Below are 144,179 nucleotides of genomic sequence, written 5' to 3' on the forward strand. Positions count from 1 at the left end.
TCTGGTAGGGCTTGGTTTCAAATTTAGGCATTTTCTAACAATCATTTCAAGACTGGTCAAGAAGTTTCTTGGTTTGTCACAAATCTATCGGGTGCCAAAGCATGTATGTATCTTTGCAATAAATGCGAGGTGGGTATTCAGTGCCGAAGCAAAGTAAAATTTTATTCTAATACTGGTTAGTATTAAATCACTATTTATCCCGAAATTTAAGGCAATGATTATAAACTATCGTCCAGACATGCAAGGAACATTGTAATCCATAGGCAGATTTAGGGGGGGCACGTGCCCCCCAGACTCTTAGAAAAATAGACAAAAATTTTTTATACTGCTATCATTACGCCCGTTTTTGTTGTGTATTACGAGCTCAATCATTTAATTTCATATTAATAACTTTCATGCTTTAATAAAGAGACTATTACGTAGACTAATTGTTTAATGTTGTTTTTAATCTCAAGTATGAGAAGATCGTTTGCCTGTCAGACCCTTGTGCCCCCCCCCCCCAGAAAAAAATCTTGGATCCACCCCTGTTATAATCTATACTAGAAGCTGTCAATTTTTAAACATATTGATGAGAGAAAAAATTATAAATCTTAATTTGATCCAAACATCTAATCTATGCCATTCTCGGGTCTAGATATGAAACCAGCGTGGAGATTTCAGGGCCAATATTTCAATGTGTTTTTGGAGAAAGAGGAAGTAAATTATTATGAATGCGGAGATTTTGAAGAAATGAAAAAATGGTGAATACTACGCATTTTATGAAATGCACGGCACTCATTCCAGAGGTTGCTGATGATCAGAGGGACCAACTGAGTAATGAAAGAGAGACAGAATCTTATTATTAAAATTCCTATATGTGAATTGAATATGCGAAGATATAAATTAATATCACAATGCTATCACTGCGGCAACATGGACCAGGAAAAAATCATGAAAATATTAACCCGGTAACGCCTGAATTAAAAAGCTTACTTGATTTTTGTGGTAATCATGTGACTAAATTTCAATGAAATTCTGAGTCATTAGGTGTGAAATTTATTCTTTTGCCACTAATAGTTATGCCTATCGGTACTATATGGTACTGTAACGACAAGGAAGAATGGGAATGGAGGAGAGTCGATAGCTCCTTGTCTCGTTGCTGCATTTTGGCTAGTATGTGGTAGTCTATAGCGGAGGATACGGCGTCGATCCTCGATAAGGCATCCGCCACCACGTTGTCCTTGCCCGCCAGGTGCTGAATGTCTGTGGAGAACTGCGAAATAAAATTGAGGTGGCGGAACTGGCGGGGTGAGCACTTCTCTGGCTTCTGATCGAAGGCGTAAATCAGCGGCTTATGGTCTGTGAAGATAGTAAAAGTACGCCCCTCCAACATATGGCGGAAATATTTAATTCCCTCGTAGATGGCCAGCAGCTCGCGATCGTACGGGCTGTACTTTCGTTGAGCGGGAGTAAACTTGCGGGAAAAGAACGCAAGTGGCTGCCATCCGTCGCTCGTTCGCTGCTGCAACGCACCCCATGTGGCGGCTTAAGGAGAGACGCATTTCGTCAGTCAACTGTTCATCCTTACGACAGCCGCCACCAGAGTCCGCCTCCGTGGAGCATGGCAGGACAGTCTCACAACCGCTGCCGTCCAGCACGCACGACGCCATTGCTGCCGTACAGTATAGCGAGTCCGACATCTTGTCTACACCACGCCGCCTCACGGCTGTAACTTGTCGTTCGAAAATAAAGTGTTTGTCTATTGTTTACGCCTGCGTGTTACTGAAGTGTTGATATCCCCTTCAGTACCATCAAAATATTTTGCATCATAAATGTTAGGCTCACATCAAATAACCATACTTTTTATGGTATAAAAATGTTATAACAATCATAATTACATAATAAAACTTTTATATTAACGGTACATAAGGCGTCAATAAAGAAAATTGAAACGCTTGCTCTAAAAATTCCGTTTTTTTTTGGGCTAGTTGATAATTCTCAATTTTCAAAATGGCTCTAAACGCGTTAATTACAGCTTTAAAATAGCAAACTTTTCGGAAAAATTTAAATGAAAATATTTTATATTAATTTAAAACACTCAAAAACCCTAACAAATTACGATAAATGTAACAAAGTTACGTTTAACACTGCACTCCCAGCTGGTACTATTTGGTACCGCTAGGCGTTAGCGGGTTAAGACTCCATAAGACCGTCATCGCACACATTCTAGAAATAAACCAGCAAAAAATTTAATCGAAAAGAAACCTCGAGCTACATCATGAAAATTACTCATTTTGTCCTTATATTTTTAGAAAAAAATTCAGTTCCTCTCTCAACTTCAGACCCCTATCAAACTCAATAAGTACCTATGGTTTTTATACCCTTTGACTCAATATGAATGGTATTTATGGTTTTGGCTCGTAGCAAGGATAGCCCGTCATTATGAAAATGCTATTGATATCCAGGATAAGTTTTGAAGCTTCTATGGGAATAAAATATCTGATGATTCGATAAATGCATTCTATGTGGTGTTGATTAACTTGGCTGACTGATTTTTTTCTAACCATTTACATCGAAGCCGGGCCAACAAAACGTATTTTACTATGAATAGAAATATACCTACAATCCTTTCGTTGACACCAGGGTTTAATATAAGCGGAATGCTTTTACGATACTCAAAATATGACACTCCTAAAGCTCAAGTGTCATTTTCTTTCTCTATCCTTTCATTAAAAAGAATAGGTTGGTAAATTTACATTTAAACACGTTGTGACTTCTATATTCGAATTTTTTTAAATAAATCTTTGCGACATAATTCTCTACATACTCGTATTATTTGTGTAGGAAGCTATATATTATATAATTCTCTTTAATTAAAATGATATTGAAAATTCAAAAATATCACTACAACTTAATTAATCGTCCGAATGGCCTATGTAGTGTATGCTTTATTTTGTGGGTTCTCCTTTCCCTTTTGAAATATCACAAATGGCTGGTGAAGTCAGAGGGTTGCCAATATTTATTTCGAAGAATGGTCCAGGAAGGTCGTTAGTCTTCGCAGAGGTTAAGGGCATCTCGCCACGACCACTACGACCCTCTCATGTCGCATAAAAACCTCTGAGGGCAATGAATACAAATCACAAGGAAAAACGCCCGGAGAACAATGGATTTTCCCACCGGAGGATAAGGTGTGAGACGTAATATTTTTTATCCCAGATCCCCCTAGTAAGATCCTCAGCGCCGGTTTTTCCCTGCCACAGAATCACGTCACAGTCACCAAAATGAAAGGAAATTTAGATGTGCCATTTTATGAACAAAGGCTGTTGTTTCCTAGATCAGGGTAAAGATCAGCGTACATTATGCATTTTTGGCGCTGAAGTTTGTCCCATTTTGTTACATTCTTTTGTAGACGAAATACACGATGGGAATCTGCCCTCAGTCTAAAAATTCAAACGGAAACCTCCTTTTGCTAAACCTATTTTTATTTTAACAATACGTTTGAGATCAAGAGGAGAAAGAAATAGTATTCTCTCAGATAAGAAATCAATCCAAAAAACCTGTGTCCCTCAAAAAGTTGCCGGGGCCTCAGATAATCTCTCACTGAGCAATGCAACCCGAAGTTTTTGTTTCACGAGTACTTGTTTGTAATTTTTATGTGTCACCCTGGACTATGCCTTGGCGTTTCGATGTCACTCATTCAAGGTAGAGGGATTCGCACTTCATAAAAAATATGTCGGTGAAAATGAGATGAGAGCTTCCTCATAACGATAATATTAAAGTAGACCAATGGAATTACTTCTAATAACTACCCCGTTAGTGCTGTCTGTAATTCTGTAGTAATATTCTGCCCATATCGAGTAGGGCAGCAAAATAAATTAAAAGTTCCCACACTTAGCTCACCTGGGGTAATTGATTCATCTCAGACCATTCTCAAACATATTGGTTATGTCTTCATGATGCATCGTATTTTGAGTGAGGTCCTTAAAAGCATACAAGCTCATAAGTGTTCATGTCTTACAAAATTTTGACTTACTATTTTTTAAAATTATATGCTAATCGTAGTGACATCAAAATCATCATTTCCCTTCAAAGCACTGCAAGAAACAAGTGACTGTATACGCAGTCACGAGCACGGGTGAAAAGTTAGATTCACCAAGGACGGAGTTTGCCATGAAAAAATATTTGACTTATCCGAGATTCGAACCCGCAACACTCCTGACCGGCAATTGGAAGATCCGCGTTTGAATCCTGGGTAAGTCAATATTTTTTTGTGGCGAGCTTCATCCTTAGTGCATTCATCATATCCCGTGTTCTGTAGTGCGGCTTTAATAAGTGCCTTAAAACTCAGTGTCACGACAACAATTATTATACGAAAAGAAAGAGGCACGAGAGATGCACGAGCATTTCTTCGGCTACAATTGCAAGATTTTTTCATGCTCTTCAACTGTAAAACATTTTAAAGTGACCGTTTTTCATCATTTAATTGTGGAAATTTCTTCATATTTACTAGTCTAATCTCATTATATTGTTGGCTAATCTCCGTGCAAAAGACACTGATGTTGCCATCCTTATAAGGGCTTTATAATCATTTCTATCTTTGGAGACAATATTCATAGAATATATTTTTTTATTCCCTCTATTTGACCTCGACATTTCGTCGTAACCATCAGTTGTATAATTCAATAAATAATTCATGCTAAAGAATGCAGATATAATTGTCAGGATAATAAAATCTTAGTATGATGTAACCATTGCTGAATACGACGCGTGTCTGATGGACACCTTTTCCTTATTCTAAAAAAAACAATTCCTGACACCCACTGTCTAGAGTTTACCTCTTTTAAAAATTAAGTGTGGAGCGTAGGTATCATAGCTTGGGAAAGTGAGAGACGGAGGTTTACAGTATGATGGATGTCGGACATTTCTCGTGATATCTTGTGGAATCTCTTGCATATATGTATAACAATAAATCGCTGATGAAAATCATGACGAAGCACTTGATTAGAGACGAATGAATGAGTGTCGTTATTTTCTTCTAGGAAAATACGAACAAATTTTACTTAATGAGGAGATGAATTGGCAAATATATTTAAATTATTATAAATAAAAGCAGAAAACAGCTATATCGGCATCAATTCTTCAGAATTTTTGGCTTATTTTTTTTGTCTGGTACTTTCGTTAGAATTGGTCAAGGTTCTTTCCTTAGTTTCTGTGTACTATTATCCAGTAATCATTTGATTTTGAAACAAATCTATTATTGAAGAGCGATTGAAGAAGTAGATTTGCAAATTTTCAAAGGGAGTGCTTATTAATATGCACTTAATCTTAAATTTTCCTTAGTTAAATGTCTCTTCAAATTTAAAATTAGGCCTATTTTATGTCGAAAAAGGCCAGTATTCTCTTTCATTTTATTAATGTCACCAATTACCTCTAAAACAATGAACTCGTGCTATAATATTCCCACGCGCCTATATTTTTCGCCCACGTAACCTTGCATTTCTGCACCATTCCTCCTTTTCTTGTATATCACACACTTCCATTTCCCTAATCTGTCTTCCATTCAAAATTTAAATAATCGCGTTAATCTTGCGTAATTTATGAGTGTTTTCACTGAGTGACAAACGACTGCTTACTTTTACTTGCTGTTCGTATTCCTATATCCCTTCTATCACCTTAAATACTCATTTCTACTTACGGAATACCACAGGCATTAGTTGCGCTTGTTGGGGAAAAGGGGTACGCAAAGCTTAGCAATACGGTAAAAACAATCGCATATCGCAAATAAATGAGTTCGTATTTTGATCTCCTTAGATTTATTGCTTCAATATGTTGTAGTAGGCAAGATATGATTATAATAATAAAATAGACGAATACGGTTAAATATGTTGTTATTTATTTAGAAACGTTATGAGCTGTCAATTTTGGCTGTGGTCTAATTGTTTTTTATCTATATTGATCGATGTTAAAGTAATTGCAATTTCAGATTTCCTTCTAATATTTCAGGGATTTACTCACCCATTATCCTTAATTGCTGAGACAGGCCTCTTTCAGCCATCATAAGTGTTTGCTCTGTGAAATGACTTCTAAATTACACTTTGGAACGCCGATCCTGAAAAACCTGGAATCAACCTAATTAAAATTCATCAATCGTGCCTTTACTCGGGAAATGTTTTATAAGTTAATTCTGTTTACTCGCCCTAAAAAAGGAATTACGAAAATGTGAAGGAAATTTGTAGTAAAAAAATTAAAAGTTGTTCCTAATTCGTAAAAATGCGAGGTTAGTTTTGTCTAGAGCGAACAAAAATCTTCTTCCTTCCAGGATTAGTTAACTAAGCCTGTTCCAGCTCTATATTACATCTTTATCTTGGTCCTCCAGCACTTCTCTTACCAATTTTTTGATATTCCATTGCTTGTTTTGGTATTCTTTCATTTGGCATTCGAAGTATATGTTCCTTCCACCTACGTTTGTATTCTTGTAATTCAACGAATGTTTTTGCAGCCATGTAAAACCTTTAACACATAAGCTTCACGAATAAAGATAATAAGGAATAATATTTTCTCCAATCTACACGATGTACTGAAACTTTTATAAAACTTCATTCCGTGTTCCATTAAGCTTATGGGAAAAATTATTCTGAACACCTTTTAGATACTAGCATTCCATTCACTTTTAATGCACCATTACTTATTCTCTTAATTCGTTTGGGAAACGATGACTTCATACTTTTCGTGCTTGTAGCGAAAGTTAAAGAGCTGATAATCAAGCTATCTTGGAAACGATAGCGCAGTTAACTGCACATTTGCATTGCTCTCACTTGAATTTCAATTTAATCGTGCAAATGACGATACATTCCCGTGAGTTGATGCCAGAACTTACAACCGCACCCATAGTATGCGGCTCACCCGCGACGTGAACAGTTGCATGGTAGATACATTCCAACTAAAGATAGAAACTTTACCTCCTCGCAACGCCATCATTAAGGTGCTATCATTTCTTTGGAAACAAAGCCATTCCACGTCGAAAGATAGTTGAATGTATGCTAAGATATCATTTGTGGTCTTTGACATCTTAGAAATTGTTATACTTCTCTTTAAAACTTAAGATGAACCCGCACCCACCATGCCATTTTATAATGATAGAAAGTGGTTAAGTTAGAATTTCCCCATTGAGACTGACAAAGTTTTGATTTCATAGAAAATATGAGTTGAATTACATTTATAAAGTCCCTATAGAACGCAATTTGGACGAATTGTAAATAGATATTCTAATTTCTTTATTAACGATTTGAGTAGCTTCAACACAAAATTATATTTGGGCTTTCATTGCCGTAGGCATGCATTTAAAATATCCCTTCATTGCAGCACATACGGATCGATATTTGCTCAAAATCGTGCCAAACGACAGGACGCAATTCTAGATGGGAGATATCAATAAAATACTTAACAGATAAATGAAAAATGCATGGAAATGCAATGTTCCAGACTTTCAATAGGTAAATTATTGCCAAAGTATGCAAAATGTGTCTTACTTTTTCACAGACCTAATGCCCTTGGGTCTCTTCTCCCTGACCTCCCTTCGCGATCTCTGGTGGAGAAGAACTGGGCCACGGCCAACTGCTTTCGCCTTGTTTCCAAATTTTGCGCGCGAAAAATATCACCTAATCACAAGATCGGTGAACGACATGAAATTATCACCGATCATAATAACATATCCGTACCGGTTAGTCAAGCAGCCTCGAAATTATCACATGAAAAAAATCTTACCTTCATAAAATTATTAATCGAAAATGTAATTACGCGTAAACAACTTGAAACTTCTTGAAATGGTCAGTTGATGAAATCAGCTTGAGCATTGAAAGAGAAGAGATTCATGAATTTCTTACCACTTTAAATTAGTTATGTGCCATTGCCATTTGAAATAAAATTAGTTGCCCAATAAAAATGCGCCAAAACAGTGCGCTTTGGTTCATTTTTAATGGGCAAAAACTAAAAAAAATCATTGTGTGAACTTAGAACTCCATGCATTCGCTGAAAATGTGAACAAAATTATGCAGTTATTCTATCATAATTCATGGCTTATTCAATCACTCATTAATAGTTATCATTTCATTAGGCACCACAAAAAATTTCGTTACTTATTTAGGTTCAATTTTTGGTGCACTGAAAAGTATTTCGTCTATTCAATGACTCTTTTCCCCTATGGATAAATATTCAATACTATCTTATTTTACCTTCCGACAAAAGATAATGCTTTGGTAATCCGATCTATATTTCGATTAATTCCTGAATCTAATCGACAATTCCCTAGTAAACCTACCTTAAAATTATTTTGGAAATACATTTGAAAGAGCACGTTTATGTAATACTTTCTCTCAAAAATTGTACCCTTTTACGTAATAATCTTTAAATTTGTTAAGAATGAATGGGTTATAAAAAGCGTTAAACAATCTGAGGGCTATTAAAATTTTGTACGTTATTTTTGGCATAATTTTAAAACAATTCATGAATAGACATTATTTTTACCCACATGCATTTAATTTGGCACTCTTTATTTGATCAATGAATCTGCTTTAGTAAATTGTTATCAGCTGATACAATTATAACCTTTGAAGGGAAAATTTGCCTTCCTAAAACAAAGAATGTCAAGAGACAGGAGGACGAATAATTTTCTTTTCCGCGTAGAAATGAGTGGTTACACATAGATATGAATTGAAAGCCGTTTTCTAAAGTGCGGTTATGCTATTTTAAAAATAGGCGGAAAAACAGCAAAGGAGCATTCCTCATCATTTTTCCCCGGTGAAAAAGAAAACCAATTATTTTCATCAATTCCGTTTGCGGAAAGCCAACCCAGCGATGTATTGTAGCTGAAATAGTTTCTGAAGTAGAGCAAAATTTATCTTGTGAATAATTCATAAGGGTAGCGGTAAAGTTGTAAAAACTAAATTGGGTACTTACTGATTATTTCGGTCATTATTGCCACCTGAACAAACCTTCTCCAACGTCATTATACGGTAATCACGAAGAGGAGAAACAACATTTTAGTGAATTAGCAAAACAGGTTATCTGTTTTATTCGCTTTTATCATCTTTTCATGAGAATAGGTTGTGCCATTTAGTGTAGGTATCACGAATATGTTTTTTTTTTATCAAGTTCTTCACATTTCATTTTGGCGGCATTTTCAAAATTTTCAGAAAATTTGTTTTGGCACATCATGTTCTAATTTTTTAAACTTTCATTTAATTAAATTCTATTTTCCTTAAGAAATCGTTTACAAAGGGAATAATTTATGCGGTAAGCATGATAATGACGTTCCAAATAAAAAATACTCGTCATACATTGAATTACTGCCAAAAATGTAGCATTTGCAGACTTATCAGACAGTAATTTCCACTGAAATGATTATTTTTCCAATGCTGAGTGGGAAAATGCGTATCATTGAGTTTTTTCATCAATCTCAATTGTCCCTATGGATTTAATTTTTTCCCGCACGGGTGTTCAAATGAAGCTCCGCTGCTGCAATCGTTGTGGGTTCTTTTTTCTATCGAATTGGACAAGTTCACCTGATAATGTCAAGTACGCAGACTTATTGGAAGCACATCGGTTTGTATAATCGTTACATGGCCACTATGGAGACCTAAGAGACCGCTAATGTCCCGCCTGAAACTGAGCTGCTGGAAGATTCGGGTAAAAGCGAAAGTGGAAATTGCCTGGTGGAACAGGTGGATTTGGTCCGAGGATGAGGGGGAGAGTAGGAGCTGAGGTGTGGGGGGGCGACGAGGAGGGGAAGGAGGGAAATGGAGGGTGGGGGTAGCAAAGGTGAAAGTATACGAAAGTGGAGTGGGGGAATAGGGAGGGGTAAAAGTTCGTACGAAGCCAAAACGAGGGCCTGGCGTGACGCACGTCCTAGTTGTTGCCAACAGACCCGACTCCTTTTTTTATTTTTTTTTATTTTTTTTTCTCCTCATTTTATTCTCTCTTTCATCTCATCTACCTTCTTCGACACGCTCACTCACACGAACGCGTTCCCTGGCTATCTTGTGCGTGGCTCGGCTCCCGACTGGGGTTTACACAATCGGCTGTTTTCAAAACCCTCCCTTTCAAGGTTAAGACGGGGAAAGTTGTAATATCGAACTCAAACTCGCTACTCACTCACTTTTTCGGGAGTAGACCGCCTTTCGCGCCGGCGAAAAATGGGAATGCAGTGGAATATTTCTGAATTCGTGGAAATTTTTGAGTGATAGATTTCTGTGGTCTCTCGCGTTGATGATAATTCCTAAAAACTGGCTATTTAGGGCTAGGAGATGATGAGTTGCGGAATTCATCAGTAGGGTGAAACGCGGTTAGCCTTACTTTCTTTGATATTGGCTACTCGTTACAAATTAAAATTCCATTTCTATGAGATCGCACTGCAATAATTCCTAGTTTTTCATGTTCTAGGTAATCTAAGTCTATTCAAACCAGCAGCTTATTTACTGCGGTTTATAAGTATCAATATCTATCGAATTGCTTACCTTTTGGTCCAAAAAAATTGTTTAGATCGTACTCTAGTGAATAAGTCATGCAGCATAAGTTTGCAGCAGCCGCCGCAAAAAACTGAAAGCACAAAACCGCAAAAAATCATAGGCTCATATATGGGGAGGGCACGGGGGTAAGTGACCCTTCCGCCCCCTCCAGGCTCTTAAAAAATAGGCAACATTTTTAAGAAGGTTATCATTACGTTCGTTTCGTTTTGTGTGTTACGGATACTCAATCATTTAATTTCTTATAAGTAACTTTCATATTAAAATATAGATAATATTCGTACAGTAATTGTTGCACATATCTTGTTTTTAATCTCATGTATAAGAAGATCGTTTGCCTGCCACACCCTACCCCCCCAGAAAAAAATGCTGGATCCGCCCGTGGTGAAAATTATCTGTTTTGGGTAAGCTATTGTGGAAGAATTGTCGCTTGGATGCGTAGCCTGTAGCTGCTAAACGAAGGGTCCAGAATTCAAGTCCCGGGTAAAGTCTTCGAACATTTAAATACTATTATCCTCGGAAAGCGAGGTGTCCCAGGACAAGGAACTACCCTCTCCCTCACACTGAATGTGTTACATTCACACGCCGGTGGCTTAGAATGAGGTGAACTCCATGTAGACATCTTAAGCCTACCCACTGGAAATAAGATGGAGTTAAATTTTTGAAACTGATTTTTGGTCCAATAATTGTATGCAAAATGCATAATTTATTAATTATGGAAAGTTCATTAATTCTCTGTTTGCACATAACAGCAAATACCAACAGATAAAACAATTTCTGCTCGAATAGCAAAAATAAAAATGCACCAAGCACAATTCTGTTTGCAGCGAAAAGCAAATTTAAATGCACACCGAAACAAAAATTACCCCAAGTATACAATTATATCATACAGAAACGAACAAGAGGAAGAGAAAAACCAGAAAAAAAACTTCCACATAACACTTAATAGAACGCCATAAAAATAAATATAATTAGCGAGCTTCATTCTCACGGAGGTAATAATGAGAAAGCTTCCTTTGAAGTTAAAACGAAATTGTTTCCATTTTTAAATTTAGTTAGTTAAATTCGGATAATGCAATTAACTGCGTTAAAGAAAAATGAGACGAAGAAGAAAATATCCAAAATGTCTTAACTATAACCCCCTCATTCTCCCTCCTTGCTGCGTAGATAAAATTTGCTTCACTGAGGAAATTCGCTGCAATGTAGGGAAACGCTGCCTTTCGCCTTAAATTATTGCCAAGGTTGTGGAGAAGAGTGCATCAAAATTTATTTTCCCTCAAATAAGTGGAGGGCGAGACTAGGGAAGTAACCTTGAGCTACATAAGCACTCCGTTGCTTTGTTTTCTTTAGTTTGATCTTCCGGTCTTTTGTTACCGAGTGACGCAATTGCCCGACCAAGACACGGGACCAGAAAAGGGCCGAAAATTTTTGGGAAATGCCGTCTATGAAAGAATACAAATACAGTTTCAAGTCAGTGCAACAATTTTACTTGAGCAATATCAAGTTGTATTATTGTAGAGCGAAATGATTCTATCATTACTTGATTGTTTGAAGTTCTACCATCAAGTTTACTGAGTTGTTATGATTGATTACGCACTCACTTATTCAATCCAAAGTATCACTTTGATGGTTATAATATATAATGCTAAATATTTTAGCCTAAAAATACAAAAGAAACCTTGCTTTTTGCGAAAGAAACCTTGCTTGTATCTGCTTCATAAAATTTTCAAAAGGACATCCATTGAATCAAACCTTCAACAGGTCGATTGGGCGATTTCACTTCATATGCTGATGAATATCCATGCTGTTCTTGAAAGAATGATTACGATTTTTTTCCAATTTCCTCACAAGTGGTCGATCTGATTCTCGGAAATTTAATGATCTGCATAACGAAGTGTGTGGAAACGATTGATTCAGATAAAAAGCATGAGGCGGTAGTCAGTAACCCAATAAAATTTCAACTACGGAGGATGAAAAGAATCACTGGTTTGCGGAGATAACGGAGATAACTCCAGAAATGACTAATAGTCCTGAAGCCAATATCTCTAGAATCTAGGCCCATTTAGGGGCATCGGGCTAGTGTGATGACTAAAATTGGATTCCCACTTTGTGAGCTCGGGCTAAATTCTGGGAGTGGCGGAGATATTCAGACACTCCAGATGGTTGCTTGAGTGATTTGCGGAGGTTACCTCAATTACAGCACTTGGTCCGCCGGGTGGGACGCTGAACCGCGTTCTGCTTGCCACCTTTCCTCAAGAGATGGATGACGCCAACACCAGGTTTCTCCCAGCTCTTCCTCAACCACGCATCCCTTTGATGCAAATGATCTAAGCAATAGTTGACCCCCTCCAAGAACCTGCAGACCAAGCAAAAGCTTTCAGACAATTTTGGGACAGGAAGAGTTTCCTATACACGGTGTTTCTGGAGGAATCTGCAATACTTTAGATGGTGGTAGGGGTGAAAATTATGAGCATATTTTGCTTATAAATATGGGATCACAAATTCTTTGTAATCGAGCTATGGCAACGTAATTGTGTATGACTATGCTTGTCTAAAACAATTAGTCTTTGAGCTTAATTAAACTAGACATCGCCCCCTGAGGGTTGAACCAATTGACAAAGTCTATGAGCTCCTCTTCGGTTTCGAAATGTTGACCACCGAGCCAATGCTTCAAGTGCAAGAAGAGCAATTAGTCGCTAGGTGCAAGGTAAAGACTGTGTGGAGGGTGATCAAAGAGTTCCCAACGAAAAAATCTTGAATTTCCTTATTGGTTTTGACAGAAGTGTGAGACTGTGGCTTAGTCCAATTGGTTCAACACTCAGGCGGCGAGCTTCTATGCAGAGGGGTTGAAGAAGCTGGTGCAGTGGTGCTGGTGGTGCGAAAAATGATTTGAAGTGAACTGCGATTACGTAGAGAAGTGAAGTATGTTTGTAGCATACTAAAAGTGCCAATAAAATGTGTTTTACACTAGTATATTTTTTCCTGTGGCCAAACGACCCTTACCTCTTGAATAACCCTCGCATAATCGCAAATTTTCGTCCATCCTTAATTTTTGATGCCCCTAAAAATCCAGGGTATTAAATAAAATGTCGAAAAGACTAGATGCCCAAGAAAAACCGTAACCGCAACCATATGGTAGCCGCAAAGTTTTTCCAAAGATATGTTTGCGTTACCATAGCAAAGTAACTTAAGAGTTGCGACCCTATGTTTATGGAAAAAAATGCTTGAAAATGTCTCCCATACCACTTCCTGAAGTATTGCAGATTCCTCCTGAAACATCCTATATATAAATAGATTATTGCTGGTAGAAAAGTAACACCAATGGTTGATGTTCAATAATTTTTTCACCAAAAGGTTAGTCCGCCATATATGTATATTGAATCGCAATAAGTGTATTTGTCGCTATGGTTCCTGGAGTGGCGTTTTCCTATTGTGTTGGTTGTTGATGAATAGAACTACGATGAATAGAATTTTTCAGTATCGTCAACTTGGGTACCTACGGCCCAATTTTTCACGATTTCTTGGAACCAAACTAACTTTTCAAACTCTAAAAGTAGTAAAAAATGTATATGAAGCGGTAAAATTTAGTAAAAGATCCTGTAACCTCAATTTTAGGCTCATTTTAAACCTCGGTGCATTTTAACAAACAGGATTTTTTTAGTTTCAAGGTAAATTTGGCCCATATCATGGTAACTCTGGCCCAATCTAACAAACACAAACCAATATAGTTCTAAACCATGATTAGGGACAAAGATACTACACACAAAATATCTCTTAGTATAGTGTTTTCAAGCATTCTTTACTTTTAACCTGCATTTTTTTCATTAGGGATTATGGGCCTAGATTCAGGAGTGGAGCCAGTGATGCTTCCTGTCGACTGATGCAGGAACTAAGTTGATAACTCAATAAAAATAGTAAAATACAGAACTATGCATCCTTTTACGTCTCTTGGCCAAAGTTAACCGTGTTAACAGAACAGCTCTGCATTGATTCAATTTCTACGATGAGATGGTAGGTCGTTCCGTCATTAATGCGCTCACTTTACCCTGCGTCACTCTAGCACGCATTTTTCTTCATCTATTCTGCGCAATTAGAGGGCATTTGTGATGGCTTTACCTACCATTCTGGCCGCTTGGTAAGGCTTCAACCCTGACAACAGCTGTGCAAGGCTTTAGCGGTCGCCATTGGACCAAACCCTTATGACGGTCGGATGGACAACGGGGTCAACATATCACCACAAGCCCAGAAATCATGGCATGGAATGTAAGCACGGTGGTGAAGGCCAGACATATTTTTTTGCGCAGCAAAAGATAGAGACCGCGGGAAAGATATTTTACGTTTGTGGAAAGTGAGATGGTAAGACAAGAAAAGCGTCAAGAACGATCATGACCGAGGTCTGTGCGACAAATGAGAAATTGATAGACCAGAGAAGTTAATAAGCATATAATAGGAGATTGATGGATGAAAGGTATGGAGTATTTTCAAATCAGACACGTGGAATATTCGAATATAAATTCTCATTGTCAAACACAGGTATAAACTTTGGTGTAAACATTTTTCGAGCCCAGCTCTTCTACATTAGTTCCCATAAATAATATAAATGATAAAAAAAATATTATTTTTTATTTTCCCATTGCATAGAAAAAAATTTAAAAGATAAAAAATAAGATAAAATAAGAACTCGTACAGTTAAGGGTAAAACGCTGGTTTTCCAAAGGATAAAAATTTAAAATGGAATCAGATTTACTGAAATTAAATTATAATGAATAAATATTATTTGCTTAAATTAAAACTAAGCTTCTTAATTTTGCATGTAAAGAAAAAACCTAACTCAAATAAAGTATCCTACGGTCGTGATATTAAATTTCACAGTGTCAGACGGTATTTTGGATGTAAGTAAATCAAAATACAAAAACGCAGAAAGAAGTTATTGACACCATTTTATAAATAGAGGTGACCAAAAACCACAACTGAAACGTCGAATACATATTTTACGGATAATAAAAGTGTTAAAGAATAATCGATTTTACGATCAAGGAGTTTCCTTTGATAGTTAAACAGAACTTTGGTCCATCAAATAATGCTCCCAAAGAAGTATAAACTCATTAAATTAGAAGCTTCGGAAAGTGAATAATATTTAGTTCTCATCGGTAGAAAATAATTTTAATATATTAAATGGGGTTTTGCGAGGTGGTAAAATGAGAGAAATTTTTCAATTTTTTAAACCGCATATGCACTTTTAAAGGATAGGTAATTGATTAACAAGAATTAACTTTCATCTCCGGCCGTTAATAATTAATTATATTTTACAAGATACAAATGTTTTTCAGGTACATAATCTTACTATAACATTCACAGTAAATCATTGTTACCAGCAATTACAAAATACGTCTAAAATGCTGGAAAGCAGATGCAAAATCAGTAATTTCTTACATTCTTCTCATTATTAACCGTATTTTTTCATGAATACTAGCCGGCATAAACTATTATCATTATTTTATTTTGTCAAATAAAGTATTTTTTGGCGCATGCATACTTTACTTTATTCTCGGTAATTTCGCAAGACATGAAGTTTGTGCCACGTTACGAAACGATGCGTAGCTACTGAATCGGGAAGAAAAGGAAAAGGATTTCATTAGTGAACAAACTGTATGTCATGCGATGAGATAATCGTGAGGCGTGTGAGAGGAATTTATTTTGAACGGCCGCCGTGACAAAAGAAGTGCGTCCAAAGAGGCTTGAGTTCGTGTGAAGAAAAAAAATGCGTGACAGGACACCGTAAGGAAATCTCCTCGCCAGCCGGACCTATATTCAGCTCTCCTGGATTTCCCCTCTCCCAAATTTATTATGCGAGCTACGTAGCGGGCTCTGCGGCTCCGTATGGTAGCAAAAGCAGAAGCCCCTGGTCTACTAGACAGCCCATTCCCCACCTAGCATACTTCTCTACTTTAAAGCCTTGTTATTTTTTCTCATCCACTAACGGTTTTATTCCTAGGTGTATTGTTCCTTGAATATCGATCACAGTTTTTAAAAATAAAAGAAAAGTGGTTATTTGACTTAGGACGCACCTTAGAAATGTCTCGCTCATTCAAAATCGAAAAACTCTTACGCATATTTCAACATTAATTTACCGAGACTTCTGGACAGCTATATGGTCTCATGGCCGGCAACAGATGATAGAATATTTAAGGCCAAGTAATGAGAAAAATATTTAAATTAATGATGAAATATTATTGATTGAAAAATTCTTGGGGGTTTTAAAATGAAATTGACGCGTATTGAATTTGATCGAATCACTAATCAATCTTAAGTATCAAGGGAGGAAATTAACGAATAAGAGAATTTTTACCATGGAAATTCGACTATCTGTGAACATTTTATCATCCTTGGAAAAGGTTAAGGAATACTTTTCAATAGGATTGGCAAACTCTGCTAAATAGATTCCCGCATTATAATATTTCAATCTTTGATTTAAAAGGATAAGTACCTACACTGTAGATATAGGGTTTTTCTTCGCTGCCCTGACTTTTTGTCTCATGTTTTTTTTCATCTCCCTGTTATCGTTTCCTTTAATATATCTTCTTTTGTAAATGGATGGTTAATGGTACCAAAAATAAAATTGGAGAAAAGAACATTTACAAATGGCACTGTACTCCTAATAAATTTCACCCAAATTCATGAGCGAATATATTTTGCGCTAATTTTTCCGTTAATTTATCCAGATTTCACGATTATTTTTCCATGACCGCTCATATTTACCATATTTCAAAGTATTTTATTACGCTCATTTCTGTCAAAGGTTGCTTCATTATTGATTAATTTTCCAAAAGCCTACCTTAAAAAGGAATTAGTTGCATTTATACAAAGATGCCAGTGCCCCCAGGTGATTCATATGGTGTGATATAGTTCTACCGGGCCAAGGGATCGGCGAAATATCCCTTAGTCCGGGAATAGAACCCCATACTTGCTTTCCGGAACCGTTATATAATGTAATCGCTAATGCAACTATACCTGAAAAAATGAAAAATATTCTATGGAATTCTTTTTTAAATCAAATCGAGAGTGCAAGCACAACTCATTATCTTTATGTCAATCGTCAATACTCCTTTTCAAAAATAATTATCGGCGGCGCTTTGAGGCACTTCGGAATCTGCAATTATAGCCCAGAAATGCCTTTCTTTATCTAATATTTTTAATTATCAAACTCATTGAAAAAAATCTCCCGCATTTCCCAATTAGGGACCAAGGCTTGGTGCTGTCACTGGCTGTCGATAAAAATCAGCAATCATACCATAATATCGCTCTTCATTTTCGAAAAAAAAATCCCCATTCATTTTTCTAAATGGCATTTAATTTACATCGAAATCGAGCATTTTATGCGAAGCTTAAAATAGAATCAGACCCATTATACGCCCATGTGACTTGGCCTTCTGAATTTTCCGAAAAACTGTATGAGTCGGAAAAATATGGGATCTACTTTTTTTTCTACTCGGGTTGACTTAAACTTCAAATAAAATTATGGTGATTTCTGCTGTGGTTTCGTAATGTAACTTTTTTCTCCCTAGTTGTGCTTCCATGATCGTTCAAATAAAACAAACTTCTATTGATCGAAAAGTTATCTCAAATAAATTGAAACCTCAATTTGAAGCCCATGAGTTGTGGTTATATGGAGAATTTTTGGCAGTTTACATTTAAAATCTAGCTGCAAAAACATTTCGGTTTGTTAAAAAAAATTGTACCTACTTATATTAAATGTCAAATCAGAGAGAACTCCTAATCTCAACCTCAAATTTAAGAATTACGTGGTTTCCTTGACATTTTTTTGCCAGCAAAATGCTTAGTCGGCTTCATAAACGTTTCCGTGGACATGAAAACTGACAAATGCACCTATTATGGCGAGCTACAGTTGTAGATGGAGTATGTACATTATGTATTATTGGATTATAGCGAATAATGAACTTTTGCCGGACTATAAACTACAATCTTCAGGTATGAAGATGGCGTCGAATTAAATAAATAGTAATGAAAACTGTGAAAGTCCAAGTAAAATACGAAAGCATATGTATATTGATTGTACTCAAACCTTCTAAAGACCCTCAGACCCTCTAAAAAAATCCAGATCCCAACTTATTATTCATATATTTTACCCATTTAGGCAATGGGAAAGTTAGCGACTGTCTAGGTTGACATCTATTAACAGTTGATTCCACATCTTGATTCCATTGTCATGTCACTAAAAGGATGCTTATGCACTAGAATCTGTTGAAAATAATTTCTCCTGTGGATAGGAATTATCCTTTGTGAAAAATGCACTTTGAAACTACTCGTGGCTCCGCAATTGTGTTCCTGTGGCTAACCCGAGGTGGCATTTTGAAAAAGTGGACTTATATTAATTTTAATCATTATTTGCTACTATCAGAACATTCATAGTGTCTGGACGTAATTCATTAATGAAATATTACAAACTCATATTTTTAAACATATTGAATTGTGATCCCAAAATATCACAACCTTTTATCAGTGTAAGATAGTATTCAATCCTCTAGCCTCTTCATGAAATAGATTTTATCTCATATCATTTCTCCATTACGTAATTATTAACTTCACTAAGCCCAGCAAAATGTTACTTAGGAAAAGCTATTTCGATAATTGGAAATCTTTCCACGGGAAGCACTCAAATTATGTACACAAGAGTTTAGCGATTTAACACTAAATTAATTTTTCAATCTTTTTCTAAAAGGAACGCGTTAAAAATACGCCTATTTTTCGTCTAAGTTTCAAAATTATACTAACATATATTCATTTCCTCATCTCTTAAACAACGTATCAGAATCAAAAAAATATTTCTTCTACGCTCAAAACTGATTACGCCTGGTCATTGCTAGTGTCGAAACCGTACCGTCCTTAGCTGGTCCCGCAACAATATTATTGGGGAATAGTTTCAGTGACTATTTATTTTCGGCTCCGCCAACACAATGACGATGTCATCCTGCTTTCTCCAGGGCCATTTGACACATTAGTGAGCCATCAGCTCCATGGCAGGAAGCTGCCCGAAAATTTTCCATTTCGGTCGGAAGGCCTTCGTGGATTGTGAAAATTTTCTCGAGCTCAAATTGCGTTAGGCAAATGAGAAATCTTCCTCAAGTTTACTTGTTTCTACTTCTGTGAGGACATTCAAGGTAAATTCTCCCCGCTGGGAAAACTCTGAGCACATCTATCTATATGTTTTAAAGTCTCTATTTTTTTCCATACAACCGTACGCAGACAGTAAATTACGCAATTTGCGTAAATAAAATGTTACCTAGCTTATGCTCGACACCTTGATAATAACAATTAAATTTCAAAGAACTCGAACTCTGAATGTCCTTGATATAATTTTTCCTGTCCCCACCTATGGTGACAAATAAGTATAATTTTACCTCGCTTGTGGAAGGCACCTTGATAATGACGTTTGACCGTAGAAGCCAGTTTCTTTGTTCTTCTATTACAATGATTTGGTCAATATTATATCCATTTTTAATAAATTTATAATATTTAGGCTGGATTCAACTTTCTGATATTTTCTATCAACTTAAATCTCTAACACACCATATTTTGCCAAAAATCAGGTGATCCTCGATCACCTGATCATCTCTATCTATCATATCCCCCTGCATGCAATTTAAGGGCCGGTTTTAATATGCCTAATTTGTCTCCGTTAAATTTAACAATATGCAGTTGTAACCTCGCCTTGAGAATGATTGAAAGCCTCAATAAACTTATGTAGGCCAGGATTATGGTCAGTTTCGCAATATAGAAGAATGCATCCACCTCAATTTTCATAATATGCACAATTTTGTTCAGTATTTTTTTATTTTTTGTTTTTTATTTTCTTCTCAAACCACCGGATACAGCTCTTATTGGCCATTTTACACCGGGGTGTTCAACAACATGTAACATGTAAACGTACACAAACGACCATGCCCTGTACCGGGGAAACCTACCCAGGCGGGACTCGAACCCGCGACCTCTTGTTTGGCAGGCGAGAACGTTACCCCGCCGCCACCGAGGCCGGCATCTTGAAGGTATATAGGACTTTCAGAATTTTAAATGCAAATTTTTGCCAAAGCTGCATAAGCAAAGCACAATGCCTTTTATGCATCAACATAATGTACTCATATTCTTTCATAGCCCTGATGAAGATATATAAATATACCGAAATTTTGCACATTTTTGCATTTAAAATTCTTCAAGACCTACACTCCAAGACACTGAATCAACATTAGGCAAAGATGCCAAGAGAAAGAAAAAAAAATGTATGCTCAATTTTTATTAGGCATTACAAAACCGGCCCTCGGTGTGGGATAATGACGATTTAGTTAAGCGAATATGGGATTGTGAAATAAAATATTTCGATCATTAACAGGCGGAGCATCACTCATCGCTTAATTTTTACCGCGAGTGTGCGGCGTACGTGACCACTTCATTGTTTGAGGACCTCACGTAATGTACACCCTCATGTCTCTCCCTTCGTCCCTCTACATCCATCCAATCCTCTCGTTCTGTTTGCCCATTCACCAAGTCCACGAGTCGACCTCTCCGAGCAGTTCAATCTCCTCACGACTCACGCAGCCTCCATCAGGGTCGAATGTAGTCACGACGAAGTCGGGACTCTTTCATATCAGCGCAATCGTGACGCGGACACAATAGTGTCTTGTTTGTCATTTTTCCTTAAAAGAAATTTGCCCTTCTTAGAATAAATAAAATGCTAATTATTCCACCTGTCCATGAACTAAGCAATGGATAACATAGTTTAGACTTCCGGGCAGGAATAATGACCCTTTTGCCAAGGAATTATGATAAAATAGGTTAGAAAATTCTCTCGAATTTCGATAAATAATTTGAAGAATGATCAAAGGCACACCTCCAACTCAAACGGAAAATCCTCAAACGACATGTCTTATTGGAAAACATATAGTATAACGCGTTTTACTTCGAACAATCGATGAAATATTGGATTAGAAACTAAAACTTTTTTTATTTTAAAACTAAACGTATCAAGTTTCTTTATGCTCTGACTGATAGAGTTTTGAGATTTGTATAGCAAGCAATTACATGGGTTAGCATTACTTAGGTTACATCACGGTTTTATAGTTTGCAACCCATTGCATCAAATTATCAAACGCATAAATTTATTTCTAAATATCTCAAATTTCAATGAAGCTAATATGAATCATTATTATCTATCTTTTATTGCTCAAGTAACCGAACGCTTTAAACTCAGTGCTCACGCAGAGCAAATATTTTATCTCCGCCGCGTCATCTTTATTTTTAGCAATAGCCTTCAATTTTTGTCTTCGACTTAGCCATGAAATTTTTAATCGTGTATGACTCGATGTCTGCTCTTCATCCCCCACGTTCGCGTAGTTCATAAATTAGTTTTTCATGATTGAGGAAAAAGGGCTGTGAATTATCATGACCGAAAATAATTTTCGTTTAAAGGAAGTATACCCACTTATTTTTCGACTGTTTCTGAGTCTAAATTACCACATGGAGTCCTCTCACGATTCTTGTCCTCACATAGCACGCGAATTTCTCAAATAATATATATAAAAATATAAATATGTCTATTAAGAACAAAAAATTCTCTAGGAAGTATGTGTTCTGAACATTATTTTTGTTAATACATTTTTCACTCCCATTTATCTGCTCAAGAATTGGAATAAACATTTATAATTTCATTCTTTACGCAGTTGATTAAACGTTAAACGTGACTTTTTAAATTTTCGTTTGCGGAATTGGGAATGCAATGCGTAAAAGCAATTTATAATTTATCAATTTAACTGCAATAGAATTTTCCAACTCAAGCGGATTCCACTAGTTATTTGTTACTGATTAAATGACCCGGCGAACTTTGTATCACCTTTATATATCCACACGTGTATTCAAAAAGCAATTCCGTTAGTTCGTCTCGCGGCAACTAGAAAACGGCCAAATCAATTCTGATAATTTTGATTTTAAAATATTTGTCGAAGTCCATACATTTGATTTTCCTCCCGTCTTTTAAGCATGTCACAGTTCATCTAATTTATGAATACTTACCGAGAAGTTTATGGCACTTTGGATACAAAATAAGTTGTCTTTAGAACCCATTGAATTTAAGTTTTTTTATTCTCTAATTTAGGTTTTAAGTTAAATTCTTCCTATATTTCCATTCTGTGATTCAACCATTAGGTTATTTTCACCTTCAAGAATTTAATGCGATTATTCTGTTATTGAACTCATTAAGTCCGGTAAGTATACAAGGTGTGATACAAAAAGATCGGACTGATTTTATTCTGCGCAAACCGTTCTACGGATCGAAACAAAACAAAGTGCGCCATCTTGCGACATATCTGACGGAAAAACCGAGAGGTGTTACATTTCTTTACGTTGAGTCGTTACTTATCAGTAGCGGTACGTGTCTTAACCTGTTCGTCGCCGCGTGCAACGACAGAAATGAAGGAGAAACGTGTGTGCGTGAAATTTTGTTTCCAACTTGAAAAAAATGCTACGGATACATCTGGAATGATTCAGTAAGCCTCTGCTAATGAATCCATGAGTCGAAGCGCGTGTTTTGAGTGATACAGTCGTTTTAGATCGGACAGAACCTCGGCGGATAAAAATTCGCGAACGGGGCCTGGAACCTGCCATCCGCATCGACAGGTCCCAATCATGTCAAATGTGTGAGCGATTTGGTGCGGGAAAATTGCCGTTTAGGTGTTAGAGACGTAGCCGAAGAAGTGAGCATTAGTTTTAGATCCTGCCAGACAATTTTGATTGACATTTTGGTTATGACGCGCGTCGCATCAAAATTCGCCCCTCATGATGGCGTTTCCACCACGATAACGCGCCGACTCACACGCTGATCGTGATTTTTCGCTGAAACTGGAACTTACGTTATCCCGCAGACACCCTGCACTCCAGACGTGGCTCTACCAGACGTTTCTTTTGTTTTTAGGGACCTGAAGAGGATCCCTAAGGCGGCTTATCATTCAAGGTTCGAGAGCTGAAAGAAACGTTGGAGAATGTGTGTCGTGAGCTAAGGCATGTTATTTGAGGGTCGATTAAGCTGTATCCGTCGAAATAAAGAAGCCATTAAATCAGCCCGGTATTTTATTATCACACCTTGTATTATTAAAATACTTAACAGGTTGTTTATTGGAAAATAATTTAAATTTCTCCAATCTCTACTGATTTTTCGACGCAATAATCTACTTCCGTATCGCAGTTGAATGGTAATCAGGATCATAGGAGCACTGCGTCTGCGGAATCACTCAATTTCATTTCGCTGTTATTGTGTTCGGTGTTCACCAATTCGTTGCACTCTAAGCCTATCCTAATTTTTATTCAATATAGACCACAATTCTGCCATGCCAATACGGCCGTTATTAAAATCTTTCTCTCGCTGGTCATCAGCATGGTTAGGTAACTTTTTATAAGGTAGGTCGTCTTCTCCTTACCATCGTAAATAATGAAATAAATGACAGTTTTAATGCACTAAGCGGTAGATAGTGTTGCTATATTAAACTAGATAAACAAATAACTGCCTTTACTGTAGCAATAAAAGGTTAGAGCGAAATCAGCCTAATCACATGAATAACGCTTCCGCGCACTAAATTTGTAAATAAATAATAACGGATAAACTTTTTAACGGCTATAATAAGGAAGGCATAGCAAGTGAAATTCACATTATTTCCTATTTCAGGTATTAAATATCTCACATAAATAATACAGGAATTCTCCGTCGTGATATTTGCTCCACCTATTTGTATTACATTCAAAATTCTGAAAAATGTGCACATTATAATAATTACAGTTCCTTTGCTTTACTTAATCATTTCTCAAAGGCCAAGAGAAATCTTAGGGGGAATGGGCGTATAGAAGTTTTAATCGAGTCACGCTCTGTTTTACACAAGAATGTTTCAGAGTTGCATTGGTAAAAAAGAAAATTCCTCTTCACCACAGCTTAAGATTAATTTTCAACGTTTTATTCTAGAAACTGTAGATTAAAAATCTTAACCTCTCGTGTTAAACCTGTGCGGTTCCACGCCATCCAAATGACGAATATAGGTATCTTTAAAACTTTTAAAAATGTATTTAACAATCGGAAAAATGTCATGGCAGCTCTAGTATTTTGTGGATTTCGTCCTGTATAAACAAGTTTCTGGTTATCACGTACAAAAAATCGTTTTTTTTTTAGAAATTGGAAGATTAGTCATCGCATTATCCTCCACAGTCTTTAAAATGGCATGAAAAAGCATAAATGGACGGATTAGAACAGAAAAGCTTCCACGATTCCAAGGTACAAGATAAACGCTCTCTTGTGGCGAAAATATTTTTCAATGGTCAGATTAAAATCAGCGAAGGAAGTTATGCAGTCAAAAACCTCGCATCTCTCCTTCTCACCATTTTGCTTTTTTCCATCGAGCTATGGAGAATCGATCTCTTTTAATGTGATGCTTCTAATTTAATGACTAAGCAGTTGTACCTCCTCATGCCTAAGCAGAAATGGGAATTCCCCGTTAGATATGCGCACTGGAGGGAATCTTTCAGAGGTTAGGCGGGTATTTTCCGTACTTTTTTCTCTCTATGATCTATTCATTCATCTAGGTAATTCCAAAATTATGAATTATGCTAACTAAACCATATAAGTCGACATGTCAATATGTAGGATTAAAAAGTAATGCATGTAATTTATACTGAATTGATGAGATTTCGAAGGAAAAACCAAATTTCTCTGAATGCCCACATTAGCATGCGTATATGCAGTAAAGTGTTCCAATTATATTTTATTGAATTTTTTAAGCGAAAAAAGGCGGAATTTTTGTGACAGTTGCCATCAGTGACCTATTTTCCCGCATGGTCAGCGTCAACAGAATATGGATAGTAATAAGTAGAATAATTTTAATCCAAAGTTAATAAAAACGAGGTAAAATAGTTTTTCTATGAGAAAAGTGAGTTATTTGAGCGTATAGCACTGCTAAAGAAAGCAATTTCTAAAAAAAACCTGGGAATTAATTTCGAGTAGGATGTGGTCTTTGCAAAAGGAGACTGAATTCTACGGTAATTTTGATAAAAGAAACGACTTCCTAAGCATTTGATATTAAGAATAATCTTCCATATGGCAACGATGTCATCAAATAATTGTGTTTATTGGTATGTTGGAACTTTGTGACTAGATAGGAAAAGACTGTCACACGTATTTAATGTATGAAGTGCAATGTAAATAATGACTTTCACTCACCTAATATCGTTTTTATTGGCTTTCTTGGCTATATCATAATTGTTAACGTCACGAGGCATTTAAACACAGGTGGCACTTTTAAATAAAATATTCATTAAGAGCGTTTCGTTTGCAACGCAATTCAATAGCTCCAATAGCTCATTGTAGTTTACAGGAGCAGAAGCATAAAACATATTATTCAAATCTCTCATTTAGATTAAGTTGCCATTCCTTCGTAATAATAGCATACTTAGAGGTTAATTAAATGAGTCATTGTCATATTTCCATTGCAATATTTATTTGAATACGACGCGTTACGTTGTTACGACGACATTATCACCAGCTGTGTAACTGCTGTGGAAATATTGCAAAATCTCATTTGACTTATATTAAGAACTTCCACCACATTGCGCCGCACATCATATTTAAAGGCATATTTAAGGGGTTACCGATTATCCTCTTATGAATGTTCTAGAAAAATAAGTTTATGTCCTATAATTTCTTATATAAGGTGGGATAAAACTCGATAAAATTTTAATACTTTCGGCAAAATAATTGAAATTTAATGCGGCTAATTCACATTTCACAATACATATATCTGCTCTTCAATTTCTTTCGATTCGAATAATGAAACGTATATTATATTTCAGAGAAATAGCTACTTGAAATGTAAGAATAGGATGTTTTCCAGCGTTCAGAATGTGGCATAATGCAGTCAGCTATCGCTTTTCTTTTTTTTTATCAGTTTCGCCATTGTCCAATAAGCGTCCAAGGACGTAACTAGTTACAACATGAAAATGGTGCTTAAGAGAGAGCCATACCTTCCTATACTGAGGAGGGAATCGTTCTTCGGTAAAATCCGCATTTCACCATTAGACGTCATTTGTAATGACTGGTAAATTCCATTTCTTTTTCAAAATTTCCGTGGGAATCCCATACGCACAAACCTCTTGAAAACAATTGAACTATGCTCTCAGGCTTTTTCTGCGGTAAAATTGGAAGAAAACTTGACGCCATTCGATCATTTGTCACCGATGGGATATCATAGAAAAGTTACCGTAGCTGGAGCAGAGATATTAGCTTTCCGAGAAAAATAATTAATGAATTTGAGAAACTATATGGATTTCCACCTAGGTATTATAAATTCAGCCGAAGAGAACTCCCAGGATATGAAAAAGCACCCACACATTCTATTTACATTTTTCAATCGTAAATGTGTATTTGTTAGCCTTCTCCGAATTTGCTTAGTAATAAATCATTATTACGCAATCAATGTGATTAGCATGGGATGTCACATATTTGTACTACAGAAAACGTCTCTTACTCGCACTTCGAACTTTTAAGGTAAATCCTCCCTTCCATAACGATATTGTTACAGTGGTGACAATAGATTCAAAACTTGGATTATGATCATAAGGAAAGCTTTACCATGCAAGATATAATGCCCGTGAACGTGAAAGTGAACAAAAACAAGCCGTATTTTTCTAAGCGAATGGATATATTCTGCCAAATCTATACTGCCTCTAATATTTTCCTTTAGACAACCTTAGGCAACGTCAAACTAGACTGAGACGATACCTTTTGAACAAACAGTCCCGAAAGTCAAAGATGAATGACCGTATGTTTTGAAAGCGGATGTTTTGTTTGTGCTTGAACCACAATTTTTCTCGAGGTATGTCAAGTGCTATTTCTTGCTCTTATTGGTTCTCCATTTAAGGAAAAAAATATTGTCAATAGATGATTATTTACGGTTTATTCTTAAATCATTTAAGAATAGTAAGGTAGGGATGTTGCTGCAATATTTTAGGATAACCCTCGTGAAAGTTACCCCTTGATAAGGCACTGTAACTTACTAGAATAAACTACCTTTTTTCAAAAAAAAAAATAACAAATTGATTTAGTGTAAATTGTTGAAAGAATTATTTCAATCAAAATAGTTTGCAGGTAAATCTTCCTTGTGATGAAAACTGTTCAATTATGTAACTTTGTCTATTTTTTTGGGCAAATGTGCTACGTTAAAGGTAAGATTATACCATTTTTGGCTTAATACCAATACCTAAAAGACGACAATATTTTTTAAATTCATAATCTCATATTCAGTGGACAAAGCGAATTAAGCCTTTCTTTAAATGACCAAATTTGGCGACTTTTTTCTATATCTTTGCTGATGAATTTGAAAATAGCATCCAAGTCAATAGATGCAGTATCAATTTTCCAAACCAAATCAATTCATATCTAGCCTCTCAACTCGGTCATCATCATTTGCAGCATTTCTTCCTTGAGAAACAGCATGTGCCTTATATGGCGAGTAGGGCCTCTTGGATGTATATCTTGGAATTAAAACCATCACTCTCTTTGTAATCGGTTCTGCTCTGTTTTCATGAACCATACGTTCCTCCTCCACCTATGATTAAAGCCAAGACGTCTGTATCCCCGCCATCACATTTTTTTGCTGCTAATGGGTTGATTAATTTTGCAAACATCGGCATTAATGACTTTAAGAACCATTTACTCAGTGGTTCCAATGAAATGAAAAATTTATTGAAGAAAACTTCACATCTTCCATTGGTCATTCCAGTAACTTCTTGGCCATGGTGCCTGATTTTATAATGATGCACGTATTCTCCGGCATAGAGGAAGCTAATAGAACAATCCTGTCCCCATAGCATCGATTAATATTTTTAGCAAACAATTTTCAATATACAATTATAACGAATCCAACTTTTATATAAAGGATGAAAAAAAATTTGTATGTAAGAATACTCAAACAGAAGATCCCCACGAATGAAAATGATTAGTTTTAAAATAATTTTTATCAGTGACATCCTGAATTAAGGTCAAGAATGCAACAGGTATTTAAAAATTCAAATACCACAGATTACTCAGTGAACAAGTTCTGAGGCATTGATTTCGCTGGAATCAAAACTGTTGTGATTTATCGGCTTTATATTCTCGTCGATTTCTCCATTTATATTTTCTAACTTCCTGCCCAAATAATCGTCGATTTACATTCTGAATACGCTCTCCTCCGATTGACCTGGCTATCCCGCTCCAATCCCCACACGCAAATCAAAAGCGACCTTCCTTTCCATTAACAACGCGTGGCAATTTACCTTTCTCCCCATTAGACGCTCGGACCCACACGCCGCGACTCGTGATTCCCACGCCGGACGGAGGGGAGCGCCCGCGTCCCGTCCTTCGGAGATCGGCTTTTGTTTACCGCGCGCGCGGGAATGGGAGGTCCAGCGTCTTGTCTTGGCCTTCCGCCTCCTCGTCGGCCGCCCCCGGGGGCAGAGGGGCCAGGCGATTGCCCTGGGGGTTGACGCATCCGGTGCCGGAGGTGGAGGGGATATCGCGGTCCGGGGATTCACCCTGAAGGCGACAGTCACGCAGGAAAAGTCGTGATCCGCCTCCGCGCATTTGAGAACAACAGTCTCGAAACAATGTATCGCCATAAACAGCCACCTGATTAGGGGGTGGGAAAGACATGATGAAGCGTTGAATTATTGAAGCTTTGTGAGTTGAATGTAGAATGTTTTCACAAATTCAGTAAAGGCCGTTTTACATGGGGCACGTACTTGCAGAATCTAACGTGTATACCAAGGCGCAGTCAAAATTGCGTCGTGTAAAGCGGTGAATTGCTAGAACACATGCGAGAATGCGTTGACGTTAGATGGAAAAATAGGCCCTGTTCTAATTTTTTTCATGCATTGGCTCATTTCCACGCAATTTTAGAAATCAATGCAGCTCTAACCTGCGCAATTCCATGTCCCGTGTAAAACGGCCATAAAGGAAAGAACCGCGCAACAACCAGCATATAAGGAGTCACCCTTTAGTGCACGTAATGTGCGAAAATTCCTGTGTAGAAAAATAATAACAAGTTTATCAGATCATGATCACTTGAATTAACAGAATGCAAATCCAGAGCCCTCGAATTCACAGAATTGTCTCCGAGAAACGTATGGATGCAAATTTTCCCTTACATTTGGCATGGAAATGGAAACTTTATTATACATTTTGTTTCACACAAGTGATCAAATTATTACCACTCCCCTAGCCCGTTTTGCCGATCCCAGAGGCTGGTAAAGCCACCATGGAAATTCAGAAATTTGAAAGATACATCCATCAAACTAGCATAACATTGATTATAAAAATTCTGAATCAACAAATAACCGTTTGTAAGATTTGAAAGCAAATCAGTACCCAGGAATTAAGACTGGAATTTACTCTTCATATTCAGATGAAAAACTTTATCACGGATTTACGCTGACTTAGTTGCTTGGTTTTTAGCTGTAAAAGGAGCTTCTAGAATCCGAATTTGCTTTAAGTGACGGAACACTTCGAAAATATTCTTATGCTTCTTTAAGCGTCACATTCGCTATTTACACAAATGTCGTCTTTACCACACCAAGGACTCAATCTTTGTTAGAAGATTCGATAGTGATCTTGGCTTTACAATAACCATACAATACTAATAATGTCTCATCCAGACGGATGATTCCAAATGGTATACAAGTGTCATAATGGTACCCTTATGTTGAATATATTGACGAAACAATTTCTATGTTTATCATTTTAAACAGATTTTAATGCAGATGTAGCTTTTTTTACTTATTATGAACATTCTTAGCACATGTTATTTTCATCGTGGAATGCAAACAGTTTTTCCAAAAAAAAAAGGAGTCGTTTGTGAAAATCACAACTATCGGACGTGGTACTGTAAATTAAAATACTTTTTTGTATCCTAAACAACTTTTAATATACTAATGCAGGTTTCAGTTTGTTAATCCTACCCGGAAATGTATGTGCCTATCACTGCTATCACTGCCTCAAATTCTTCATGGAAAATTCTCTCTCTACTAAAAAGTGATTGGCAAACGAGAATTATAATGAAATGTAAGCGTTTCGGAGAGCGTGAGCGTGTTTATGCTGAGCGTGGTATCCACCCCGATGAGTCTCAAATGACGTACACGTGCAAAGTTACCTGTCATCGTAATAGATGACGGCAAACCAAGAACTAAGCTAGAGACATCGTTTCCCGGAAGCATCATTTATCTCACTCCAAAGCTCAAATTAGAATAATTCACTTGCTGGAAAATTATAGAGGAAGGCGAAGTACAACGGTTAAAGAGAATGTGACAATGTGAGCGCGCGATGGCTTGGAGCATTCTGTGGGAATCAAGGCCTTAAAATGATCTTTGAACGCGTTATTGAAGGAATGATTATTTCATTTAATTCATTTTCATGGTAAAAATATTCTTTTAAACCTGATTTAATACTAAATGAGCTTTGAATCATGTCTTGAACTAATTAGAAGCTCCTTCTCAATAGGAAATTTAACCATACCTGGGAATTTAGGAATGCGTTTTATTATCATTCGAAGAAGAAATGCAGATGATAAGGAAAACTCATTGCTCAAACTTTCCGGGAATGGACATTAAGATTAGAACATTAGGATTTAGAGATAGGCATTCATTCATACAAAATTGTAGAAAGTATCTCTATGATAGGGTAGTTTCCTTCATCAATCAAAACGAAAGGCATTGATTGCGATTCGTTACCCACCATTAGTGTATTCATAATATACAAATTATTTCGTTTTAGAAGTACCGGTTTAGACGAATGGCAATGGTCCATTTTTATCCTCATTTAAAAAGGGCCAGATTGGCGCCCATGCGATGCCACTCCGCGTGACGTCACAGGGACCTAGTTTCTATACGAGAAGATAGGAGTTATACATCGTCTGAGGTTACCAATGCATGCATGAGGCGCAGAGCTCAGGGAAACATGTCTTAATAATCACTTATTAAAATTGGCTAAGGTCGGAAAGTTTTCTTCATATGATATGGTATTAATAATCCTTATTTAAGCCAAGCGCTACCAGCCAGCAGGGTACTCAGCTACCCACTAGCAGCCTGCGTCGTATCAGCGCTCAACTCGCCTCAAGGTCACCTCACAGGGCGGCAGGGGGAACCAGAAATACGCCACACGGAGAGATTTCCCGGCATTCATACTTACCCGTCTCGTTTTCGCGCGCTTGAAAATATTCACTTTTCATTTAATCGCGAAAAATAGATATCGTCATTTAAAAATCTTAAAGCGTGAAATACGTACTCCAGGAGTAATAATCTTTCGATTTAGGCAATAAAAAATAATAGGAAACCGCCCTATTGCTTGTCACTTAAATTTAATGGTTAAATAATTTGAATAAGCAAATTGAGTTTAAGAGAAATCCAGTAATCATCAGGAGAAAAAATTAGGTAATGGTGAAAATGTGAAGCAATCCACTGGAATCTAATTTTCCTGACACCTACTCATGGGATGTTTTCTGCGGTAGAGTACAATTATATCTGTAATCAGGACATTCTATGTGGACTCAACTTGTTGGCCAGTTCACTAACTTAAATATAACTATTTATAAGATTCTTGATATCAGAAGCCATTTGTTCATCTGAATATGCAATCGAATAGCTTATAATCTGCTATTAATGACTTATATGGACCGATATTCTCGCGCATAACATGAAAAATATTTCTTTATGGCTTGTCCTAAACTTAACGCTTATCTCCGATTTTAGACTTCCAATCTGGCCACGACATGCACTTTCACATTTGAATCAAACTCTGCATTAGAGTATACACTATGTAAGTTATTGCAAGAAATTTTGGAAGTGAATGATTTTAAACCATCATTAGCGTTGAATTTGACTAAATTGCTTCGCAAAACTGTAAAAAAAATAACTTTGCGATGGCGTGGTCCAGTACAAAGGATCTATGACGCCGTTCGCCACTCAGAAAAAAAATTGTGATGAGTTATTCATGCCTACTCTCCCTCTCGAAACACTATCAAACTACGTTTAGCATAAATAAGGCGGCAACTATATAAGGAATTGCCGAAATCGTTGACCAACGCCTTCGACTGCGATGGGAAGGTGAGGCTGTGACACCTCTTGTCTCTAAACTGTTGGAAACACTCAAATGGAGAATGACGATATCCCACTAAGGTATATTCCTCTTGGCATGGCATACCAGAGCAACCTACTTATTTTCTTACACAATTTTATTAGCAAATGAAATTTGAATCGTGTGCCTTTCAAATGTACATTGCCGGTCCCAGTTCGTACTTGTGAGAATTAGCAAACTTATACTTTACGAAGAGAGGTAAGTGATAATTTTGACATGAATTGTTTGATTTCATCGGAAAATAATTGTAAGAAGTAATCTAACTTACCTGTGCTAATGTGACGTGAAAATAAGAAAAACTACAGCCCCATATTTCGTTCTTTACAGAAAGTACGTTTTTTGACTCCTGTAATCTTGTAAGTAGGGTTATGATCGTCGATAAGTAGAGCATGTCCCTTTATCTGACCCGCAAAGAATTTTCCCCATATGTTTCTTTGGAAAGGCTCTGCTTTATCGCAATACTGTAAAATGTGTATATAAACGACTTTTACACCTGAGAGCATGATTTTACCTTAACGAGCTCTCTGATTTCAATAACAGGTTGGCTAGTCATCGCCTCGGGAATCTACTGGGGATGTGACTTTCTTTCAACAATAATATTTTCGAAACTCCCGTCTTAACTTGCCCTTAAGTTATGAACATATTTTTCATATTAATTCATGTCCTCCCTACAAATAAGGGTCATGGAAAGTAAAGAAATCTAGGAATTTCATACTTCAAACGTTCCCTTTTTTGTGGAATTTCTGTACTGGAAAAAGTTATTTGTTTATTATTAGTACCGCACAAGACAAAAAGAAATATTTTTCATGTTATGCACGAGAATATCGGTCCATATAAGTTATTAATAGCAGATTACAAGCTATTCGATTGCATATTCAGGAGAACGAATGGCTTCTGCTGTCTAGAATCTTATAAATAGCGATATGAGTAGTGAGTGAACTGGCCAACAAGTTGAGTCCACATGGAATGCCCTGTTTACAGAAATAATTGTATTCTACAGCAGAAAACAATCCATGAGTATGTGTCAGGAAAATTATATTCAAGCGGATTGCTTCACATTTTCACCATTACCTAATTTTTTCTCCTGATGATTACTGGATTTCTCATAAACTCAATTTGCTTATTCAAATTATTTAATCATTAAATTTAAGTGACAAGCAATTATAGAGATACTTTCTACAATTTTGTATGAATGAATGCCTATCTCTAAATCCTAATGTTTATGAATTATTTTATCCTTTTGATTCTATAATTTAGAAAAATATAACTATTTTTTGTGTATCCTTCATTAAATTTTATAATTCCAAATATTCCCATATGTGCATTGGTATCTTCGCAAGGAGGAAATATTTGTAACAGGTCATTAGAAAATGCTGAACTGAGCTGATATTCAAGAGAAAAATTTGATTAAATGCCCATGAGGGCCCAGTCAATAAATTAGGAATTTCATTTTTTTGATGGGCAAAAAACGAGAGTGGTCAAGAATTGGACATTATATGCTTTAGATGTTGGAAACCGCAAACGAATAAAATCATTACGTAAGTGAGCCCCGAAACCTCTGAACAGTGAATAAGTAAAAGCCTTTTCATAGATACTTTGCAATGAAATATGCTCACAAGATTTCATTTACTATATTCGAGCGTAACTGTAATATAATGAATTGAATTATTTATTATTTTTAATAAGTTTTAAAAAGCCTTATGGCAGATGCATATAAGCAATAAGATTCAAAGCTTGAAAATTTATTAACAGCATAAATAAAATGATGACATGACAATACAAGTATCTTTTCTTCGAAATGGTAGACTTCTATTTCAATTTTATTCTCACATAAGAAAAGTAATTTGGTTCAAGGCTTACTTATAAATACAATATCTGTTCTAAAATGTGGCATAACCTTTATGTGATGCAACTGTGAGCGTTCATATTTTTGATAAGTGTTCAGTAAAAAAATGTATTTGAATATTCTCCTTAATGTGATCCCAACAATAAAACTGTAGCCACGCCTAGATTTAAAATATGTCAAACAGACTAAATACCTGGCACACAAAAACCTTTACTCAAAATAAACAATTCCGGATCTAGGTTTTGTGCAACAATCCTCCACCACCTACGGAATTTCTATCTAGAATATTGAAAAACATCTTTTATAACATCTAATACATTTGCTAAGCAAATCTGCCATTTATATGTGTCTCAATCGTCACGTAGCCACAAACACTGTTCAAACACGCATTAAGACAACGTCCTTCTGCTTCAAAATCTCCGATGACGAATTATTTCTGCGAGCCTTTAATAATATTTGTTCGCCCAAAATCGCCGATTCATCCTCCCAATTAAGGAATAAAAAGACTTTGTGGCTCGTGCGTGAATGGTCAACACGTCACGACAGAGGATGAGAATCTGAAATTCATCCTTTACTATCCTGCATACTCAATATTCCGCGTAGTAAGTGCATGTGAATTGATAGTCGAGGACATGTCGAATCTAGCGGTGGAAAACGGAAGCGGCGAAATCTGGGCCTTGAAGCAACGTGTTCTATTACCTAGCACTATATCATGTGCGATTTATAAATTGATTCAAATAAATATCATGGCGGTATAGAGGGACAAATGAGAATAAAACGATGATTAAATTTCAAAAGACGATAATAAAGCATAAATATAAATAGTTACGTGAGTTTATTACATGACCATGACCAAGAGATTATTCCACACCTTAACTCTTAAACAAAAATATGAGAAAACTGAATGATATCAGCGGACATTTTTTCAATGCGGCATTGGTTATATTATGCAAATTTTCATTAATTGCAAATCAAGATTGCCAATTAAACTTTTGCCATGAATTTTGCATAATTTTATTGCTGCAAAAATGCATAATTCAAATTTAGATAAGTTTATCAATAAAGTGATCTCACTAAAGAGCATATATGCAAAACCATGTTAATAGGAAAGAGTGATGAGACATGTTTGTTTAGCCTGTTTTTAAAAATAGTAAATATTGATTGATCGAAAAAGGAAACTATTCACAATAAAAAACTTAAAATATATTAATAAACTTAACTTATATAAATGGTCATCAAGTCAGATAGATGAAAATAAGTTAATTTATTCGGCCGCATAGCATACCTGTGACTAGCAAGAGAGTCTAAAGGTGCAAACTCCCACTCAAGATTTGAAATGCTTGGGTAATACATATTTAAACGTACTCCCTCCAAAGAACATTCGTCCCGAAACGTAACCCCTTCGCAGGTGAACATCTATCCCCTGCAATATTTTGCTGGCTACGACATTGATAAATTTTAGAAATTATATCAAGAAAGAGAGATCGATTTCTCATATTTATAACAATAAAATCATTCTAAGTCAATGGAAAATGATTAATTGATGATCTGGATTTCGGAAAATTTGCAAATTTATACTACTTTGCACAATTTTATCGCTACAGTAATGGTTTATTTTCAAAAATTATTCCCTGATGTCATCTGGTATGCTCATATGGTATGTTATCACTTGGTTAACTTCATGCAATAAATACAACTAGCTCATTGTTTCAAATAGCATCCGCACTAAACAGAGGAGAAAATGTACTTGATTTATTAGCTACAAATATACCTCATCAGGTAATAAACGTGAGCACCGTCGATGGAATAAGTGACCATAGAGTAGTAACTGCAAAGTTTTCTCTGAATACCGCTGCGTTAAGTTAAATAAGAGCGTAAAGTTTTCATTTTTAAAAGAGCTGATTTTGATGGGTTTAAGAGTCATCTGAAAAATTCTTTCCCCGCGTTTCAAGAATCAATATTAAAGTTAAATGTAGAGGGTACTTGGAAAGCTTTTCTTTCGCTCGTAACTTTGGGAATAAATAGCTACAACCCTAGTAAAACAATAAAAGAAGGCAGCGAACCGAGATGGTATGACGCGGAAGTGAGAAAATCATTGAGGCGCCAGAGAGCGTGTCATGCTAAAATGAAAAAAGACAGCACGGAGTTATCCGCTAATGAACGCGGGTTAATTATTAAAAAATATAGGTTTTCTTAAAGCCGCCACGAAGGAAGCGTTCAGGAATGCATTCACGAATTTTAAAATGAAAACACTAGTAGGGCAGTTACGGGATAACCCAAAAGCATTTTGGTCTTATGTTAGGGAAGTTCAAGGTAAACGATCTAACGAATGTTCCCTGAGAAACGATAATGGAGATTTGTTGACAAACATTTCCATTAAAGCCAATTTATCAAATTCCCACTTTAATAGTGTATTCACCGAGCCTTCTGAGAACTCATCCGGGACAGTTGACAATCTCTGCGTACGAAAGATGCCGCTTATTGACGTTAGTGCGCACGGAATATAAAATATGTTGAAATCGCTCGGTCCAAATAAATCACCTGGTCCAGATGAAATCCCGTCTCGCATATATAGAGAACTAGCCTCGAAAATTACCCCCTTCTTGCAGTTAATATTCAGTAAATCCATCAAGCAACACGAAGTACCTAATGACTGAAAAATCACTAATGTAACGCCAATATTCAAAAGTTGAGACAAGGAACAGCCATCTAATTACAGATCGATATCTTTTACGTCCATCTCATGAAAAGACCTTCGATACATCGTAGTCAACTCAGTAATGATACACTTAGATGAGCAAAACTGTTAATGAGAACTCAACATGGATTCAGGAAAAGTAGATCTTGCGAAACCCAGTTAGCGCTTTTCGCCCACGGTATTTTGGTCTCCGGAGAAGACAGCATTCCAGCAGACGCGATTTTTCTTGATTTGAAAAAAGCATTTGATAAAGTACCCCACGGAAAGTTTATAATAAAACTGAAATCTTATGGTCTAGATGAAGATTTCATTTCCTGGATAAGAGAACTTTTTAGTGACCGCGTCCAAAGAGTAGTATTAGACGGTGCAGTCTCCAAGGAGGTTAGAGTCACTTCTGGCGTCCCTCAGGGTAGTGTCATTAGCCCACTCCTATTCCTTCTTCATATAAACGACATTGGCGAAGTAGCACACAGTAAGTTACGATTATTTGCAGACGATGCTGTAGTTTACAGAGAAATCCGTTCCAGCAAAGATATAGATGAACTAACAAATGACCTTGCTGCTATCCAAGCGTGGTGCGATGAATGGCAGTTAGAATTAAATTTTTAAAAAATGCGTAGTAATGAATCTCTGGAAGAAGATTAACTCCGTACAACGTAGCTATATCATTCGGGGCACCTAATTAAAGGCAGTTAATTCCGTGAAATATTTAGGAGTTAGACTCAATAATAATCTACCGTGGAATAAACATATTCGAGAAATAACCGGTCAAGCTAATCGTAAAATGGGTTTTGTTAAAATAATATTAGGAAAGTGCGACGACAAAGTGAGAGAAATTAGCTACTTTTCCCTCTTTAGGCCCCATTTAGAATACGCTGCCAGTGTTTGGGATCCTCATGAAAAAGGCTTCATAACAGAGTTCGAACACGTGAAAAGAAGAGTTGCCAGGTACGTGAAAGGTCGTAACGATAGTCTTGTTAGTGTAACTGACCTCTTAGATAAACTCGAATAGGAATCTTTGTCAGGCCGTGGATAGAAAAATAGACTAAACCTTTTACATAAATATAAGAGCAATGCCTTTTCCAACGGAGTTAGCCATATCTTACGGACGCCAACATTCTTCGGAAGATCAGATCATATAAATAAAATAAGAAAGATAGACTGTAGAGCCGGCATATTTAGAATGCCTTTTTTTCCACAATCAATAAGAGATTATAACGGCAGCGATAGAGCTCATAAATAGATTGCATGACTTGTAGTGTAGCCAACTAACCTATGTAAAACTAAATGCATGTTTCTTAATTTTATTATTATTTCTAACAGCATATGGTGGTATAATTTGTTAGTATACGTTGCGTTTTTTGGACTGTGTTGTGTGTACGTGGGAGTCCAATTGCATGCTGGTGATTGATCACCCCCTGCCAAACACCCTAGAGGTGGCTCACAGGGTATTAAATGGATGTAGATGCAATAAACGCGTGTCACTATTCATATTCACTCTCCATTATTGCCTTTTTGAAAGTTAATCAATGTTTTATTCCGATTAATCCCTCTTACCGCTATGATATTTAAAATCAAGGGGGAAAAAACCTTAATCCTTCAATCCACTCCATAAAGGGAGAAGCTAAAAAATATTTCAACATTACGTAAATAGCGAGCCATCATTGATAACAAACACTGTGGTCACCGCACCATGGTAATATTTACACTAACTTGCCTTAGCAGAGAGCTTCTCTTCTGACTGACGGTTGCACATAAATCAGACCCCCCCCCCCATCGGATTTCCCGGTAGACCCTTAATTGGAAGGCTGTTGCAAAGAAGCACTTGCGTCTGCCGGGGAGACTAGGCCCGCGGGCACGAAAGCAGGCGAATGACAAAGGCTCTGTAGTACTACGCCGAGAAGGAACCCAGGGAAGACCGCAGAGGAGTGAAAGAAGAGGGGAGGGAAGTGATGGACTCATAGGCGAGAGAGGAAGAGAGCGCAAGGGGTTGGTAGGGGAGGAGAGCGGGCGAGGGAGAAGGATGTGTTGAAGAGTCGCGCATTGTGTAGTCAGTCTTCCCCTGTTGGCCGCCGCGGGAGCACACTCACCGACACCTCCAGTCTCTTCCGGTTGTTGCCCCGTGATTATCCCGGCTCGACTTTCGGGAGATCATCGGCAAGGAAGTGGTGCTAAAGGAGGAGGTCGAAGGCCTCGAGAATCAGGCACGAGGAAGCTCCCAAGGACCCGAACGAGGGCCAGGTCCTCCGGTGAGTCAGCGGAAGAGGCGGAGACTTCAACGCCCGGATAATCCGGAGGAATTCGTTAAGGAGCAGGTGGGTCTCTAGTGACGAAAACTGTGGTACTCAGACCATGGAATAGTGGTGATAAAGGGTTCTTGGGATGACTGGGGAAGGTGTGCATGCGTTAACCAAAATACATAAGAGAACGAGGGAATATACGGGAACGAGGAAATATATGGGAACGAGAAAATATACGAGAACTGACTATAGGCATACCGTTCTGAATGCAGGTCCACGCAGGCTGAAAAAGTTACGAACGAAATCCAAAAATACAAGCGTAATGGAGTGGAATTTTTCCATATTTTCATCTGAAAAAAATTCCAAAAAAAATATTGAAATTATTTATCTTTATAGTGATTCAAACCCGGATCCGCTTCTTTCACTCCACGTGCTCTAGCGCTTAAGCTGTCGAGGTGGTGGATGATCAAAGGGATTAGCGATGATTCTCGGGATCGAGTTTCGAATACCGTTGGAGGCAAATAATCTTTCCTCTGTAGAATTACCGCACTTGGTATCGATGTAAACCGAGGTTTTGAAGGTGTAGCCCGCAATTATCTTATAAATAGCGCCAAGACCTTGATATACCTTCCTCAAATTATCGTCAAGGAACCTGACTATATTAGAATATGAATTAAAATAGGTAAAACTAATGGGAGACAATTCGAAAACTGTGACTCTGCTGGTGATATATGCTTCGAAATACGTGATGAAACACTGGGGAAAGTGATTGTATAAAAACAACAGCCACATAGGGAAGGAATCTGGTCAAAGTTTCCCAATGAATGAACGTATTTAAGCTGGATCGCGGACTCCAGAGGCTAAAATATTCTCCAATTTGGAAATGATTTTTAAAAAGCATTTTAAAAGCATTACTTTTCTATCCTCTTCTCTCATAAATTCACCTGGTCAGTACCATAGAGTACCGAGCACTTTATGACAATATTCAACAAGAAACCGACGATTTATCTTTCGGGAACGTATTTTTACAATGAATGAGAAGATTCAATGTCTAATTATTTTTCTTAGACCTCCCACCATTATTTTTTAATTAAATTGGTAATCGATTGGTGATGTTTGAAAATCAAATTTAACGAGTGCTATCACTTACCTGAAGAGTTATCTTTAAATAGCCTGGGATGGTTTATTTTAAAAAGATACATAAAGGGTCATTGTCGCATTATAGCTGGTTTAAATTTATTCATTCATCTAGAGTGGCCTATTTTTGGCCTAACTATTTGAAATATCCGATCAATATCTTGAGACCCAAAAAGATTAAGTACATGATGGCACAAAAGATATGTCGAAAAAACTGTTTTCATAGCTGCGCGATGGAACGAGACATTCAGGTATTAAAATAAAATGAGCTCCCTCATCTTAATAGCATCCATCGCCTCGGGAACCTTTTGTAGATTGGACATTCTAATAACAATAATATTTTCGAAATTCCCATCTTAACCTGCCTTGAGGTTATTAACATGTTTTTCACGTCAGTTCATTAAGGAAAACAGCAGCAAATGTACCTAATGTCACACTTGGCTATCTGCGTCTTGCTCTACATTTAGGGATCACAGAAAAAAAAGCAATTGAGGAATAGCATACTTAAAATGTTCCTTTTTCGCGGAATTATTGTAAAGGAGATTTAGCATCAGTATATTTAAGTGCCATATCTATCAATAATCATTAATATTTAGTGAATTTATGGGCGTAATACATATTCATGAAATATTTCATGTCTCGTACTATGGTGGCTGAATCCTTCCATTTGTGGCTGCGGTTTCCCAAAAGTTTATCAAATCGCATATTGTAAGGCGTATCTCAACAACAGTTGATTATCCTCCCTTCAATTTCACAACATTTTCTTCAGAATTTGTGAATGGTATGCTAACTTCAAAGATTATTTCAGATGTCCCAAATTACCTTCTCTTCGTTCTCACCTTCAAGTTTGAATATTTAAATTTCCGTAACAATTCTTCATTATTTCTTAAAGTTACCTCTCACATTTAAAATTCAAAGTAATATGGTATAAAAACTGCCTATGTATCCAACTAGATTTTTAGATTTAAAAAATAAGATGAAATTACTTCAAACATTTTTCAAAATTGATGTAATAATTGCACAGAAAGCCTAACTTATCAGGTAAAATTTCATCAAATTCAATACGTTGAGATTTGTTAAGTAAAAAAGCTACTATTTCATAAAAAAGTACATCATTTTTGTGACCTTGAGTATAGTAACACAGTAAATGAGGGCATGAGGTTGATCAGCGTTTTTAAATGCACACAAGTCATTGTAAGGGTATGAGGCACGAAATTCTTAGTGTGCGGTAATCATCGTGAAAAACAATTCGAATGCGGTATAATAATGCGGCGAAAAACAATTCGAATGAATAATATTACAAACGAATAGTAAAAAAATGAAGTTCAACGTTTAATTTTATTGTATTCTACTATGACTGTAATTTTCTCTTTTATTTTCTTCAGTTAATAGCCGGTTTTCTTATAATTATGGTTTTCTCATCACAAATAGCGCGGGTAAAAACTTGCCTACTGTGATTGATTATTTTAACGCATCTAATACACCAAAAAAAACGATCTCTACCAAATATCTCCTAAAAGCATGCTTCTTTATCAGTATGCTGGCTATCAATGGTTTCCACGGCTATCAATCAAATCAACATTTACATATTCAGGATATGAGGGGCCAATTGCTTTCCGTGACTTCTGACTATTTAGAGACAGTGAAGATATTGCTTGGAAAAAGTTTTAAGGGGAAAATTTTATGATAAAGGAGATATGCTTCACTTTGACTGCAAAAAAAGCCCCTTTAGTCTTTTGCCCCGCCCTGAGACCATCAGGCTATGATAATAAATGATAATTCTTAATTTAAATAAGAAAAAATTAATCTAAAATATTTCATGCGCATTCTTATTTTTATGTATGTTCTGATTTAAAAAAAGTTATAGCGCTGGAAATATTTTTTATGAAAGCTTTATTAAATAAAAAAAAATATTTTCTCAATATAAATTGAGGTCTAAGAGATAAACAAATTCCTATCCTTCTAACTGAATGCCTCTTTAACCCGTAGATATATGTTAAAACATCTCACAATCAGTAGTACCACTCTTTTTTCAAATTTATAACATTTTACAAAACGGTCAATGAGATTACTCAGAAAATATATAAGTCGCATTAAAGAGAAGGGTTAAAGCTTACATTATCCTAATTGGAATCTTTTATGAGGGACTCATTACAAAACGTATGATAAAATCGTTAAAAGCCTTAAAATAATTCGTCCCTACCGCTTAAACAACTGAGCGTCTTTTCTTTTCATTAGGAAAACTGTGCGCGGAAATGCTTTAACACAATGTAATCTTCATTATTTAAATCACACTATTTCATGCAAAGTAATTCCGCACGAGGATTACTGAAGCTCGACCTCCTGAGAAGTGTTTCGTTTCACACTATGGAAGTCACATTTGCTGCGATATGCTGATAAGCTAGAGGATGTTTTCATTGATGTGAAAGTTTCATGACTGATTAACGCTCAGAATCAATATATCCCGTGTAGTCGTGACCAACTTTAGTTAACATGTAACGGAGGTGCTGTCCATTTATTAAACTTTCTCTTAAAGTGACCTATCTTGAGTAATTTCAGTGTTTTTGACAAAAGACTCAATAAAACCCATCATATTACAACGTTTAATGCCATCTTTGGAGCTTTGAATGTCTATTACGATATTTGAATGTCTGTCTAATGATAAATATATTGCCATAATATATACTTTACATATAATTATTATTTCGGCTTAGAGAAAAGAGTTTTTATTTTAAAGGCAGAATCTAAAACTCGCCGTAAAAGATTTCCATGGATAGATAAGCTTTGGTATAAATCAGAGATTACGTTTCTGAAAACATTTATGCCATTATTTAATTAGTAACTCTACTTAGTTGGTAGACTCTTCTGAGTAACAATATTTTCAATTCAACCCAATGATGAAGCTTCCATATAAACCTACCCGCTTTTTCTAGTACTTAAAATTTAACGATAGCTTAAAATTTGGACGCCATAAACTGACCGCCAACCAGCATGAGAAATGAGCGTTGGAAAGCGTAACCTTGAACATGCAAGTTGTCCGACGACTTTTCCACGGAATTTCGGCTGCATAGATATTCATTCTTTCGTAAACATCATCAACACTATTTCTGAAGGCCCAATTCCATTTCGTCATCAAAGACGGACAAAAATCCTGCCACACATTATATTTTTCAAGTGCTGACGAAAGAAAATATTTTTCAGCTGGCCCGCTCACGGATCTAAAAATCACGTCATCGAAAATATTTTTGTTTGGCACTTTACAGGACTTAAGTACAAACTACACGTTTACTCAGCTTACACTTTAACACAAAATAACCTCTCTATTGCCTTTCGACCCAGTTTTTGTTAGAGTTTTAAGAAACTATATTTTGTCGATAAACTACGTGTTTACGAAAGTAGTGTTTTAACTTTTAGTTTGCTGCTTTGTATTTTAAAAATAAATAGCTACAGCGTAAGACAAGTAAGACTTAATCGTGGTACCTTACGAAAGGAATTTATATCACCTAACTTAGTTTCGGAGCCTGGAAGAAAAATTGCTTGAGTCTTTCAGGAATAAGAGGAATTAGAATGATTATACAAGGAAGGAATCATAGAGCATTTTTCTGAGTGAGAAGAACGTTTTTAAGACAATGAGATCCTGATTTCTCTTCCCAAATATAAGGAGAAATGGCTTTCACTCTCACCTCCCAAGAGCTCCATTCATAACTTCACTTCCGAGAACCTAAATGTTTCAGGAGACAGGAGCGGTTACGAATTAGCAGGAGAGATGGTGTCCATGACCCAAATTCCAGCGGTGGCCAGTGAAACTCTTATCTAACGTGTCTACCACTCGCTGGACACGATGCTTCAATATCACAGCCCGGATGGAGAGCGCATGGATTTGTGCCATGATGTTGTTCTCTGTTGAGCGCTGAAGTGTTTTGTAATACGTATTTTGATGCATAATTACGTTTTTCCGGTGAATTACATGAGAAAAATTCTCTTGGGCTTGCCATCAGGTGAGAGATTTGAACTCAGCTGACGTTTGAGAATGAACGAGGAGTTAGCGTCCGAAATGTTGGCTCAGATCAAATCTTTTACACGGTGGCGAGCCCTAGAGAATTTTATAAATATCTATTCTGGAGGTAATAAGAATGTAATTTAATTTAAATGAAATCTCAAAGGATCGATCAGTAAATGCAAAAATCATGCTAAATCCGAGTGATTCATTGTTTTCTCAAACAAATACTCTTCAAACGTATTTGCATGGCTATCTGAAAAGTGCACAGAGAGTAAAGTTTCCGAGATAACCACCGAAATTTCTTAATTAGCATATATTTAACCTTCAGTTCCTAATAGATTCATATTCTAAGTGCATAGTGAATTTTATGAAGAAACTATATTGGTTTTTCCATCAAGGAGTAGTGATCATTTTATACGGGCGAATTATTGCCTCTTCAAGAGTTAATCATCAGTTGTTCGGTAGTATTCAAGGTGAGACTTGCATAATGTACGATTTAGTGGCGTAGCCACGAGGGGGTTTTCCGGGTTATTAAACCATCCCCCCCTGACCTTTTAAATATTTTACTTAAACCAATTTATGTACATTATTTTAACAAATACTTGTACAAAATTACTGTTTTTAGTCCTAAAAAATCGCGTTTTCAACATCAAAAATACCAAAATTTTCGGGGAATGCCCCTTTACCCTGGGGTGATTTATGCACCACGGAAGGGCCCCGAAATATCCGGTAAATCCCCCCTCAATTTAAAATCCTGGCTACGCCACTGGTAAGATTCAATACTTCCTGGTCCCTAATGACCAAATTGTGAAACATGGCATTTCAACAATTTCAAAATAGAAATGGAATGCATCATCGAGGTTCCGAATTCTTTGCTTCAATTTTCGTAACATTACAGAGTCAAAGACGATACAGGTACCGATCGACTCTTTTCAATCATTAAAAATGTACCTTTTTCTATTCATAAAAATCTGTAACTAACATTAATAATTAGAAAAAAGTGAACGGGAGATTAAAAATGTAACTTTTTCTATTCATAAAAATCTGTAACTAACATTAATAATTAGAAAAAAGTGAACGGGAGATATTATATTTTACGAACTCATAAAATTTAAAAGAAAATATTTCACCAGTTTAAACTCGGAATCGGTAGCAATTATGTACCAAAGTTTTGCAAAATATAGGTTACATTCCGCAGAAACATGACATGGAAACATGTTTAATAATTGACGCACGCCTGCTTTTATAATATATGCTCGTTAAATGAATATATTGCTAACATTCCTTCAAATTATTTCATAATAAGAAGGAATTATTCACATTTAAGGTAAAATTGAGGAAACAAATGTTACGGCGGTGAATTCCATTAAAAATGTTAGACTTTTTAGTAAGCAGTAAAATTTTAATCTGTTTTTACTAACCTGTTGTTTTCCTGGAAATATTTTGTCAGTAAATGGACTTTTTCCGAAATAATCCCATGCCACCCATCAGTTTAAATGTACAATGGCTGTTTTTCAATGTACAGTTAACTATTTTTATTACTCTAAAGAACTCTATATCTCCACTACCTTACTACCGTCCACCTTAAAATTAAAAAACAAATGATCACAAAATTTTCTACAATATAGAAACGGATTTTTTTAATTTAGGGACAAAAAGAAGATAGAGAAGACTTGAATGCTTAGCAAAGGGCATCCCACCCAAACTTAAATCTTGCCTCGTGTTCCATGAGTAAAGACTCCCCAGCAACTTTCAAGGCATTGTTTCCTTCTTATTATTTTCGATCGCGACGTCATAAGTTCTCGGAGAAAACGTGTCTGCTTACTTTTATCCAACGGACATAAAGACTTAGCTCATAGTTTATTTTTCCGAGACTCTCATAGAGCGTCAAATTCGATATGTTCTTGCTGAACGCATCCATTCCACTGGTTTGACTGGGAATTCAATCCAAAGGGAAAGGAGGCGTATGAACATTCTAATATAATGAAAAAGAGGTGTAAATAAGCCTAGTAATTTGGCTTTTCATTCTTATACGGTGTTGAAATTCATGCTCAACAGGTTTTTGGCTTTGAATATACCCTGGTAGATTCCATTCTTTGTGTGTGACCCTTATCTTACAGATAATACGCGTAGATATATCAATCGGCAGTTTTTGGTTGATCGCGAACTTAATATTCCGACTTTTTACCAGATTTTTTAAATTTATTGTGCATTTATTGTCTTTTTGATAACTCAAATGAGTCAGGTTAAGGGGTGATGAAGCCCGTGTGTATGTTATGCGCGCTCCTTCATCTATGCTAAGGTCCAAGTCTGCCTCATGTGCTCCATGAACTATCTCAAATTAATTTATATTTTCTAGTGTTCTAAAATATTCCCAATTAATACCCATTAAAAAAATGCAAAAGCGCAGTTTAACATAAGGTACTTTAGCATTTAAACAATATGCATACTTAAAAAAAGCACTAGCATGCCTGTTTATAAGGATAGAGAAGTGAAACTTAAAGATTATAATGGCATAATAACTTCACAGGACACATTTAGAAACGTAATCCTGGTAATAGATACATTTTTAAAGTTATTATCTTTACAGGTAGTATTTTAGTTCGTATAAAAAAGCAACATTTATCACTAGAAATGTAATAACTACGACAGAAAATATTTTTTTCTGGATTCGTTTAGTACTTGGATTGGACAGGTATTTGTTTGGATTTCTTCGACAGGCAATTTAGGCTTGACTAAATAATGCTCTCAAAATAGATTAGTTAGATCACCAAAGGAAGATAATAGAAATATATTAATTAAAATTAAAATAATTTACTTTAGCTCACTTTTTAAATTAGAATAAGTTACTTTTACCTTAAGGCTTTAGTGAAAGTAGGTAATTTTATTTAATGGTACCGGAAATATATTTTAAATTACAAACTGCCTCGATCGATTCGTCGGTTGTACAATAATTATGACGGATATTATGAAAATTATATAGAATGATATTTCAAAATATTACTTCATCATCGATCAATAATTTATAATCCAAACTTCTTGAAAAGGAGGAACAAATTACGATTTCACAACCCAAAACTTATATGCACTCAAGCGTGCTTAATTGCTTTATGTGCCACTGCTCGCAAGCTGCAAATATTAATGATAATTAGTGAGCGGTGGAATTTTTAAGAAAGCAATAACGTATTTCTTATGTGTTCAGCAATCATGTAACTTTCTAGTCTAAACCGAAAGTGAACTACAAAGCTAGCATTATATCATTTGCTTACGGTTCCAAAATATTTTTCACCTCATTCATCAACTTCAAAATTCGTCATCCTAGTGTCATCCGTATGTATGGTGAACTATCGTAAGTTAAAAAAATACCTCCATCAGATCATTAATTTACTGAATGAAAAATGAGGATCTAGTTACATAATAAAAAGTTAAACGCGTCATTTAATCTGATTGTGAAATTTGACAATATGTTTTCGTGAAAGTTTATTTCAACTATACCTTAGACACTAAAATGAAAATTTCTAATGAAGTATTTTAATATTAAGTTTTTATCAAGCCATTCTTGAGAATCTAACCATCATTGGGATATTTCATGGTACTTTGAATTAGATGAATGCTTTTTATCTTTAATCTGAGTCGTTTTGAAGTAAAATTAATTAATTTCAAAAGATTCAGAAATATTTTATATCGAATTTACTGTATTTTATCAGGTATGACTTGTTCATACAGCCGTTTAAATTTTCTTAAATCAATGGTCCTGGAAATGAGTTAATCCTAAAAATCAATTAATTGATTTGCTCCATTTTTTAACATAGCTCTTCCCTAGGCTAGATAAATATATATATTTTGTCTTCATTAACGTTATTTCAATTGAAGCATATTAATGCAGCCCACTCCGCTTTTATTTAAAAAATATCACATTGTCTACTGGCGTAATTGACTGTTCCAAATGCACTTCTTCCTCCTCCGTTACATGGCTTTAGCCAAAAATTCCGACTCGACTCCTGCTTTTCTTTTCGTGACGTGCTCGACCTATGGGAAAATCACATCACCCTATCTTCAAATCTCCACAAGTTTAAGATCACCCCGTGAATGAAGTCACGAAAAATTTTGTAGATAAAAAAAAGAGGGGCATATTCGGCAAGGTCTTTTGGATCGAACGAATAAAAAAAAAAAACTTCCGAAAAAACCACTTGGATATTAGAGGTGGCATTTAGGATGCGTGACGCAGGTTGCAGAGTAGAGGGGGAGGAAATAAGTTGGGAGAGAACTGAATTCTGGATCAGAGCCGTGGGATGAGTTGAATGTTTGGGGGAAATGAGACGGTGGGGTGAGGACAAAATTGGGGTCGTATACACTGTATCCGTTGGCCAAGTCCCCTCTTAAGCCCGCCAACCCGGCCAACTTTTATAATACCCCTCCATTGCCTTACATGCTTCCAAACCTGAACTCCCACTAGTCTGACTTTAGCCCCACCCTCCTCTGCCCCTTACCTTCTACCGGAGCGACCACTACCCCAACCTCATACAATTTCAACCCCCTTCCAACAACATGTGCAAGTATCAGCAGCTAAGGGATTGATTTTTTTATTTACATTTTAGACATATATTTCGGAATGGAGTTTGTTCTCGAGGTCATACCGCGGAACCCCTCCTGCTGAAATACCCCTCCTCCCTCCACCTTTATACCCTGCCTCCCCACCTCCGCCGCACTCTTGCAGAGCTCTGGAGAGGCGAGAGAGTCTTGCTTACGGAGACAGTGCCTTCCCATCCAACGGACGCAACAAAGGCTTTAGTGGTGCTTTCTTGGATCACTCTCGTTTTCAACCTACTGCGAGAACACGTACCCAACGCAAGACTCATCTCACCACGTATACATACACGCATCTGGGGTATGGAACCTTAAAGAAGAAACCGGAGTGAGTGTACCACTGCTATCCACCCAAAGCGTGATTTTGGGACGTGATTATCGAGTGATAATTCCTCCCACCTACCTCTTTACGAGTGGACAGTGTTTGCAGCGGACTCAGCCATCAAGCAAAGGCAGTGGGATTGTAGTTATTTTTTCTTCTCTCAAAGTTGACATCGCGGTGATTCAAGTTTTTTCAGCATCCACAGGACTACTTCGTAGTCATGCGTTGAAGTCTCCGGGAGGAGAGGCGTTTCTTGAAAGGTGAGAAGTTTCCCCCCGTATGTGCACCGCGGTTTGTGCAAGCACTGGTCTCGATTTTTCTTCACCAACGGCCCGATTTCATAAAAACGCGGAGCTTTCTGATTGTTCGCTCTTTCACAAGATTAATGAACGAAGGGAAAACTCCAATTGCCACAAACTTATCTTTCACATATGCTATTAATAATTTATTCATTTTTTTCTGAAATATTGAGTTCATTTAGCTTCACTTTCTTCATGAAAAACACTTATATTCTATTATTTACTCCATTAAAACTAAAACAACGGAAAGATATTGTAGTAATATCTTTCCGTTGTTTTTAATATTTTAGTAATTTACTGCCAGCAATTGATGAGCAAAAACGTTAAGTCTACACTTTACGCACAGTATAAATATTATCGATTACTGAGGATACACATTACTCAATTTTTCTGTTAACATAAAAAGGCTGTTAGTCTGATCAACAATAATTTAAAATTTCACAGCAATGAACACAAAGTAAGTGCACCGTAGAACTGGATTGCTTAAGCCAGTTGGAGTAACTTGAGCCCAACATTCAAAATAGATAATATTTCATGTGAGTGGTATAAATAAAACATAAGACTCTAGGTTACATGATATTCCCATGGTTAAGATATCTTTATTTTAGCTGTCGCCACTTGCATGCCATACAGTAATCAATATTTCACTTTGGGCTCAAGTTGCACCACTGGGAACAAGTTTTCCAGGTTTACCGTATGCTAAACAAAACAGAACATTAATTTAGGAAGAAATAACTGCATTGATTTTTCCATAATGAAGTAATAAATTAATATATATTTATTTATTCATTGTCACAAAACTGAAAAACGAGGTGTCAACTCCTTAAGTATGTGTTTTTTTTATTATTTGCCCTAAATTCGTTATAATAATAATGAGATAGCTAGAGTTAGTTCTTTCTGAGTTTTGCAGGATATTTAAAACATCATTTCCCCGTAGGTAAAAGATTATTTTAATTTCTACCCATTTATAATGGTATGATTTTTTACGATACGTAAATAAATAGGCTTTTTTATTTTGGGAAAAAAACGAAGTTGAGGTATTACTCAATTTCAGATAATATGCTGGATAAAACGAATGGAGAAACATCTCGTTTTTTTTCATTCACATGTTTTCAGCATAAAATTCTCGTGTATTTTTGCATTGAACATGAAGTCTTCTTTGATCATCTGGTCGCTTTTCTTTCTGGAAACAGTGGCGCAATTCTCAATTGGTACCTACGAAAATTCAAGTTTTTTGACGGTTGGGTAATAATCCAGGGAAGTTAAAATTAAAGTTGGCCTATTTTCCCAGCGTTAAAATTCGAAATGACTTTTCCTTCACTGCTCTCAAAATTTTTCGCCACTCGGTGAAAAGATGTTTCGATGTAGTTTCATTATTTTCGCACCATTATTGCTACAAAGGTCTTTCTGCATTCTATGTAGTTCACTTCTGGCACTCTGCTGCGTCAGCTGCAGTAAAAATAAATTAGTATAATGTAAGGATCTTGCGTAATAACTCGAAGGTAGTCATCTCCCGGGAGAGGAAAGAAATCACAAATCTTGGTATTTCCACCGTAAAACAATTAAAAGCTTCACCCTTTCCATGGATAAAGACTTTTACTTTCACAGTTTCAAAACACTTGAAACTTACATAATAATCAGAAGTAATATTCTACGATAAAACGATGCAATGAGTTTCACACCATTCAAAAACGGCTGACATTACATTCGCCAATTACTACTTCAAACTTCACTGTAATAAGTTCAATATCAATTTTAGATAGTTTATACTAGCCAGTATGTGTGTAATCTTTCTAAGAGTTGATGTAATTTTACACTTTATTCTCATACTAGAACCAAGCACAAAATATTCCCGGCCTATTCAATTGAAATTTAGATAAATACCAGTGATACAAATAATATACATGAAGATGAAGGACTGCGAATCATTTATCGTTCTAAGGAGGAAGTTTTTTATTCAATGTTGAATAAGCAGTCTAAATAATAACTTCAATTACTAATCATGAAGAAACATTTAGACCGATGTAAGAAAAATCCTACTTAAAATTAAACTACTTAGTATTCTGAAGTGGATGTGAAATAACCATGGCACATTTTTCGCTCAGTAACATTAAATTAGCTTTTAGAACGATTTTTTTAAAAGCAATCACCCCACGTAGTATAAATTTGGAGGAGAGCTATCGGTCAACGGGGTCTAATTCGCATGACCTCCTTGCCAAAAAGGCTAAGTGCATTAACGAAAACAATCTCGCCATAACGCATGCATTATGCCATCCCCTGGGGCAATGAGGAGGGTGAGAAGGTTGCGGTAGGGGGAAGGAGTGGTGGAGAGGGGCGGGTTATGCAACCTCAAAAAAGTTTCAAACTAGCGGTCGCGAGCGCGCTCCTTCGAGAGAAACTTTCCTTTTCATCCGGGATTCCTCGCTACGGCTAAACCCCCCCCCCCCCCCCTCCACCCCTCCTCGGCCTTAAACCTCTCACGACCCCCCTTCCCCCCTCTTTACCGTCATTCCACACCTCGTCACACTCCCCATTCCACCGTCAAAAGGCGTTTTCCTTTTTTTTTTCCCGCGGCGGCGTGAGGATATACAATGCTGCTTTACTCCCGGATCATCCTCTCTCTTCCTCTTTCGTTTTCATTAACGAGATGAAGGAGGAAGTGATTTCCAGGGCATATCTGTGAAGTAGGGCTTCCTCAACTGCTACTTTTTCTCTCATTTATTTCTCTGATCTTTCACGCATAATCGACTGCTTGCTACTACCTCTCTAAAGGCCTATTTATACGTCACATTATTATTATTGTTATTATTACTATTATTATCATTACATATTGCTGCAAGTGGGCTATTGCCTGGTGGCATCATTAGATTTACAAACATGAATAACGATCTACCTATCTAAGGACAAAATGAGAAACAGAAATGACACCTATAGTAGAAAATAATATATAAATTCTAATATCATGCAACTAACCATTGAACATTGGCCCAAATAACCCAATTTCAAACACTCCATAAAATACATTGATTCTAATATCATACACCCAAAGGTTGTCTGTACATTGCATTAACTCCGTTACATTTAACAGTCCCGATACATTAACCCACTTTTGGGAATGTGTCTAAATACATGGACGCATGATTGAACGGAGAAATGCACCACCCGAATTGTGCGAATGTATGAACATAAAATAGAACCTGGGCTTATTTGGTTCATGAATTCGTACATTTACTATTTCCGGTACAAATATGTCGTTCATGCATTTCAACATTGTCAGGTATGCGTTAATGTAATTTGTAAACATGCCTTTCCACTAGTTTCAGAGTGATGAATGTGCATACCAATTCCAAACAGAGTTTCCTATAATGTAATAATTTGTAAGAGAAACTAAACAAAAAATTATCAATTTTTCTATGAGCTAAATTATAATTATCATGAAAAAATATGCTTACATAGTCGGTAAGCATTATTACATTGATACTGAGTAAAATTTTGCCCTTATTTCATTAAACTGAATTACGTTTCCCCGCATACTTGCCATTCCATCATCAAAGTAATTATCATTGATCTTGGAACTCAGAATTGACCCGACCTGTGGCTATGCCTCCTCTGATGATTCTGAGGCTGACTTATGTTTTGATGCAAGACACCGGTTTACCAGTAGGCAGTGCGGCACAAGCAGATGTAGGGCAGCATCCTCCAACTATAAGAGAAATATAGCCAAGTATGCTTCATGGACTGACTTTCACGTTTATTTTGATTGCTAATGGGTATTAGGTTTTGCATTGTGCTCAAATGACAATTCTCATAATCACTTCAATTCACACCAATGATTGGTTATATTTTATTGGTGATAGGTGATAGTCGTTTTGAGCTCGAACAAAAAAATTCAATGTAATTACCCCATATGGTAACAAAAAATTCAGAAACTTTCTCCTCAAAATTTAAATATATTTCATGGTGTTACCGTGTGCCTTGATTTTTTATAACTAGCATAAACATTCATATCAATGCCAACAAAATCTTAGATCATAATTTTTAGTGATTTAAAGTGGTATGATAAAAATAATATATTGTTGCTATCATTATCCTTATAAATACAAACTCTTACAATTACATTACATTTAGTTGAAATTGCCTTAAAAGAAAGACATTCTGCAAAAACTAGCGCGTGTTTCATTCAAATTATCCCTTCAAATTTCAAAATTGCACATTGATGGCGAAGTATATCAAAATTATGAATTGCTCAATTGCCTTTCAAATTGCCTTTGTTCGACTGAGTGTAATTTTATTACTAGGCTAAACATTTATACATGAGGAATTAATACAATAAAGTTAACTTAAAATATTCCTTTCCGGGGAAGGTTATATAAATCTGAAGTGAATGAAAACTCCTGTTTTATGAGACTGCTTTCTTTACCTTTTTCAAAATAAACGATCGAAGTTAATTCGAAAAATGTGAATAAATGACAATGCATAAAAATCTACTTCGGTCGGTTCGGTATATTATTTAGTGTAAAAGTACTATTCATAGCTTCGGCGTTACTTTTATAGGTTGCATAGACATACATTTTTTGATAAATCAATCCACTGAAACCTTAAAAGTGAGAGTAAATCAAGAGTCTCGCTTCAGGCGGGAGCTTAGTGGATTGCTGTAAACGCGTGTGAGGCCCATTATGAAGAGTTGCCACAAGGGCGATATCATCGAACAATGGCACCGAGGCAAAGAAGTCATTAGAAGGTGTTAGTGAAGTGTTACAGCAAGATTTCAGTGTTCCGTACCTGTCTTCGAAGAATGTTCAATGGTTAAATATTACGTGATTTCCGACGTTATCCGAGTTATTCTTTCAGTGGAAGTCGTCAAGTGCGATGCATTCATCTAGAGATTCTAACGTGACATGGCAAAGATCTTTGATGCCTAAATTTTTTCGCATAGTCATTTTGAATAATACTCAAGTATTTCGGATCGATAGAACGATGACAAAGGAAAAAATGCAACAGGTTCGACGTAGCCCAGGGAGAATAATTCTCCCCCGTAAATGGGTGAGTAAAATTTCAATCTTCCGTGACAAAGTCCTGGGTGAGTTCTACCCTCATCTATTTAAAGGAACTTTCGAGTTGATTCGGTTAGAGTGATCGAGGTAATTGCGAGAATTATTTTCGCTGCAAAAACTATGTCGTTTATACTTTTATTTTCTTCCTAGGCTGAGCATAAAATACAATACAAAACAGGAAATTCGAACGCCGCTCAGCGCCAATATTTTCGCTCATTTGCAGTACCTACTAGCGCAAAGAATCGAAAAATAAAAACTGGACGCACGTAACAGATGTAATAGGAAGAGTGACTTTATTTCATAGTTACAGGAAACTACAGTTAAACGAGAAGATATAAAGTTATCGGAAGATAGATTAACCTATTTCGGTGTTTTTAATGAGGTTCTGAGTGGTGGAATGGATTCTAGCAGTGTCAGTGTCGCTTAGTTCAAATGTCTTGAATAATTTTACTTTCCACGAATTAATATTTTACGCACCACTTCATTTACATTTGCAAGCAAACAAACTATTTCATTCAAGTTAGCACAACACTTGGTTATTTATTTATTACTTCTGCTCTTGTTTCTTCAGCCGTGTATCTTTAGATAACATATGAGCAGTGAAAGGTGTATACCTCATGCAGGAACTACTAGTTTAACGTGTGCAAGTAGAGCACCGCTGGTTTCCAAGGATAGCTACTTCTCTTGATGAAGTTCAATCACCAATGTCAATACCTCTGAGCAATTTTCTCTCATGGGAGTCAACGCACGAACTAGAGTCTTATACTTGTGACAACCAGAAGGTCGCCTTCTACTAAAAGTGGAAATAAGGGAACGTAAATCCAGATGGAGAGGCAGGTCTGGCTCTCATTTACGTGGGAGACTTATCTCCTCAAGTTACATCACGATTAGTCACGGAAATAATATTACTTTTTGCCCTAAATGTGTTCATAAAAAACGAGATAGGTAGATAAAATAGAACCGTTAGACACAAGTTTAATTCTCGTACATCACCCACGATTATTACTTGTTCATGAGCATTGCTTTGAACGTAACCCCACGATTACTAAGTGACCGTAAATAATACATCCTCATCATCTCTTTATTACTGTATGAAGAGTAGACTGATTCACATAAGCTCACTTGATAATTGTCTACCCTTTGCTTTTAGATCTTTTAGGCGCCGTAGTAAAAATAATTTGCTTTTACAATCCTTACTTTTACCGTAAAGATAATTTATTTTTTAATTTTGTGGGTTAAAATGTGAGATATATATTTAATCTTTTCTTTTTGTCTTGAAGAATAGTACTAACGATCAAACTTTATACATTTATTGCCGTTTTAAAACGGTAATTTACCACATTTGAGTACATTACATCTTATTGTAATCTGGGAAGAGGTATTAAATCAGTTTTTATCCCGAAAATTCTCAATATGTGACTAAATATATAAAGTTAATTATTTATTTTGAGAGTTTGCTTGCATTAAACCTGGTCAAAATACTAGTAAATCGGAAATTAATGGGTGATTCACTGTCAATTAACATAGAAAAAGAGAACTTTCATATTGCGGAAAATGAATAATCTCAGAATTAAGACTCATAATGAACGCTCTTTAACGTCTTTTCCATTCACTTACTCTTGCCACGCATTAGAAAGTTACTCTCTTGGATTTCTTCCTTTTCATTTCGGCAATCACTCGCATTAAGAATTCTTTCAGCCACATCAAGTGAGCCAAGACGTGGCGACACTATCACAATACCTGTGCCTTTTTTTCACTCGAGAAGTGGACTCTAGAGAAGAAAAATGTATGTGACGTACATTTCAAATTTTTCAAAATCGTTGGCAATCACGATATTCCAATGTGTGAAGAAAAAAAGAATGCGAATGTATATTTATGCAAAGATGAATCAGTTAAAAATGTTTTAACTATCGTTAAGACTTAAAAAACCCAATTTTCAATTCTTTCAAGCATCAAATGAATGAGAATTATGTACAACTTATTGAAATATTGCTACTAAATTTACCTACACTCAAACAGATAGTATTCAAGCAATAATGCTCTAGCTAAATATAATTTAGGATACGATCAATAAAATTCTTTTTGGTGGCTGTTCATTAACTCAAAAAATATAAGTGCATTCAAAAATGATCATACGTGATTCATTGATGGCTATTTTGTGATTAAAATCACATATTACATCAGAATCACAGCGGAAAATAATTCTTAAAAGTGCAATAGCATATTATTCATGCAAAAATGTAGCTAAAAGCATGATTTGATAAGATAGAGAGTAGGATTAATAAAAATAAAACTAAAATCTGTTATATTAACCTTCATCTAGCCTATCCAAAACCTATCAATGATAAGTCTACCCAAATAACTAGGTATCAAACTTAAACACTCTCTTTCACTCATCAATTGTGCGATCTTCCTAGACCAGATATCATTTTATATATTGGTTTACTTCATTAACAATATTCTTTCGTTAATTTACACGTTACGTTTAAGCTCCACATCGAGGGAAATTATCTAAGCATAAACTTTTATCTATAAAATTACCATAGTGAAATATTTAATTTAGCTTTAGCAACAAAAGAGCTCACCAGGCTTTGGACTATGAACTGTGCATCATAAATTTTGCAGTTTTGACGCATATTAAGTCTTTGCAACGCATAATATTTCGGCAAACAATTATAAAGGCAGATTAAAACCGAAGACTCCTCTGTCTGCTTTTAAAATTTTTAGGTCTTATATTCTCAAAGTGTCAGTAATCACTTGATCGCTCTCCTATGTTATTTCTGTGACATTCAAATAAATATCAACATCCAATTCAGAAGAGGAGATTGTTTACTTTCACACAAAATATTTATTGAACTTTCAACATCAGGAAGTACGTACTTGTTTATACACCTTTTAATAGATTCTGATTAATGCGTTTTCCAGAAACGAGATCCATACCGGGAATATTTCTCGGGTTTAACGCATTAATCTGACAGGAATTTTCTAAAAATGAACTTAGCGACTAACAATGTCTTCACATGACCATATACGGATGGCATTTAAATATAGTTATTGGTATATCTTACTCTGTGATCATCAATAAAAATGCACATGGAGCGGGGTATTACTATTTACATTTCGGGGTGGGCCGTGCCTCATGGGACTCGGGCTGTTAGGGCACCAGAAATATTCGTCTGATTTAGTCAGGCGATTTCAATCCTTCGGGTTTCCCTCTACCCATCGCGCGTGCACAGCCCAATGCTCGTCGCAATAACTTAAAATGATAGATGAAGCATTTGGTGCTTTACCGGCGAGTGTTGCTGATGAAGTCTTCTCGGGAAATCATCCGGGTCAGAATGGACATTGCTTCCAACGTTGCGATAGCCTTCTCTGCCATCGTCATCAGGGTGAATCCTCGTCATCATTTTCTCTGACGACGACGGAAGAGAAGGCTATCGAAACGTTGACATCAATGTCCATCCTGACACGGCTGATTTCCCGAGAGGAGTTCATCAGTAAAATGATAGATGATGATCAATATGAGGTAGGATTCGATGTGAGGTACGACCTGATTAGATACTATTCGAAGAAACCCTGAACATATTCTTAATGAAACATTAAGATCTACTTCGGGAAGGAACCTTTTAATATGATGAGCATTTATAAAGAATGCTAAATAACTCAACAAATAGCACTCATTTTACATAAGAACCCCTTGATATTATATGATTAAACGCAAACGAATAATAATGGAGAGGAAGGAGTAACTCTGCGTGATGCGGCCTTTTCCCAATGAATAATGAGATGAATAGTTAATCAAAATAAGACTAGGGTTCTTATTTTACTCGGAGTGGGTCAGAGGGATCTAGGCCCTTTGGTTTTCCTCCTTACATACTGACGCCATTTCTCTCACATATGGTGCAGTGATTATATCAAAATTAATTTTTTACTGGTTTCCAAATGGCATTGCGCCCGAAAGTTACCTGCGCTCAGATTGGGAGAGGATTTTTTTCTGATTGTAAGAACAAGCTCAAGCACTTTCCACGCTCACGCGCTTTCTTTCGGAAACCACGTGGACGCTGGGTCTCGAATGACGTACTATGGACCACCTTAATCTGTTGCGGTCCGAAACCTTGACCTCATGGTTGAAAGAAAAACTTTCTCCAAAACGCTTTCGACACATTCATGGCAGCTGATCCCGTATTTTCAGTGGTTAAAGTGGTCTTGGGTTCTTGTCATAGTCAAGGTCGTGAATATCGATGCCAGCTATGGCATAGCAAAATGAGAACCTCTTTTTTAAAAGGGCGGGGAATGTTTCTTTTTATTCTCTTAGATTGCCATGGATAAAAAGGTGTAGTTTTACCGGTTCTCCGACCACTCTCGGCCGGCGAAATCTTTCGTCATTCCCCGCGGATGGGCGTCATTTGTGTCAGGCGACGAGCTTAGCCCGCCGTATCGAGTCGGCGGGAAAATCGCGGTCGAATTGGCCGAAGCTCCGATGGAGACGCGAGTTGCTCCGAGCTGGCCGGTGGAGAAGTTTTTAAAACGTGGGAGGAGAAACGACCGTTGCGTCACCGGACGCATGGACGTGAGGAAGGCGTGGGGGAAAGGGAAGGCCTAACTCGGCGAAGGGGAAAGCTTGCCTGTTCGAGCTGAGGGTAGTGATGCGCGATATACCGATAAGAGTGATTGAGTCACCGATACTGAAGGGTAATGGTTGCAAGCTGGTGAAGGAATTGAAAACAGCTATGATTATGATCACATCGCTTCCGCGGCTACCTAGGTACGCTTCTAGACAAGAACGCCTATTATATAACGATGGAAAAATGTCGGTCAAAATCGATTTGTCGAGCATTCGATTTTTAATCGAAATTAAAAGTTCGACTTTTCAACAAATATCGAACTTTGAACCGGAAAATCTATTCATCGAAAAAATCGTCGGTTCTCTTTTTAAATAAAGATTGTACAAAACATATTTATTATGTATTAAAAAAGCACAAAATTCACATTTGAGATGCATAAAAAGTCACATAAATTTAATAATTAGTAGAGAAAATTTAGAAATTCATGGACATTTAAGTCTTTGGATCACCGTTTGGAAACATTGGGCTTTGCTAAAATGTTTTAAAAAGATCAACTGAATGAGATGCCTTTTTGATGATCGAGGGAGTGCTTTTTCGATATATATTTTTATTTATTAGAGAAATCTTTCAAGTGGGACGGATGGCGTTATCATTGGCCGCTGAATACGCAGATGAGATTAGAGGAAATGGTCAATATCGAGGTCGAAAAATCCAGTTTGGACCAAAACTCAAAGATGAAGGCTCGATCTTTGCCTACTAAAACTCATTTTTTTATTTTAATAAAAATTGATTTTTCCGTCACTACGATCGTCCACGGTATGTAATAATACAAGTGGTGACTACAATTTGCTGTCTTCTCGCAGTGCTTTGTAAAAATGCTCCTCAGGATAAGGTGGCAACCTTGTCCGTTACTATATCAGAATTCTCTTAATATACTTTTAGTGAAATATTCAGAGAAACGGTTTCCTCAAGGGAGGAGCCTTGTAATGCTAGGTGCTAAGAAAATAATACCAAATAATTCATCAATCACGTGATGGAGTGAAATTGTCTGGATGCATTCATGTCGAAGCCTAGGGATGGAAACCATCAGCTAAGTCTATATTATCACTGGAGGGTAGTCACGAATCTAAAATAAGTGAGTGTGAAGGTGTGGCACTAGCACAAGTCAGTAGATATAATGTGGATCAATGAATATTTTCCTAAGTTTCTAGTCGAAATGATGGCGTTCATTATTTCATGAGCTACTGTCCTTAACAGAAAATGCTGGGGGAAAACAGTTAAGTTGACATATAGAGGGCATTCAATTAACCAGTTGCCTGTTAAGTAACTTTTTTCAAGCTCAAGTAACTAATTTCACACTTTTTGCATAAATCATCCAAGAACGGTATCCGCCTCTGCCACTTATAAATTACTTTATCTTATTCTCGATAGTTGCTTAGATTACGATTATATCTACTACATTGAGTAAGTTGTAACGACGCGGGTATTCACCATTACTGTGCTTAATAAGTCTAAAACATTTTCAGGAAGTGTTCATTAACATGAAGGAGATGAGGACTCCTAATGATTGACTAATCATCGCCCGCTTGACGGATTGGGAATGAGGAACGAGTGTTTAACGAAGAATGAAAGAGTAACGCAGTCATGGTTACAGTCAGGTCTCCTCAGGGGAAAGTTATGACACGCTCATGCGAGTTTCGTCAATGTCGAGAGATAACCCAAACGAATGTTCTGCAACCAATTTCCAGTGAGAGAGAGAAACAATACGAAGAAAAATGACGTAGCTTTTAGCGTGTGTGTATGTGTGTGCATTGGATATTGGATGCCGTGGACTTTGAAAGTGAAACCGCGAAAAAAAAATCAATGGGACAAACAAGCCGCCGCAAAGGTGACCACCGCCGTCGATACTTTTTTTTAGAAAAGCTACGTGGATTCAGTATGTTAAAGATGCGCCGATTGTTTACGTGCCAGAATTGCACAACCAGAAACGCCGTCACCCAGGGAGACGATCCTCAAAAGTTTTCGTCAGCATCACAGAATTATATCATTATCCTTGACATAAATTTTATCTTGTTGAAAAATCTTATTTCGTTTCATTCAAAATTTCCCATGTATTTTTAAGTTATATACATCGCATTGGTGTAACTATGGATATGTACTCAGTAAAAACGAATATATAATGATTATTTGAGGGACGACACGCAATAATAAAAACCAAAATACCGAGAAGGGCAGTTATTTCTTTCCGGCATAGAGACTTGTGTCTTATCAAAACTCTGTCACTATATTCGAAAACAGGAAATTAACAGATCAAAAGAGAGCAACAGTGCGTTAAAGTTTGACAAGAGTTGATGAGGAATAGCTTTCTTTCGGTCAGTATAGAATTATAAACATGTTATTGAAATCGCGCTGCTGTTTTTCTCAGCCTTTTTCTTAACACTAAGAACTCAACTATCCTTTCTCAACGAGCGTCATAAATTTTTTTTCATACACCAATACCAGATTTTATTCCTTTCACAACGGTTTGTAAGGCTAATATTTGGAAGTCACCAAACAGTCTTGAGCTTTAGGAGAGATCTCATCCAATCCAGTTTTTTATACCTAATATTACTGATAATGAAGCCTCAATATTTACATTTCCTTTAGCTGATGAAAACATCATTTGGTATTCCTTTCTATTATCAAAGGTGCATAAAAACCGGACGCACTTGCCTGGTAATGTTCTTTTAAAAAATGTCAACTTATAACTTTGATTTTGTTAAATAGTAATTTTATTTCATTAATTTTAACCGTGCATGTATGAAGGCAAATTATTTTAGGATGCATAAATACTTGTGCCTTGTTTTCAAGCTGGTAGGTTAAATGGCATAGGTAGAAGTTACAGAAAATTATTAGGAGAAAATGGGCGCATACTCCAAGTAGATATTTCATCCTTTCCGAAACCTTCATATATACCAACTCTAAATAAATTGAGACACGGCTCACTGTTACATGAGCGGATGAGAAGCCTAGGAGTACGAGTGATTTCTTTTTTCTACACAGAGTTTGGTACAGAAATTAGGTATAGAAAACAAACGATACCAATTAGATGTTTAGTATTACATTTGTTTTTCCACTCGTCAGCACAGAACAGAGACTCACTCGTATCCCTTGGCAACCAAATTTTTGTGTATTTATTCTAACGATTAACTTTACCTATCTCTGTTGAGAACAAAAAGCACTTGTACCCCTTGGCTTCTCAACCCCTCATGTGTGAGATAAAGTTCCATCCACATACGACTATAGAATACGAGTGAATAAAATATTGTAATGGTTTTTGCTTTGGTCCCTCTAGATGGAAGCAATGTACGCCTGCATGCGTCCGCGTAATCATAGTTCTGAACGACAAAACTCCCGAAGAAAACTGAGGTATAGCAGTATAGCCATGAACATCTCCAAACTTGGATGCGTTTTATTTCGTTTGTTTTTATAAAAACAGGAAAAGGAAAATTTATTGGTTTGAATCATCATTTCCGCCTACCATCAACTGCATACGAAGATAAATTATCATCGGTCGGTATAGGGCAAGCAAAATGACTTTCTGGTGTGACGATTGACGTCATCTGCCCATCCTTGTATGTCGCGCTCTTAGCGCTTTTGGCAAAAACACACAAACTTGGGCAAGTGATATTAACTTCCTTTCCCGATGGTGAACAGGTATTTCATAACTTTGGAGAATTACCAACGCATGGAAAATGTTTCAATTTTTTTGAAAAGTTTTATTATCCGTGTACTACGGGTTTGTTACTCGTAGATGGAGTAATAATATATCTCATTCTGAAGCCTAAGGAAAGAAAATTTATGATTGAACTACGCAAAAACTTAAATATAGGATATTTCAGATATATTTGTAGTTGTTCCACGTTAATCAGATTATAACGTTAGAGTTATGCTTATTTATAAATAAATATCATTCAGAAAAAGAATTACATTGGATGACAAATCTCTTTAATCTGAAATGGGAAAATATGAATAAAAATCATTTTCAATCGCGGCACATAGGTGCAATTAGTAATAGCTCAATCAAGGGCTAGTCCCTAATATTTCTTATAATTTTAAATTGCAGTAAGGAGAGAGAATGGTGAAATGGATATATAAGCTTCGAGCAGCTTTAATTCCTTGCACAGTATTATCGTAATAACATTTTAAATTCAGTGACGATAATTTAAAACAGTGGTGACTTCACTAATCAGTTTTTTACGAGGTAAGAATCAAGTATATCCATAGCCCACTTGAACCAATAGGGTAGTTTCCTTCATCAAAGCAAACGAAAGGCATTGATTGCGATTCGTTACTCACCATTGGTGTATTCATAATATACAAATTATTTGGTAATTCTTCGTTAAAACTTTCGCGGGTGCTCGTCATGTTGAATTAAAACTTTTGGGCTATGTCGCCGCGTCAGATCGGCAAAAACAATCGACAACCTACTCCTCCAACCTCTCACTCCCCTCCCCCCACCACCTGACACGTATACCTATATATACCAATTTTAAATCCCACCTCTTCAGATTCCCTTGAGAAAGCGACCAGCATCGGTCGGGAAACGTTGGGGCCACCCAAAATCTGACGCGGCGACATAGCCCAAAAGTTTTAATTCAACAAAAATTATTTGGTTTTAGAAATACCGGTTTATACGAATGGCAAGGGTCAATTTTACCCTCATTTGAAAAAGGCCAGATTGGCGCCCATGCAATGCCACTCCACGTGACGTCACAGGGACCTAGTTTCTATACGAATAGATAGGAGTTTTACATCGTCTGAGGTTACCAATGCATGCATGAGGCACAGAGCTAAGGTATACATGTATTAGTAATCACCTATTAAAACTGGCTAAGGTTGGAAAGTTTTCTTCGTTTGATATGGTATTGATAATCCTTATTTAAGCCAAGCGCTACCAGCTAGCAGGGTACTCTGATACCTGCTTGCATCCTGCGTCGTATCAGCGCTCAGAGCCTCGCCCCAAGGTCACCTCACTTGCGGCAGCGGGAACCAGAACGACGTCACACGGAGTTTTCCCGGAATTCCTACTTACCCAACGCGTTTTCGCGCGCTTGAAAATTTTCACGTTTAATTTTATCGCGAAAAATAGATATCGTCATTTAAAAATCTAAAAGCGTGAAATACATACTCTAGGAGTAATAATCTTTCGATTAAGGCAATAAAAAAATTATAGGAAACCACCCTATTCCCTAAGCCATTGAGTAAGTGTTTACGAACCGCGAAGAGAGACCTAATAACGCTAGAGCATCGCCGGAAGTCCACTGCGTCTGCAGTCCTCGCCATTGGGCCTCCTTGCAATAGTGCGGTTTCGGAGAAAACAAGGTCATTCTTTCGAATGTCTGACCTCGTAACCCCGTAACTGCTCGCGCCTCCCGAAAACTTGAAATGTTTGATGGCGAAACACCTGGCAAAAACATGAGTGACCAATGTCCCTGCACTGCCTCAGATTGGAAGTTGCGACTCAAGATTTTTGTGGTGGAGGTCGTTTCTGGCCGTTCAAATTAAGTATCCGTTGGTGCTGGTGGGTCTACTAAATGAGATTTGCATCATACAGCAAACATTAAAAAGGAAAGGTTCGGCCTGAGAAACTGTTTTCCCTTCTTGACGAGCAAGTGAGCAATATCATACCTACGCCATTTGAAGTGGCTGGCGATCTGGACTTCTCTCCTACTCTTAAAATTTCATCGCAGCCATAGGTCATATAGTGATGTGGGCAAAAGCAAAGGGAGTTTTCTGTGCATAAACCTCCGCCGAAAGCGTGGTAAATCTTAGCGTCATGGTAGCGCAACTGGTAGAACACCTGGCCGGCAACCAGGACGTTCTTGATTCGTGTCCCAGTCAGGTCGCATTATTACCCTATGATTTCTGGCTTTTTCCATCTACCATAGAACCGTTGTACTCGTCATTTTTCCATTATATGTTCCTATCCCTTTCTTTCCTTACCTCTGAATTTATTTGTATGAAATCTAATTTCAGTACTTGCTTTTCATAAATTTTTGACGAATCGGGATTACTGCTGAAACTTAATTCTATCGAGAAAATGCTTATTCAGTAACAGTACGATACTAATTCGTGTATTTTAAAGGCTTCATATTCTGGAATTCATATTTTTGTAAGAATTTCATGGGAATTGAATTGCGCCAAAAATATTCCCATGCAAAGCGGAATAAGTAAAGGAAGGTGCCCTTGTTTAAAACAAAATACAAAAATAATTGTACTCAAATATTCTTGCAGCTATGATCGTTTAACTGGCAAGCACTTTTCTATCCTAAAATCTGGAGTAACTGGCTAGGTATGATCTAATAACATCTGTGGCACTGATTTGGATCAACACGCCCTATGGATCAGTGACTAACCTTCCCTTCTAATATTCAAATTAAGCTTATCTAAAAGGTCTATTTTACTTTAATGGCAGTTATTACGCTTGACATTTTTGAACTAATCGGATCGAAGTTCCTGGTGCTTCTGAGGATAAGTTAAAGAGAGGTTTAGATAAGGTCGAATATAATTCCCCCACTTAGATTGAGCAAAACTTGGCTCAATGCTTTTTCTAACCTGGCCTTGTCCATTATCTCCGTGGAAGGAAAAGAGTGTACAGTAAAACATGACAAGTCATTCAAGCAGTTTCTGACTGCGGTGTGAATACTCTGCTTGCAGTGAACTTGGGGAAAAAATAAACGAATCTCAATCGCTCACCAGGCTTCGAAATGACCTGGTCTATGAATGAGGGGAATTCATCGCAATGATCATGTGTAAAATTGAAGCCCAAAGGAAAACTGCAAGGCAATCGATTTTGCATTACATCTCAAATCAAGGTGAAGCAAATTTATAAATTTTAGCAATGCTGAAATCTCATTTTTATGATTTGCATTCAATTAAAGTAAACATATTTTCGTGTTGAGAGAAACGAAGTTATCTTCCTTTTTTGAGAAGTGGAGATACAGACTCCTCATCAGAACTCATACCATCGTTCGTATCATCAATGATTCTTCCCGAATTTGTAGATCTTTTTCTGATATATATTTGACTCTGATCATCATTCTAGATCAAGTTTAGAGCTCTTCCATGACCACAATTTGAGATTCTATTCAAAAGTTAGATGAATTACTCAATTTCTTTTCGTAACTGTTTTTATATCAATGGTAGAATTTTCCAAATACTGCAGCAGAGAACTAAAACAGTGGTGTCAAAATTTTAATCTGTAGATAAAAATAACTCTTGATTGGAGAGCTGGTAATTTATCCAATATTTTTTTATTTCCGGTTTACGTGACGTAGTATGAATGATTGTGTTGAAAATAGTTTCATATGAATGCGTGATCCGCGCAAAATGACTGAAATGTGAAGACAATTTCAATCCACTCTGTCCGCTATCCGTGATGAAGAAAATCGCAATTGTAAAGATGTTTTCATTAAAAGGCTTTCATAACAAAAAAATCAAATATTCCCTCTCCAAGTGAAGCCCAAAGCAGATCTCTTCATTAAATGTTTACAGATAAATAAAATATTTAATTTTAAACATATTTAATGGGAAATATTGTGTAAAAAAATTAAACCTTTAACATGAAGCTGACATCTTAGCCATATGGAAGCGAGGTGGTTAAAAATATCTGTAGGTACTACGTGTGTATCGAACAAAACAAAATTATCAGTAAAATCATTTAGCGATAAAAGTTTCCCTACAGGATAAGCACAAGATGCTCAATAATACAAGGGTCTGGAAGCTGGCATGTGACGACATGGATTGTTGTAATCAGTGATTCAAGACACATCACCTTTCACCTCAGTCATTAATTCCAAATGCCAATCTTACGGCAAAATGGCAGAAATATAATGCATACATCATCACATGCATGGACGAGGCAGTGTTTCTTTATATATTGGCTCACGCATGGTCTACCACTTCATTCTCCCGTCTTCATTCGCATCTTAAGGCGTGAAAAAAGGGTCCTTGAACACTTAAAGCCTCTCAAGGACTTAGGTAACGGTTTGTTGTGCTGCATGACATACGGTCCGATGAGCCAGTCAATTGAGAGGGAAGTGCTTTTAAAAGGATTCCTCTAAACGTCCTTAACAGCTTATTAGCTTCAACGAGAGAGAGAAAATATGTTCTAACATATAGTCTCGATGAAATGACATATCTATCTTTAATCAAGCGAGCGTTCTTTTATGACACTGAAGGGTGATTGTTACTTTATTTATTTATTTCTACACCACCGAAAACAGCACTATTCGGCCTTTACATCGAGGTGCTTGCGATACATATAACTAATTAACGTACACCAACATCCATGCCCTGGATAAGAGTAATTTACCCAGGCGGGACTCGAACCCGCGACCTTTGGTTTGGAAGGCGAGGACTTCGCCCCGCTGCCAACAAGGCCGGCCATTTTTTGGTGCCCCGGGTGAGGACATTATATCAAAAGAGTGTTTTGCCGTAGTGTAAAACAGGGAAGGAGAAGTTGAGTAACATGCCTTAGGTGTAGGCCCTGAACGAAAGGCACATAAAGGATTACGGCTTATCGTCCCATCCGATGGAGATAGTGCTTTACTCGGAATTCCCTCCACAAAGAACTCAAGCAGTCTTAAAATACCTCTGCCATCGCCGGTATTTGAGCTCAGGCGTACGTGGTAGGGGGCTAGCACTCCAGGTTACCCGGATCCCCTCTTTTTTCTTGATTTCCAGATGCATTTAAATCTTACTCTATGATTAGAAATGCTCAGGGTATTTAAACCTGATCTTAATCAACTAAAATACTGAGGAAGAATTTTCATGTTTGAGATTAAGAGTATTCCTGGTAAGAATTGATTGCATCCGCCCTTGCATTTCCAAAGCCAAGGAGTATGTTTCATTGAGCAATGCGTCAGTAAATCTAACATAAGCAAAATAACTTGTCAGATGATGTTGATGTTCCCTCTTGAGATTCTCCAACCCCACTTTCACTTTTAACTCATGACACGGCTCGCCTTATTTCTGGTCGATACTTTTTTCTCTTAGTCATTCTTTATCTAAGAGGAGACTTTTAGATGCCGTTTAGAAATACCTCACATTAAATTAAGTGGGCACAAAAGGTATGAAAGCTAGTGGATTAGTCCCCCTGATTTTTCTTTACAGACGTTTCCCCCCAAATAAGATTTGGCCTAAGGATAAATCAATTGCAACAATTCTCCTTTACAATATGGCAAATATTACAGTATGGCAAATAAGTCGAACCCGAATTAGAATCAAGTGGGGTTCACGGGAAGAAAATGCAGAAAAACGTCACTGTTGGTTTCATAAAAAATAATTCCGCTTGAAGGGTTGGCCGCTAAATAGGAGATTTCAGGGGAAAATACTAATGAGCATTTATATAAAGAGAGTATAATCTTAGTTAAAACGGCCATTGATTACATATAGTGTTAACAATTATATTTAATTTCTTATAAAATCGGCGAATTCATTTTGCTTTTATTGGCTACATTCCATTTCCATCATTTCACTGTGCTCCTTGTCGATATTTTGAAAGAAGGATTTTGAGTTCAAAGGTCAATTAAGTTTCTCCCCTACGCTCAACTCTTTTAAAGTTTCCGTAATACTTTATTTTCTCAAATAAAATGACTATTGTTATTTCTTGATGCGTAACATAATTTTTATTGAACTGCCTTATGAATATTGGTCGATACGTTCTATATTATTCTGACAATGTCTGTAAATAACTCGATCCAGTAAAATAGTTCCCGGTAGCGTCATAATATTAGATCATTATTTCATTTAAACATAATTTAGGTCTAATTTTATTCTAATGAAGAGTAAAACAATCTTTTTCTCAAATTTGCACTGAGAACCCTTTATTTCAGCACTCACCGTAATTTACTATTAGTTTTCTTTATCCTTACGACTTGATATTCATTTTTACAATTCAATATTTCTTACTCAAACATCAAAAATAGTTTTTCTGTCTTAGTGTCCGTCTCAGAATCAATGGGTAAAATAGCTCTAAAAGTGGTATATAACATGTGTGTTAAACAGCTCTAAGCAAAGTCTAAGGCTTAAATTAAAACCTCATTCCAAATAGTATAATTGTTAATAAAAAAAACTTTAAAAATGCTCTTAAATGCTTTGCTTAAAAAACTCAAAACTGATATGCTCATTAATATCATTAATGATAGAATAATCGAACTTCGTCATTTCATCTGAAATTTTATTTGGAATTCTTAAGTTTGAATTTTCAAAATTTCTGCCGTGTTACTGGTATAGCATTTAAATTTACTGATAAATTGCTTTTATTACAACCGTGACACCTTTCCTTCTTCTTCTTAATTGCCATGCTGATAAAATTCCGACCCAAATAGAAAACGTGAAACAAACGCTATCGATATAGTCTGCTAGTCAAACCCATTAATTGATCTCGGATCTTTATCATATACGCAGAAGCTCTACATCATTCTTTACGCTATTTACTCAAAGGAATCTAATAGCAACTTTCAGTTTGAAACTGAAGTGGCTGTGGATAAACTCATGCGAATCTCCATTACGACGAACGCCACCTGCAGTACTTCCTTTCTAATTTTCCGGGTCAATAAAACATGATTGAAGCCAGTTTTTTTTTTGTTTCTTTACAGGGCCAAGAACACATGTGAGATTGTGTTTGAACTTATAATGATCTGCTATCTACTTTCTCCCTTCATTCTCGTCATCTTGTGTGATGGGGAAAGTTCTAAAGTGTTTCAAATAGCACCTAAGTTGCCATTCAAATTAGCTTCTTCCTATATGTTCTTTTGAAGGTAACAAACATTGCATAGCTGCAAAAACGTCTCCAGTCAGTGAGATTTCTACCGTCAAATTTTCTGACGAGGAGTGAGACCCCCTACTTTCGCACTCGGACAGAATTACATTCCCGCTGTATGCAACTTAACTACTTTTTCAGCGCCGCTTTTCTTTTACATCAGCTTTTCTCGATGTAAGTAAAGTAAGGAAATGTATAATTAATACCTTTCCAAAGATAGCCATGCGACATATACTTTTCGTATTTAAATAAATGATGGTAGCACTTTTCCACAATATTTTAATTCCTACGACGCGTTTCGGATCACAGAGCCATCTGGTACAAGACAGTCTTGACCAGATAACGGCTCTGTGAGCCGAAGCGCGTCGAACGCATAAAAATACTGTGGAAAAGTGCTGCCATCTTTTATTTAAATATGCCTAACTTCCACCATATAACGCCTGCATCTGTTGAATATATTTTTCATTTGATCTTTTTATTTTCAGTTTTACTGATTGTGTTCTGATACAGATTTTAAAATTTAATTATATAGGAACGATAGAAAAAACATTTGCTACTCTGTTTCTATGTGAAACTTTTTTACCATTTTATAAATATAATGGTATTCCTGTAGTAGATGGAAGTGACTCTGCATCCAAACCATGACTGGGAGCAATGTAAATACAAGTGGATGCAGCAAAGTAAAAAATTTGTCTAGCGCTCTTGAGAAGTCATTTTGCAGCCATTTTCTGCCTACTTCCCTTATTTATTCGTATATCTTCTAACACTCGTATAATTCAAATTAATGTCTTTAAGACATTTTAAGGTATATCAGTGATTTTCCATCGACCATATTTTTATGTAATGAGGATTTTTCCATTATTTGAAATCCAAAGGCGCTCAATTTTCCATACCACAGCCATTTTTCCAAACGCATCGTACGAATTAGATAATTTTGTAATAGTGCAACTGTCTCTTCTTTCAATAATTCGAACTCCCACGCTATCGCGGTTGAACATATTTACAAATACAAAACTGCTTGAAGATGAGAGAATGACAAATCTGTTATAAAACCGAGAAAATTTCGTCAAATAAATAGGATTATGTGATTAAATCTTTTGTAAACTGCAAAATTTATCGTGATTTTATAAAATGAAAGATCGAGTATGAAGTACGTACCGAGTGCAAAGGAAGAAACCCAGGATAGATCTCTCTGAAAACAAAATTATGGTTTTATGCAGTATAAAAAGGAGTTGATATGGTGATCAAACTAAAACAAGAGAGGGTTGTGGGACTAGTGCCAAGATTGAGATGCCAGGATTTAATAAGGAAACGGCTGTATCTCATGCGCTGAAGCAATGTCCCATGCAAGATGACCCCTCCAGCAATAGAGAAAGCTCACCTCCGTTGCAATAGAACTTGCCTCGCCCTTTGACATACCTACTCGCCTACTCTATGCCATTTATTTGAGCTTACTAGGCTGCTTACATCGCACCTTCTCAACTGGTGGCACGAGAAAAGTTCCTTGTAATATCGATACTTATTTTCTCTCGAGCCAAGGAAGCGTAAAAATCAATTGGTTACTCGGTACTAACAAGCTTCATTTTCATCCTCATTATACAATCGCCGAGTTCTAATTTTCACTCCTCACCCTCGTAGAATAAAGTGAAAGGTACAATCTTGAGTGAAAGTTAATTGAAAGTTGATGACTAAAAATTTTTCTACATCATATTTTGAGGCTGATCTAAATTTTCACAAAGATTGATTCGGTAATAATCGCTCTTGCTTTAAATTTTGCCAAAGACGACAACTTAAACTAAAGCCTCTCTTTCAGTAAGTTTCATCAAATCATTTCAGTCAGTTTTTGTATAAATAAAACGTTGATGTGATAATAAATTAAGAGATCTCTTCTCATAGAAAACAATATTTCATTCCTTTGTAATTTATAACCTCGGCTACACCACCAAAGTAGTTTACTAAAATGTGTTTGCATATAATTTAACGTTGAAATAGACTCCCTAGGCAATATGGGATGCTTAATGACATTTTAATGCTATACTACATCTATTACTTTACGCGGTCTGATATAAGCCTAATTACATTGTAAGGCAAGGTGTGAAAGTAATTTTCTTATCTTTAAGAGGAAAAACAAACAACAGCAGTTTTCATTTGACCAATGTCCAGCGTGTCACAGCGTCGTCGTAGAGTCGAATGAATTTTTCTATCATGAAAATGACAGATTAACTAGAAAATAAAGCAATTAGATTCATATATTCACGCAACGTGTTGAGCAAGGTGCAAGGTCGCTTGCTCCTTGGTATAACCTTAGGACTAACTCGACTGGTTTCCCGTCGGCTGTCTTTCGCATAGCTAGATTTCTTCTCTGATAGGTATCTCGCGAAATTGCGTACTCATTAAGACATGAGTTATTGGGATTGTAGTCATGACCTACGTTATCAAATGCCATAGCTCCAACAGTCAACCTTTTTTGATTTCACGGTCAATAATCACCAAGAAGAAATTTAACCAATTTTGATTCTTTCGTAGTGTTTCAAAATGGCACAATTTTATTTTCAGCAAAATAGGAGGGATGAAGAATCGTATGAGATTTACTGTAGAATAATTATGGGGTGATTTGGAGTTTTGATTTATGAGTGATGAGGAAGGTGAGACAGTTGTTGTAGATGATATAGAATTTGCTTTACTCCACTTGGAATTAAGAAATAAAGAAGGGAAAAAATGAATGGAAATTATTACGGAAAGCATGGCCAAATTCAATTTTAAAAATAATACCGTGATTATTAGTTTTTTAGCCTGGTATACTTATTAAAGTAGATAGTTTTACGAATATCAATAATAACTCGCGCTTTTTCACGCCTACTTTTAATTGAATATTCTACATTAAAAATTTAGTGTGTTACAATTAGAGAGAAATTTTTCAATATCTTGTAGTATAACACTCCTATTACGGAATAAAAGTCATAAAACCCGTATTATACAGAACATTTTAATAGCCTTAATTTACCATGGTCACTATGCGGAAGTACATTTTTACTAATGTATTTTTCATATGAGGTAGTGAAGTCAGTTTCTTCCGATATCAACAGCAACGATTTTTCACAAAAATCTCTTTGGCTAAGTGTTGGAATAACCTCTATCATATTTAAAATTGAAAATGTTGAGCATGATTACATAATATTCTCATTACAACAACGGAGCCTTCAGATTACATGCATTTTATAAATACAACAAAAATGTCGTAAAAAATTCACTACTTAAATGCTTTTCTTAATCTTTTCACATGAAATGTTCTGTAATATTTCTAAATATGCTATGCTCTAAGTTCTGATATATAACAATAAAAATGGCCACTAGATACCAAATACTGAGCTGAGCGTTGAGGTTAAAATTTTATTGTATTTGTGCTTACCTTTATTTACCTCACCCATTCCAAATATATTCACAATAGGCATTATTGGACAGCGGAATGTGTATCTGCTTATCTTGTTTTGAATTTGTTAACTTCTTTTGACAGCCGTGAAGCCTTGAATTACCTTTTAAAAATGTTAGCAGGTACTGGTTACATTTTTTTCACATCCCATTTGATTCGTTGGAGCGAGTCTTATCTTGATGGTTTTTTGTTTAAGTATACCGGGACTATTCAGCTTAAGGTTGATAATGACGTAAGTGTACTGTCGAAACCTGGGTCGGTATTAAAAACTCTTGTGGAACATACAAAAGTGTATCTTCATTATGTTTCCTATACCGGGACTAGACACGTGATAACTTTACCGGAGTCACCCGCAATGCACAAATTGTGCGAAAAATACACAGAGAAATAAACCATTCCCCTTAACCGGGATTCGAACCCGGATCCCTGGGTTTCCGGTCGATTGATTTAGCGATTTAAGCTACCGAGGCCACCTGTGGATGTTTGTGGGCTGAACCGGACTAGGTGTTATGGACCAGTCCAAATCGTGCGCATAGCGCCACAGCCGGAGAGCAAGGACCGGACTTGGAGCATATCAATGGCTAAGATCTAACAACACGTATCCCAAAAATATAAACTTTTCAGGATTAATTTTTTTATTGTGTATAATTTTCATTGAATTAAAAAAAAATACATAAAAAGAAAAAAGAAGCATACATTTGCGAACAAAGAGTTGTTGATTTTTTGCTTTAATTTTTATTTTTATAAATAGTATCATCAGTATTAACTCAGATGCCTGCCAAATGTTGAGATACGTGTTGTTAGAACTTAGCTATCGATATAGAGTATTTCGCTCTAGACTAGTTTTGAGTATAGCAGCAATGACTATGTTTTCTGTTAAGTTTTTGGTTTCTCCCGCCAGAAAATGAAGAAAGGAGGGATTAAAATTATAAAGTTTCCCTTTTGTTTGAATGGCACCTAACTGAATAAAATGTTCTGCTTGTTTCGATCCATCATTTTGTACAGTTTCCTTAAACATGGCTCAGCTAAATTCAATGATTGACAATTCGTCAGTAAATCACCTGATGAACGATATCATTTGCGTTTTCATAATTTTGAGGGAAAAATGTGAATTTTTTTAAAATCCAGATTTATTGTGATTGATTTTAAACAAGAAATCTCTTGAAATAAGACTCTAGAGAGACTATATAAGATACCAATAAAAATTTACGGTTATATTTAATTTATCATACAGTTCTAAGGCTGCAAAAGCAGGAATAAAAAAAATTCCATGACCTGACTTCCATTTCATATGAGGTTCGATATTTGTGTCCCAACCTTGACGTGTCTTCACAAATACCGTAACATTTAGTAATCTCTGCAAATATGTCACATTCTTGAATATTGTGAGCCTGTTTGAGAGCGAAATGGAACTTTTACGCCATCATAGAGTCGCTGATCACCAAAGAATTGCAAAGTATTCCAAGTTATGTATTTCACCATAAGCAAAATTCATTCCACAATTCAAATTCTAAAAATTGTAAAATATAAATATTTATTTTTTTAGACTTACAATTAGCTGAAACTATCAAGAATCTATTTATAAAAACTTAAATGAAATTGAGTTCTTGTTTATTGATTCTCATGGATGTAGCAGAGTGTCAAGGACACACGTTTTACCCTGGAGGCACCGACAATGATAAAAAAATGAAAAGTTTACTTTGACAATTTTACGTAAAATTACACCAATATTTTTAGATTATTTTAAATTCCGGTATTTAATTACCAATAATGAATCTTAATACACGCAGTGAAGGGAAAATTATAAGAAATTTCTCCTTCAAACATATCTCAAAATTTTATTTTATTTCAACTTTATTAAGCAGTGAAATATTTGGTGAAGTTCAGCTTTAGCTTGTTGAATGTATAAGATCTTTGATTGCCTTCCTGTGTATTTTCGAGCGATAAGGAATGGTATAAGATTGCATCCGATTTTTACCGTTTGGTGGAGGTCAATTACCCGTAAAGCCGTCGCATAAAATTAAGACATGGCTTTTCGCCCCACACGCTGCCCCAGAGCCATATATACACAAATGTTTTTGGAAGTAGAGTAAATTATCTCACATATAAGATAATCTCTAATCTTTAAGGCATAAATATTCAGTGTAAAATTTACGTATTATAGAATTAATATTTTCCAAATTTAAATGGGCTCTGAACACAACAGGACTTAGATATTATCAATTTCACTCACATATTTATAAATACCTGAATTCGAAATTGATTATCGCGACGCTTAACTATGTAATATTCTCAATCCGAGTAAATAACGCACTGACCTGCGTTAATTATATGTGCATCACGCATTAAATGAGATTTTCTGTGATTATTCAGATAAAATTTTTGTGAATGAAATACTACAATTCCTATATTGTAGTATAGAGTTGAAGTTATGTCAGAAATTTATATCATCTTCGAGGTTTATAATGCCATTTTTATTTTCCTGTTACACTCTAATTACCTCCATTGCCGTTAGGTCCCCCCCATTAGCGATTTCTCGCGCATGATTAAAAGATTGGTCGCACCAATCGTTGCACCAAGCCTCGCACCAGTTCAAGTCCCTTCCCTTTTGGTTGCATTCCTCGCCTCACAAACGGTGGTCATACTCTCGCTTTCACTTTCACACGAATCGCCATTTACATGTCGAGGGCATGGCGCTATCAGGGATCTGTCGCGAGCCTCTCGGAACGATGAAGCCCCGAGAATAAAATCGATGGAAGGCGGATGCAATCCGTGACCTCGCGATCGCAAAGGCACGTAAGAAACCGCAGAAAATCAAGGCCTGAGTTTTAATATAAAGTATTCGCAAGATGGAAATAAGAAGTGCGAGTCAAATCGACTACTTTCCAAGTAATATTCATACTGAATGAAATAAATACAACATTACCCTGCGACCGAATATGTTTTTGTCTTTAGGGGTTAATTTGAAATAAAATCCAATGTATCCCGTATCAATACTGGGGATCTAAAAACGTCTGTTGAGCTACAAACAAAATTTACCGCATGTCTTTTTGCTACCTCCATAAAATACAACGTGGTCCGCGCAACGGTCATAAATACTGGAGGAAGGAGAATGGTAAATTGAAAACGTGGAGAATTTGGAAATAAACGGTAATATATACCCAGAAAAAATATGATATACTCGTAGACTCATCGAGACTTTTTTTTATTTTCTAATTCCTAGTATTTGTGTATTTAATTTTTATGGTCTACTACATATCTAACCTACTACAGATAGCCAGACTGCTGGAGAGAATATGGGTAATTTACGCAAAATCCTCGCTCATAATAGCTTCTTTTGCCAAAGAGAGGGCAAATCACCCCCATAAGTCCGTTCCAAATATCATGGTGGCTGAGAGGTGAGCATAAAATTATCGGAATTTTGGGAATGGAAAGTCTCCCGGCACGTAACCTCAGTCAAACAAGCTACACCGCATTGAGCAAACCGTGACCTGCGCCGTAGCAGGTTTCACGACAAAAAAATCACATACCAACAATCTTTTCTTTCTCTGGCTTCAAAAACCATTACCTCGACTCTCAGTCTCAGACATGCTTATGCATATTTTGTTTTTGAATCAAATTTGAAATATTTTTCCTCACAACATAACAATTTCAGTTATTTTTGTCTTTATCAAAACAATTCAAGCCCCTCCATTGTGATAGATTAGTTTTAAGCACATGTACAGATTAAGCTTACAATGGTTTATCATTAATGATTGCAGTTGGTGAAATTAAAGGTGAAGCTCTCAAACTGAAGGCCTGTGAGTAAAACTATGGGGAAAAATTAATCCAGGAAAAGCCTTTGCATATGTTATGCATTCATGTGGTATTTTTGAGACCATCTTCCAAGGCTAATGAATGGGAAGGAATTTAATGTCAGCATATTATCTAGTATGGAACACGCACATCAAAATTTATCATTTATGCCTCTATTTTGGCATCGCTAATTTGTACCGATTCACTTCCCCTTAACGGTCATTATAACGGATAAGCTTGGTGATTGGTAAGGTCAGGAACGCGGAAGAAAATATAAGGAGCTGTGAACGTATCTGGGTGGAAGGTTGAGAAGGATAAAGAGAGAGGTGGAAAGAGAAAATGGGTATGTCAGATGACTCGGGGGTTTTCGAGATGCCTATCTATGATATTGTGGTCAACGAGAAATCAGCGGGAAAGGATAATTTGCTGATCTCGTGGCCATGAAAGTAAAAATTGGTAAATCTATTGAAGCATAGTCATACAATCAATGCTACCACCCGAAGGTTAAATATACAGTTAAGGATAGGATCATTCCAGACTGAGGTGTTGGTTGCTGAATCCCACACATTCAGGATGGAGGAGCCAGCTATTTTCCATATGATAATTGCGACCTCCGCTCGAACTCTCAGTATATTGTCTCTTTTTTCGTATTTCTTGTTTAAAATTTAAATAATTTTGTAATTTTTATGGAATATAGATTAAACACTAAATACGAAATTTGTATTTTAGGGAGAGTTTATTATGACAAAAAATCTCAGTAACTATTGTGACCCTTTTTTTCACGACTGAATATTTGGAATTTGTTTACTATCACACAACTAAACCATGGAATTAAAATGTCCTCTGTAAACTGCAATTGTCATAGGACATAAAAGATTCTATTAATCCAGCAATACCATCACAGTGTTACCTATTCTGTTTAACTAGTAATCACAAAGTATCTTCCTTAATCTAAATTAGTTGGTAAAAATTTGTTGTTTCTTTCCTATCGACACGTACAGAGCCTTCTAATTTGCGGCGATTGGAATAGAAATTTTCTCATAATAATGTAGAGAGTAATAAACGGAATTTCACTTTTTCTTTCGAAATATTGCCAACGCGGAACGAATAAGAAAAAAAACTATATGATATTAATTATTCGAAATGTGGAAAAATTTTAATTCTCCAACCACTGCTGTTTTTCTTCTTGTAATGTAAGAGAAATGAAAATGTCACTCTTCCTTTACTTATTATCGCAGACATTTATGCAAATCATTCGTTTTCCTCGGAATCCTATTTCAACGTGACTTCCTAGTGGGACAACGCAACAGTGATGTTTTATCAATGAGTTGGCAGTTGCCAACCGTATTCGGGTACGAGTGACCTTTATCGAATATCATTCACAAATGTACTATATGAAAATTCATCATAATATCACAATAGTGAAACGTTTTTCGAAGAAATTAAAAAATTGCTTCGCAGTATCCAGTGAAGACATTTGACGGGCACGGATCAATATGTAAGAGTAATTAATGTGGTAAGTCACTTGAGACGCAGTTGATTTATGAACGCAGATCTTACAATGGCGCAATCAAATAAAAAGTATACGCCTACTGGGCAAAATCCGCCTAGAACGAATTCGAATGAGCTTTCCAGGAAATATAATATGAGGAAACGAAATTACTCAGGGAGAAATTATCGTGAGATAAAGATAAAATTTCTTCCACAGATATTTCACCGTCAATAAATTTAAACCGTTAAATTATACCTATATTACTTAATATATTTGTCAACTCATGAATGTTAAAGGTGATTTCTAATCATGAATGCTTCTGAAATAACAATTTAATAATACTTCAATATAAATCTCATTAGAGTAATTTACCTGAATATATAGTTACACTTCATCTGATTAGTGAAATTAATAAATGATGGATCAGTATTTAAAGTTATCACATTTTAAAGTAACACCATTTTTCTGCACTTACTTGAAGAATACAAACCTTTACATTCGAATTTTGCGAAATTTTAGTTTTCCGGCAAAGTTCTTTTCTAACCATTTTCTGTTTCTTGTTAGCCAGAAAAATATCCAAATTTACTATGAAAGTATTTATTTGTTCATGTGAGATACGGATTTGGCGGAAAAATTGTCATGATTCGCTTACTGTGCATTGGTTTCTTAGCCCACCGAAAATACAACTGCTGACATCATATGGAAGCGGTGAGTGAAAGGGAATGGGTCGAAATAGGTCATTCCCCTGCAAATCATCGCAGGCGTTTGCTTACCATTTTAAATTTCATAATCCGAGTTGGCCGCCGGCATCTGTGGAAATGGTTCGTCATCGCAGACAAGACCTACTACAATGTTCTGGAGATAAGGAGTTCATCTTAACTTATGACAAGCCGGAGACTTTCATCATCACTGATGAAGCCTTGTTTCATGCATGAATAATTTACCACAATACCTTCGATAGCAACCATACTCAAACTATGATCTGGTGATCCACGATGGAGTACTTAGATAATACTGAGTGCCTGCAAGTTCGTGCATATGCCTTAAGGTGCGGTAAATATGGTGTCATTTGATACTAATACACCCTAAGTATTAACAAAGGGAATTATTATCCATATTTTATTAAAAAATAAATGAAATTTTAATTTGTTGCCATACAAAATTCTATGAGCATGATTTAGTAATTTTAAGTCGTTTTCTAACTTAGCTGGTCCTAAGGCATATCCAATGCTGGCTGGAATTTAATTAGAAAACATTAGAGAGATTTCGGCATAACTAGCTAAATTCGGAGACCATTGTTTTAATAGAGAGATAGCATATCTCAAAGAGCTCATTATGAAGTATTATTAAACTAAAGGTTTTTTTTCAGACATTTTTACCCGTTTAAGAAGATGATAGCCATTGATAATAACTTCCTGAATCATGGAAGAGTGAATAGGATATTGTACTACTAAAGAAAAACACTGTTATATTTTTTTATTTACTCTCTCTCCGATGATGCATATCAGTAAAAGTGAAAAACTTAACTGTGATCAAACCTTTTCCACTGACTTCCACGTCATCATGACCTCTTCTAAATAAGCCAATCAACTCCTACTTACGACATATTTTGTTCATTTCTAGAAATTTTTATGCGGTTCCACCCAATTTTATGACGTATAAAACATATAAATAAATAAAATAATGCATTTTCACAGCATTGGCGCTTATTCCACGCAGTAAATTAAATTAAATACTTTCAATAATCACGCTAATTCGCTAAAAAAAAGTTTTAAAGCATTTTTCTTCCAATAAAAGTATGACTTGTTTCATTTGCATGTAGAACCAGCTCGAATGAATCTGAATGGAGAATCCAAGCCTCAGAAGTAGAAAAGTTCACTTTGCATGCAAATCCTTCATTTAATGTCCATTATTCATCATCCCAATTCCTCAATAAAACTTTTACCCTTCAAAAATAACTCGCAAAGCAAAAATGCGGAATACCTCAAAAAATCTCTATCTACCCGTACTTAATTGCTTAAAACTATGTGAAAAGCAAATGTTAAATGATAAAAACTTCTCCCAAAACCTTCATATGCACTTTTTAACGGTGGCTGATGTGCTGTTGGGTTTAAGGCCTCTTACATCTGGATTAATGCGTTAAATTCAAGGGCTTCACAATTCATATACATGAACAAGGTATAGCACACGTTTTAATTTTTTTAAATTGCTCGTAGACGATATGGTATAATCATTTTCTTAGAGATAATAAAGAGACTTCAAAGCTGGAGTATTTTACTCGCTTACCATTGGATCATAGTGGTGCAAAATTGTCCTCTAATCTTGCAAATTTTGATATTTTTTCTTCCAGACGTCATAAAAATATAAATTTGGGTATGATGAAGTTATTTTTTGGTAATTACGTATTTTTACTATCACAACTCTTAACGACACCTATGTTTCTATGCATTGATACCACTTTCTCCCTCACATTTTAAGTGAACTATACTGTATTTCAGAGTTCCTATTTTATTAGTTTGACAATTCTAAATTCATAATGTTAAACGATATCGAAAATATATTAACCTTTTCTTTTAAATATATTTTGCTGACCACTTTTGAACAAACGCAAATGTTTTTCAAAGCTTATTTTAGTAAGTAAAAACAAGTTTATCATAACATGGGCCTATTTGGATTTGTTTGAATGTTCAAAAGGATGTGTTTTTAATTTTTATATGTATTTTTTATGTTACAGGTCTTCTGGATTGGAAGAAGAGGTCTTTTGAACGCTCCCCGAATATTCAGCATGTCAGCTCTCAAGTACCCGGACATTCCGGCGTTCTTCGCCGGGAAGACGGTTCTCGTGACGGGAGGCACAGGTTTCATGGGAAAAGTGCTCCTTGAGAAGATGTTGCGCTCATGTCCAGAAGTGAGGAGAATCTACGTCATAATGCGACCGAAGAGGGGGAAGGAAGTAGGGGCGAGACTGCAGGATTTGGTTCACTCACAGGTGTGTTTCTCGTCACCGCAATTAATCACTAATTACAACAATTGAAATATATAGCACGTAAAGTTATCATAGTAATTCCATATCGTAGAGAGAGGCTGAGAATTACTTTATCTTTTTTTTGCATATATAACTGGACAAAATCCTGTGTGACAACCCAAGGTATTTTTTATTTAATCGGCTATTTTAAAAATTCAAGCTATGATCTAAACATACTCTGATATAGTCACAAAAAATATGCCTTAAAAATATTTCGGTGAATGACGCGATCTAAATATCTTGGATTGTCACACAGGAATTTGATGTTATATATCCAAACAAAAAATAAAGTAATATGTACCCTCACCCTGCGCATGAAGATCTGCGATCATTATGAGAACTTCACATACTATACACATTTTTTATTATAATAATATTTTCAATATAAGATGAATAAAGTAGCTAGCATGCAGCGGACGATTTTGCATAAAAACAATTGCGTCATTTTAAAATGGATCACGTAGTTTGCGAATCCTTATTTGAATTATTTGATGAAAAGGAGTTACGATTAGGCAAATGAAGCAGTTATTGTATTAGGTAATCCAATGTAAGTATTAGTAGTCCACTAAAAATAACCGTTTCTATTAAGAATCTAAAAAGTCAAAGACTGTTTTAAGGAATGCCAAATAATTAACTACCCTTCAAGGCATATTGATCACAGAACGGACCGAGTTATTTTCCGAATTGATACTATTGAAGTAGTAGTGCAATAGTGATTGAACGATGGAAAAGACATCGCTATTATCTTGCATTTTAATTGCTAGCATTATTAAATGGTCAACATTAGGCCTAAATAAATTAACAAAAAAGGGTATTTACATAAAATTCGATGGTATTATATTTAAACTTACTCAACACTTTTATGAGTTTTTGTAACTTACATTAACCTTTTTCTGCTCGATGGATCCTGAAATTCTGAATAGTCATTTTTTACACTCAGAATTTCAAGCCATGCTGATAAAATGTTCTGCATGAGACTTTAAGACGGCATCAAAAGATGTTTCCATATTAAAATAAGTACATTATATAAGCCCTAACCAAATCAGTGTTAGACCTTCTGAAATTAAGGTCAGTCGTTGTCACTTTTTAGGTATTAAATGACTATGATGATTTTTGATCATTTTAATGTCTTATGGGAGGGAAAAATTAAATTCATTCTATTGGAATTTTATTTTGCGTAGATCTCTCAATTAAGTACTTTACCCTGGCTGCGATGACTGAGAGCAATTGGAGTTGCCTGGAGACCTAAAGCCACTCTCTTCGGAAATAACCTTGAAATGAATAACAGTATTCATCTACTTCCAGAAATGACTCAGCAAAATTGACCATCTCGGATAAAAAATTAAATATTTGATCTTTACAGTAAGAAAATGTAATCATTGATTTATGGCGAAGTATATTCACCAAAAAATACTCCGGCATCACTAAAGAAATTTAAGAAAACTGTTTTAGGTGGTACACATTTTTCTAAGCCATCCAGAAAATTAAAATCTATTGAATCATAGGTGATGAAAACTTCTATTTAGCTGTTGAATATCAAATTTATAAAAATATACAATTGAGGATGGGATAAAGGAGAAAAATCAAAGACTCGACTGTCATTATGATTAAATAAATTAATCAAAATAAATAAATTGATCAAAACTCAGGTCATCATAATCACGTCCCGCCGTCACCGAGTTTTTCGTCTTTTTTACCATTTTTGATTCCTATTACGTCAAAAATGCTTAGACTTATTATTTCTTACAATTAGTGAATATTTATTCTCACGTTGTTCTTATACTTACGATTCCCCGCCATCGTGTACAATTAAATATTATCCATATTTTTTTCGCATACTACTTTTTAATTAAATATCGATGAGGTTAATCTTTAAGGGACGTCTTTAAATCCTAGACGTATCACTGTATGGCCGGGCATTTAAATGGCCGAGGTTTAAAATATAAGCTCCTCTCCAGTTAACTCTCGAGCGATGAAGCTCATTATTGGCCGATTATAACGAAGTGTGTCTCAATGGTCCCGTAAGGGATCTCAAGGCCATAAACTAAAACATTAGGTGGTCCCTTTTGGGACCGCAAGGACCCCTAAGGTTACACCATAGCACTCCTATTTTAATAAAATTGTAGAGATAAGTAATAAAATCATTCTCTTCATGGCTCCGAAATGATTTTTTCTATTAACATTTGGAACTTTGATTTTAAAAATACAATAACATTCAGGACCTGGAACTAACAGCCAAAATAGCAAAAGGGCTAAATTGAGCAGATTTTTATCTAGAGGGATCCGGGTTCAAACACTTGCGACGCTAGAAACAGTTACCCAAAAAACTTGAATAGGCCCTCTAATACTACTTTTTGAATAGATCTAAAATTAGCGCAGCCACAGAATCAACGGGTAACTAGCAATCCTATTTTCATAATTCTTCGATTTTCTTTACACTTTAGCGAGTTTTAATCTATTTACGTTGCTTTTACATTGAATTTGTTTTCTTTATGCATTGAAGAACTAGCAATCAGGTCTACCAAGGTATTTTTGAACAACTCTAACCCTTATCTCTGAATTTTTGTATTTTTCTGGGATTTCGAAATAATAATATTCTCCTTCGGTACACGTTTTTATAAGAAACATATGATGAATATTGCGACCTTTCAAACGTTTCTTTATATTTGATGAAAAAACCTTACGTACACATAAAGCAATCGTGTATTTTTTGTTGACGTTATTAATGTTAGCATAGAATGATCAACTCGACTCAGTGCACTACGTAGAGTTTTTTTTTGCTCAAAACCTTGGTTTTCTACTTAATAATTATGAGGAAAGAAAAGGCGCAAACTCATGGGCCAGCTGCTTCCATTGGGTAGTTCAAATATTGATATTATTTCATAGTTGTCAAATTTTTTCAAAATATTTGTTCATATCGAGTAAAACAGCTAATATAAATATATTATCTGAAACAGCTGTGTATGACAATGATTTTTATGGGCAGAAAAGACTTAAAAAACTATTTGTCTCTAATTACACTTCAGTCAACTCATAATCTTTACGGCATGGCCATGGCAATTCGACATTTTTTATGCTTTTTGGAAGGGTAAATATTTCATCAGTATATTGCTGGGAGGAATTTTTCGAAAGACAGTTAAAAGCTGGCAATCTAATTTTGATTCAGTAACTACCTGAAGTGCTCATTCACAAATAAAAATTTTAACCATTCATCAAGGCAGGGATATTTCCTCGAATAGGCTAGGCTATCGAACGCATCCAATTTGGCAAGATATAGTGAATGACCAAAGTCGTGACACCAAAATGAATCCACCAAATTGTGTTCACCCATCATCTGTTTCGATATTTTTTTGCTATTCCTAATTCTGCTGATGGTATAACGCATAAATTTCGGATTAAAATATCTTTTAATATTTGGAAAGAATGAGTCTCAATTAATTTGAGACGTTTTTGAATGTAGCATGTTACATTGTTTCGGCTGAATGTGTTGCTAATGAAAGTACACTTATAAAAGTATTGCCTAAATAAACATTAAATATTAAAAGCAGTTAACGTCGTGATTTTTCAATTGGAGTCTTAGGATGGAAAAATTTCTTTTCTTTCCTGTTTAAAAAATTATGAGTTTTAAATAAGAGTCAAACTAGATTGAGTAGATTTTTTCAAAAATTTAATCGAAAAGAATCTTGTAACATTTTCGAAACGAAAATTGTAATAAAAAATATATTCCTTTGAATCAAACTTTTATGCAAAATAGATGAATTTTCATTCGTGGTTTATCATTTCCACAACTTATCACAGCAAAGAAATTTTCTCCAAATGGCTACATCCACTGTTTAATTAACACATGAAATAGCGAATAATTTGATGTAGCAGCATATCAATTCATGGGTAAAAGAATCCTGATACATTTAGTTCCCACAAATAATTGTCGAAGTATTCACATAGTTCCCCACAAATACTAGAATAATATTGCATCGTAATCATACAATTTACATGAAATTCTTGTGAAATGAAGGCAATAGTGCTGGAAGTATAATGGACTTTGGAAAACATAGATAACGAAATATCAATTATTGATGAATTTCACCCACTGAATGAGTTTGATTTCGACTGAAAACTGGAGTAAAAATTACATTCTCCGATGTTTTTGTGGACGCGCACATTGGACGGAAATTCCATGGATACAATTTGGGAGAGAAACAAGATTGTGAAAGCGCCTGAGCTCAGAGAGGCAGCTTTCATTTCAAGCGAAGGAATCACGCTCGCTATCCTAAATTCCATCCAAGGTCGTCTGGTGAAACCATATGAATTAAATTGATAGCTTCACGATGAAAACGAAGAACCTTGCGCGATTCCGCAATCATACATCTCTGCGTTGAAAATGTGCATTGTCTTAGTTATTTGGTATTTTGAGTAATTTGTGGCAATGGTAAAAGTGTGCCGGATTTAGAGACTGAAGGCTAAATCAACGCATTAATATACCGAAGTCAAAGCTCTAATGCAATGCTATTTTGGCCATATGGCTTACGTTTGGAAGATAAAAAATAGACTGTTTCGATTTGAAATTATGTTTCTTTTTTCATTTGCAATTACTTTAAGACTTTGGATACCTTATTTCTACATTTAGAGCACTTGGTGGTAACTATGACTATTATTAAATTGCGATACTTTCTTCTTTATAGCCCAATGATAAAAAAATTAAGCTGAAGATTTCATAGAGAAAACCCCATAAGTTTATTTGATGGCGATTTTAATGTGGCCTGATAACAAAAGAAAACGCGAGAGTTCTTTCATTGCTATACATTGCAGCAGCAATACCGATTGATGGAAATTAAATTAGAATTGCTAAGTGAAATGAAGTTGAGCCTTATTATATAGGGTACCTATATCAGGTATAATAATGAAAGAGATCTTCAGAGTTAAACGACAGTGAGAAAGGGAAGAATAGGTAAACAGGGGCGATGGATATGGGATAAAAAGGAGGAAATTACGATTTAAAAAATTTTTTTTTTCGTAGAACTACTTTTATTTCGAATGAAGCAGGTTATGAATTGATGCCAAACACATGAATTTATTTACCATTAAATATTTTAATTAGTCACCTCTTTCTGTGATACAAAAAAGAATTAGTTCTATAAACGCTAACTACAATGTAAAATGCTTTGAGTTCAAATTATATGATACTACTGTCCTATTTTATTAAAATTTCTTCCTTATCATTTGTTTATTTAGAATTCTTTTCGATGTTAACTAATGCTTACGCTTGAATGGCGAGGTAATAACCACATGATTTCTTTGCCATCATTACTGTTACGCTAAGTAAACCCAGAAATATTTTAGAACTAAGCCCTTGGTGGTTTTTTAACTTGCTAACACACTTTACTCATGGATTAGTTGGTTGATTTGCTGTTGGTTTCAGAATAAATTGAAGAATTGGATCTCGAGTGACTCACGTTGCTATTTTTTCCCGTAGCAGGTCTATTCTCATTACACCATTAGTGACACTGAATTTTGAAGTAACATGAAAATTCTAGGACATTACCAAGTCAATAATGATATATCCATAACCCTTCCTCGTCTCTTTGACTTATCTTAACAATTTGATCCCAATGCGTATACGTAACTGACTGAAAAACACGTTTTATACAGGTTATTAGCTTCAGATATACATATGTGTATGTTGCTGTTTGCCTGCCACCAGCAAAGACGCTTTTCTGGGAAACCATAGTCTACATGAATAGAAATGGGCATGAAACTAGTGAGTTATTGTTTTTATGCTAAAATTAATCACAACTGAAGTGCCTTCACCTCAAAGTCCTTCTGTCTAATAAATTATAATTTCGTGGTCTTTAGTCGAAACTTAGGTGTTTGCGAGGCGACAGTGCGGTAGCCAGGAATTTTGTTGGGAGGGGTCCAAAGTCAGGGGGAGAATTTTTTAAAAACAGGGTACTAACAATTAGTAGAGGGTTTTAAACTAATTTTAACACTTTTCATAATCAAAAAAACTTCATTTATCGAAGAAATCTTTTGTAAATTCATGATTTTTCAAGATTTTGTTTTCTTTTATGAAGCAAAGTAATTGTGTTTTTATATTTGGTGGTGGGTGATCCGGACCCCCCGGACTTCCCGCCTGGTTATGCCACTGCGAGGAGAAATTGCTAACAAAAGATATTGATTTTAAAAATGCCACATCTGTAATATCGACTCTATGAGGCAATTTTTGCTGGGCATTACGATGTGCTCCAAGAAAAAATGCGGCAATGCTATGCACCCTTATGGGCACCCCTGCTCAAATGAATTCCGAATCATGGAACAATTGAATTCGGGAGGAGCTCCACTTTTTGTGGCGCCTTGTGGGTATTCAATGCTTCCTTGCGTTCGTTAACCACGTTTTTTTCCATTACCGTTTTTCTATTTTCCAGTAATTTCAATTGGTGATCACCCATCGTTATATAGTATTAACAATGGCATCTCGCTGATTATGATGGAAGGTGGAAAAGTTATCTTAAGTGCAAAAGACAAGGCAAGCAAATAAATAGCACGCCAGAAGCTATAAGGATAGATATGGAAATCACGCTTTGACTTCTAACAACGGTCACGGTGAATCCTTATTAAAATCAACCCGCGGGATAAAAAATTCGAGTATTTTAGTGTTTCATAAACTGATATTTTAAAACTAATACGTAAACAGAGGAGAAATAAATCAATGAGACCTGAAAAAGTGTCCTTGGATGCATTGAAACTAGGGGATGAAGCAACAATTCTTAACGTTTGAAGAATTTGCTTCCTCACACTGAATAAAGAAGACTAAAGGGGATTGGAAATTGGCAACCGCCATAACCATTTTCATAGGGGACGATAAAACTTAGTGGATAATTTTAAACCAGTAAGCCTAACTTCTTTAATTCATACATTTATTAAGAAAGTTATTGCTAGGTGCGAGGGCGAATTCTAGGATTAAAACTAACTGGCTATTCATATCCATATCCACGTGATTTAAGGAAAGGCTTTTCTTGTGAGACCCAGTTAGTGGTGTAATCGCTAGATACTGCTGTTCTGGATCAAGGTAGTGCAATTGATTCCGTGATAATAAATTTCAAGAAAGCTTTTGATAAGATGCCACGCATTGAATTGATAGAGAAAATAAATTGGCAAAGTTAGATAGATGCTAAGATTAAATTATGAACTTGACAATTTTTTAAAGGAAGATCACAGAGGGTAAGAGTCGGAGAAGTAAATAGACGTAACATTGGGGTTACCGCAAGAAAATTTACTCAGACCGCTTTGTCTTTTAATATTCACTAGCTGACCCGGCGAACTTCGTACCGCCTAACAATCAATGAACTTACAGTTTACTTACACCATTTATAAATCAAGAGCGGCTGTATCGTTTTTAATCATGTTTATTATAATAAAATAAGGATACAAATTCAATAAAACTACGTAAATGAGTACCAAAATTGCTTGTCAGAAAGACATTTTCTTTATTGAATCTACATAGTGTGGATCGGAGCACGTTTACGCGGATTTTTTTCAACAAATTTTCTTACATTTTAGGTTAAGAAATTTTGGGCATTGTGGTTTAATAAAGCAGTTCATGAAATAAAAATTATACGCATTCAGTTGTTGGCTATTATTAGCTGTGGTTGGTTATTAGCTGTAAAAAAATGTTTTTAGGTCCAAGTCTGTTGCATACACTTGGCCCATTCAGGGGGGAGGTTGACACAACCCCAGACCGACGCTTGACTGATGCTCAATATCGTGCAAAAAAAGCCCCTATGAGGCAGCATTCGCATTAAATGACCTAAGGCGCGCCAGTTTCAGTATCTCTGTTTGGAAAAAATGCTCTGCTTAAACGTACTGCATGCGTAAACGCACCACGGTGAGCCCTACACATTCGGGTTTAATGTCTTGCGTCAAGCACCTTCTGATAAACAACAGTTTTTGTTTTGTTATCAGGCGCAAGATGAAGCTAAATAAATATAGCGAAGCAAAGCAGTGGCGCAGCGAGGGGAGGTTTTGGGAGATAAACTCCCCCCCCCCCCACAAGAGCTTAGAGAATTTTTTTATGAAAGATTTTGTCATTAATATTAGGGGGACGGATGACTAACAAATAAAACATATTTAACTATTCACACAGTCGCAAAACCCACTATTTTGAACCATTTATCTTAAAAAATGTCTGAAGGAAGTGCCCCCACACTTCCCGCTTACCTTAGCGAGTTTTCTATACCCTACAGACCCGTGGTATTAGCTGCGCCCAAAACCCCCTATCCTAGCTACGCACTTGAAGCGAAGGAAGAAATACAGAGGATGGTTTATCGACTCGTGAACATGCACGTTAAATTGACCATGAGAAAATCATGGGTTTTCATTAGTAAATGAGCACAAACAACACAAAAACTGAAAGACTGACCATGCGATTTTTTAATCGTTATCACGAATGCAACACGAATTGGAAATTTAATACGTTTAAGCTCAAAAGGGCATATGAGTTGAGATCATGGAATCTACGGAATAAGGACTTCCTCACCTTTGAATTTTCCTTTGAGTAAAGTTGCGTGATTCACATTCATTAGCAATTATTTTAATCACCAAACACGTTCCGTTGGATGGTTATGGTTGGTTTAGGCTTCGAAAGATCATGAAATTACACTTTGCTGTAAATCGTGCCTTGGTAAGCCAGGTACGTCCAAGGACTTAAAATATTCAGATAGATAGTTGGTGATTTCGTCTTCGTTTGTTACACATTCGAATACCACAAGATTCGAATTCATGCAGAGTACGAACTATTTGAATTTACCTCGTTTTAGTCATCCACATCTTTGTTCTTGCTCGCTAAATCAACCATCTTTGATTCTTTTGGTGATCAATCATATTCTGGAACTCTTTGTTAATGAGCTCACCTTTCGCTGAAACTAATTTGTATTCATTCCAAGGAAATGAGTTAAACTACTCGATTCCTCGACAGGAACACGGACATTACGTTTGTAAACAATTGCTTGGAGATTTGTTTACAAACACGGTAGTGAAGTGTCAACTCGAGCTGGGCCACGGCTGGGCTTACAATTAGCTCGAATTAAATTTTTTTAATGTAATTTCAATTTAATTAATATTTTGAATATATTTAGTAATTAAAATGTTATATTGTTACTAAATTCAGTTATTAAAGTGGTAAAAACAAAACAAATTATTTAATTTGTAGTTTTGACCGACTTATCAATTGTTGTGTTACTATAACTCCTAAAAGCATGTCCATTGGAAAGAGATGAATTTTGTTTTGTGAAATTATCCTTTTTTTAATAGCCTATATGTTAACCCCGCCTGAGGCGAATCTAAAGAACCAAATCTCATTGAAATCGGTGCAGCCGTTCTCGAGTTATAAGTGTTCTAACTAACACGATTTTCGACTTTCTTTTATATATATAGATTTATGACATGCACGTGGGAGTTGACTCAGATTTTCCCTTTTTTGCGGTTGATTGCAGAATCTAACGAAGGATCAAAAACAGTGAAGAACGGTGTACCATTTACAATGACTTCGATAAATTTTCGTCATGGATACCGGCCAATTAAATGGATTTTAATGCGAGAAATTAAAAAAAAATAAAGTTCTCAAGAAGGAGACACAGGAACATCTTGTTTGGGGAGGATATTTCCAACTACAAGAATTGTAAATATTTTCTAGTAAATTTCACGTCCAACCTAGAATTAGGAACGCATATTGATCAGATGGTGGTAAAAATTATTTTAAACGCTGCATTGGGTTTTTAGAAATATAAAAGAGAGCAAAAGTAACCAAAGATATAGTCTACTCGACTGTAGTTCGCCGTCGGAACCCTGCGTCGGCATTTGCCTGCTCTTAACGAAAGGCGCCAAGGGGACCACGGCTTAAGGTCCCATTCGACGGACGGAGTGTGAAGGTTGTTTTACACGGGGCACGGAATTGCGCTGGTTAGAGCTGCATTTATTCCTAAAATAGCGTGGAATTGAGCGAATGCATGAACGAAATTAGAACAGAGGCTATTTTGCCGTCCCGCATCCACGCATTCTCGCATGTGTTCTAGCAATTCACCGCTTTACACGACGCAATTTTGATTGCGCCTTCGCACGTACGTCAGATTACGCAATTCCGTGTACCGTGTAAAACGACTTTTACGCTTGAAATGTCCTCCACACAACACTCCAGCAGGGGTCGGGCAGTGCCTGAAAATGCGGGGTGGGATGCCACCACACCAACCCGATCCCCCTTCTTGAGCAGACCACCCCATTCATCGCTTTGTCTTTCCTCAGGTCTTCGACCGCGTGAAGGAAGAGCGGCCCGGTGTGATGAGCAAACTCCACGCGGTGGCGGGAGACGTGTCGTGCGAGGACCTGGGCCTGACGGGCGTGACCGCCTTCGGCACGGGCTCCGAAGCGGACACTGAAGTGGTTGACGTGGACGAGATGCGTCGCCGTCTGCTCGAAGAGGTGTCCATCGTGTTTCACTGCGCGGCCAACGTGCGCTTCGACCTCCACCTCAAGATGGCGCTCAACTTCAACACGAAAGGCACGCTCCAAATGCTCCGGCTGTGTCGCAAGATGAAGCATCTCGAGGTGAGAATCACGCTGCGCGCCGGACTTAATATGGAGTCGACGTGACAGCACGGACAGGGTGACTTAATAACCCTCATTTATCACCTGACCAATCATAACAGTGACGTTTTTTTAGTATGTCTTTTGAGGAGCCAAGATCAACGTAAAGTAAGGTTGAGTAATTTGAAATAAGGACACTCCAAGATATAAATGAATGTGAAAAAAACTAAAGGAAGTACGATGGTACTTAAAGGTACATAGAAAGTACTACAATGCCATAGCCAGGGTGGTTGCAGGGCGCCGCTCAACCTACACCACTTGCACTTGCATTTTACAATTGTATTCTTTAATCCCCCCTCCAGTAACATTTATTTGTTGCCCATCCTGACAACCTGTCTGCCCCCCCCACCCCCTTAGCCAATCATCCTGGCTACGATACTGAAAATACAATAACTCTATGCGGTGGGCAACAGACCCCTTAAATACATTTTAATTAATAGGTTTTATCATTTTTGTCCCCAATCATACATGTCATAAACATGTATGCATGTATAACGCCCCTAATGTATACAACGCCACAGCAAATCTAGGATATTTTTCTGGGGGACACAAGGGTGTGACAGGCAAACGATTTTCTCATACCAGAGATTAAAAACAAGATGCAACAATTACTGTACGAAATATTCTCTTTCCCTTAATATGAAAGTTATTACTTAATATGAAATTAAATGATTGAGGCTCCGTAACACACACATAAAACAACATGAACGTAATGATAACCGTATAAAAAAGTTTGTCTATTCTTTAAGCATCTGGGGGGGGGGGGGCACATGCTCCCAAGCCTAAACTCACCTATGTACAACACCATAATATACTGAGCTGAAGGAATGGGTCAAGGGGTTCAAGCCCTGCTGTATTGTTTGTGATAAATGGTCAATTGAATACTCCATTTAATTGAACCAACCCCCAAAATGTACCCCTGCTTCAAATGATGTGCCCCTCCCAAAAAAAATATATCCTGCCTAAGGCCTTACTGCCTGGCGATCTGACACCATTTATGCTGCTGACGCAATAACTTAAGAGTATGCATCACTCTCAATCAACCAGGCTTTTTTCATCACAAATTAAAAGTTCAGAACATATCCTAATCTCTTGAAATGAGTTGGGTTTTAGGTATAAAGTATACCCTTGCCAACATTCTCCATTATATTTTATAAATCAGCATTTCCTTATATGTAAAATTTACAATATTTTAGACAAAGGTAAGTTTTGGCAAAGAACTATGCTACGTACTATGAAAATTTCTTGGTTCAAATGTAAGCCTTTAGCAAGAAAAATGACAAAATATGACTGGTCAAAGGAAAGAGAGACATCTTCTTAAAATTTGTCTTTAATCCTCTTTAGGTCGGTAGAGAATGCATATATGTATATTGCATCTTTGGGGGCCAAGATTTTAAAACCTCCAAAATTCTTGGAAGGCACTATTAAGTTGGCACTCTCCAAATGAGCCACCTCCCCATAATGCATCCCTGCTTCATACGAGGGTTGTACCAAAAGTAAGGTTCCCATATTTTTTACAAGTGCAAAAATTTTTTTATTGAAATTAATTTTCACATCGTTGAAAAGCTTACACTTTTGCCTATTTTTCAATGTAGTCTCCATTTTTTTCGACACACTTTTAAATACAGTGCTCTAGCTTTTCTATCCCTAAGTCTCCCGCCAACCCGTTGAAGAAGTGTGTGACCTCTGCTCGGACTTCATCCTCGCTCTAGAAGCGTTTGCCATCTAAGAGTTTTGTTTCGGGGATAAAATGAAATACCCACGCTTAATCTCCGGTGACGATAGAGACCAACAACTTCTCCTTGTTGCCCCCCACCTTAAAATTGTTGAAGAAATTTGTGAGCAGTGTCAAGGCATTGCTCCATGAGTCCACCAGTCAGCATCCGGGGGACCCAGCAAGCACACATCTTGCGATAACCCAACTTTTGTGTTAAAGTTCTTTCAATTGTGCCGTTAGAAGCTTCTGAAATGCGTTCAACAAATTCATGGACAATGACCCTCCGATCTTTGAGCAGCTCATTGTTGATCTTCTGGACAATACAAAACTGGCGGTCTTCCACTTCGTTCTTCATCGTGAACTTCCGTGCGGCCCTCAGCAAAAGCCCTGCAACATTTGCGGACGTGCTGAACGGGCATGCACTCTTCACCATAAAGTTCAGTCAGTTGCTGATGAATCTCCAATGGTGGTAACTTCCTTGCAAGGAGAAATCGGATTACTGCTCAATCCTCACACTTGGCAGGAACGGGGATCATCACTTTCATTGTTGACGGTTGCTAAGCCAATAATGAGCAACACAGTGAATCGCAGACTGGCGGACTCGAGAGTAGGGGAACCACTGCACACGGCAATGTTGTGGGATTTAGCCTAGCACCTTCACTCAACATTGTAGCTCATTGGGAACCTTACTTTTGGTACAACCCTCGTATTAAGCCCCTAAAAATTTTATGGCAAGGAATTCATGCTTCCCAATAAGTAAAACTGACTTATATATAAGTTCTCAAAGACTTCTCATACATTCAAACGTATCCTAAAAGAAAGATAGAATGGCCTCAAAATGTTCTCCTCAAGACATCACTCACAATCGAACAGTAATAGCTCACCAAGATGAAATGAACTCATTCAAAAAATAAAAAATTTCATGGTTATATCCATTGCCACTGAGCTGATGGGTATTATGTCATGACTGATGGAGTAAAATTTATTTTTTTAGTCAATTATAATATCTGGCCAGTGCAATAATCATAAGGTTCTCTCAGGTTCTGTAGCTCAACCTCCAGTAAAATCTAACCCCTCCCCCAATCAGATCATTCCAGGGTTGTATCAAACTCGGGGCCACCCACCAAGCATGAGCCCTCTGTCTCTTGTCCTACCCTTGCACACCCATTCTGGCCACACTTTGCTCCACCTTCGAAACCAGTGGTGCTCCCTCTAGATATTTACAACCTCCTTATATAATCCTCTCTTCAAAAGGCCTTTCAGGTGAAGATTCATTACTTGAATCTAGCTAGCAGGAAGTTAGGGATTTTTTTAAATGTAGCTCATCATGTAACCATTGCTTTTCCTTTTCAGGCATTCGTTCATGTATCCACAGCCTACTGCCATTGTGAGCAAAAAGTCTTAGAAGAAATTACCTATGAACCTCCACATGACCCCCACAAACTTCTTCCATCAATGCAATGGCTTCCAGATGATGCAGTCAAACTTATCACACCCATGTAAGTTCCAATAGATATGACCTTCATGGCTATTTTTCCCTTTTCATAGATATGTACCATTTTTTTATTCCAATTATTTAGTAGACAGAGAGCTGCTTAAGCCATGTAAAATAGAACTTAACTTGCTGTCAAACTTTAACACAATGGATCCTGTGCCTAGCAGAATATTTCATGCAGTAAATGGGCTGTTTTGCACAAATTTCTTGATTTTTGCCATTCCCACGTGTTTTAAATTTGCATGTTTATTTTGTGAAAAATAAAATTCTAACTAAATATGGAAAGAGCTCATTCTTTACCTAGTCCAATGAGTAAAAATTAAGGGCATACTTAAACCCTGAAGTACCTCTATCTTTAGAACTAATTACATAGTATGTATTATGTATGTATGTATTTAACACTGCCTTTGCCTGTATTCCTTTATTCCTTTGCTCTCTAACATACCTATATAAATGTGCCCATGAAAGTGATGGGTGCAAGGTCCAATGTACCACACTCATTGTCAGCACATCCATTTATGTGAGAATGAATCATATGATTCAGGAGTTTTTTTTTTTCGAATATATTCTATAATTTTACCCTTGCAGTTTTGCATCTACCTCAAAACATTATGGGCTAAGAAAAGGTTTCCTCCTGGATCAATAAATAATCAATTTATTTCTTTCAGATTGATTGGGAACCTACCAAATACCTATGCCTATTCAAAAAATATTAGTGAAAAGCTGGTCACAGAATATAGTGCTGAAATGCCTATAGCGATTGCGAGACCTTCAATTGGTAAGTGGTAATGCAGGCATGGTTGATATTTACTATAGGAAATAGATGCTATAATTAAAGTTAAAATTAAATATATCCAACTCTATACTATAATTGAGTGATGTAAGTTACTTTTGCCATTTTTGACTTTTACGTTATTGTTCCGCCACCTCAACAAAATAATATCTAAAAATAATTGATGAATGTCTAGAAGCCTCTTGTCTATGCATATCAGACCTTAGACACATCATTCCTGCAAGGTTTTTTGCATACCACCAAGATACATACTGCGGGAAGTGATGAGCCCTCCCCCAAAACAATGACCTTGTTTCTCCCCTGGAATTAGTCCACTTCTTCATAGTCAATTAAGTACCATGTTTCTACTGCATTAAGGGGAACATGAAAAAGGCGTGAATGTGAACAGTCTAACATTTACAGTGCATGGTAAGTACGATATTTGGAGGAGGCGACTAACAGCTGAGGTCATTGGCACCATGAGGGAGGGGGGAAAGGATGGAGAGAAACCCGGCATCGTCATTAGCCTGCTCTTATCAAAGGATACCAATGGAACCATAGCTGAACATCCCATCTGAGGAATGGAGTGCCATATAACTTGAAGTGTCCCCCAAAAGGCAGCCAAGTGGAGTTCGGGGAGTCTTTGAAAAATGTCTGCCACCACCATGATTTGAACCTGGGCCTTCTGGGTGGGAATAATTTACAGTGTAATGATTAATATGAAATACCTTATCTGGCAATGATTTCCATGTCACATGCCTTGGTGGCAGTGCACCACGCAAAAAAATAAGTCTTCTACTGGGGAGAGGGGATATTGAAATTTTGTGGAAGAGGTAAAATATTTTGCAGTTGGTTACAGGTGACTTTGGAGGGATAGGATTGATCTTTTCATTTGAATAATCACCCAGGTGAAAGTGATAAAAGTTCAGCTTTTACTTAGTGTTCTCTAGATTCAAGATTTGGAATCATTTGACACAAGACATCTCACTTTTTCTAGGTATCAAATGATTCAAGTAATTATTTCATGTGGGATGTCCAAATTCTGAGAGATTTAAAGTTATCTCTCAGTTGCTGTAACATTTTATGTAATCGATGGATTCAAGTATGTGTAGCAATTAGTTCAGGGGCAGATACCGTGAAAGGATGGGGAAACACATACTCTACTCACTCAGGTCTCCTATCCCTCCCTATTCACCCTCATTTTTCTGTCCAAATATCCCCTCACACAGACCCATCTTCAAAATTTCCAATTTTTTTCCACTCACTCAGAAGTTGGACCCCATTCTTCCAAAAATGTGTACTGAAATATGTAGTATGATTTCTAGACTGCCGAAAATTCCCATTTCCAAGTTTTACTATGGGAAATGAAACATATCTATGAAGGGAAACTAGATTTTTCCATGTGTACTGTAAAAAGAACTTGATTTCACTCAGAGTTGTGTGTTGGAATTAAAAGATTGGCCACAAGCAGGCCTTATGCATCTGAAACCGACAAGCTGCATAGCAGGAGAGTTTCCCTGTGGCTAAATAGCCTGAATCTTGAGCATCACATGATATTGAGATAGAAATTAGAAACACACAGTATTATGGATATGAATTTAAGATAGTGAACCTTCTAATGAAGATTCTTTTCTTTCTCTTAGTAACTGCTGCATGGGAAGAGCCCATTCCTGGATGGGTGGAGACATTACATGGACCAACTGGCTTGCTTGTTGGAGCTGGAAAAGGAGTCATCCGCTCCATGCACTGCAAAGCTGAGTACCTTGCAGATATCATACCTGTAGATATTGCAATTAATGCACTACTAGCCATTGCTTGGAAAGTTGGAAATACTAAGTAAGTAAAGAGTGATATGTCAAGCCTCTGGTGACAACTTACTTTTCTATTAGGTGCATAGGTCAACTCCTACTTCTATTTGCAGTAGTAAGAAAACTCTTTCATGCCAGAGACTTTTAATGAGGAAAGTGATTTCTCAGGTTCAGGATTTGCTATCCTCGGTAATTTTTTCAACAAATTCATGTGTTTCATAAGTTTCTTCTTCTTAAACTTTCTTCTTCTTTCTTTGATCTCTAAAAAATTATAACTTCAGGTCTTGAGTCATTATGAGCAGCATTTCAGAGGAAAATTATTTCATCATTCCTTACGTTAGCTTTTTCTCATAATTTTAGAATATGATCTGGTAAAGAGAATTATTTTTAACACTTTTCTCTCAAGCAATGGAATACAGAAAACACCCCCAGGAAAAGACAAGGAAGATACAATTATAAAGTCACTTGCTATAACTTTTGAGCTTAAATTTCTGATAACTTTCCGATACTTCTGAAAGCAAAGAAACTGTATGATCTCCACCAGAAAAATACTCAAATGAGCCCACTGCCTTCCTGATTTCTATCCCAGAAAAGCAACATTTTATCCTAACATGCGGCATCTCCTCTCTCCTACTCGACTTCCGACCAGAACAAGCCAAAGAGACAAGGTTACCTTGAGAAATGTTGTAGCCATTGTAACTAACTAGTAATTGTAGCCATTGCAACTTTCTCCTCTATCTATTGAGCTTGGGATTATCTGTCATCCGTGCACTCAGGACTCGAGGTTTAACGCTTCATGACGTAAATTTAGCATGTGCAGAGTTTATATATTTTTTTCCTTTTCATGTTGACACCAAACACTATTACTGGGTGACAAAATCTTGGCACTTAGCAGCATCAGTATTACTAACTTTATTTGCTATTTAAGCACAGGTCACAGGTATATTTCAGATAATTTGCTATTTACAGCTATGTTTATGATATGACATCAATTTTGGTATTTCTTCTGCAATGCCACCCATAAGTTTAATGAAAATAGATACTAATTCAAAGAAAATAGAGCACATGAATACGTGTGTTAATGTGGATGTAGTCAAAGATAAATTTTACCTTTCTTTGATAATGGTACTTCATGCATTTTATAAAATTTGGAGCAGAAAAATTTATTGTTGATAACTAATTTCATATTTGTGAGGATATAAGAAAGCGTAATGTTACATGAATTTATGAATGGTTATAAATGTTCTTATATTTCAATAAATTGAAAAAAAATTAGTACATATATGAAAGAGTACCCATCAAAGTCAAGGGTAATTATCCCTTAAGGTATGAGAGAAACCCCTGTCCATCTTGCATTAATGTCAAAAGACAGTTGAATTAAATGGAATGGAAGGCATGTACACTAGGGCGGATCGTAAAAATCGATGTTTTTCAAATCCATCTGGCCCAATGAAAAAAAGTTGTGGGACCGATCAAAAATAAGGCCTGAAAAATTTGAGACCTCTAGGTGAACCCCTGACCCTCGCTCAAATGCGATTTAGGGGGGGAGGGTCAAAATTCTAAAAATGTAATATTTTATGGTCATTTCCTATAGATTTTGCCGAGTTACTGCTCTTGTCGGGCGAAAATTTTGTGCATTTTGACGTATCTGCCACCGTTTAGCCACAAAATGCCTAATTTTAGTCAGCGTCCGCGATGAAATATTCCAACGCCCACGCAGCGTCGCGGATACAAGATCGGCTGGCCGATCCTTTCCCCTCCCCGCTCCCTTCTCCCCCTCCCACGCCTCGAATACATCAAAATTCATCCCGCGTGTGCTACTAGGAGGGTTCATCTTTGATAATATAAATCGGAAGATGGTAGAAGGTAAAAAAGGATGCGTAGTGAGACAACTTGTCTCTTATTTTGCGCCTCGTCGGCATTAAACAAATCGATGTTAACAGCTTTTAGAGAAGTGATGAAATATTTTTAGATCCAAGAACGCAGGAAAGAAGCCTACGGTCTATGAAGAGGCCACTGGAGTGGCTATAAAGGCGTACAAGCAATGCTGACACACTTCTCTTCCATTATGTGTGTGACTAAATGGATATAGCGGTACCGCAGGAAGTACTAAAACTTAGGGAAAATGCGAGTATGCCAAAAGTTGGGTTTTATTACAGGGAAGTACAAAACTCAAACATTTTTAAAAGAAAATTTGAAATTATGCGATATTTTTTGCGTGCGTGTGGAAAAAGGAGCATAAGGTTCCCCCTAATGAAGAATTATTTTGAGAGACAAGAGGACGAAACCAAAGATAATGGCTGCTGAATTGAATCCTATAGAAATTCGACAACTGAGGAAAAAAAGGAATCGTCGGAGATCATTGAGTCAACATCGTCAATTCTTGTATGGGAAAATAGTATCAAAAATTTTCTTCATCAATTCATTCGAAGAAAAGTAAACTGACGAGAAATCAGACGATTTGTATCTCTACCCAGTGAGAAATGGGTGGTGGAATCCACGTGGAACCCACGTGGAATCCACGTTGAGTGGTGGATATTTGGTGGTGGTGGATATTGAGTGGTTGGACCCACGTGGAATCCACGTTGATTTCAAGTGGATTTGTGGTGATTAGCATAAAATGTTAAACAGAATTTCTAATTTGTGGAACTTAACTCTCTGGTGACATTGCGTCATTTATCATCCTGAAACCACGCTAGTTATGTGAAAATGTATCGCACATTCTATTTTTATATAATTCGTGGAAAGGCAGCCATGAGAGCACATGAAAAATCGTAGACACATATATAGAAGGTTTAGATATAGAGTGGTTGAGGTTTTAATGGTTTTAGGACAGCACCAACTGCTGTTTTAATTTTTCCACCAAATTTCCACGTGGGTTCCACGTTGATTCCACGACCAAAAACACGTGGTATCCACGTTAATTCTCCACGTGGGTTCCACGTGGATTCCACCACCCATTTCTCACTGGGTACGTTGTATCATTCGTAAGTATGGAATATCCTGAAGCATGGGTCCAAGCATAAGCCCGTTTTTTACGGGCAATCTGGATAGTAAGTGCTAACTTCTTTCCTCAATCTATTCTTGGCATATATTCTGCACTTCTATCTTTCTTTTCTTTTCATTTCCAAATTATGTGATGAGTGAATATGCTTAGGGGAAGTCATTGACGGCATTGCCTCAGATTGGACATTTAGCAATAATTTCATTATTTCATCGTGGAATTCTAACAAATTTAGACGTTTCCCACTAAGTCTATGTTATAGAATGAACGAATGAATCATAATTATCTGAATAAAGTATATTCTCAACTTTAGGTACCAACGGAGAGTTTTCGTTTCGCAAAGATAATAAGACAACAATTGATCTGTCTTGTCTATGTTTACTGTAAGTTTATTGTATGCCTCCACCATGTTTATTGTAAGCGTCCACCATGCTGGGCTTAGTTGAAACCCTTCCCCGCCTGCTCACAAAATCGCATCCATACTCGGACGAAATTATCTTCACATCTCTTTTATCCTCCATTTCCAAACGCACACCCCCATTATATTGTAGCGAGCCACACATTCACCCTTCTCTAATTTAAAAAAAATATATCTGGGTTATTTTTCCTCTTCATTTGCAGAATATCTGTACCGTATGTTTTCTCTTTAACCAGAAAATGGCAAAGGTTCACGCTGTCGTAACAGATATCGATGTACACAGCGTGCCCCTTATTTTTAAAATTTTCCAATCATTTATGAGTCACTTTCTCTGTGTTCCATGCACCCCCCACTTCTTTATCCTCGGTGTCACAATATATTAAGCAATCCAAAACTAAACCGCATGGTTCAGTGATTGTATACAATTTTATTTCATATTTGTGACGCTTGTTAGGAGTGAATGGTTTAAATAGTAACCGTGGATAACGTAACTTGTATAGAACCATGGATTCGTCTAGAGTCACAGCCCTTTCCGTGTTGTACACTTCACTCATACTTATATGGAATGTATCATGCAAGGGTCATATTTTGTATAATGGATCACTGGGTAAGCTTAATTAGCCTTTTTCTTCTCATTATTCTTAGGATATTGAGCTCTTTTTTCATTGCGTTCCTGTGGAACTAGATGTTTATGCCACTGGTTCCTCAGCCATCTAATGTGATGGGAAAAACCAATGTGTTCACGTATTTTTGCTATCTTCAGATATATTTACACATTTCCACTGTTAATATACAAATAAACTAAATATAACACTTTAATTGACGGAAATAATATTCAGAAGAGTTTTGAATGCATACGAGACACATTTCTATCCGATTTCAAGACGATTAAGTTCAGAAAAATGAAAATACCCTAAAAATTATGAAAACATGCAAAAAAGATGAAAAAGTAGTTAGATAAAAAATGAAATGTGATTCCTAGAAACGGCGGCCAATTCTGAATAGTACGGAGTGTAATAGAGCAGCAAGACGTCATTTGGAGCACCCAAGACGTTCTCGGCTGATTCTGGGGGCATTTGAAAACGGGTGGTAGGCTCAGCACAATAGTTTGAGCAGGACGCACCGGTGCATCCGCTGCAGCGAAAGTGTTAACACCAGATATAGAAATATTTTCTAAGTGTTGAGTTGAACATATGTAGGTGCCAAATGGGGAATAATAATAGTCCTTGTATAATTCCATTCATTTTTTGCAGTGATGTGGAGTGAATGCCAAACACCATCAATAACCTCAGCACTTTCTCAATCCATGGCAATAAGAATTATTTTACCTGTCCTTTATTGAATGTCATTGAAAAAGAATCTCATTACCAGTGTAGAATTTTACCACTACTTATTTCAGTGACACTTCAATTTGTCATTGAATCTCATTAGTCATTAGCTAAGACTCATTCCATATCAACTGACTGTAACGGAATGAATTAGATTCCTTTGAATTGTAAACAGGGCACTGCTAATCTGTTTGAATTATGAAGTTGACTATTAGCCCTCAATTGGGGTCAGAGAAATATTAAGACATATATTTTGGTGAGAGAGTGGAATTTCGAGAAACATAGATGATATAGGATACCTACCTATAATAAGGTGATAAATTGGAAGCTTTACTTTCCCGAATTGTAAATTTTTGCAATATAAGATTTGAGTTTATGTAAGGCAAAGATAAATCATTATGAAAAGAAAATTTTTTTCATTCAACCTTTTTGACATAAGGTTAAAAAAACAGAAATTTCCACTCTCTTTCATGAATTGGCGACATCATTAAGAGTTCTAGTTTATCGACACTTGCATAATACCCAAGCAGTGTTCGGGCAGGCCAATTTCCCCATGTACCTATACAAAGTGCGAGTGCCACTTGGTATAGGGATTGCAGCTAGTGAAGCAAGGGCATGGCTAATGTTGATATGTTTTTCTTCTGGACCTACTTGTTTTTCTTACAGGAATACTCTACCAGTGCACTGATAATGCCAGCTGACTTGAAATTTTTCATTCCGGAAAAGAACCATGCTAATGTGCATATTTTGTGACATATTCTTCACAATAAGATTCTCTCAGCTATTAGTGGTATTTTTATTTATTGAATCTTTTGTCATTCCTTTACAGCCTTAAAGGGAAGCCTTATGTAGTCAATGTAACAGAGTCTGGCGTGAACCCAGTCAGCTGGGGGGATATGCTGGAGTATGGAAGGAAGCATCTGTATGAAAACCCTCTGGAGAATGCCATTTGGTTCCCTGATGGTAGCATCAAGTCAAACAAGACGATGCATGACTTATGTGTTATTCTCTTCCACTACTTCCCTGCCTATCTACTGGACTTCCTTATTACTATATGTGGAAAGAAACCTTTGTAAGTATTTCAAAGAAATCAGATCTCAGGAGATGGTTCCCAAAATTCTGAAGTATTATGGATGGCTTGCGCATTGTATATTTGCAAAATTTTCTTAGTAATTTGATGCTTACTATACATAAGGTTAATGCATGTGCATTATGAATGAAAATTACTCAGTAGATATTTTATTAAAAATACCTTTAAGAATACAAGTTTTAAATCAGTGAAGTGATGACACTGCTAGCAAATTTCAATTGTTCTGAGTACATGTATTTCAGTAGTCAAGGTTCTGCAGGTGCCCTAAACATACCTAATATATGAGTTTGTGTTATACCTGATATTTTGGGGAGAGCAGGTAACAGCTCAAGGTTGATGTTATGCATGTGCATGCATCATGCATACTTGGGAAGTGTGAAGAACTTAAAGTGTGGAAATTAATTCAAGGACAAGACCTCCCAGAGCTGACCCAGTTGTAGGGAGAAGTTCTGTAATGCAGGCACTCCATACCCTCAGCATCATCAATAATTCTTGGCACTGATATAACTAAGAATATGCCTTGTGGGGGGACCGGATAGCCTGGGATGGCAACCCCCCCCTATGCTGAGTGATATGAATGCTGAGTGGAGTGCTACTACATTACACCAATCTTAGGTTTCACCTGCAATTTTGACTCTAAGCACAATCCCGAATATTGTGAATTTTCAAAGACAAAAGTTAACTCCCAGTCAGGGGCGGATCCAGGATTTTTTTCTGGGAGGGGCACAAGCAAGGCCGTATCCAGGATTTTGTTCTGGGTGGGGCACAAGGATACCTCGTAATACAAAACTAACGCAATGATAATGGGACCGTATTAAAAATCATGCATATTTTTGAGGGTCTGGGGGGGGCACATGCCCCCGTGCCCCCCCCCGGATCCGCCTATGCTCCCAGTGATATTCTTCTCACATGAGAGAGCTGAATATATTGCACTAATTAATGCCTACACTTTTTTATAATAATGATACACAGCATTATTTTTCCTGAAACCATAAAATACCAAGAATAATAAGTTAATAAAAATGTATTCCTATTTTGTGCAAGTGCCAAAGACTCCTGAAGCAAAATCAAGTTGCCAACATTCTTTAAATTATGTAATTGTTTTTGTTCTTTTCCTTGCATATGAATCATATATAAATAAGCAAATAGGTCAACTTTAAAATTTTAATTCGGCTGAATTTCTATTTTCATTGAGTAATAATTTATCTTTCTATTTCTTGTGGGTCCGAAAATTCTGAATACACATAATACAATCATGGAAATGAATTATGTGAAGAATAAATTTTCTCACAGAGCTATAACTATCTTCAGGAGACTAAAAACCTATTGTTTTTACAGCATGCTCATGTACACTTCTCATTTTTGCAGCATGGTTAGAATTCAGAATCGCATTCAAGGAGGCCTGGAAATTCTACAGTACTACACCACCAAGGAGTGGGTTTTTGAGAACACCAATTTTCTATCTTTGTGGAAGGACATGACATCCCAAGACAAAAACATCTTCCCCATCGATATGACTGCAGTGGATTGGAACCCATACATCCGTGGAACAGTTCTTGGAACAAGGCAATTCTGCTTGCATGAAGATCTTTCCACCATACCCAAAGCTCGAAAACACTTGAGAAGGTATTTTTATACATCATCAATATTTATAATTCTACTTCCAGGGGCGCAGCTAGGAATTAAGGCTAGGGGGGGGGTTTTAGGTGCAAATAGACCTGGGGTGTGTGTGGTATACCCGCCAGGATAAGTGTAGGTGCAGGGGCCCTCCCCCAGAATTTTGTTAAGGTAAATGGTTCAAAATGGTGAGTTTGATGGCTTTCTGAGGGATATTTTATTAATCCTTACCCTCTTCTATAAGTACCTATATTAATCAAATGAAGTAAAATGGATTACACTTAAAAGTTTCTCTGAGCTCTGGGGGGGATTTTATCTTGCTGCACCACTATCTACTTCAACCACATTAATTCTATTTTTTGAAATGGTGAATGAAATTTTGTATTCCTCTTTATAAAACAAAGAGATGATTGTGCCTCATCATAGTCACTTAATTAAATGCAGCATGTATTGCTGAGACGAAAAGGGTGCCCATGCTTGTGAACCTCCCTATCCTCAGTGTATTAAAACTTGTCTGCATTAATGTCACCGCTGGAATTCATATGTTAGATGGCAGAGTGGATGGTTGGCAATGGGATGCATTGCATACATAATGAATTCAGTGAGAAAATGTGTATTACACATATAATGTTTTATTTTTACAGGGAAAAACAAATACCTTAGACCAGTGGCGGCTGGTGGTAATTTATCTAGGGTGTGCATTAGAGCAGATATAGGATGATTTAATTATATTATGTTAATCCTAATCCATGAGCGTCATATTTCGTCGTAATAGAATACATAGCAAGCAAAACATATCACTGGTACACTCTACCCTTAAAATTGCATGAGCAGAAATAATATTAGCATGTATGAAAATAATTATTCTCAGCACACCTTTACAAGTGACAGTAGTTGAAATTCATTCTCTTTTCCCTACACCCTATGAGGAAGTAGTGTAGAAAACGGCTATACAGATGGCTCTGTAGACGGACTAGGATCCTGGGCGCAGGTAGTGTAGGTGGCGGCTACACCACTACACTACCTGCTAGTCAGTCACCGAAAACATGCGCGTGCGCACTCGCTTGGTTTTGAGTCTGCTCCCATCTCCCCTATGAACAGCACATACCCCCCCACTTACCTCGTCCCGCCAGAGCTCCATCAAGCAATCGCACAGACCGAAAATGTGCCCGGCACGATGCCACGGGATCGCACACTTGTAGAGTGGTGAATTCGAAAAGATGATAGCTGTAGCGTTCGGAGGCTCATGTTTCTTGCATATGCAGACAGTACTTTTATCCTTCGCATTGCAAAGGAATAGTTTTCTTTTATAATTTATTCATCTTTGGGTGTGCACTTGCTAACATGCGTATACGCACGTGCCGCCACTGCCTTAGACTTCTTAATGTTTTCCAGTGGTACTGCAACAATTTTAATCCATGCATACTTTCTCACTCAAGTCAATATGAACATTTTGTTACCTAGGTGAACATTTCAAACACCCGTAAGCATTTTTCAAAGCTCGTAGACTTTATAAACAAATTAGGTACATGTAACCAAATTATTATATGTACTTAAGAAAGATCAATCATTCTATAACTGATAATCATAACTGAATTTCACTGCAGTACATATTGTTGTAATTGATTGCATACAGAGCTGAATAAAAAAAATAGATTGATACGCAAATGTATCTATGAAATTCAGCAATGCATTAAGCCGAATGGAATAATAAGGAATATGAAAGTGCTAATTAATAACTTATAAATGCTGATACTAATTACAATCCTTGTTAGGATTACCATGAATATCAGCATGATCAAAACTGAAATTTCAGTTCAGGGAAAATATCCAAATTTCCACAGTAAACTGTTATAAAATGGCCAAAAGTAGTTTTTAAATATATTTTTAAATGATTAATGATTTAGGCACCCTAATAGCATATTGAACAACACCACAATATTAGCATTAAAATAGGTGCTTGCCAAATCATAGCAGCTATCTTTAAATATGGTGCCATTTTTGCAACTTTTGGTTCAAATAATAAAATTAAAACCCCACCATTATAACTGCCATTCTTGCTTTTTACAAAAACAACACCATTCAAAAGTTAAAGTCCAATATCTGATTTTTAAAATTAATTTTTGATCATTTACTCTCCAGCTCATTTTCCTTCCCTATCCACCCGCTATGGAGAGGGGATGACCGTTCTTCAGCAAAAATCACTAAGATTTTTCCAGGGAATGGCGCTGTACCTAATTTTATGCTTACCTCAGGAATAAATTTTTTTCCTGTGCCTCTGGGATTATTCGAGTCCAGACATGGGCAAACACCAACTCCGCTATCGAATGGTTGAGTTTTCCCATTGCAACAATCACGTGGACAGAAATTTTCTTGAGTATCCAGTCCTTCTTATCAAAATCCATGGGGGGGGAGGAGTCAAGATCCCCCAAAATGAGCAAAGTAAAGAATAAATTATTTTAAAAATATGTAGGGTGGTTTCCTATTATCTTTTTATTGCCGAAATCAAAAGATTATTACTCCTGGAGTACGCATTTCACGCTTTTAGATTTTTAAATGAAAATATGTATATTTTGCGGTTAAATGAAAAGTGAAAATTTTCAAGTGCGCAAAAACGCGAAGGCTAAGTTTGAATGCTGGGAAAAGCCTATGCGACGTCATTCTGGTTCCTGCTGCCGCTGTGGGAGGTAATCTTGGTGCGAGGATATGTGCGCCGCTGCGACGCAGGCTGCTAGCAGGTAGTAGAGTACCCTCCTAGCAGGTTGCGCTTGGCTTAAATAAGGATTATTAAAATCCTATCAAACGAAGGAAACTTTCTGACCATAGGCAGTTTTAATAGGTGATTATTAAGAGATGTTTCTTTGAGCCCTGTGCCTCATGCATGCATTGGTTATCTCAGACAATGTAAAACTCCTATCTACTCCTTTAGAAACTAGGTCCCTGTGACATCACGTGGAGTGGCATCCCATGGGCACCAATCTGGCCTTTTTCAAATGAGGATAAAATTGACCCTTGCCATTCGTCTAAACCGGTATTTCTAAAACCAAATAATTTGTATGTTATGAATACACTTATGGTGGGTAACAAATCGCAATCAATGCCTTTCGTTTTCTTTGATGAAGGAAACTACCCTATTGTCGTCTCATATCGTGGTCTGAATTAGTTAAGCAAATCATGAGCAAGGGCATGGCTGCGGCAGACTGAGATACTCAATCAGGTATATTATTATTTGTATTTATTTAAGTACAAAAATCATGGGGGGTCCTTGTTTAAAATGAATAAAGCAACCTCTAATTATTCATCATCTTAAGCTTTTGTTATTTTCGTCATTAGCCTGAGTATACATTAGAGATAGATGAAAGACTAAAAGGCAGAAATCATCTAAAACAATTTGAGAAATATTCCTGTAATGTCCAAACAGCAGCAATTGCCTTTCATCACCAAGGTTATGCCCTACATTGGGTCTAAACCAGTACAGAAAGTACCTAGCTAATACTAGTAGTCCCCTCAGGTATGTTATAAGGGTGGGGGTCGAGAGAGCCAGGCCTACCCCAAAATAAGGATTTAAATCAAAACTTGAAGCCTATACATGGTGGAAGGGCTCCATATTATCAATAAAAGACACTTTGTTACTTTCACAATATATTTTTAAAATTCCAACTGGTGTGGGCTGTTACACCATTATCAAGAACATATGTATGTACATAGAACTTTAAAATTACAAAAAAAAAATTAAAATGTACTTGATAATGGTGCAACAGCCAAAACCTGTGGGAATTTTTTAAATATATAGTGGAAGTAGCAAAGTGTCTTTTATTAATAATAAAAAATAAGGATATATATTTTTATACTGGGTTGTTGCAGGGTACATATTATAGCGGCATAGTCAGTCTAAAGAGGCCAGTGCCAATCATGTAGGTTAGCATAAAAGAATTAAGAAGACTGATAGTGTTTTTCAGATGCCCTGCTCAAGCCAGTGGCGAATACAGATGGGGGGCAGAGGGGGTGCGCGCCCCCCCTTGCGGGCCCACCCGTATTGCCAAACATTGCAGAACCACAATTACAACTTTTTTATATCATAAGACGGCATTATCTTGTACATGGAAACCCTCTTTTGAGACCCGTGGAATTTTTTGGGAACCCTTTAATCCACAAGCAAATGCAGTTTTGACTATCCTCAACCTGCCCTCATGAATTAATAGCAAATCTTAATATGTCATTGTTCTAATTCTTTTCAGGTTGTACTACCTGGATCGTGCAGTTTCAGGGTTCTTTTATCTTCTCCTGATATGGATAACATTCTGCTGCACTGATGGAATGATCAGCTTATTTAGCTGGATAATGGAAGGTGGAATGAACTTATTACATGCTGCGACACCTGGTCTGCGGTATGTGAATGCTGAATCAGAAATGGACGCTATACTTCCCCCATCATAGCATGGCTATGTTACTTGAGATAAATGTGGAAAACTATCAATGCTCATTGAAAAGTGATAAGTATGAATTTAAAAAAAAATGTAGTAGGGCAACCATTTTATGCATATTGTCATACCTTCTATTATAGAATTGGTGGAGTATTTCCGAGCATCACATACTGACATTTTTATTTATGCATCCATTTCATTTGCTTCCAAATCTGGAATGCTTAAATGCAATGGAATAGATAGTCTTTATTGTGATGATTTTGAAGCTGATGGCTCACAAGACAGGTGGCTCACAAGTATTTGATTTTAGGAATCACAAAATGAAAATTCTTAGTCAAAAATTTCACATAAATTCACCATATGTCCATAATACCATTTCCATTTAAAGTCATCCACTTAAAGTTATTGGATTTCGTTAAATTGATACAATTAAAGTTTCTTACATTCATTAAATGCCGATTGAATTTAAATGCCACTCCTTCAAAAACCATGAAGTTGTCATACTTCACCAAAAATGTGAAAGTTGATGAAATATATGGATCTGCAAGATTGAGGGATTAAGATGGTTAATACTGATAGACCATATAAAGCAAGAGATGCTGGCGATCCTCACAATAGTAAGAAATATATTTATGTATATTTCACGGAACAAAATAAATGGAATACCAATAGATGGAATGCCACTGCATTGCAATGGCAGCAGTCCATTAAAAAGCTCATGAAAAATTGTGCTCGCAGTTCAGTGTGTTCCTGAACAGATGGCACATTCATTTCAGCACAGTTGAGTCCATGAAACTGATAAAAATGTTAAATGTTAACATATTTTACTTTTCATGGCAGCAAGGTTGAACCATTTTATTAATCTAGTCTCCTTTTTACAAATAACTTCGCAGTTAAGTTTATGATCAGAGACTTATTTGCCAAGTAAAAATAATGGATTAAAATATGTATTGTATTTTCAACCAGATATTTTAATCAAGTTTAGACAGCTCATTTCATGTGAACTGCAGAAAAGGTTAATACATTTGTATGCAAGAGCAAACAAGAATCGATTGCTAGGTTCACAAAGAAAGACAGTGATCATTGTAAGCGTGAGGACTGAAAATTTTTCTGCAAGTAATCCTTTTTTCCGCAAAAATTCTGAAGGGTTTATTTTTTTTGAAGGGTTTATTATTACTTGGAAATCATGTAATAATCATAAATAGAGCTGAAAGTACTCATCTTAAGAACCAAAACATAGTGTTATCCATGTGAAGTCTTTCCAGCCATTCTTATTATAATAAAAAGAATTATAATGATGTAAAATAAAAACTTCTTAGCCATATACACATTATTATCACTATTTGTATATATTGTCGCATTTACGCCTGAATATGTATTGGATGGCTCAGCTTCTACTTTGTGATTAATTGCTCCAAATTATTTGAAATTATACAGTCTGCATTAATTAACTAAGCTGAATCCATTTTTAATCTAAGTTTTCCCCAAAATAATTATCACTTTTGCCACTCTTTGTTGGAATTATATTTCTTAAATTCTAATTATTAAATTTGTTTGTAAAAGAGCATTTATTGAGACTGGAATTCGAACATTTTCACTGCACAAAGTTATCTATTCAAGAAGCTAAAAATTATATCATTAGTATGATTATATTCGCACAGAGATCATGTTGCATTTGTTAAAGTCTTAATATGATTAAATGTGTCAGAGGTACTACTCACGATTGGAATCCTGAGTAGCCTAATTATCTTTTTTGTTGTGTAATAAATACGTAAAAATACTCTTAAAATAAAAATTATAATAAATATTTTTGTTTCCACTAGCTCCTATCCTTTGTTTACCCTTTCACACAGTTTACTCTTATCTGCTTCAACTAATATTAGGGTATATTTCATGTAAATGTAATGCATGTAAATCTAACGATTCCTAAAAGAGGACCTGCATCAAAATATTCCATAATGGGAATGAGATTAAAATTACCCAATTCAAGCCAATTAAAATTCACTGAAACAACATTAATTACCCAAAAGAGTAATGATTAAACCCTCACAAAGTACACTCAGCCTATATACCTTACCATGGATATATTTGAGGTTTTTCTGAATAGTTTTCAAGGCAAATGGTGAAACAAGTTCAATGATTCAGGTGTAACTTTGAGGAATATGTTAAAAATTATTGACACACTTTCGATAATTCCTCGAAATGTTTAATACTGCTGACCGTTTTAAAAATCTACAAGGTCATTTTGGAAACCAAACAGAGCAACAAAACAACAACCTGATTTTTCAAGCCATGTATGAGGGGTGACCCAAAAATAACCGAACGGAAATCGATGTACGCATCACTCTAATAGTTTGGGATTCTCCCTCAACATTGACTTTATTTCATGGTTTCTCAGTCAGTATGCTAAACAGCATGGATTGAAACAGTTGTACGGAGCCCATGTGACAGTTTTCATTGGGAGAGTTTCTTTTCTTCTTTGATATTTGTAATGGCTTATATTCGACTGCAGCGTGCAGTGTTGAAATTTTGTTTTCTACACGGAGAGAGTGCATTGCACATGGATGATATGTTGTCTACAGTTTACAAAGAACACACCTTGAAAAGACTTAGTATACAAGAGGTATTTGTGATTCAAATGCTGCAGTATGTCGATTGAAGACATTCAATGCTGAGGCCGCCCTTCCACATCCAGAACTAATGAAAACGTCGGAACAATTCGTGCCCAGGTGTACAAGGATAAGAGGCATACTTTTGATAAATGCACTGAACAATCTAGTCTTTCGTGGAGATCTGTGCAGTGAATTTTGGTAGAAGATTAGCAAATGAGAGGAATTGCGATGAAATTTATCCCCCGCTTGTTGATTCCTCATCAAATCGTTTTTGGCAAAAAATCTCATGACAGTGATTCCTCACCCACCCTAGTCATTAGATCTCGCACCTAGTGATTCCCTTATGTTCCCCTGGAAGAAAAGGGTGATCAAAGGGAGACGTTTTCATGACATTTCGGAGGTGAAAATAGAATAGAAGGCATCAGAAAGGACAAGTATCAAAGTTGTTTCGTGCAGGGAAAAAAATATTTGAACCAATTTATCAGTATTAATGGATAGTACTTCAAATGTGACTAATGTTTGTAACACAAAAAAATAATTTCTGAATTATTTTTACTTAGTCCAGCTATCACCATAAAATCAGAAGTTGTGGCTTTCTTTCTAATGGACATAATTTCTAAAATTTAATGATGAGAAGGGGAACTCCCTCAACTCTTGCTTAGATGACTAGTAAGGATTTCGGCCTCCCCCAAAGGTTATTGAACCCCTACGTCACACCCGAGAGATTGGTAAATAATTGCTCATACTGAAACCCATGGTCATCTCTTAGGTCCACCTCACAGATGCTTTCTTCCAGAACCCCATTTTTATCACTCATTAGAAGATTTTAGCATTAGTATTTGCCATTATTATCACTGTCTCCCGAAAAACCAGGCCTATCACTGTCATGGTGGCCAAATGTTACTTTCTCAAGCTCTTCCTATCACATTGTCGTAGGACAGGTAGTTTGTGATGGACATAACATAGTGAATTTAGGGTGTTTTAGGTTGCCCCTTCCTTTTCTTCCCAAAATTTAGCCTTCCACTCATATTATTACATACCACCTAAACATCCTCAAAGTGAAATTCTGTAAACACACCTGGTCACCATGAGGGTTATATCTACGCATATATCATGTCCCAGGGAGTTAAGGCCGTTTTCCAATTCACAATTATTCACCCTTCGTGTACTTTTCGATCGTCAACTTACGGATGTGACGACAGCAAGAGTGGATCCAATTGGTGAGGGCACAAGGGAACGAAGGGTAAGTGAACAAGGGAACGTGGATGCTCCCTTGTTCACGTGCCCTCGGGGGAAGTGGACGTGAAAATGGCGGCAATGGAAAACTCAGAAATCTTGAACTGGAGTTTTAAGTAATTTTGAGTTTATCATGTGAGCTCTTTTACGTGCTATATTATATCGGCATTATGAATTCTTGCTCTTCACTTGCAAAAATATAAGTATAAAGGTGAAATTGATTCTCAAATCAACCACTAAATGTCCTAACACTACCCCGTGCATCACATTTCGTTACTGTCAATAGTTCGCATTATTTCCATTCACACTTTATGGCGCCAGTAGAGCATTAGTAAGGGAGCAGGGTGCAAGGGAGAATGGGAACAAGGGAATGAGTGCATATTACGTGGATTGGAAAACGGCCTAAGTAGTCTGCATTTTTGCCATTTGGGAGGGTGGGCAATTATCCCCTTGTTTCCCCATGGATCCATCACTTAACACATTCAGTGCGGATGACATATATATATGTCATGAGGGCTTTTCCACTCAGGCGGATGACATAAATGTATGTCTTCGGGAGTACGTTTTTCCGCTGGTCACTAGGGTGCTCCGAGCGCGCCTAGCGTTACTTTTTCACCCTCCCGCAGTTCGGGATTGACCTTACACCATTGCGGAAGTGTCCGTTTCTAGTTCTACGTGTTCCTTCATTTTTAATGTTTTTTTGTTTACTTTAGTGCTATTTTTGGAACAATTTGGCAGGTTGAGATTTTTCTTTTCATTTCCATCGTCTCTTTTTCATCATTCTTATCGTAAATATCATAATCATGTCTTACATATGGATTATTTTTTTTTATTTGTTTTTTTACCTTCATTTTTAATTTATTTATATTTTATGTGCTATCACAAAAATTATGATTAGACTAACTCTTTTATTAAAGATATTTATCCCCGTTTCATACTCACTACATTATAAAAAAATGATCTTAGTGCGGTGCTTCAGTTAATGATGTTATATTTGAATTTCTTTTGCTAGGAACATTTTTTATTAATGCAAATTACGTTTATCCTGGGTGATTTTTTTGGGTCTTTTTTCTACTTTTACGGCATATTTTCTCATTCGTTTCCCTAGGTCAATTACCAATCCTCTATTCATTTTGATTTTATTTCATTATCTGAGTAATTCATACGTGTTGGGTTAGTTGCAGATTTTCTTCCTTTTCATAAAAAAATAACATATTAATGGCATATGCAACACTGCATTACATTATCTACAGTATTGGTCTGTATTTTTTTACTCGTTTATTTGTTTCCTTAGCTTTGTAAACGAAATTGCGGAAAAAATAGACTCAGAGGTATTTTAAGCATTACGGCATTTAACCATTATTTATTCCCTTGAAATAGTATATTTATCTTATTTTTTAATTTATTCATATCATATGTGCAACCACAAAAATTATTATCAGACTTAGTTTTTGTTAATAACGTGTATTCCCGTCTCAAAACTTACTATTTTATTCCAAAATGTTTCCATGCGGTCCATAAGGTCGTATTTTATACTTTATTAATAATTTTAAAATAATTATTGCAAATTACGTTTTTTACATAATTTGGGTTTTTTTCCTAATTTTACGGCATATTTTCTCAGTCATTGCTCCGCATCAATTACTTGTCCTCAAATCATTATGGTGTTATCATTTTGTAGGTCATTAATACATTCTAGTGTTAGGTACAGATACAGTCTTAATTTTCATAAAAACTAAGGTATTAATCATGCAACACTCCATTACACAAATTGTACTATTTTGCTGGATAATTTTTAAGGCTCAAGGTTGGAGTCCCTCCCTACCACCGGCACTCCTAGAGATTATTTCAACTTGCAAATGATATTTTCTTTGAAATAATCCTCTCATAGACGGAGAAAAATGCAGAAAGCATTTTCCTCCGAAATCCTTCACCAAGGGTCTTCACTAAGGGCCTTCACTAAGGGCATAATGGATTGGAAGCTGTTGGACAGGGAGAACTGGAAACTTGGCTGGGCCTTCTTCTCCAGATGGGCGCAATTAGGGTTAACACGATTTCTAACGATTGGAGGTCAGAATTAGTGTGAGTACTGATATTCGGGAGAAAATGTGCCGTGATAGGTTTTTAGGAATGATGCAGGCTCTTCATTTCTCCGCTAACCGTGAAGGCATCCGTAGGACAGTGACTGCAATTTGCCCAGAATGTGAAAGTCAACCAGGGCACTATCTAAGGCCTTGCTTTCAAATATATCATAAACATTTGTGAGAATTTTTATTGAAATGTTTCAATTTTGCAATAACTCTGAGGTAACATAGATTAAAAAAATGTTTATCCCATAAATTTATATTTTTCTTGCCGTTCATTGTGTGTTCTACTTCTGTGACTTGAAAAAATTAAATCTACGGCCGTTGAAACAAAAAAAAATACACGTAAAGACTAATTCCAAGATATTTCCGTCATTAACCTAGGGAATCAATGGTAGAAGAAGTATTATAAACGGAAATATGTAAAGTTCACTCCTTCATACAAGGAAAATTGCATGTGTGTAATGCGGGTTGCGTGAATTGTCAATTACTGGTGACGGGTGGCATACATCTACATCTACATCTACATAATACCCCGCAAGCCGCCTAAAAGGCGTGTGGCAGGGGGTGTTAGGACACCAGCCGTTTACAGCTATAAAAAAAAAAGTAGTGCTCTAACGAGGTTGGGACAAGCGTTTATTAAAGTCCTTTATTGTTCGGGGGAAAAACGAATTCTTATATCTATCCGTTCGGCTAAAAATCTCTCTTAATTTATCGCTTCTGTCGGACCTGGAAATATAGTGTGGCTCTAAGATTATGTTCTCTGTGTCGCTCTTAAATATATCCATTCTTAATTGTTCAAGCAATCTAAGCCTAGCGCGCAGCCTCCGAGTCTCCAACGGCTCCCAGCCTAATTCGCTTAACATCTGGGTAACACTGTCAGTACGCCCGTAGCGGTTTTTGACGAAACGCGCAGCCTTCCTTTGTATCTTATTCAGCTCGCGGATTAAGTCTTTCTGCACTGGATCCCATACACTCGCTGCATATTCAAGGTGCGGTCGGACGAGAGCGAAATAGCACCTTTCTTTTACTTTCTCATCCGAAAATCTTCCCACAATACGCTTGACGAATCCTAATTTCTTCAGGGCTATGCCGCAAATATTCTTTATATGAGTTCCCCACGTGAGGTTCGAGGTTATCGTAACTCCCAGGTACTTCACTTCGTCTGTTGCCTTTATGTTAATGCCATCCACTGCATAAACATTGTTAGTGTTGGACGAATTCCGCAAAAATGTACCGCCATGCATTTGCTCAGATTAAGTTCGAGTCCCCACTCTTGACTCCACAAATGAACGTTGTTTAGGTCAGATGATAGAATTTCATAGTCAGAGTGATCACTAATTTCGCGATAGATGACAGCGTCGTCAGCAAATAAACGTATTTTACTGCTAATGCGGGAGCACAGATCGTTAATGTATATAATGAACAACAGGGGGCTGATTACGCTTCCTTGTGGAACACCTGATGTAACTTTTACAACATCAGAGCTAATTCCGTCAAGAACTACTTTTTGTTTACGATCTCTGAGGAAGTCGCGTATCCAGTTTACAACTGTTTCGTTTAATCCGCATGACTGTAATTTGTATAAAAGTTTGTTGTGAGGTACAGTGTCGAAAGCTTTCTTAAAATCTAGAAATAGTGCGTCAACTTGTCTTTTCGATTCACCAGATTTTATAACGTCGTGAAGAAAGAACGCGAGCTGTGTTTCGCAGGATCTATTTTTTCGGAATCCGTGCTGACAGTCATGGAGGAAGTTACGTCTGTCCAAGAAAGTCATGATATTACTAACAACGATATGTTCAAGTATCTTGCCTATAATTGATGTTAGGGAAATTGGACGGTAGTTGCCTGGGTCATTTCTGTTTCCCTTTTTGAAAATGGGAGTAACACTTGCAATTTTCCAGTCGGGCGGTAACTTCCCTTCGGAGAGTGACTTCTTGAATATGATCTCTAAGTAAGGCGCGATCTGTGGAGCTAACTCTTTGAGGACACGCGCGGGTATTCCCTCCGGACCCGGAGATTTACTATTCTTAATCGATTGTAGTTGTTTAGTTATCCCATCACGTTTTATAGATATTTCTTCCATCAAATCCTCAGTATATGGGATGTCTAAATTGAATTGAGTATCGTCAGTAGTGTATACACTTTCGAAGTGGGCATTTAAAGTGTTAGCTTTGTCAATATTTTCGGTGACAAGTTTACCATCTTTATCAAATAACGAATCTACGGTTGAATGTTTTCCCTGAAGCTCTTTCGCGTACGACCAAAAGGATTTCGGATTTTCTTCGAGTAATTCACCAAGTACTTTTTTCTTAAACTTTCGCATTGCAGTTCGCATTGATTTCTTGGTTATTGAGCGTTGAGCAGCGTAACTTTCTTTAGCTTCAAGTTCCTTCGATTTATTACGAGACGTGATGGACTTTCTGTACAAGTTGTATAGTTTTCTCTGTTTCCTAAGTTCTCTTCTGACATCGTTGTTGTACCAGCGAGGTTCCTTATTATCACATTTCAGTTTTTGCGGAATATGTTCGTTGATTCCTTGGCGCAGAATTTCTAAGAAACGTGTCCATATTACATCTGTGCTTTGGTCCTTTGATGCAACAACGAATTTTTTGTAGGAGTCATTAAGCATCTCGCCAAATTTAGTGAAGTTACATTTATCGAATAGGTAAATATTGCGTTTTGGTTTTACGGCTGACACCACATCAACTTTTAACGTTGCAAAGATTACTCTGTGGTCGCTTATACCGTCAATAATATCGACTTGTTTTATCAACTTAGGATCGCTTACTGCTAAAAGGTCTAATAGCTTGTTTCCTCTCGTAGGTTTGTCAACTACTTGGGCGAGAGAGTGATTTGCAAGTATGTTGAGTAATACCTCGCCGATTTCTTTATTCCTTGAATTCGGTTTTACAGTGTAAGTATCCCAGTTTATGGATGGAAGATTAAAATCTCCCCCGATTACTATTACACCTTTACTGTCTCTCTGAGTAAATGCGGATATTTGATTTTCTAGAAGGTACATAATATCGACTTCGGAGTTCGGCGGTCTATAAAAAGAGCAAACATGAATACTCCTTTTGTTTCGTTGTTTAATTGTACACCATACGCTTTCAATTTCGTTGTCAATTATTTCGTGGGCGGCGCTTTGTAAATGGGATTTAACTGCAATAAAAACTCCGCCACCTGTTCTATTGCGTCGATCGCATCTGTAAATTTTATATTCTGGAGGAAAAACTTCGCTGTCGCTTATATCTTCCGTAAGCCAGCTCTCTGTCCCCATGACCACGTCTGCGTTCTGAAAAATATGCTCGATTTCGGCGCGCTTGTTTTTTACGCTACGGCAATTAACTACAACAAGGTTAATGTCATATTTTGTAGTTAGAGTTTCGGTTGGTTCTTTTCTAGGCTTTTGTATACTCAGCGGGAGAATTTTATTGGCAGTACTAATAATATTTGATATTTTTTCTTTCTCTGGAGCACGCGTTTTGGGAATAATGACGCTATTGCCCGGCGTTAACGCTTCTAAGCTTACTTTCTTGTATATTTCGCATTGCGGATTTCCTCGGAGGCTACGTTCAATTAAATCTTTGATAACCCCGCTAGATGACCTACCCTCTAGTCTAAAAAATACCTACAGTGCTCAAAAATCCTACGAGCCACCCGTTCCGACGCCTCTTTGGAATAATGCACCCCAGACGAATTGAGGGGAGCCCGGCACGATCTAAGCACCGGCCGAAGATCCACGAACTCTGCCCCAATGCTCACACAGAGTTCCCACAGCCTCTTGTTGATCCAGGAAATCCTGTCCCAAACTCGAGGGCCGCAGTCCGTCCGTGGAACAATGCTACAGATGGACAGTCGCATATCAACACCAGTGCCCCTCCGAACGCGTTCCACTTCCGAGCTTAGATCCCTGAAGGAATTTAAGATCTCATCAGCTCTGCGTTCGGAGGCATCATTAGTGCCGACATGGGCAACCACCCGCAGTCTAGAACAGCCCGTGTCCTTCACCGCTGCTTTTACCGCCGCCGTAGTGTGGGATACAAGACCTCCTGGGATACACCAGGAAGAGACCCGTTGGTCCGCTCCGTCTCTCCTTGCCCTCTTCTCCAACTGGGGGAAAATCCGCCGGACGTTGGAACTCCCTAACAGAACAATCCCCGCCCTCCCTCCTCGGCTGCCTCTCGAAGCTGCATCCCTCGCGACAGGGGGTTCCTTCACGACCTCGCCAATTAGCTCCCCGGAATTGTCCTCCGACAAGACCTCGAAGCTGTTGTGAACGGGGATGGGGTTAGCCTTCGCTTCCCCCACTCCCCGATTTGGCCGTGCCACCGCCCCCCGCCCTTGGGGTACAACCACCCACTCGGGCCTCAGGTTATGAGTAATCCCCCGACCCGAAGACTGCACCGTCCTCTCCAAGGTCTCCGCGCAGGCTACCGCCCCCGAGCTTGCTCGAGACTCCACCTTGGAATTGCGAGGACCCTTAGAGGGGACGCTACGATCCCCGGACCGTGGGATTTCCACAAAACCCGTTACCCGGGCGTGTATTTCTGCCACCAATCTCTCGAGTTCGGTGACGCGTGCCTCAAGAAGGTCGCTTTTCGCCTTACTCTTGATCTTGGTGACGGAAGATCGGCCAGCCATACTACTCTAGCGGCTTTATCGGCTTAATAAAAACGCTATGAAATTACAGAAATCGATAATAATGATACAAATATTGCGTAAGAGGAAGTTAGTTTTCTAAACGAGTTAGTTAAGACAGGTAATAATGATGAAGAACAAGGGTGAATGATAGAGCTCGCACACAAATGAAGGATCAAGTAACTTTTAGGAATTAACACTAATACCTTAAATCTATCAATAAGTTCTAATAGTATTATAACTAGGCAATCTTTACAAACAATTAAGGCAACTTGAAATAAGGAAGAGAGAAGAGAAATTAAAAGCAAGTAAGTTGGTCAGCGACTACTTATCCGTTTCCCCGTCGCGTGGCAGGCACAGCAGCAGCTACAGGACCAGGCGGCTTCACAACACTACTTCACTATTACACTTTTACTACTCTTACTACTTCGCAAAATATGATTAGTAGAAGTACACACTAAAATCACTACACTAAGAAAAACGGAAGCAACGGCGTGAAAGCCCAAGGTGATCGCTGTCGGTCAGTAAAGAACCGGTTTCAGGAGCGCACGGCAAACATAACCTCACTCTACGAGATGTATGTCATTAGGGTTTTTTACAAATTGCTTGAAATAGAAACAAAAAAAATTGCAAATTCTGTTGTATTACTTCCAAGACCACCGTTATGAAGGAAAATCACCCATCCGTCACTGGAGGTTTCGGTGAAAATATCATCCGCATTGAATGTGTTAAGTGGGGGAGGACATCTTCCATGTCTGATGGGTGTTTCTGCGGATTACTACATCACAAGAACTTGGTGTACTCTCTCAACTTAACCAACGATGTTTATAATTATAGTTGACTGTACACAATGTGCTTTTTATCAATAGGCTTGTACTTGGACAGATTTAAGAAGCAGGGCAGGAAGTATCCCCCATCCCGAAGAAAAAGAATCACAGTCCCATGTCAAATTCACTCATGGAAAAGGGGTGTTTCTCTTTAGCATAATGAGTCATAATGTCTAAGAATGGTTGTTTTAGGATGTCTTTTTATCTTTAATGGAAGTGTCTTAGGAAAGTGTTCTCTCACCCTCACACAGGGCCAGAACTAGGAGTTTTATCAAGGAGGGCAAAGATCAGTTTGCTGCCGCCCCTCCCTTGATCCCCTCTCACTCCTTCCCTCCCCTTTACCCACCACTAAAATATAATACATCCATAAGCTATATTTTTGAGATACAGTACCTAGTTGAAATTACACACCATATGTCTGCTACAAAGAAGTGTTATTAATATTATTATTTAATATCATTTATCAATTAATAATTATTTCTAAATAATTTAAGTGGGAAAATTAAATAACTTTTTCATAAACCTTTCAAACTTTGCCGCCCCTGAAATTCACCGCCCGGGGCGCATGCCCCTTCTGCCCCGCCCTTGTTCCAGGCCTGCCCTAATCCCTAACTAAAGAAAATTCTACTCGCTAGTGGACTGCTCATTTTTTTATATTCAAAGCAACCATCACTATTCACCAAATTTCATTGTGCCATCAATGCCTGGAAACTTCTGTTGTACTAGAGATGAGGTACTACAATTTATGAGTGGGGGTAAGGTGGCCGCCCCTTCTGTAATTTCTGGAAAAATTATAATGTGGTAACCGAAGGTGGCTCCATAATCAAAGTTTTTATTTCATTAGATGACAGATAATTTTTAAGAACAATACATAAATATCTGAAGGCCACTTTATCAGACCTCAGATGTATTCTCGCTAAGAAGTACTGCACACGACCAAGGCGTCACGGAAAGTAATGAACTCGTTTAACCCAAAACTAAGACCTTAACCAGCGCCTGAATGCACTTGTAAATTGCTTAAAGTAAGCGAGATTCACCTATAAAATTACGCAATCAAGACATGTTTCCAAAAGTATCGAGGAAAGTCACGTTTACGTCATGCATTGTGGGTAACCCCCTGCGTACATAAATACTAATCGTATATTTCCATTTTTTCACGGGCGAGAAGGCAAGACGAGCGCTGGGTAGCCATAGTAAACGAGAGGGAAAGGAGATAGGGAGGGGGTAGGCATAGCGGGATGGGAGAGTTGAATCTAACCTCTATGTCGGACTAGCAGCGGCCGCGAACGCCCCCTAAATGAACGCCAGTGAAACGCCCCAGTAGGGGCTTTCTCTAACTCGATAGCAAGTCTTATCGACGTTGCTGCGTCGTTAGCTTATCGAAAATATTCACTAACGACAATTGGTTTTCTCTACGCTCGCTTAGCGATATTTTCTCGATAGCACTAACGAAAAATGCCGATAGCTTATCCGGGGACTCGGGAGCCCGTCTTAAGCTTATCGACGCCCGCTATAATGTTTTTAGGTATCGGTTGCTCAGTGCGTGGCAAAGTTATAATTCTGCTACCACAAAGCGATAAAGGTATTTTTACTTGAAAAATTATAGATACACTTTTGCAAAGGAGATGGAAAGCATTAAAACGTTTTGCAGCAATCAATGATTATAAAAGTGGCAACAGAGACATTAGTTTTTGCGGGGGAGTGAACATGTTGTTTGAAGTAGATTTAAGAAAGTTATTTACCTTGTGAAAATAATATTTACACATTCCAATTATAGTGCTCCGATTATTTTCAGTCGGTAGTTTATTTAGGCTCGATTGATGGGTCTTAACTTTTTAGGTAGGGATCTAACCACATCTTGAGGAGAGAGCAAATGTAATTAAGCATCTAGTGCAGAGAAGACGACTTAGGAATGTTCAGAATACTAATTTTCGCCGGATTTTTAATTCAAAACAACCTTTTGAATAACCCCCAATGTGGCCGTAACACTGACGGATTTTTGACGCCTTTTTTGGCTGGCTAAAGCCACCGTTCACGAAAATAATTACGGTTTCCCTCATTTACTCGGAACTCATTAGTCGTCACTTTTAACTTTTGCAATGCTGTTAAACTAAGTCCCAACGAAAAATATGCCTGTGTTTTGATGGGTACATGCATACACTTATTTTAGTATCATTTTCACCTGCTGATTGCAGTGATTTCCTATGCCTAATTGTGGCTACCAACGACAAACCTATGCTACGCTTTGCTTTTGTGTGAATTTAATCAGTAATTCGATGCCTCAACATGGTGGGCGACTATGAAAATATTTATATTACTTCCTTAAATGCACATTTTTTTCTATGTTTACTATATCGTGCTTATCTTCGCTTTGCGTAGAATATAATTATAAGTAATAACAGCACCAACAACATTAACACTTCCGTAATCTTGCCTCAAGAAATTGACACTAAAAAGCGTTAAGTATGTGACACGAGTTCACAATCACAACACTCACGATGATTCCTTCCATGACATCCGCGTAATCTCGGTATTTGTTATCAACGAATTGATTTCAAGCATCTCAAAATATGATGAAAGCGTCAATAAGTTTTTCTAATTGAATAACTACCACTGTGGAAGTTGTGGACTTAAAGCGGAAATAAGTTAAACGATGTAAACAAGCCGTGGCTGAAGATGCACTCCGAAATTTACAAATTGTTACAGTACTAATAAAAATAATATTGTTACTACTATAATCACGAGAGTGAAATTATTATAGGCGTAGGTGAACGAGTAAGTAGCAGAGAAAGTCCTGTTCAAGATAATTATACTTTAACATTACGATACATAGTGCACCAAAAGTAGCCGATATTCTTCAATATACGACTGTTGAATCCTTGAATATACACGCTTATTTACACTAGTTTCCCCCTTATTTTATTTTCTTCTTCATGGAAATATATTACGACACATTATAAAAACAGTAAATGAATCCACTACTAAAATGATACTCATCAGTTTTCTCCATCATTTATTATTCTTTTCCAAATCGACCGGTGCGTTCTTTAGCAGCTTCTTGTTTATTTATGGTGACTATTTATCGTTTATTAGTTACCGTAGTTAGGCACTGCTTCTTAATGCTACCGAACGAATAAATCTAGGCATGTGATTGGTTGAAAATTCTAGCCTCACTCGCAGGCGCCGACGGTGTATTGTTTGCTATCGACGAACCGTGGTTTTGTTTTGCAACGACGAGCTGTCGTTAAGGTGAGATACCGAAACACACTTTCGATAAGAGGGTGTCGTTGCAAGAGAGGACTTTCGTTAACAACCCGTTAACAACAAAACGTTTACGAGTTAGAGAAAGCCCCTACAGGGCACCTCCGCTCAAAGAGTCCCACTTTCCCAACTTTCTCTACGCGCGCGTAGGCAGGAGACGCTGCCCGCCATAATCATCCTCGCTTGCACTCACTCTCCTCGCTTCACAGATAGGTACCCCCCTCTCTCTCTCTCTCGAAGCACGTCACCTTCTCATTTTGTGTGCGCTCCTCCTATTAGCTGTAATTACTCCCGGGAGATGGGGTTAGATGGCGATTTTGAAAGGAGGAAGGCGCGGTGATAAGTTCGGGTTATCGTTGGAATGCAATAGCGTAGCGAGGGGGGAGATCCGGGGGGTCCGGACCCCATCCGATATACAAGAACACAATTACTTTCCTTCATGAAAGAAAAGAAAATATTGAAAAACCATGAATGTACAAAAGATATCTTCGACAAATGATTTTTTTCGATTATGAAAAGTGTTACAGTTAGTTAAAAACCGTTTACATAGTGCCTACCCATTTTTTTTTAAATTTTCCCCCCTGATTTTGGACCCCCCCCCCCTTTGAACGAAATTCTTGGCTGTTGGAATGGGTCCATTAAGCTTAAATTTTCAATATACCCCGAAAACCACCCTAAATTTGCGAGTGGCGGAAGGTGTTAGGACACTAGATATCGTGATTTACTTTAAAAAATTAACGTCTGACCCAGGGCCGGATTAAGGATGTGGTAGGCCCGTGGCCCATTTTGGTGGGAGGCCCATTGTTTCAACTTGTGACGTAATAACAGGAAATGCAAGTGACTCAATTTTCAGAAATCAGCTTTTATTAACGACAAAATGTTTATGAAAAAAGTAACGCAGCTTCACAGCAGCGGCAGAACACACTCACCCATTTTTTTTTTAATTTTCCCCCTGATTTTGGACCCCCCCCCCCCCCCCGAACGGAATTCCTGGCTGTTGGAATGGGTCCATTAAGCTTAAATTTTCAATATACCCCGAAAACCACCCTAAATTTGCGAGTGGCGGAAGGTGTTAGGACACTAGATATCGTGATTTACTTTAAAAAATTAACGTCTGACCCAGGGCCGGATTAAGGATGTGGTAGGCCCGTGGCCCATTTTGGTGGGAGGCCCACTGTTTCAAGTTGTAACGTAATAACAGGAAATGCAATTGAATCAATTTTCAGAAATTAGCTTTTATTAACGACAAAATGTTTATGAAAAAAGCAACGCAGCTTCACTTCGAATCTCCTAATATCTACATGATGATTTTTTTTCTGCTCTTCCGATTTTGTGGGATTTATCTCAATAATGGCGGAGGGCCTGTGGCGGAAAGGGGGAAATACATACCCTGTGTGAAGTGACTTCTACAGTAAAACTTAGGGAAGCTTAAGCGCGATTTACAGATTATATTCAACTGCTCCATGTAATTGGCCGCAAATCAAGCAATGTGGATCGATCTAGCGCAGAGGAAGGAGAAAGGGCTCGCCACGTGGAAGACCCCATTTCAAGCCTCCGTAAGGAAGTTATTTCTCCCTGCCCTTTTCCTATGACTCCAGGAAAATTCCTTCAGTGTAGAACATAGTAATACGATGGTCGGATGCGCTGTCATCTACGATAGCATAGACAACGATTGGAGACAGATTTAGAGGTAGGGTAGGGGGATGATCACAGTAGCATATTTTGAAAGTGTCGAATTAATGACGTAAAAATATTAGACCGCAGTTGTTCAATTTTAATTTTTGAGCAAAGTTTTCATTGAGCTAAATTTAACTTCACCGTCTTCAATTTTTCCGTAAAAAGATATGCTGTAATTAGCATGATATCAAAGCCGAAACATCAAAAAACAGCGAATGAGATTTTATTTTTTTCTCTCACATTGAAGGTGAGAATCATAATTAAATCATAATTAGTGCGATTAAAATGTTCAAATGCGCGAATTGGTAGGCAAAGGTGGAGCATTTCACATTAAAAGCAATACACAGTGACCGAAATACACATAGGAGCAAATACTAATTATACAGCAATTACTTTAGAAAAATAAAGAAAAATCAGGATGAATTTCATTTTTTGCGATAGAATGACCTATTCTCTCTTCAAGAATTTAGAGATATGGGTAATCGACAATTTTTGAAATATTGAAATGGCGTAACGATGAGTGTGCATAATTACCAGACACAAAATGGGAGCCATTTTATGATTACAATTACTCGTCGGGTTCTTTTTATTACGATAGAAACAAAAGATATCTAACTCATTATGTTCACGGTCTGTCGTGTGAAATTCTAGCGTACCGACGCGTCGGTCGCGACGCGACATTTTCCTCCAATTATTCCCTTCGTTTGGTAAAATTTGGCTAAATAAAAGGCCTCAGCAGATACCCTAAGCGGTTCAAATATCTAAAGTACCTAGAGATTACGAGCTTGCAAGAAATTTCCATTTTTAAGGCTGCCTTCAATATTAGGTGCCCTTGGGTGCTTGATGGCTAACAGCTAGTCATTGAAATTTTTGGAGAAGGGGACTTATGGAACTAAATTTGGGGAGTTATGTACATAAAAGTAAATGAAATACATACAAAAATTAGAAGAATTAGACAAAGAGTGTCTATCACTGCAAATAAAAGCCTACAATATATGTTAATTCAGAAAAAAAATCGGGAAGGAGGTAATTAAATTTAGTCGCAGGTTTGGGGAGGTAAGCCGTCAAACCACGTACGGGGTAGGCAATAAAAAACAGGAATCATCATGTGTAACGAAAAGGTCAGTTGTTTTACTTTAAGATATTATCATTAATTGACGTTCTGATTTCGAGATCGTAATTGTTCTTTGAAACAGTGTGTTTCCAGCCGTGATGTTTCTTGATAAAATCAGTTCCTTATAATCGGTTTACCAGATTTTGGAATAAGTCAGGAACTGGAAGCAGATTCTATGTTTTTGAAAATAGAGTATGCTGGTTGGCGCAGTTTGCTTTACAGTCACGATCCGGTGTAGCCATGAATATGGTGAGTGTAGCATAGGAGGCTTTGAGGGAATTGCCAGCTTCCAACGAATGGTAAATGCATCTCTGATGCAGAGTCTAAAGGCCGTTTTACTCGGGGCACGGAATTGCGCAGGTTAGAGCTGCATTAATTTCTAAAATGGCGTGGAATTGCGCCGTCTCGCATCCACGCATTCTCGCATTTGTTCTAGCAATTTCACCGCTTTACACGACGCAATTTTGATTGCGCCTTCGCACGTACGCCAGATTGCGCAATTCCATGTACCGTGTAAAACGGCCTTAAGAAGTTAAGGCTTCCGTACCAAGCGCCGGATGCAGCTCTCTCGCCAGCGCCTCCCGTCTTTCAATCTTTATTTTCCCCGGGAGGACGATCCGCTGGGGACTCGATTTCGTCACATCCGGGAACGGGAGTCTATCTTCGCAGATGGGAGGGGAGGGCACGCTCACTCTTGGCGGGAGAGGAGGCAGCTGGATGGGACGTCGTGCAGATATGCACGAACGCACTCAGTCGGACTGCATTCATGCGAAGCGGTACGCTGTGGAAAGGGCGAGGAAGAGCACTTGAGAAACAGTAGTACCTAGTAAGGCAGTGGCGTAGCCAGGGAGAGGTCCGGGGGGTCCGGAACCCCCCCCCCCACCCCGAAATATAAAAACACAATAATATTCCTTCATAAGAGACAACAAAATGATGAAAAATTATGACTTTAAAAAATATTTCTATAACAAATAAAGTTTTTTCGATTATCAAAAGTGTTAAAATTAGTTTAAAACCGATTACTTAGTACTCTGTTTTTCAAAAATCCCCCCCCCCACCCGACCAAAATTCCTGGCTACGCCACTGTAGTAAGGCCGTAGATAGCGGGGATTCATGGGGTTCAAACACCTCCGAAATTTTAGGGAGATACGGTATTAAAGACGTGTCCCAACTCATTAGGCATTAAGGCCTGTTTACACGGTATTTTACCCGTACGAGTTAATGTCCAAATGTATGAACGCGTGAATGAACACGAAAATGCATCGTGTAACCACCCAGCTTGTGCGAATGCATGAACAGAAAATAGAACCTTTTCCAATTAGGTTCATGCATTCGTACATGTTCCGTTCCGGTCCACAATAATCATTCACGCAAACAGGCATTAACACATACAAGTTAATGTACGTTTGCGTGAATGGTTTTGGTGGACCGGAACGGAACATGTACGAATGCATGAACCAAATTAGAACAGGTTCTATTTTCTGTTCATGCATTCGCACAAGTTGGGTGGTTACACGGTGCATTTTGGCGTTCATTCTGGCGTTCATACATTTAGACATTAACCCGTACGTGCTAATGTATCGTGTAACCAGGCCTTTAGGGCGTACGGATTTAGGCGGTCAAATTTTGGGTAGCCAACCCAAAAGGGAGTATGAATCGGGACATCCTAACGTAGGTGTTGCCATCTGCTGGGTACGAAGGCTATGGAAAGTATGAGAAATATGGAATGATGTGACCAAATGAAACCCTTTACATTCTACAATGCATACAATATTTATGTTACTAATGTTCTCGTGCAATGATGGGTCTCTTGTAAATGATTTATTGTTTTGGAAGTCGGAGAAGTGTGTTCTCTCATATCTTTAGCATCTTAGGTAACCTTTTTATTTTTTTGGTAGTAGAGTAGCGGTATTTTTTTTAAATTAGCAGCATTAGTTCGATATTTAGTTTTTCAAGTTTCTTTAGTAGGCAGTTAATAATTTTATTTCCAAACTATTAAATACTCCCCCTCGTTGTCAACCATGGTGCACTTCGTCTGATTTCTTCCTAAAGACACTTTCCACGCTTTGAATAATGGCAGAAGGATGCACTCGACTATGCCCAAATCTGGCGGCATAGATGGATGCCTAAATTCGCTCCCTTATGCTGTCTAGCGAATTGGGACACCCTTCCAAGATGGCGTCCTGCCCAAATCCTACGATTGGGGTAGCCAACTGGTGAATTGGGACACGGCTTAAGAGTAATTCCTCCGTATGAAACCCCTCTTAATGTTCCCTCCTCAAAAAAAACTTGACCGAAACGTTCCCCTCTTAAAAAAATACCTCACGCAGTGCCATTGAAATTCGTGGGGAAATGGGCTTGTGGGGCTATGTGGAGCTAAAAGTTTTCGGGTTTCCAACCGAATGAGAGAGTCCATTTAGTTCATAATAAGTCACATTCTGGATAAAGTGCTATCATATTTCCAATCGGGAGAACTTTATCGAGATAATTCACCATGAAAGCCTCAGATCATTGTTATGTTTGAGGGGGTTAACGAAATCAGATTAATTAAATACTATATTAAATAAACATCTTTCAGCAAAATGGACGAAGATTAGCTATCGCTATAAATTAAAGTCTAGAAAATCGATGCAAAATCAATAAGTGAGGATGAAGTAATCTGCCCCTTCTCTATGTAAGAACATCCTGAGCCACACCCCCCCCCCCTAAATATATCCCCCGAACGTTCATCCTCTCCAAATAAACTCTCCCGATTTTTTTCCTCGCTAGGGGCCTGCTCAGTGCTCAATAGGGTGGTTTCCTATTATTTTTTATTGCCTAAATCGAAAGATTATTACTCCTGGAGTACGTATTTCACGCTTTTAGATTTTTAAATGACGATATCTATTTTTCGCGATTAACTGAAAAGTGAAAATTTCCCAGAATTCATACTTAGCCGTCGTGAAAGCGCGACGGCTAAGTATGAATGCTGGGAAAACTCCGTGTGACGTCGTTCTGGTTCCCGCTGCCGCAAGTGAGGTGACCTTGGGGCGATACGACGCAGGATGCTAGCAGGTAGCAGAGTACCCTGCTAGCTGGTAGCGCTTGGCTTAAATAAGGATTATTAATACCTTATCAAACGAAGAAAACTTTCCGACCTTAGCCAGTTTTAATAGGTGATTATTAAGACATGTTTCCCTGAGCTCTGTGCCTCATGCATGCATTGGTAATCTCAGACGATGTAAAACTCCTATCTACACGTATAGAAACTAGGTCCCTGTGACGTTACGTGGAGTGGTATCGCATGGGCGCCAATCTGACCTTTTTCAAATCAGGATAAAATTGACCATTGCCATTCGTCTAAACTGGGATTTCTAAAACCAAATAATTTGTATATTATGAATACACTAATGGTAGGTAACGAATCGCAATCAATGCCTTTCGTTTTCTTCGATGAAGGAAACTACACTATTCTCAAGGGTGCCCAATGATAACGAAAAGTTCTCGCCCAAAACTTACTTGCCATTACTTGGAGCTAAAGTTAATTTGACTTCACTTATTATTATATACCATGGTTTATTGCAGGTCTTTGTGCCCTGGGGAGGGCAACACAAAGTTCTAAAAGAATTGGCTCAAAGAGTTTATAATAAAGAAACACCATTTGAAGAATTTCAGTACTTCGATATTCACTAATCATCTTACCTTTCCGTTAGGAACATCAAGTAGTGAAAAATAGCAAAAGTGTTACAATGTATTGATTATATGCATATTACTCAAACCCTCAGATTCCTGTTGAGTTAAAATATTTCTTATTGGTGTAACTAGTGCCATAATTATGGGCGGCCCTAGAACTACCTACCCCCTGCTATGATCGCATATTCTCCAAATAACAAAATTCTAACCCTCCACGCCACCTACCGAGAACTAAATTTAGATAGCGATACGAATTGGGACAAGTATACTATGGGACAACACTAAGGCAGTGGCAAATATATAGTAGGTATCCCGAAATATAGTTGCAGGAAATCGATTCATTATTACCTTAACATAAATACATTGATTCCTACTTACTGGTAAAACTATACTGATCTAATGAATATTCATGTGTGTATAACCGTTTTAAATCTCCGCCAAAATTTTACTTCCACCTAATAATACAGGTTCAATAGAGCATCATGCATACTGTCCCTCTGTGAACCTCATTGCGTATGCAACGCGAGGGAATAGGGGATTTTCTTGAGAGCGTTGGCTATGATAAGTTTTGAAGATGTTTAATGGGTGGAAATACACTCCAAGCCATTCTATAATTAACAAGAGATATAATACTCGAGACGTCACTTTCGGTCAGACGCCGAACTGACGACAACGGTCATGGTGAAAATTTCATGTCTTTGGCCGACCTTCCTATCGTAAGACGTAAAGTGTAAATGACCGGAATGGCTATCGCCTCACGTCAGAATCTTATAGGACTCCTTGGATCCAGTAGCCTTTATCGTTAGACATAATGAAGCCCAATCGCAGCGGGATAGATCAGAGTTTCGAGCCAAGCCTACGTGAGTTTTTACCTCTCTGGGTAGGAGTATATGACAAGTCCTATAGACTGGTACCAAGAAACTTCATCACAGGCTACCAAGATGAATCCTATTTCATATTGGTCAACAGAACTATCTGAGACGCAAAAAACTGCATCGTATTAGTCAGCTCTTTCCTCCTCATAATAAAACTGAACGTACTATTTGTTCTATGAAGAGTCAGTATTAAATGCAAGCAATGCACGAAATGTAACTTCTAATGGTTATCAAAGTAAGAAATAGGTAATTTGGGAGCTTTAAGTTGCCTGGATCCATTAAATTAGGACAAGGAAGTAGAGACTCAGGCTCTGACTTCAGTCAGGCAGGTAAGACTGGTTGCATCACACTTCTCGCGAAGAAAAAAGTCTTTGAGCTCATGAAGCCAGGCAATACATTCTCCAATTAAAGAGAGCTAGGGTAGATTTCGACAATTTTCGAAGCAAAGTGTTCTGCAACTCTAGCCGCATAGTCTTACGACATTATTTTTTCGGTCATATACTTGGTACACGAAAAAATTGACGTGTTCGGTGTACTTACAGATATTTTTCCTGCTAGAATAAAATACAGCGATAATTAGAGCACAGGGTGATCCTCTTCATTGAATTTATTTCCTCAATTATTGAGCGAATATTACACACTAAACAGCAAGTATTGAAATATGATATCTAATTTGATATGGATAAAACTAATGAATTAACCAACACACTTGACTTCACTCGTTCTTAGAATGCACAACTAAACAAAACTGAGAATTGTGAGGATAGTCAACTGCTCTCGCATTTCTCGTTGACGTTACACAGCGTGCACTGTCGTAAGATACATAAGTAAATACTGTGAGTTCAATTTTTAGTGCACGATTATTGATCCAAGAAATCAAACAGGAATTATAAAACATCCTCAGCGATAGCTAATGCGTAATTTTCTATTTAAAATCCGGGTAATTTAACATTTCTCGTATCCGTTGTGATGATACATTTCTCGCAAGATATTTATCTCCCGGATCAGGTTCTCCAACTCCATCTCGGCCTTCGTTTCACCAAAAAAACTGATAACAATGGACAACTCGGTCACCGATCGTTACCCGAGAGGGACTTGGAGAACTTGACCCGGTGGAATTCCCGAGTAACCTTCCACGATTCTATACGCCGGGAAAGCCTGCGATCATTCTTTATTTATTTCCCGTTTAAACTCAGTTTCCCCTAGGGGGATGTTAATGAGGCGGTGAACCATGGCGTGAAAGGACGCGTTTTTATGGGATTAGGAATGATACGAGCTACTTGGAATGATGTCATCTGTATGAGTAGGTTTCACGCCATCGTTTACTGTCTCATTAACATCACCGTGAGGGAAACTGAGTTTAAACGGAAACTAAATATCATACGGCAAATTGCTCATGAAAACGGAGACGAGCAATCTTTAATTGATCGGATGTTAACTATGAAATTAAAACGCATGGCTTACTCTCATTCACGTTCATAGCTAATTCGTACTTTCCATAATGGTATGGCCAATAAAAGTACTTCGCCATTCCAAAATCCGGTAGACGCGGAAGTATTATCTTGATGAGACACCTTTCATAGAATTTAAAGAAGCCAAGTAAGTAATTCCAGTTAAAGATATAACGCCATACTATGAGGCATGTGTCTCTCATGCGAGATCGATATCCAGAAGAAATCTTGCGTGAATACTTATTCTTGGAAAAAGGTTCTGTCACCGAGAATGCATTTGCTTTCACTATTTACCTTAAATCGATGAAATGGATGATGTGGGAATTGAGGCGTATCTTTCAGAAAAGTAGATTAGTGACCAGGGCAAGTTCTAGATATTTATCTGATGAACAATATTACAACCACCCCCTGAAAAATAACCCGAGAGGTGATAGGGATTCTCCGAGGAGATATTTTAAAATAAATAATACAAATACGTAAGGAATAAGGGTCGAGACATATATGTCAGTGTGAATTTATAATGTGTTTGCTCTTATATGTTGAATTTGATATATTGTTGGGGCTTAGTTAAAAATTGAGAGTGGAAAGTGCAAATAAATCATTAAATATAACACAAGTCGGCTTTCAAGAATTAAATCTTTTATTTACTCAAAAAATGAAAACTATCTAAAGAAGTCTATAATTAAAACGCCTAAAAGAGATTTTTCTAGGATGTAGGTATCGATTTTACGATATATCATTACCTCTATAATAGTTTTGCGGAGTAAATCAGCCCTCAACCTTAGTCCCATTGTTGGATTAGAACTGAATATTGGACTTAGCGCTTAGGCGCCCCTTTTTGTTTGTGAGTATCCAGTGGCGCGGCTGGTTGCGCTGCCTGGCGGCCTAGTGTAATAAGGACCTTAGGTTGATCGGTGGGAAGCGAGTAATTTGGAGGGTGAGGTTGGAGAAAAAAGCCAGGGGAGGAATGAACAAGTATTGGCGTAAATGTCAAGAAGTATGTGGTTAAAGGAGGAGGTACCCGCTTAGAGAATAATGAAGGAAAGGAGATGGAACGCGGGAATATTCAGAGTTATAGGTGGTAATAAATCAATGTTCACCTGCCATGGGAAGGAAATTCATCTGATTTTTCCCACAAGATTTTGCAAATGCGCGTCATGGGAGCTAAGCTGTGCTTCTAAGAAAGCTTCGAAAATTTATCTCATCACAATGGGCATAGTAATGGTGTTTTGAATGACATAATCCCGTGTTCCACCGCCTTCCCTTCTTTCCCTGCGCTGGCTCCTCCGCCCCAACCCCAGTGCCCTTGAACTTCACGCCCTCTCATTAGATCTGTAGAGTTCTATGGCAGCGGAGTATTATCAGGAGGCATTTTTTGCGTTCCGTGGTGGCGCTCCTGTGACTACGCCGATCGTTTTCACGGCACGAATCGGTCATTGAAGGCTGAGTCAAGGTCGGATTTAGGATATGGGTGGCCCAGGGCACATTTTGGTGGGAGGCCTAAATTCACAAAGAGCTAGGCGCGCAACTCGTGTTTCCAACGACACCGTTTTGCGTGCCACTGGTTGCGTTCAGAGCTACATTAACAACGCCAACGGATATAGTGTTTATTTATCAGCAGTGTCAGTGGCGTAACTAGGAATATGCCTTAGGGGGGATGGGATAGTCTGGGATGGTGACCCCTTCCCCTCCCCCCAGGCAAAGTCTGGTAAAATTTTTGAAAAATGACATGCCAGGACGTACATATAACACCATTTCGGAACTAAAAATTTAACTTCAAGCAAATGCAGTTATTATACGTCAAAACTAGTCAATAGTTTTAAATATTTTTTTAATTTCTCTGAGGATTTGGGGGGGGGGGAATCTATCCCCCCCATAATTACGTCACTGAGCAGCGTTAACAATTAATATACGTCAATGTTGAAAATTATATGTCAACCAAAGAACAACCCAGCTTCACTTCGGATTCCTTCATACGTGATTTTTTTTTCGATTTCGTGAGATTTACCTCTATATTCGCGGAAGGCTCATGATTGGTGGGTGGCCTACGGCCTCGGTGGCCTTTGATCCGGCCCTGGGCTAAAAATTGATTTTCAATTGTTACGGAGTGCAAAATGAAGATTAAATGAAAATATCGCTCCGATGGATGATTAAACATTGGAAGATATTAGACGATATTGTTTTTAGCAGACTTGTTTCTTCGGCGTCGCTGGTTGGACCAGTTGTCGGAGTCGGCAGTGCACATGTGTGCAACACCTTGGAAGGTTAAATTGCTGCCGATGTTTCGGGAGCCGAATCTGCTCCAATATTCAGTGCTGATGAGCCTATGGATCCATCAGCCCTGAAAATGGGAGCCGAATGGGTTCCCGAAATGTCGGTAGCAAATCAGCAATTACCCAATGGGAAATCAGAGTAGCCTTTCAATGCGCTGTAAGCCGGGAAAACAAGTGAGAATACTTTAGGTCTGCAACATTCGCTTTTTCTTTCCCTTGCTATTTTTTCGACCTCTCCAACTAACAATCTTTCATGTTTTTATCCCCTCCTCTGCACACTTGTTTCTGTTCGAGCAGTTCTTTTCAAACATTTTTTAATGCACAGTCCCGGGAAAAAAAATCTTAGCAACCAGGAGCCCAAAAAATTTTAGTCCCTCATCGACGACGAATTAACAAGCCGCTTTTAGTATAAAAATACACTTCGTTACTTCCAAAATTTATTTAAAAATTACTACTGGTTTACGCAATTATAAAGTACATAAATTCCTTGTATAGTATTTATGCACATAATAGTATTTATGTACTTAATAGTATTTATGTGCTTGATAATGGCGAAACAGCCGAAAAGGTAATAATTTTCAAATAAATTGTGGAAGCAACGAAGTGTTTGTGATTGCTAATATGGAGCCCTTCCTCCAGGTACAAGCATGAAGTTTTGGTTTAATGGCAAGCCGCTGATCCACGCCTCCACTGCATATAACATCAGAATGAGCAAACACTCGGAGCGTTGAGCGAGGGCCTTCTTCCTTGCCGTTCAAAAAGATTTTAGAAGCCCCACGGAGGAAGACGCGTTGACTCCCAATTTTTATTTCTTGGTGCAACAGGACGAGGCGATGAACCCCCCCCCCCCCCAACTCCTTTCCTCCCCTCTGCTCATAAGTCGAACAACAGCCATTCAAACCTGAGGGCAATGGAAGCGATATTTTGATTGTTTCGGTTAGTCCTTCCCTACACCTAACTTTAATTTCTACCTTGGTTATTAGACGACGAATATTACGTAAGAGGATCCTCAAGAAGGCCTCTGAATGTGTTGTCACCGACCTCCCATTTAAATGGGTGTACAAAAGTCGGCACTCGGGACTTAAGGTATAATTAGGGTTACTAAACGAAATTTATACACATTTTGACGTGATACATCAAATTTATTACTTTTCAATGCTATTACTCACAATGAAAAACACTATACTGCAATTGTATATACTGAATTTCCAATATATTGGGAAAAAATTATTGTATTGCACTCATCACCGCGCCGCGGACATTTTTGAAAACCGATCAAAGTGCGACCGAAGTGGTAACAAAAAATCAGCCATAAATGGATGAAATTGGGCCTCCTCTAAGCCGTCCCCTTGCCTTGGACATTCGTCTCCAGAGTTCCGACGGTTTACAGAGTCCTATATGGTACAATAAGGAAAGCAGCCATGCATGACGACAGCATTGCCTATTCACCTAAAGATTCTCCCTCCAACCCTCTCCAAATCTTCCACTGCCCACATAAATCCATTGCACTATAGTTACCCTGAATTAGATAGGCCCCTGTCCTGGGCTTTCCCAAAACTTTCCGCTTTTTCCTTATCACATCTACCTCACTCCATTGCCGACGGCCCTATAAAAAGCCACGACTCTTACATGAGGGTCTTTATTTGAATACTGGACTGTGTGGTTAGAAGTTTAGTTTGTTGAGTTGCTGGCTATGTTCGGTGTTGAAGTGTGAGGTGCTCTGCTGGTGGACGCAGAGGACAAGTCTGGCCTGTGTTAGGTTCCATCCGAGTAAGCTTAGAATTTTATCTTAATGTTTAATTAGTTGTATAGTTCACACAAGAATGTGGCATGGTTTTTATAATATACTCTTAATTTGATAATCTCATTTTGATATGAACACCGTAACCTACTGGTTGTACAGGTTTGTCAAGTTTTTATCTCTAGCCACAAAAGTTTTGGGGGCATTGATATTGACTTGGATTGGTTCTATTTTCTAATCAATTTTGTAAAAACAAGTTAGAAAAAGCTCACTGTATCTTCTTCTTCTTAAAGTTCTGGGGGGGGGGGATATTTAGATTGTACTTAAAATAAGAAGTTAACGACGATAGGTCATAAGTAACCAATATATCAATCGACGCCTTGTCAAGGCCATACGATGATATTATTGAATCTCTATTTAAATGACAACGAAATTCAGTTGAGTCGTGAAGTTATTCAAGATGTTCTGATACTATTAGCAGCCATTGTAAATTTTCAATATCAATGATTACTTGCTTCATATTTTTTTCTAACATGATCTAATGATTTCTTTCTAATAATCTGTACTTTAATCACTCATTTCGATCTGTTTCAGGGAAGTCATCTGAAATCCGCGCTCTACGTTCTCCCCTACAAAACGCTGCTTCTTGCAAATATGCCACAAACAATCCCTCTCTCACGTTTCAGCCAAGGTGATATTTCAACTAGTTCCTTTCCTTCCTGAAGTATCTTACTTTATCACATGCATAGATCAGCCCTGTTGCTGCTCTCCTTACACTTCTCCAATCTGCTAATATTTGCATATATACGTATTTTTCTTGTTTTTACATCCACAATAAATTGCCCTGCTTACTCCTTTCTCCTGCGACAATTGTCTTCGTGAAACCATCTCTCATTACGTGGCAGATTATCTTGACCTGTCTTCGTCTTGGTGTCTTCGAAAGGTTTATCTGCCATGCTTTTGGATCTCTCGTTCTCCGTATCAATTAATTTAAAGCTCTATTAAACTTCGTGGTGAACTTTGTGCTTAGTTTTAATGGACATTTTCAAATTTTTTTGGACTTGTAGTCGTGAATAATGAATATGAAAGGTGTCACTGCGTATTCTGAGACTGAATGGAATTTTTATCTTCTCCTTGCTGTTACACTCCGTTTCATTTTGACAAGGTTTTTCTCTTTCGATCATCTCGCAAGGCTCTTTACTTGAATCAAGTTGATAATTTTAAGCATTTTAGCGATTCAATGGACATTGTTTTTTCCTCAAGAACTCGTGAACTTCGCTTAACTCAATTTTTCACCACGCAATCCTTCACACTTCTCGCAAATTCGTTGGTATAGTCAAATTTTCACATTGGCCTTCGCACCTGATCTTCGCTGCTCGCGCTATTCATCCACGATCCACTTTTACGTCTTCCTTCCCGATGACCATGGAGATCTAAGGCATCAACTCTAACCGAAATGCTGGCGGAACACAACCTTAAATTCTTCACTCGTAATGAACCACCCCGTAAATATACTGCCTCTACTACCCCTCAACACCGATTTCTTTTCTTTTTGGCCTTCACCTGTTCCTCCTCATGAAGAACCTATGACATTTTCAGACGGCATCAAGGTGCAGCCAGCAATGAAGACAGTGCTAGTGAAGTGATCAGTGTCCTAAATTCATGGTCAGTTGTGTGATGATTAGCGCTCTGTGTTCATTTGCGTGTGCGACGAGGGAGCGTCGATGGAAAGCTGAGGTCTTCCGCCGTTGGACCTTGCAGATGAGTGAGGTAAGGAAGCGACTCCTCTTCCAGGGCAAATAGATATTGTGTAGGGTGGCTAGGTTATTTCACGAGACATGGCTCATTCGCGGTAGGGCCCTCCGATGGGGCTTTAAAGAAACAGTACTTCTGCTTACTGCTCCAAGTTTAAAGCTTGCCTTTCTGGAAATGCACTCCCAATAAAGAATTTCTTTCCTCGTCCTTTCCATATTTTTATAATGGTTACTTAAGTATAGTGATGACTTTTTTTCAGGTGACTGCTAATACCGTTAGTTTTGTATCTTGTGCGTTTTCGAAAATACCCTCTTGAGTAAATTTTTTATAACTCCCCAATTAAGGTAGGCTAGCAATGGTTTTTTGTATAGTTTTTTTTCAGGTGACCGATATATTCACTACCGCAGTAAATTGTAACCCTAGTTTTCATAAGGTTTTTAATTACAGGAATTTCCTTCGTTGTCTAGGGTAACGTTCAGAGGTTTATATACCTTAAGCGTAGGAGGTTAAAGAAATTCTTTTTGGAAAGTAGTAGTCTGGTCTGGCAAACTCTTTACTTGGAGCAAGCAGAATACACCCTTAGAGAAGTGGTGGGAGCAATTAAGGGACATTAGCTCATGGTTTAGGCAGGCATTTTAAAGTTGTTAGGCTCTTAAGGTGACTTACACGACATTAAGCTCTCCTCATGACACCCTACCCTGAATAAGTGAATTTATAAAAGTATATGCTAAGGTTTTTTTTTGTTTGTAGTGCTTTAAATTATTGTTAAATAATTACGGTCTAATATTATGTACCAGAACCTTGCTGGACTCGTAATTTATGTGAATTTTTATATATTTAATCCGATTGTAAACAGCCTCTTTTGTAATTGTTCATTGTAATAAATATTTGTAAAATCAGTTGAAGATTTGAACATGAAACGTGTTCTTATTTCATTTCTGAAGGCAGCCCTCGTCTGTTTTTGAAGACGGGGCTGTAAAATGGCACAGTAGGACGTCTCTCGCTGTCATTCGTATGGATGTGCAGACTTAGAGACGTGATTGGGCCGGCCATTCGGCCTTCGTCTTATTTTCCTGTCAGTGACGAAGGCCGAGAAGTGGGTCCCAGCGAGCTCGCATGATACCTCTTTGGGTGGCACCAGGAAACTCATGAACTCTGTGCATTCATTTCTTCTCTCTCTCCTCTATTTCTTTTTCTTCTTTCTCTATCTTTGTGTTGATTTTCCCGAATAAATCGTTATGTCGACGTGGTATGGCTAAATGATGATGCCTACTAGTTTATTAGTGTGTTACATATTTCAGTGACAAGTGTTGTCGTCGTAGGACTCCCAATATAGGGATTGGATTAATTTGACGTTGCGGTGTGTTTATTTCAAGGCATGTCTTGAATTTTTATCGCCACCTTTTTCTTAACGTGGTTGCAAAAAAAAATGAAGGTTGCTTTTTCTTTTTTAAAGCGTCGCAATAAGTGTTAATTGACATAACTCCGTCGTGATTACTTCTTTTCCATTAAATCAAAGTGAAATCAAAACTGTCATGAAAATTAAATATTAAGTTTTCTTTCATGTGATGATTTTTCGGAGTGGAGAGAGATTCGAGCCTCAATATAGCGCAATAGTGTTGGGCTCTAGAGCGGTGCCTTAATCCCGCCTTCCGTGTTCGGACAGACTATAATAAAAACGCTTGACCAGAAAATCTCATCTACATGCGCTAACGTGCTGCATCGCATATTCTAACTTAATTCTACTACTACTACTGCGACCCGAATTATCGGAAAGTGTATTTCCGATACTTCGGGTTGTAGGGAATGGATAACCACACACAAACTTTCTGCCGAAGTTCGTGAAAATATTTAAGAACGTTGCTTCTATAGTCGTCTTAACGATCCAAAGAAATATTTTGGCGATTACTACACATTTTTTTTCAGAATGACTCATAGTTATCTAGCTACTCGGGGTGGTAAAGAGGTCGGAACGTAATGTTGGTCAATTCTACGAGTGACCTTGACAGAAAGGATGAATCTACAGGACAAGAATATTTTTGGATAAAGGAAAATTAAAATGACCCATGCAATGTCATTTCCTGTACTTCCATGAAACTTGCATGTAATGTAAAGTCGGTAGGCTTCCATATTGAACTTCCTTTTCGCACCAGCATTGTTCCGTCAGTAGGCTAACTTCAACAGGCTTCCGGAATAAACTAATAATTGTATTACGTAATTGCAAGCTTCAACAACATGTTAGTGACAATACGACTGCATGGGGGAGAGAGGGCTTTCTTCAAAACCCTCACACGCTCAGAGTGGTAGGGTGTTGCCATGTGCCTACGGTGAACGGTTAAAAAGTTTTCACGCGTCTTCAGAGGGCATGCAAAAAATGTTATCTCGTGGGAACGTCTTTGATGTATGGGTCGGCAGTAGTAGTAGCATTAATTTTGTAGGATATGTCGGAGGATAAGGCTATTTTCCACCACTTACTGACTAGAAAATAGAAATAATATTAATACTTGTCAAAAATAAGGAAGTAAATTTTTAAATTTTAAAAGGATTAAGATATACATTTTCTTAACAAGCAGCGGCGGATCCAGGATAGGTACAAGGGGGGGGGCTAAGTGGGGCTTAAAATTCCAGCACCAGGAAAAAATCAGCAATCTAGAGTAAATTGGACACCCAAGGGGAGGGGGCGGGCTATAGCCTCCTTAGCCCCCAAGTTAACAAGGTCAGTAGAGCCTATGATGTGACTAGTTGAGGTACGTGTTTGGGTTCGTCTCCTAGCAATTCAGAGAGGTTTTCCGTGAGGTAATGATTCACCCTTGCGACTCAATATCTTTCAGTCCGTCAGGAGATGTCGCACTGTTAGTGGACAATAGCAAGCTACCCATTGGGGTCGAATATGCTCTTCCGTGAAAAAGCATGAATGGATTATGACGCAGTACCCTACTCTCAAGCGGGCAAAAACTTTTTTTCTCCCAGCGGACATTCCTCGGTTTGCCACGCAGATGTTACCGTATTACTTTCACGAAGTTTTTTTTTAGATCGCAAGCCAGTACGTTTTGCAACTTAGCTGAATCCATTTTCTCATGACATTTCCCAGATGTTATGCCTGTACAAGCGGCAGTTCGTAATCCAGAGACCTGAGTGGTCTGGGTTGGTGATTCTACTAATTACACAATCCCTCAGTGATTCAACATGACCGGCTGTGGTAGGTGAGGGTAGAGCTCACGCTAGGCTAAGTCGGAGGAGTGAGAAGTTCACACTTTCACATCAGAGGGGAAACCTCCTTTCTCTGGACAACCTCGCACTTAGAAAATTACATCTGTCAGTGCCGTAACGCTCCACCTTTGATTTACTAGTGTTCATTCGAATTAGTGTTCTATGGGGCCTTTTTTTTCTTTTTTTTCTTTTTTTGAAGTGGTAAGTAGCAGCATGTGTCAAGCTCATCTGGCCGATTTGGAAAGCAGCAGCTCTCCCGAGGCTTCTTCACGTAATTTAAGGTAATAAATGTTTATTCTATTTTATATTAGTAGAAGTAGTCCTTAGAAATCTTAACATCGCGGTAATATGGTCGGAAGGGTCAAATTCAATGGTCAGATCGCAATAAGAGTAGCTTAATACACTGCACCTTTTCGCAAAATATTTAAAGTGATCTGTTTTTACTTCGTGACAATTAAATATTAATTTTACATAATAAACATTTCGAGGTTTTGAAGTATTTTAGCCATAAAATTTCGGTGATAAAATATTATTGGATGAAAAGATTTGCAGAAATATGAACAAGATTCACCATATTCAGAGGTGATCTAGCGATATGTTAGTAAAACAAGGCAATGCAGTAAAGGTAATATTACCAGAGTTCTCCGCCCCTCCTTTTGAGCTGACATCGGACAACTGTCGCCGACCAAAACGTAAGCAACCTAAGCTGGGGTGCTCATATCCAGAGCCTAGGGTGATAACTTCTTCGTAATCCTCCCGATTATAGTGAATATCGATGGCTAAGTTCTAACAACACGTATCTCAAAAATAGCAACTTTTCAGGAGAGCAAAAAAAAACTATTTTTTTTACTTGTACACTGAAATTAAAAACCAAAAGTTCATAAAACTGAAAAAGAAGGATTTATTTTCAGAGTTGTTATTTGCTTGTATTTAATTTTTTTAATGTTATTACACTTTAAGATACCTGTCTCAAACCGGCTGAATTTGAGATACGTGTTGTTAGAACTTAGCCACCGATATTTTAACTCGCAACAAACGTTTATTCATCCCCAAAATTCAACATCATATATAATGGGACTACATAGACGCCCAATTTCATCCCATAGAAGGCTGATTTATGTTACTACTTGGGTCGCATTTTTATTGGCTTTCAAAAATGTCCGCAGCGCTGCTACGAATGCAATGCGATTCACTCTTTTCCAATATTTCGCAGTATGGTGTTGCAAATGCGAGGAATACCATTGAAGAGTTATGAATGGTTAATCACATTATCATGAATGTAAATTTCGGCTGGCACTCCTGATTAAACCTTATTTCCCCGAGTAATTCGGATCAATTTATTCGACAGCGACGGTAGTGGCGACTTCTGTAAACCCATTTAAATGCGCGGTGGGCGGCAACACATTTAGAAGCCAACATGATGATCCTCTTTTGTG

General features: G+C 37.3%; 1 protein-coding gene across 2 annotated transcripts; it reads left to right on the forward strand.

The window, feature by feature from the left end:
• Positions 1-39,279: 39,279 nt before the first annotated feature.
• On the forward strand, positions 39,280-112,116 carry LOC124153782 (putative fatty acyl-CoA reductase CG5065). 2 transcript variants are annotated; one of them, XM_046527138.1, is made up of 9 exons: positions 39,280-39,565; positions 81,713-81,967; positions 92,297-92,599; positions 95,709-95,854; positions 96,519-96,628; positions 98,266-98,458; positions 104,010-104,252; positions 105,639-105,896; positions 110,126-112,116. In XM_046527138.1, exons 2-9 carry the CDS (start codon positions 81,764-81,766, stop codon positions 110,322-110,324), a joined length of 1,656 nt encoding a protein of 551 aa, XP_046383094.1. In that variant the 5' UTR covers positions 39,280-39,565; positions 81,713-81,763; the 3' UTR covers positions 110,325-112,116. The 2 variants fall into 2 exon arrangements, with proteins under 2 accessions (XP_046383094.1, XP_046383095.1); XM_046527139.1 differs by lacking the exon at positions 39,280-39,565 and adding an exon at positions 49,393-49,796.
• Positions 112,117-144,179: the final 32,063 nt, after the last annotated feature.

The sequence above is a fragment of the Ischnura elegans genome, chromosome 2 (genome assembly GCF_921293095.1).
Source record: "Ischnura elegans chromosome 2, ioIscEleg1.1, whole genome shotgun sequence".
In the NCBI taxonomy this organism is placed as follows: Eukaryota; Metazoa; Arthropoda; class Insecta; order Odonata; family Coenagrionidae; genus Ischnura; species Ischnura elegans.

Excerpts from the sequence above, each read along its gene's own strand:
- LOC124153782 (XM_046527138.1), top strand. The coding sequence starts at position 81,764 with ATGTCAGCTCTCAAGTACCCGGACATTCCGGCGTTCTTCGCCGGGAAG. Across the intron at positions 96,629-98,265 it reads GATTGCGAGACCTTCAATTG|TAACTGCTGCATGGGAAGAG; the intron begins GTAAGTGGTAAT and ends TCTTTCTCTTAG. Across the intron at positions 104,253-105,638 it reads ATATGTGGAAAGAAACCTTT|CATGGTTAGAATTCAGAATC; the intron begins GTAAGTATTTCA and ends TCATTTTTGCAG.